Source organism: Corylus avellana, chromosome ca3, assembly GCF_901000735.1.
Source record: "Corylus avellana chromosome ca3, CavTom2PMs-1.0".
NCBI lineage: Eukaryota > Viridiplantae > Streptophyta > Magnoliopsida > Fagales > Betulaceae > Corylus > Corylus avellana.
The window spans coordinates 1,655,578-1,792,683 of NC_081543.1; the positions used below are offsets into that span (position 1 = coordinate 1,655,578).

General features: G+C 36.5%; 22 protein-coding genes, 1 non-coding gene and 1 pseudogene across 30 annotated transcripts; 12 read left to right on the forward strand and 12 right to left on the reverse strand.

The window, feature by feature from the left end:
• Positions 1 to 590: 590 nt before the first annotated feature.
• Positions 591 to 5,713, reverse strand: LOC132173487 (uncharacterized). Its single transcript, XM_059585000.1, has 3 exons — positions 4,489 to 5,713; positions 1,742 to 3,168; positions 591 to 831 (listed from the first exon to the last, which is right to left on the reverse strand). Exons 1-3 carry the CDS (start codon positions 5,662 to 5,664, stop codon positions 774 to 776), a joined length of 2,661 nt encoding a protein of 886 aa, XP_059440983.1. The 5' UTR covers positions 5,665 to 5,713; the 3' UTR covers positions 591 to 773.
• Positions 5,714 to 8,865: 3,152 nt separating this feature from the next.
• LOC132173555 (uncharacterized) lies at positions 8,866 to 11,050 on the reverse strand. Its single transcript, XM_059585070.1, has one exon. It carries the CDS (start codon positions 10,982 to 10,984, stop codon positions 9,599 to 9,601), a length of 1,386 nt encoding a protein of 461 aa, XP_059441053.1. The 5' UTR covers positions 10,985 to 11,050; the 3' UTR covers positions 8,866 to 9,598.
• Positions 11,051 to 14,633: 3,583 nt separating this feature from the next.
• On the reverse strand, positions 14,634 to 16,061 carry LOC132173488 (uncharacterized). The gene has a single exon (XM_059585002.1). The coding sequence runs from the start codon at positions 16,059 to 16,061 to the stop codon at positions 14,634 to 14,636; it is 1,428 nt and encodes a 475-aa protein (XP_059440985.1).
• A 1,000-nt stretch (positions 16,062 to 17,061) lies between these two features.
• LOC132175060 (transcription termination factor MTERF5, chloroplastic-like) lies at positions 17,062 to 19,155 on the forward strand. Its single transcript, XM_059586869.1, has one exon. The coding sequence runs from the start codon at positions 17,208 to 17,210 to the stop codon at positions 18,576 to 18,578; it is 1,371 nt and encodes a 456-aa protein (XP_059442852.1). The 5' UTR covers positions 17,062 to 17,207; the 3' UTR covers positions 18,579 to 19,155.
• Positions 19,156 to 22,241: 3,086 nt separating this feature from the next.
• LOC132173492 (transcription termination factor MTERF5, chloroplastic-like) lies at positions 22,242 to 22,679 on the forward strand. The gene has a single exon (XM_059585007.1). It carries the CDS (start codon positions 22,242 to 22,244, stop codon positions 22,677 to 22,679), a length of 438 nt encoding a protein of 145 aa, XP_059440990.1.
• Positions 22,680 to 24,493: 1,814 nt separating this feature from the next.
• Positions 24,494 to 25,864, reverse strand: LOC132173493 (uncharacterized). Its single transcript, XM_059585008.1, has one exon. It carries the CDS (start codon positions 25,862 to 25,864, stop codon positions 24,494 to 24,496), a length of 1,371 nt encoding a protein of 456 aa, XP_059440991.1.
• A 2,381-nt stretch (positions 25,865 to 28,245) lies between these two features.
• Positions 28,246 to 32,527, forward strand: LOC132175287 (nucleolar protein 56-like). The gene is made up of 8 exons (XM_059587173.1): positions 28,246 to 28,654; positions 29,589 to 29,803; positions 29,923 to 30,080; positions 30,332 to 30,519; positions 30,597 to 30,849; positions 31,123 to 31,271; positions 31,370 to 31,504; positions 31,899 to 32,527. Exons 1-8 carry the CDS (start codon positions 28,450 to 28,452, stop codon positions 32,264 to 32,266), a joined length of 1,671 nt encoding a protein of 556 aa, XP_059443156.1. The 5' UTR covers positions 28,246 to 28,449; the 3' UTR covers positions 32,267 to 32,527.
• A 608-nt stretch (positions 32,528 to 33,135) lies between these two features.
• Positions 33,136 to 36,957, forward strand: LOC132174868 (adenylate kinase 4). Its single transcript, XM_059586594.1, has 6 exons — positions 33,136 to 33,437; positions 34,929 to 35,074; positions 35,257 to 35,376; positions 35,496 to 35,663; positions 35,966 to 36,055; positions 36,622 to 36,957. Exons 1-6 carry the CDS (start codon positions 33,320 to 33,322, stop codon positions 36,721 to 36,723), a joined length of 744 nt encoding a protein of 247 aa, XP_059442577.1. The 5' UTR covers positions 33,136 to 33,319; the 3' UTR covers positions 36,724 to 36,957.
• A 2,136-nt stretch (positions 36,958 to 39,093) lies between these two features.
• Positions 39,094 to 39,210, reverse strand: LOC132176750 (U5 spliceosomal RNA). Its single transcript, XR_009439603.1, has one exon. It is a non-coding gene; the product is annotated as a U5 spliceosomal RNA (small nuclear RNA).
• Positions 39,211 to 40,889: 1,679 nt separating this feature from the next.
• LOC132173495 (probable aspartyl aminopeptidase) lies at positions 40,890 to 45,358 on the reverse strand (annotated as a pseudogene).
• A 1,209-nt stretch (positions 45,359 to 46,567) lies between these two features.
• On the reverse strand, positions 46,568 to 51,597 carry LOC132175619 (probable aspartyl aminopeptidase). Its single transcript, XM_059587619.1, has 11 exons — positions 51,418 to 51,597; positions 51,105 to 51,240; positions 50,438 to 50,516; positions 50,111 to 50,313; positions 49,889 to 49,955; positions 49,296 to 49,418; positions 48,945 to 49,100; positions 48,040 to 48,213; positions 47,846 to 47,920; positions 47,621 to 47,761; positions 46,568 to 47,057 (listed from the first exon to the last, which is right to left on the reverse strand). Exons 1-11 carry the CDS (start codon positions 51,494 to 51,496, stop codon positions 46,836 to 46,838), a joined length of 1,455 nt encoding a protein of 484 aa, XP_059443602.1. The 5' UTR covers positions 51,497 to 51,597; the 3' UTR covers positions 46,568 to 46,835.
• Positions 51,598 to 52,878: 1,281 nt separating this feature from the next.
• Positions 52,879 to 56,335, reverse strand: LOC132175193 (probable aspartyl aminopeptidase). Of its 2 annotated transcripts, none has more exons than XM_059587061.1 (11): positions 55,946 to 56,335; positions 55,541 to 55,676; positions 55,280 to 55,358; positions 54,991 to 55,193; positions 54,791 to 54,860; positions 54,591 to 54,713; positions 54,347 to 54,502; positions 54,029 to 54,202; positions 53,665 to 53,739; positions 53,430 to 53,570; positions 52,879 to 53,276 (listed from the first exon to the last, which is right to left on the reverse strand). In XM_059587061.1, exons 1-11 carry the CDS (start codon positions 56,037 to 56,039, stop codon positions 53,049 to 53,051), a joined length of 1,479 nt encoding a protein of 492 aa, XP_059443044.1. In that variant the 5' UTR covers positions 56,040 to 56,335; the 3' UTR covers positions 52,879 to 53,048. The 2 variants fall into 2 exon arrangements, with proteins under 2 accessions (XP_059443044.1, XP_059443042.1); XM_059587059.1 differs by having other exon boundaries at positions 54,791 to 54,863.
• Positions 56,336 to 58,886: 2,551 nt separating this feature from the next.
• LOC132176623 (O-fucosyltransferase 37) lies at positions 58,887 to 61,160 on the forward strand. The gene is made up of 6 exons (XM_059588882.1): positions 58,887 to 59,551; positions 59,735 to 59,903; positions 60,030 to 60,119; positions 60,203 to 60,486; positions 60,568 to 60,826; positions 60,930 to 61,160. Exons 1-6 carry the CDS (start codon positions 58,887 to 58,889, stop codon positions 61,158 to 61,160), a joined length of 1,698 nt encoding a protein of 565 aa, XP_059444865.1.
• Positions 61,161 to 62,740: 1,580 nt separating this feature from the next.
• Positions 62,741 to 64,077, forward strand: LOC132175538 (mitochondrial pyruvate carrier 1). Of its 2 annotated transcripts, none has more exons than XM_059587505.1 (5): positions 62,741 to 62,848; positions 63,077 to 63,196; positions 63,328 to 63,382; positions 63,486 to 63,621; positions 63,788 to 64,077. In XM_059587505.1, the coding sequence occupies exons 2-5, from the start codon at positions 63,104 to 63,106 to the stop codon at positions 63,825 to 63,827; spliced, it is 324 nt and encodes a 107-aa protein (XP_059443488.1). In that variant the 5' UTR covers positions 62,741 to 62,848; positions 63,077 to 63,103; the 3' UTR covers positions 63,828 to 64,077. The 2 variants fall into 2 exon arrangements, with proteins under 2 accessions (XP_059443488.1, XP_059443489.1); XM_059587506.1 differs by having other exon boundaries at positions 62,747 to 62,848; positions 63,063 to 63,196.
• A 695-nt stretch (positions 64,078 to 64,772) lies between these two features.
• Positions 64,773 to 70,732, reverse strand: LOC132174813 (uncharacterized). Its single transcript, XM_059586499.1, has 12 exons — positions 70,585 to 70,732; positions 70,362 to 70,477; positions 69,636 to 69,665; positions 69,393 to 69,529; positions 69,094 to 69,273; positions 68,888 to 68,951; positions 68,674 to 68,781; positions 68,018 to 68,171; positions 66,929 to 67,018; positions 66,289 to 66,344; positions 66,108 to 66,165; positions 64,773 to 65,501 (listed from the first exon to the last, which is right to left on the reverse strand). The coding sequence occupies exons 1-12, from the start codon at positions 70,664 to 70,666 to the stop codon at positions 65,209 to 65,211; spliced, it is 1,368 nt and encodes a 455-aa protein (XP_059442482.1). The 5' UTR covers positions 70,667 to 70,732; the 3' UTR covers positions 64,773 to 65,208.
• A 3,989-nt stretch (positions 70,733 to 74,721) lies between these two features.
• LOC132174901 (4-coumarate--CoA ligase-like 9) lies at positions 74,722 to 77,836 on the forward strand. The gene is made up of 6 exons (XM_059586643.1): positions 74,722 to 75,894; positions 76,208 to 76,397; positions 76,558 to 76,703; positions 76,784 to 76,851; positions 77,040 to 77,142; positions 77,546 to 77,836. The coding sequence occupies exons 1-6, from the start codon at positions 74,830 to 74,832 to the stop codon at positions 77,669 to 77,671; spliced, it is 1,698 nt and encodes a 565-aa protein (XP_059442626.1). The 5' UTR covers positions 74,722 to 74,829; the 3' UTR covers positions 77,672 to 77,836.
• Positions 77,837 to 80,192: 2,356 nt separating this feature from the next.
• Positions 80,193 to 83,405, forward strand: LOC132175906 (uncharacterized). Its single transcript, XM_059587996.1, has 4 exons — positions 80,193 to 80,671; positions 81,152 to 81,583; positions 82,315 to 82,621; positions 82,983 to 83,405. Exons 1-4 carry the CDS (start codon positions 80,234 to 80,236, stop codon positions 83,123 to 83,125), a joined length of 1,320 nt encoding a protein of 439 aa, XP_059443979.1. The 5' UTR covers positions 80,193 to 80,233; the 3' UTR covers positions 83,126 to 83,405.
• A 1,664-nt stretch (positions 83,406 to 85,069) lies between these two features.
• Positions 85,070 to 90,168, reverse strand: LOC132173670 (cyclin-dependent kinase G-2-like). Of its 5 annotated transcripts, none has more exons than XR_009439338.1 (7): positions 88,054 to 90,168; positions 87,676 to 87,811; positions 87,505 to 87,590; positions 87,194 to 87,305; positions 86,978 to 87,090; positions 86,775 to 86,874; positions 85,070 to 86,333 (listed from the first exon to the last, which is right to left on the reverse strand). XR_009439338.1 is itself a non-coding variant. In XM_059585234.1 (5 exons), exons 1-5 carry the CDS (start codon positions 89,565 to 89,567, stop codon positions 86,983 to 86,985), a joined length of 1,956 nt encoding a protein of 651 aa, XP_059441217.1. In that variant the 5' UTR covers positions 89,568 to 90,168; the 3' UTR covers positions 86,619 to 86,982. The 5 variants fall into 5 exon arrangements, 1 of the variants encoding a protein (XP_059441217.1); XR_009439336.1 differs by having other exon boundaries at positions 85,070 to 85,765; positions 86,249 to 86,333; positions 86,775 to 87,090; XR_009439337.1 differs by having other exon boundaries at positions 85,070 to 85,328; positions 85,484 to 86,333; positions 86,775 to 87,090.
• Positions 90,169 to 92,928: 2,760 nt separating this feature from the next.
• LOC132176672 (malate synthase, glyoxysomal) lies at positions 92,929 to 96,541 on the forward strand. Its single transcript, XM_059588943.1, has 4 exons — positions 92,929 to 93,411; positions 94,355 to 94,680; positions 95,155 to 95,485; positions 95,796 to 96,541. Exons 1-4 carry the CDS (start codon positions 93,016 to 93,018, stop codon positions 96,450 to 96,452), a joined length of 1,710 nt encoding a protein of 569 aa, XP_059444926.1. The 5' UTR covers positions 92,929 to 93,015; the 3' UTR covers positions 96,453 to 96,541.
• Positions 96,542 to 104,522: 7,981 nt separating this feature from the next.
• LOC132175631 (uncharacterized) lies at positions 104,523 to 106,065 on the forward strand. The gene has a single exon (XM_059587633.1). The coding sequence runs from the start codon at positions 104,880 to 104,882 to the stop codon at positions 105,783 to 105,785; it is 906 nt and encodes a 301-aa protein (XP_059443616.1). The 5' UTR covers positions 104,523 to 104,879; the 3' UTR covers positions 105,786 to 106,065.
• A 3,525-nt stretch (positions 106,066 to 109,590) lies between these two features.
• Positions 109,591 to 116,661, forward strand: LOC132173987 (transcription factor GTE10-like). 2 transcript variants are annotated; one of them, XM_059585704.1, is made up of 11 exons: positions 109,591 to 109,769; positions 110,479 to 111,829; positions 111,935 to 111,983; positions 112,092 to 112,250; positions 114,786 to 114,859; positions 114,965 to 115,034; positions 115,146 to 115,226; positions 115,307 to 115,422; positions 115,533 to 115,599; positions 115,725 to 115,855; positions 115,941 to 116,661. In XM_059585704.1, the coding sequence occupies exons 2-11, from the start codon at positions 110,510 to 110,512 to the stop codon at positions 116,187 to 116,189; spliced, it is 2,316 nt and encodes a 771-aa protein (XP_059441687.1). In that variant the 5' UTR covers positions 109,591 to 109,769; positions 110,479 to 110,509; the 3' UTR covers positions 116,190 to 116,661. The 2 variants fall into 2 exon arrangements, with proteins under 2 accessions (XP_059441687.1, XP_059441688.1); XM_059585705.1 differs by having other exon boundaries at positions 109,591 to 111,829; positions 111,935 to 111,977.
• Positions 116,662 to 117,334: 673 nt separating this feature from the next.
• On the forward strand, positions 117,335 to 120,990 carry LOC132173989 (3-oxoacyl-[acyl-carrier-protein] reductase 4-like). The gene is made up of 11 exons (XM_059585707.1): positions 117,335 to 117,648; positions 117,750 to 117,892; positions 118,430 to 118,483; positions 118,707 to 118,787; positions 118,861 to 118,906; positions 118,987 to 119,081; positions 119,172 to 119,204; positions 119,789 to 119,923; positions 120,148 to 120,241; positions 120,641 to 120,723; positions 120,814 to 120,990. Exons 1-11 carry the CDS (start codon positions 117,510 to 117,512, stop codon positions 120,844 to 120,846), a joined length of 936 nt encoding a protein of 311 aa, XP_059441690.1. The 5' UTR covers positions 117,335 to 117,509; the 3' UTR covers positions 120,847 to 120,990.
• A 290-nt stretch (positions 120,991 to 121,280) lies between these two features.
• On the reverse strand, positions 121,281 to 128,363 carry LOC132173988 (protein PLASTID TRANSCRIPTIONALLY ACTIVE 10). The gene is made up of 12 exons (XM_059585706.1): positions 127,533 to 128,363; positions 126,353 to 126,412; positions 126,239 to 126,268; positions 125,632 to 125,705; positions 124,987 to 125,068; positions 124,725 to 124,798; positions 124,491 to 124,554; positions 123,604 to 123,696; positions 122,860 to 123,036; positions 122,726 to 122,776; positions 122,420 to 122,571; positions 121,281 to 121,805 (listed from the first exon to the last, which is right to left on the reverse strand). The coding sequence occupies exons 1-12, from the start codon at positions 128,280 to 128,282 to the stop codon at positions 121,373 to 121,375; spliced, it is 2,040 nt and encodes a 679-aa protein (XP_059441689.1). The 5' UTR covers positions 128,283 to 128,363; the 3' UTR covers positions 121,281 to 121,372.
• Positions 128,364 to 130,826: 2,463 nt separating this feature from the next.
• Positions 130,827 to 135,042, reverse strand: LOC132175929 (lysine histidine transporter 1-like). The gene is made up of 7 exons (XM_059588025.1): positions 134,864 to 135,042; positions 133,081 to 133,464; positions 131,924 to 132,317; positions 131,592 to 131,697; positions 131,315 to 131,406; positions 131,161 to 131,229; positions 130,827 to 131,069 (listed from the first exon to the last, which is right to left on the reverse strand). The coding sequence occupies exons 1-7, from the start codon at positions 135,040 to 135,042 to the stop codon at positions 130,971 to 130,973; spliced, it is 1,323 nt and encodes a 440-aa protein (XP_059444008.1). The 3' UTR covers positions 130,827 to 130,970.
• Positions 135,043 to 137,106: the final 2,064 nt, after the last annotated feature.

A 137,106-nucleotide genomic window follows, 5' to 3' on the forward strand; every position in this document is an offset into this window, starting at 1 on the left:
CCTTATACTAAGGTTACATGAGTCATTTTAACACGTGGACAGAATCTAAGAGTGCATCATGTCCAGATTGATCTGTAATTTGTGATCTAAAAGAAGAAAAAAAGAACAGAAAAGAAGAAGACAAAAACATGGTCCCATTCTGCAGTAATAGACAATGAATAGAAGCTTCTGCCAGTGGTGCTGCTAGAAAGACAGGATGAATACTACCAAGAACAAGGATGCATCATGTCCAGATTGATCTGTAATTTGTGATCTAAAGAAGAAAAAAAGAACAGAAAAGAAGAAGACAAAAACATGGTCACATTCCACGTGCAGTAATAGACAGTGAATAGAAGCATCTGCCAGTGGTGCTGCTAGAAAGACAGGATGAATACTGCCAAGAACAAGGATAAACTTCTTGAATATGTGTCGAGAATTCTTCAATTTTACCAAAAATGATGTGGAGTTTATTATTGCGATTTTTAAAGATTGAATTGCAATCTTAGAGACCAAATCACAATTTTATCAAATGCTTAACTGCGTTTTTTAAAATTGCATTTCCAAATAGCTATTTTTTAAATAGCACCTGAGAAATCTTTTACAAAGAAATAAATACCAAAATAATTTGACATTTATTCATTGAAGATGATCAAAATAATTAATCAAAAGAAATGTTACAAATACCAATGAATAAGCTCTACATCACTTTGATACCCATTTCTTGGTAGAAAATTTGGTATCCCTTTGACCAGAAAAATGTTATTTCCAGTCGATTGCTAATCCACTGCCTCCTCTCAAACTTGCTGCAGCCTTTCTCCTTCCTGGTTTAGTACTTGCAGAATCAACAGATCCCTGCATGTGAACCACCTTTACATATAAATGGTAGTGGGATGCGAAGAGCAAAGCTTAAAGAAGTCCAGATGAAATCAATACTTCATGGGACAAAGCTAAAATGAACCGATAATTTCCATACAGCACAAAAGAAAGATCAAGATTTTAAAACAGAGACAGAGGCATTGATAAGTTCGTTGTTAAGTCAAAAAAAAAAAAAAATAGACAGCACAAAAGAAACTAAACTATTCTGGGGTCACTTCTAAAGAAAAGTAATAATGCTCAAAATTCATGGTTTCAGTGTAAAATCTGATCAAAAGGCCTCACACACCTGAACATCCTAAAATGCCTTGACACTCACCACTAACATCATCCTACATGTATCAGAGCATGCCCGGGTGTACTTCTCTTAACCTGTAATGTCAAATTTCCAGTGCCATACAGCTAACACTGTAAAATGGCACACACGGTATATTAGATTGAAGACACCAAGAGAGTTTTGGTTGTAATGTCTTACTTAGCACTTAGACTTAGTTCAATATATATAGGAGAACGTACATAAGGTGCAAGAGACAATCTAAAGGACTACAACTAAAAGGTTTACACAGAAATACTAAAACAATATGCTGAAATAAGCCTTGAATTAAGGAGGATTGAGGCCCCATGTTTCCTGTGATAGGTGACATTGTTTTCCCTTGAAGTCTGACAGTTGTAATAGATCCTTAGAATCTGGTTGTTGGGTTGATCTTCAATTATCAGCTTAACACGGTATACCGTATACATTAAAGGTTCTGCTCAACTATGACTAGTTTCAATTGCTGAACTATGGTGAACAATTCAGATGGATTAAACTAAATGAAGCCATTGTCGAACCTGAACTCCTTATCTTTCGTTGATGCCCTAAGCATTTGATGATCTCATGATGACTCACATTTTCAAATCAAGGGGGAACCCTTGAAATTCTATCTTGCCTTGGTGAGCTCTAACAACATCAGGAACCTCATTCTGATACTTGCACACAAACTTCTCCACAAATTGTTTCTCACTTATTCTCCACACATGAACGATGCTAGTATCTGCCTTAATCAACCCCTTTGACATCAAAAGTTGCAAAACTGAACACCTTGGAATAATCCTTTTCTCCAGGCTAAGCAGTAGAAGATTAGGATTCTTCGAAATCAGCGAAGGCTTCATCTTCAGTTTGTTCACAAAGAAACTCATCGATGTCTTGATCTTCTTCTCTGAAACACTCATAAACAATGGTTGGATTTTGAATGCTGAATAGATCTCATCCTCAGACAAACCACAACTTCTATAAGCTTTCACCTTTTGCTCCCACAGTGTTTTACTCATTGCCATGGAACGGATGGCTATAACAAATAGCAGATTGTTGGGATCAAAACCCAATTTCATAACTTCGCTAATAATCTCACTGAAACGAAAAGTCGACATAAGCAGTGATCTTGGTCCAAGAAAGAACAGTTTCAAAGCTAATGACTGGGGCACACCATGGCTTATCAACATCGACATGTTGGGCTTGAGCACTTTTTCCACATTAGCTTCAATTACCCTGCACTCTGCCTTTATAGCCTTTAAAACATTCTCATCAGTGCCAAGAATCCGCCTAAGCTCTTGAACACAAGGAATGATTTGCTTTTCGAGGCTCCTTTCTAGAATAGAAGGCTGCGTGGATAAAAGTTTTGCAATTTCAGGATCCGACAAGCCCAAAGATTTGAAAAAATCCAACTTCGGCTTAAAGTTCTTGTGCACATTGAATAAATACAATGGTGGACGCTTCATGGTCAAAGTTGATATTTGCTCATTTCTGAAACCATGAGCTCTAAAGAACTCAACCACAGTGTATGCATCACTTTCAAGCACACGTGGCTCACTGCTAAGCATTTTCGCAAGGCTAGTGCTAGAGAATCCCAAGGATTCAAACAACTCCATGTTGGGCTTAAGGGTATTCTCTAAATCAGCCAACAGCAATAGTGGACGACTGCTAATTAAGTTTCTGATGTGGGTCCGAGTCAAACCGTGAGTTCTCAACAGATCCAAAACTGAGTTGGGGTTCTTTGGGTTCTCAATGTTGAGCTTCTTGGAAGCTGAAATGGCTGATTTCAAGGACAACTCACATGAGTTTTGGAGGAAAGAGACTGTTAAAGATTGTGGGTCCTTGGAATTAGGGAGTTCTGCAATGGTTTGAGAGAGGAAGTTGAGAAGAAGTGGCCATGGGTAAGGGATGAAGCTTTGTGCTTCAATTCCTGGGGCAGTTTTATGCAAATTAAACGAAGCATTTGATTTGTTTGAGAAAAAAAAAGCTCCTTCATTTAGGTGGAAAGAGTGAAGAATGGTTACCTGGGTTGAGATTTAGAGATGGTATGTGATTCTACTGCTCGAAGCATTTGCTTCCTCCTCTTTCTGGCTTTTGTCCCCCCACCACAATCCCAAGCCAAGCCGGTTTCGCCTATTCCATCGCTAACGCACAACTCATGGCACCCAAAACTCTTTGCCCGAAGCGATAAAAGAAAACAAGTAGTTTTTAGAGGCTTAAAAAAAGAATAAAAAAAATTTCACAAAACCTAATTCAACTTAAAAGCGTTTTTCGTCGCAAAGTTAATTTTAATTTTTTACAATGCTGCCCCCTTCCATTATAGCTTGGCATTAAATAAAATGGCAAAATGAGTAAAACAACCTTTTATATTTCTAAAAATTTTAAATTTACCCTTAATTAGAATTTAAGAAGAAAAAAACAATGACCTTGGGTCATAACCAAACCCCACGGGTTTGCAGACCCATCAGTTTTTTTTTTTTTTTTTTAAATGAGGGTATTTTGATAATTTTCAAGGCATTTGTTAGGATTTAAAAATTGATTTTTTGGTAATATTTTTATGACAAAATACATTTTACCTCAAAATTCAAAATAAACCAAGCCTTAGAGAAAATAACCTTTGATTCATGGCATTAACCATTGGTAGATAAAGTTAACCCCGGTCACATGTCATTAACCAATGGTAAGTGAAGTAACTCTTTGTTATATGCCATTAACCCTGGGTAGATTGATGACCTTTTGATGTAGGACAAACACAAGCTTGAGAAGAGATTTAAAAAAGAGCAGAAACCATGAGAACATAAGCCTACCAGAAGATGATGAAGCCCCAAAGAGGGGAAAAGAAGGGAGAAAGAAGATAAGAGGAATCGTTCAATTTTCTGAATTCATTTATAAGCTACTGAATACAATAGAAAACTAGGTTTAAATAGGCCAGAGATTATACCTTAACCCTAATGTCCCGCTAAAATATCAAAAAGTCCAAAATAAAATAAACACAAAAACACAAATTGTCAACCATAATTATTAGTACTACCCTGTACAAAACCTTAGTTTGGAGGATAAAGTGGACGTTTTTGCAAGCAAAAAATGAGATTTTAAAACAAAATCGTGAAGAGTATATAATTTAAAACTGAACTCCTTATCTTTTGTTGATGCCCTAAGCATTTGATGATCTCATGATGACTCACATTTTCAAATCAATGGGGAACCCTTGAAATTCTATCTTGCCTTGGTGTGCTCTAACAACATCAGGAACCTCATTCTGATACTTGCACACAAACTTGTTGACAAACTCTTTCTCAGTAATTTTCCAGGCATGAACAATGCTAGTATCTGCCTTAATCAACCCCTTTGACATCAAAAGTTGCAAAACTGAACACCTTGGAAATCAGCGAAGGCTTCATTTTCAGTTTGTTCACAAAGAAACCCATCAGCTTCTTTATCTTCTTCTCTGAAACAAGCATAAACAATGGTTTCAATTTGAATGCCGAATAGATCTCATCATTTGACAAACCAAAACTTCTATAAGCTTCCACCTTTTCCTCCCACAGTTTCTTACTCGTTATTGCCATCACACGGATGGCCACAACAAATCCCAGGCAATTGGGATCGAAACCCAATTTCATAACTTCACTAGCAGCCTCAGTCAACCGACAAGTCCTCACAAGTAGCGCCGAGGGACGAATAAATAAACATTTCAAAACAAATGACTTGGGTACACCATGGCTTATCAACATCGATATGTTGGGCTGTAGCACTCTTTCCACATTACATTGAAGTATATAATAGCATGCCTTTATAGCCTTTAAGACATTCTCATCAGTGCCAAGAATCCGCCTAAGCTGTAGGACACAAGGAATGATTTTGTTTTCGAGGCTTCCTTCTAGAATATAAGGCACAGTGGATAAAAGCTTTGCAATTTCAAGATCCGACAAGCCCAAAGATTTGAAAAAATCCAACTTCGGCTTAAAGTTCTTGTGCACATTGAGTAAATACAACATTGGACGCCTCAAGGTCAAAGTTGATATTTGCTCATCGCTGAAACCATGAGCTCTAAAGAACTCAACAACAGTGTATGCATCACTTTCAAGCAAACGTGGCTCTCTGTTAAGCATTTTCGCAAGGCTAGTGCTAGAGAATCCCAAGGATTCAAACAACTCCATGTTGGGCTTAAGGGTATTCTCTAAATCAGCCAAAAGCAATAGTGGATGAGTGCTAATTAAGTTTCTGATGTGGGTCTGAGTCAAACCGTGAGTTCTCAACAGGTCCAGAACTGAGTTGGGGTTCTTTGTGTTCTCAATGTTGAGCTTCTTGAGCTTCTTGGAAGCTGAAATGGCTGATTCCAAGGACAACCCACATGAGTTTTGGAGGAAGGAGACTGTCAGAGGTTGTGGGTCCTTGGAATTAGGGCATTCTGAAGTGGTTTTTAGATTGAAGGTTGAGAACAAGTGGCCATGGCTAAGTACTGGTGAAGCTTTGTGCCTTAATGGTAGGTGCACTTCTTTGCAAAATAAACGAAACATTCGATTTGATTGAGAAAAAAGCTGATAGCTTTAGGCTTAAAGAAACGAAGAATGGTTACCTGGGTTGAGATTTGAAGATGGTGTATTGGTACGCGATGCTCTTGGGCTGCTTGATGAATCGGCGTCCCTCTCTTTCTGGTTTTCCGGTATCTAAACAGAGTATATTTAATGAACAAAACGTGAGTTCGACATTGTCTACAAGTCGACAAGGCTTGGGCTAACCAGCAGGCCCAGGAAATGTTCGGCTTGGTTTACAACAAAACACCAAATCCGATCATCTCTCATCCCAGCAATTCTTTCATATTTGAAAATCAATAAGCATTTTGATGAGGATTTTTTTAGGTTTGGTTACTACGGAAAATCAGAAAATATTTCTTATATTTTTATTTTTATTTAATTATATTAACTAATAAATATCAATTTTTATTTGTAACATAAAAATATTAATATAAAACAACTAAAAAAATCAACCTAAAAATTATATTTCTTTAAAATATACACTTATTTTATTGAGGATATAAAGTTTACAATTTTTTTGTTTATAAACTTTACACATATTTTAATGATTTCAGCTGGTATACTATATCTAATATGAAAAATTTAAGATATAAAGTTTACAATTTTTTATTTATTTTATTTTATTTTATTTTATTTTTTTGTTCTAAATAAATAAGGAAATGGTTATAAGAAATGATCATTTCCACTCCTAATCTCGAAAGGAAGAAGTGAGTGATCTTAATTAAAACCGAAAATGAGGTGGGCTCTCCAACAACAGATCCAGAACAAACTAAAGCAATGCGACAATAATTACAAACGGTATGAAATTGATCAAACAAGTGACCCGGTCCTCTCAAGGGGCTGCTCAAAGCGGTTACAAAAGCAAAAACAACACAGATGAAGACGAACCTATTTGAACCCTCATTTGAAACTAGCAACAACAACTAGAAAGAGACTGAAGCCAAAAGAACACTGTAATAATCCACTATAAGGACTGCATTGCACATTAACAGACGTGTTGAGAGAACCTGCTGTTGTGGCCTATCTCTTATTTTCCATGTGCTATGACCTTGCAGCCTTGCCATTGGAAAGAACCGATACTTCATATACCTCTTTCACCAATCCATTGCCTTCTTTGTTGTTGGGGTTGGTTATGTTGGCACCTTCGTCCCCAACTTTGTGCAAAACTTGTTTGGCAAAGAATAATCTCAAGAATTACATTCAACAACCCACTTGTTCTCTCCAACAAAAGACAAAAATATGGGATTCGTTTGGTAAATTTTTTAGACGGTGGTTTTTTGCTTTTTGATTCAGATGTGGCATGAAAAAGAAAGTAATTTTGACTGTTTTATGCGTATATTGTATTTTGAGTTATTTATTAAAGTAAAGACTAGAAAGTAAAAAAGTTGTCTTAAAAAGCATCACCGAACAAGCCCATGGTTCCTCAAGAGTTTCTTTCATTCAAATTGTTGAAACAAGGAGAGGTCATTATTTTATTGTCAACAATGATTTAAATATAAATTGTTGCTACTGTTGACCACACCACCCAAATCCAACCAAGTGTTCCCGTAAAGACAAATTGAAGGGCACGGGTAACTTACCGAGGATACTAGCAGGGGACACTTTAATGCCTGAGTCAGTAAGACAATTTTGTAAATGACAGGAAGCTAAGCAAGAGAGGATGGCAAGCTGCAAGTAGGTTATGCTTAAGGGTTGTCTGGGTTGTCTTCTTTTATAGTACTACCATAAAATAATGTAAGCCAAATTCGGAAGGTATTGGAGGCAGCCTGATATGGAAGGCAGTGAGTCATTGCAAGATCTTCTCTTCTACGTTCCCCTGCCAATTCCCTTTCTTATTGGGTTGATCTTTCCTCCTGGGATCTCGAGTCCAAAATAGACAAGATAGTTAAAGAAAAGAGTGATTTTCCTTATATACCTGAATCTCCATATGTGTACCTCATCCGTTATGTAGCCCTTCGAATGAGGAACCCTTGGTCGGAGGGCTCTCAGACAGGTCTCCTACGGTTAGTGGGGGTTGACATCCCATTGTCGATTGGTCATCGGCAGGGGGGCCATCGGTCCATCAAATCCCTAGGAACCATCGGTTTTCTATGGTTAGATGGGAATAGAAAAGCTAGTAAGAGGGATGCTGAAGTTGGCACAGAAAATTTTCAATTGTGCACGCCACAAATATTACAATCAAGTTTTGGCCAAAGAAATGGGAGGACATAAAAATATTTTATATATATCTATATATATATATAAGATATCATCAGCATTTTAAGTATGAGGATGAAGAAAACGAAAAGAAATTTTCAATCACTGAATAGATTTGAAGCAAAATGATGTTTGGAGAGAACAATATCACAAAAGAAAATATTTATAATTGCATCGTTATATTACAAAGAAGGCTGCTAGGCATCCCAACACTTTTTCCCAAATGATCTGATCCATTCAATAAATAAATATATTTATATTATTTTTGTTTCTTAAATGAATGTGTGGTTCAGATCATTTGGAAAAAGAAATTTGGGGAAAAGTGTTGGAATTTCTAATATTATTCTATCACAAATGAATTATAAAATTTCATTCTAAAAGTAAGCTGAGAAATTTTGGTTTGAAGGAAACTGAATATAGCACTCCTATCATAAATGAATCTTGACATTCTAGCAAGACTCTGGTCTTCCAAAATCAGAGGAAAAATGAAAAATAATCAAAATGTAATATCTACTTTCTCAGGAAATGAAGCACATCTCCCAGTGATTACAGCTAAAAGAATGTCAGGTTAGAAAAAACAGAATAAATAAATAAATAAAAGATTGATGAATCCAGCGAAAAGTCACATTCACACAAACACAATGACTAAAAGAATTGTCTCCTATATATTAACACAAGAAGGAAAAGACCAAAGTACATGGTCTTTGTAGCCCTGTTTGGAAGCCCTGTGACTAGACAACCTTAACCTCATTTCTTTCATACCATTCACCAGATGGGTTTCTATTAAAATGGAGTTCAGGAGTAATTTCTTAAGCAGACCACAGCATCCATTCCAGAGCCTGGCTTCTCCATGACAGACAAATAAGACATGGGTAGAATCAACCCACATACATTTACACCATGAATCCAATCATATGCTAAATGCGTGTTTAACAATACTTTTGCCATATAATGGCTGATAATCGCAAAACAACAACTAAAACTAACCATTATTATTGACCGATGAATGAAAGTAACACACAGGTGGATAATAATGTCAAGAGGGAAAAAATGTCACACCAAAAAGGTTTTCCTATATTTCTTTTCAAATGAATATATAGGCAAAATTTGGAATACCAAAACAAAAATATAAGATTAATGCAGTGAGAAAGATGTCTTCAGTGCTTTTCCTCACATATCTCAAAAAGTTATGATAAATCTGATCATAGGGCCTCGCACTCTTGAACATCCTAGAATGCCTTGACATTTGAACTACTTTTACAAATTACATCATCCTCCCGAGTAATCAGACTACTCTAGGATTTCCTTCTCCTGAACTGTAAATCTGTAATGCAAAACCTCTGGAATTTATTGCATTGTTGCATTCCTTAGATAAAGAAAACAGCCCACTGCCAACATAAGGAACTCATGATTTTTTGGCAATGCCCTGAGCATTCGATGATCTCATACTACTCACATTTTCAAATCAATGGGGAACCCTTGAAATTCAATCTTACCGTGTACATAAAAGGTTCAGCTCAAGTTTGATTAGTTTCTATTGCTGAACTATGGTGAACAATTCAGATGGATTAAACTGAATGAAGCCATTGCAGAACCTGGAATTTATTTCATCATCGAATTCCTTGGACAAAGATAAACAGCAGACTGCCAACATCATGAACTCAAACTGAACTCCTTATCTTTTGGCAATGCCCTAAGCATTTGATGATCCCATGATGACTCACTTTTTCAAATCAATGGGGAACCCTTGAAATTCTATCTTGCCTTGGTGTGCTATAACAACATCAGGAACCTCATTCTGATACTTGCACGCTAACTTCTCCACAAACTTTTTCTCTGTCATTGTCAACACCTGAACAAGGCTAGTATCTGCCATAATCAACCCCTTCGACAATAAAAGTTGCAAAACTGAACACCTCGGAATAATCCTTTTTTCCAAGCTAAGCCGTAGAAGATAAGGATTCTTGGAAATCATCCAAGGCGTCATCCTCAGCTTGTTCACAAAGAAGGCCATTGATTTATTGATCTTCTTCTCTGAGACAAGCATAAACAATGGTCTCATTTTGAATGCTGAATAGATCTCATCATTTGACAAACCAAAACTTTTATAAGCTTCAACCTTTTGCTCCCACATTTTCTTACTCATTACTGCCATCACACGGGTGGCCAAAACAAATCCCGGGCAATTGGGATCAAAACCCAATTTCATAACTTCACTAACAATCTCACTCAAACGATTAGTCCTAACAAGTAGCGGATTTGGACAACTAAAGAAACTTTTCAAAACAAATGACTCGGGTACACCATTGCTTTTCAACAACGATATGTTGGGCTGTAGCACTTCTTCCACATTACATTTAACTATAGAGTGGCATGCCTTTATAGCCTTTAAGACGTTCTCATCAGTGCCAAGAATCCGCCTAAGCTTTTGGACACAAGGAATGATTTTGTTTTCGAGGCTTCGTTCTAGAATATAAGGCACCGTGGATAAAAGCTTTGCAATTTCAAGATCCGATAGGCCCAAAGATTTGAAAAACTCCAACTTTGGCTTAAAGATCTTGTGTGCATTGAGAAAATACAACTTTGGACGCCTCATGGTCAAAGTTGATATTTGCTCATCACTGAAACCATGAGCTCTAAAGAACTCAACAACAGTGTATGCATCACTTTCAAGCACACGTGGCTCTCTGCTAAGCATTTTTGCAAGCCTAGTGTTAGAGAATCCCAAGGATTCAAACAACTCCATGTTGGGCTTAATGGTATTCTCTAAATCAGCCAAAAGCAATAGTGGACGAGTGCTAATTAAGTTTCTGATGTGGGTCTGAGTCAAACCGTGAGTTCTCAACAGGTCCAGAACTGAGTTGGGGTTCTTTGGGTTCTCAATGTTGAGCTTCTTGAGCTTCTTGGAAGCTGAAATGGCTGATTCCAAGGACAACCCACATGAGTTTTGGAGGAAGGAGACTGTCAGAGATTGTGGGTCCTTGGAATTAGGGACTTCTGAAATGGTTTTTAGAGTGGAGGTTGAGAACAAGTGGCCATGGCTAAGTCCTGGTGAAGCTTTGTGCCCTAATTGTAGGGGCACTTCTTTGCAAAATAAACGAAACATCCGATTTGATTAAGTAAAAAGCTGACAACTTTAGGCGGAAAGATACGAAGAATGGTTACCTGGGTTGAGATTTGAAGATGGTAAATTGGTACGCGATGCTCTTGGGCTGCTTGATGTATCGGCGTCCCTCTCTTTCTGGTTTTCCGGTATCTAAACAAAAAGGACGTGTGAGAGTCTCCATAGGACTCTTCTTATGGAGGTTTCAAGATGAAGATTTCACCATTTCCAATTTCTATTAACCAAATATAAAGCCTGGTTATCTGTGTGATTATTTCCGAAGGCATCGATATTTTGCTTGGTTGGGAAGACAACTCTTCCTAATTCTTCTATACTTTTTTATCTTTATCTTTTTTTTTTAGTTGATTTTACACCCTTTACACTAAACTCAATTTAAAAATTTATATAATTTTTTAAAATCAATAAAATTATATATATATATATATATATATATATAGGGGTGGTTTGCTGGATCACCCTTAAAAGTCTCAAGGTGACCTATCCATCTCCCAAAGTGTGAATCAACCATCCTTGATTGGTTTTCGGAGATGACTTGATCACTCCCATTAGTTTTGAAGGTGGTTGATCCATCTCAGAAGGTGGATTGGCCCCCCCTCCCCAAAACTAGTTGGGCTGGCTTGGCCTCCCCCCATCCATTTCAAGGGTAGCCGATACCCCCTAGTGGTTTTAGCCACCCCTGCTTGTTTTCAGGGTGGTCGAGCCACCCCAAATTATTATTTTTTCTTATCTTTTTCTTTTTCTTTTTTGTAATATATATATATTTCAAACAACTCAAACATAATCTAAACTTTTTTTTCTCCTCAATATTCGAAATTTTGAATTAAATTGAGTAGAATAGAAATAAATCGCAAACCCAAATGAACCCCCTGATACCAATTATTCTTATCATAGGCTCTCACCTCATATGCTCAACCATTTAGGGCTTGTTTGAGATTGCATTTGAAAAGCATAAAAGTGTGTTTAACACTCAAAAAGCCAATTTGAAGAAAAAAGTAGTGTTTGGTAAAAAAAAAATTGAAAAGTTGTTTGGTAAAAAAATTAAAAGCGTTTTTTAAGGGTCAAAAAAGCTTAAAAATGACCAAAATACACTTTTAGCAAAAGCTAAAAAATAAAGCTTTTGCCAAAAAGCATTTTTTTAAAAAAATTTTAATTAAAAGCTATATTTCTCAAACGCAATCGCAAACAAGCTCTTAGAACAACGTATTGATGACATACATAGGAAGCAATGCAAGCGGATAAGCAACGAGTAATTTTAGAAGTCCCTCTTATATCCCTCAAAGAATAATGTGGCTCATAAAATCACCATTTGATCAAAATCTAATAATAATCAATCACAGGCTCAATGGTGATTTTAAAAGCCACATAATTCTTGGAGGGACACAAAAGAAACTTGTAACATTACTCGATAAGCAACTAATAGAGCACTCATAATAGTTTCACCACATTATAAAAAATTAACAAATAAATTACTTTCACTAAATTTCAATATAAATTTAGGCCATGTTTGTTTTTATGTTCGTTTTGACCAAAAAATTTCTTTAGTTTTGAAAAATTGTTTTTGTTTTAAAATTTTGTAAAATGAGTTTTTAAGTTTAAGTTTATCCTTCACAAATCATTAGACCATCGCAGAGTTCAACGAACCTCTGCTAGAGGTTGCCAAAAGTCGCTTACTATTTTTCATTGTCGCCCATTTTCCATACGAGCCAAATGTCAAAAAATATTTTCTAAATTTTTTTTTTTGAAAAATGATTTCATTAAAATTCTTTTATGATAGAATACATCTTACCTCAAAACAAACGAAACCTTAGAGAATAAGCTACTTTTTACTTCTTTATTCAAATGTATTATACAATGGCTTCTTTTTATTTCTCTATACCATTTAAATACTCTTTCTTTTCTTTTTCTTTATTCTTTTTTTATGATTATTTTAATTTTTCAACTAGTCACTTTTCTAACAATCATATTTTCCCACGGTCATATTATCCAACAGCTATATTATCCAATGGTCATATTCTTTCAATATATGCTTTTAGGTTTTTTACTACACTGTAATGATTGTATTGTGGTCTTTGTTACGCTGACCACCCATAATTTTCGTTTTCCCCTCGATGTTTTCCCCCCTCCCCTGTTTTCATGTACTTGCTTAGGAAAAGATAAAAAAAAAAAAAACGACAGTCTTTAGAGCCATGACTAAAGCCCCACATATAAACCATGCCCTAGGTCCAAAGAACAAGTGCTTATCCAGAGATCAAACTCTTATGATTATTAACTAGACTTGTTGAAGCTGTCAAGCTGAGTTTCTTTAATATGTTCCATTTCTCAAATTTGGTCGACATATATGAAGCCATGGGACTATTACAATTCTGAAGAAAATACTAGTAACAGAAAAATTACAATATAGGATAACCCACCAAATACAAGATCACTAAATCTCATTATAACAGCAAATAGAAGGATCGCAGAAAGCTTAGATTTAAAACAACGACCACATAGGCATTCATCAGTCATTGCGAGTAAAAAAAAAAAAAACTGATGCACATACAGCACAAAAGAAACTAAAATTTTTGAGTAATGTTACACATACTCTCACATCCATTTCTTTACACCCATATGTAACTTTTAAAACAATCGTGGGATTAAAATCCAATAAAGATCAATCACAAATTTAATAATGATTATAAGAGTCAGCTACGGGTGTGGGGAAATAGAAGTGTATGTAGCACTACTCAAAACATTTTGGAGTCACTTTCAAAGAAGAGAAATAATGCTCAAAATTCATGGTTTCGGAGTGAAATCTGATAGTATGGCCTCACACACCTGAACATCCTAACATGCCTCAACACTTACAAATAACATCATCCACCACCAGTGTATCAAAGCATGCCAGGGATTGCTTCTCTTAACCTGTAATGTCAAATTTCCAGTGCCACACAGCTAACACTTAAAATGGCAGACATGGTATACCGTATACATAAGAGGTTCAGCTAAAGTTTGACTGGTTTCTATTGCTGAACTATGGTAAACAATTCAGATGGATTAAACTGAATGAAGCCATTGCAGAGCCTGGAATTTATTTCATCATCGAATTCCTTGGACAAAGATAAACGGCAGACTGCCAACATCATGAACTCAAACAGAACTCCTTATCTTTTGGCAATGCCCTAAGCATTTGATGATCTCATGATGACTCACATTGTCAAATCAATGGCGAACCCTTAAAATTCTATCTTACCTTGGTGTGCTATAACAACATCAGGAACCTCATTCTGATACTTGCACACTAACTTCTCCACAAATGTTTTCTCTGTCATTTTCAACACCGTAACAAGGCAAGTATCTGCCGTAACAAATCCCTTCAACAATAAAAGTTGCAAAACTGAACACCTCGGAATAATCCTTTCCTCCAAGCTGAGCGTTATAATATAAGGATTCTTGGAAATCAGCCAAGGCTTCATCTTCAGCTTGTTCACAAAGAAAGCCATTGATTTCTTGATCTCAGATGGATTAAACTGAATGAAGCCATTGCAGAACCTGGAATTTATTTCATCATCGAATTCCTTGGACAAAGATAAACGGCAGACTGCCAACATCATGAACTCAAAATGAACTCCTTATCTTTTAGCAATATGCCCTAAGCATTTGATGATCTCATGATGACTCGCATTGTCAAATCAATGGTGAACCCTTGAAACTCTACCTGGCCTTGGTGTGCTATAACAACATCAGGAACCTCATTCTGATACTTGCACACTAACTTCTCCACAAATTTTTTCTCTGTCATTTTCAACACCGTAACAAGGCTAGTATCTGCCGTAACAAATCCCTTCGACAATAAAAGTAGCAAAACTGAACACCTCGGAATAATCCTTTTCTCCAAGCTGAGCGTTATAATATAAGGATTCTTGGAAATCAGCCAAGGCTTCATCTTCAGCTTGTTCACAAAGAAAGCCATTGATTTCTTGATCTTATTCTCTGAAACAAGCATAAACAATGGTTTCATTTTGAATGCCAAATAGATCTCATCATTTGACAAACCAAAACTTTTATAAGCTTCCACCTTTTGCTCCCACAGTGTCTTACTCATTACTGCCATCACACGGATGGCCACAACAAATGCTGCGCAATTGGGATCAAAACCCAATTTCATAACTTCACTAACAATCTCACTAAACCGATTACTCCTCACAAGTAGCGACCTTGGATGATTCAAGAACATTTTCAAAACAAATGACTCGGGTACACCATGGCTTATCAACATCGACATGTTGGGCTGTACCACTTCTTCCACATTATATTCAAGTAGAGAGTGGCATGCCTTTATAGCCTTTAAGACATTCTCATCGGTGCCAAGAATCCGCCTAAGCTCTTGGACACAAGGAATGATTTGCTTTTCGAGGCTTCGTTCTAGAATATAAGGCTCCGTGGATAAAAGCTTTGCAATTTCAAGATCCGAAAAGCCCAAAGATTTGATAAACTCCAACTTTGGCTTAAAGATCTTGTGTGCATTGAGTAAATACAATAGAGGACGCTTCATGGTCAAAGTTGATATTTGCTCATCGCTGAAACCATGAGCTCTAAAGAACTCAACAACAGTGTATGCATCACTTTCAATCACACGTGGGTCTTTGTTAAGTATTTTCGCAAGCCTATCGCAAGAAAACCCCAAGGATTCAAACAACTCCATGTTGGGCTTAAGGGTATTCTCTAAATCAGCCGAAAGCAGTAGTGGACGACTGCTAATTAAGTTTCTAATGTGGGTCTGAGTCAAACCGTGAGTTCTCAACAGGTCCAGAACTGAGTTGGAGTTTTTTGGGCTCTCAATGTTGAGCTTCTTGGAAGCTGAAATGGCTGATTCCAAGGACAACCCACATGATTTTTGGAGGAAGGAGACTAAAGATTGTGGGTCCTTGGAATTAGGGAGTTCTGCAATGGGTTTGACAGAGGAAGTTGAGAAGAAGTGGCCATGGGTAAGGGATGAAGCTCTGTGCTTCAATTCCTGGGGCAGTTTTACGCAAATTAAACGAAGCATTTGATTTGTTTGGAAAAAAAGCTTGTTCATTTAGGTGGAAAGAGTGAAGAATGGTTACCTGGGTTGAGATTTAGAGATGGTATGTGATGCTACTGAACTGCTATTGCTTGAAGCATTTACTTCCTCCTCTTTCTGGCTTTTGTCCCGCTCAAGCACAATCGGAAGGCAAGTCGATTTCGCCTTTTCCCATCAGTGTGTGCCCGATGCGGAATGGACAAAGAAAATGTCTCGGTTAAGGGTAGCTTTGGATTGCAAAGACGTTAAAAATTATATTTTATCAAATATTTGTTATACAAAATTATAATTTTAGTTTAAATTTGTGTATTTTCAAATGAACATCACCTAGCTTGTTTATAGAAATTGTAATTTTTTTTTTCTATTTTAGATTAAATGTTTTTTAAATCGCAATATCAATCGGCTTACGTTTTGCGATATCTTTTAAAAACGTAAATTATTCTTATAAAATTGCAATTCTAAACATACCCTAATAATTTTTAGTCTTTTTTTTTTTTTTTTAAGTGTTATGATGTGGTAAAAGCTTGCGAGTATTTTATGTTTTGATTTGAGTTAATGCAAAAGATGTAATTTTCCTAAAAATATATCTTTTTTTGGGATAAACTTCTAAAATTAATTTGTACCTTCTAAAACGTTTTTTTTTTTCTTAGTTTTGCCCACTTACCTAAAATTGTTTCGCCCTTCCTTGTGAGGGTAGCTCAACTCCCGTAAAATAGTTTGAGTGGCTTAACCAACTCTGTTGATGGATGGTTCAGTCACCTTTCACCTATTTTTTTAAATTAAATTTTAAAGATAATTCGAGCACTTTCAAAAAAGAAGAAATCACATGTGTCCCCTTGTAATGTGTTTTTTTTTTTTTGGAGTAGGGCCTGTTTTAATTTTTAATTTTTAACACTAGATATTAATGAATGTATAATTTACAACAAAGTGTGCAACTTTTTAAAATTTGGTAGTAAAGGGTAAATGGTATTTTCTCCGTATATATTCTTGTGGGTGCGTTGGGGATGGAATAGGTTAAACAGAAGAGAGGAGGGGGCAAATGCTTCAAGAAGGCTTGAAGCAGTTCAATAGCACTACATACCATCTCCAAATCTCAACCCAGGTAACCATTCTTCATTGCTTCCACCTTAAGCAACAAGCTTTGTTTCTCAATCAAATCAAATGCTTCGTTTAATTTGCATAAAACTGCCCCAAGAATTGAAGCACAAAGCTTCATCCCTTACCCATGGCCACTTCTTCTCAACCTCCTCTGTCAAACCCATCGCAGAACTCCCTAATTCCAAGAACCCACAATCTCTAACAGTCTCCCTCCTCCAAAACTCATGTGGGTTGTCCTTGGAATCAGCCATTTCAGCTTCCAAGAAGCTCAACATTGAGAACCCAAAGAACCCCAACTCAGTTCTGGACCTGTTGAGAACTCACGGTTTGACTCGGACCCATATCAGAAACTTAATTAGCAGTCGTCCACTATTGCTTTTGGCTGATTTAGAGAATACCCTTAAGCCCAACATGGAGTTGTTTGAATCCTTGGGGTTCTCTAGCGCTAGCCTTGGGAAAATGCTTAACAAATACCCACATGTGCTTGAAAGTGATGCATACACTGTTGTTGATTTCTTTAGAGCTCATGGTTTCAGTGATGAGCAAATATCAACCTTGACCATGAAGCGTCCACGACTGTATTTATATGATGCGGACAAGAACTTTAAGCCAAAGTTGAAGTTTTTCAAATCTTTGGGCTTGTCAGTTCCTGAAATTGCAAATCTTTTATCCACGGAGCCTGCTATTCTAGAAAGGAGCCTCGAAAAGCAAATCATTCCTTGTGTTCAAGAGCTTAGGCGGATTCTTGGCACTGATGAGAATGTTTTAAAGGCTATAAAGGCAGACTACAGGGTAATTGTAGCTAATGTGGAAAAAGTGCTCAAGCCCAACATGTCGATGTTGATCAGCCATGGTGTGCCCCAGTCATTAGCTTTGAAACTGTTTCTTTTTGGATCAAGATCACTGCATATGTCAACTTTTCGTTTTAGTGAGATTATTAGCGAAGTTATGAAATTGGGTTTTGATCCCAACAATCTGCTATTTGTTATAGCCATCCGTTCCATGGCAATGAGTAAAACACTGTGGGAGCAAAAGATGAAAGCTTATAGAAGTTTTGGTTTGTCAGAGGATGAGATCTTTTCAGCATTCAAAAGCCAACCATTTTTTTTGAGTGTTTCAGAGAAGAAGATCAAGAAATCAATGAGTTTCTTTGTGAACAAACTGAAGATGAAGCCTTCTCTAATCTCCAAGAATCCTAATATTCTACTGTTTAGCTTGGAGAAGAGAATTATTCCAAGGTGTTCAGTTCTGCAACTTTTGATTTCAAAGAGGCTGATCAAGGAAAATACTAGTATTTTTCATGCGATTGCAATGCCTGAGAACAAATTTGTGGAGAAGTTAGTGACCAAGTATCAAAATGAGGTCCCTGATGTTGTTAGGGCACACCAAGGGAATATGGAATTTCAAGGCTTCTCCATTGATTTGAAAATGTGAATACCATGAGATCATCCAATGCTCAGGGCATTGCCAAAACATCATGAGTTCATCCAAGGAATGCAACAATGCAATCAATTCCAGAAGTTTTGCAACAGCTTCATATGCTTTAATCCATCTGCATAACAGAACTACATTTCAGGAGAAGCAGATCCTGGAGTAGTCTGATTACTCGGGAGGTTTATGTAATTTGCAAAAGTAGTTCAAATATCAAGGCATTCAACGACGTCCAAGCGTGTGAGGCCTTATGATCGGATTTTATCATATTTAACTTTTCAGCCCACGCGCCGTTCTCAGCCTCCGCAAGCCTTTTTCCGCCACTCCATCCGCCGGATCTGTTGTTATTTGGAGTTTTAAGTCGTTTTCTTGTAAAAAAAAAAAAAAAAATCTTGTTTTGTTGGTTTTTCTGAACTTGTTTTTGGTGGGTTACTGTCTCCCAGATCGTTGGCATCTTGATTTTTTATTGGAAACTTTTGTAACTGATTTGTGTTGGTAGCTTTTCAGTCCCGACATCGGGCTATGATAGTGAATTTTTGGCTTCAGCCTCCTTCAAGTGGTTGTTATTATTTTCAAGTGAGAGCTTATATAGGTTTACCTTAATCTGAGTCATTTTTGCTTTTGTAATCGCCTTGTTCGGCCCTTGAGATGACTGAGTCACTTATTTAACCAATTTTTTATCATTTGTAATTATTTTTGCAATGTTTTAGTTTGTTTTAGATCTGTTATTGGGGAACCCACCCCATTTTTGTTTTTTTTTTAAAAAAATCAGATATGCGTGAAAATCGAGTAATGTTACAAGTCCCTCTTGTGTCCCTCTTAAGTCTCTCCAAAAATAATGTGGCTATTAAAATCACTATTGAGCTTGTGATTGATCATTATTGAATTTTGATCAAATTGTAATTTTAATAGCTACATCATTCTTGAAGAAACTCAATAAGGACTTTTAAAATTACTCGTAAAAATCACTAAAATCATCTTTCTCACTAATCTTACATTTGGGTTCTGTTATTTCAAATTTTGCCCACACAACCCTCTTGAAATTATTATGTACCTATGTCTGTTACTTTCATAAGGTGGCTACATTTCTTCTTTTTTTTTCTCTCTTTTTTTAAAAAAAAAATCAATAAGAAAGTCAGCTTTTACACCTGAAAAATAAATTGGTGTTGCATGCTTAGTATTTGTTTCTTTGAAAACACAATATTTTTCAAAAAGTTATTAAATATTTTTCCTAATTGGATCCCACAAACAACGTTTTTTAAATATGAACCTTTGAAAACGCTTCTCAACTTTGTCAACTTGTTAGGAAAAACCGTTTTCAGAAGGTCGCCAATTGTAAAGCTGTTTACAGAGCCCAATGGCTATGCATAGGGTGGCTCAGTGAAAGTGAAATCTCTTCAGAGATTCTTTGTTGAGAAGAGGGAATCGGGTGTCAAGGATAGCTGGGCAGATTCGGTAGACAGTGAAGAATGGAGCGCAGGGGGGACGCCTGGTTCGTTGTGGGCAAGGGGATTTTTGAGAGAAAACAAAATCCTGCTGATTTCAGGAGGATCGCGCACAGGGGGGGACACCTAGTTCGTTCGGTGGGCAAGGAGATTTTCAAGAGAAAACAAAATCCTGCTGATTTCAGGATGCTCGCGCATAGGAGGGGACGCCTGGTTCGTTTGATGGGCAAAGGGATTTTCAAGAAAAGCGATTGGGGAAAAAGGCTGATGGACATATGAAGGCTAGCGCAGGGGACACGGCCTGATAGTGTGGGATTTTTCAGTGAAAAAAATTCAATAACTAAGGGCGGCAATATGGTCAAAAGGGTGCAAAATTTTGAGGTTGAAAATTCGAAGTAGTTGGTCAACCGGTCAAATGATGAATAGTATCTGGGCCAACACCTTTGCCAAACTGACCCCACTTTCATTGCTCATGGCACTCAAAAGAGTATGTGGCCCATTGTGTACTACATCGGTAAAGTGCAATTTTAATTTATATATATATATATATATATATATATATAAGTTTTTGGACCTTTTTTTTTTTCGCAAGCCAGTTTTTTAAGGGTGAGTTCTATAACACTTTAGTCCTATGTTGAAAAGATGAGTCGCATATATAAAGTTAATGGTTTATAGAAAGATACTCATGGATATTAAGTCGCACATTGTTTACTTACCACGTGAAAGTTTGCTTTATAATTGATTTTAGGAAAACGTCAAATTGATTAATCATTTTGAGGTGATAGTGTAGTTATGACTAGTGCTTTATTAGGTTGTTACAAATAATATCAAAGTCATTTGTAACACCGCGGTCCCACATTAGAAAGATGAGAAGTAGATCATATAAAGTGGTGGTTTATAGAAAGACACTTATAAGTTTTAAGTCTCACATTGCTTACTTACTAAATGAACTTGAACTTTATAAGTAATTTTAGGAAATTACTAAATTTACTAGTCATTTTGGTATGATAATACATATGTGGTTAACGTTTTTTCCTAATTCATTACAAGTTCTACATGAGGTTTATATCATTTGAAATCAGAGTCACCACAATGCTTAGTATAAGACCGTATGCAATCATCGAGTATGCCATTGAATGTGTTGTAGGTTTATGGTAGTCTCAAGTGAGCGATCTATAGGTTGAATTAAAATGTTTTGGTTTTATGTGTGAGCATAATATATATATATTTTTGAATACTGATAGATGAATGGAATCACCTAAAGAAAAATGATTACTATCGGATCAGTGTTGATAAAGTGGGTCATCGCAGACATTAGCTGCAAAGCATAATAATATGTTACAATCTTAAGTGTTCTATATCGGTTAAATTTATATAAGTTTTCTACATATTCTCCGTGCAAGCAAGCCAATTTTTAAGATTCTATTTGGAATTATGTTCATGAGCTCAAAAAAAAAAAAAAGCTTTTTAGTATATAAAAATATGTGTCAAGAAAAATGTGTTTATTTGGTAAAAAAAAATTCAAAAAATACTATATTTATTTTTTTGCTTTAAAAGGCCTAAAGCTTAAAAATAAAGATATCGAAAAACCAGAAAGAGATGGACGCCGATGCATCAAGCAGAGCAAGAGCATTGCATACTATCTTCAAATCTCAACCCAGGTAACCATTCTTCCTTTCTTTCCGCCTAAAGTAATAAGCTTTTTTTCTCAATCAAATCAAATGCTTCGTTTATTTTGCAAAGAAGAGCCCCTCCAATTAAGGCACAAAGCTTCACCAGTACTTAGCCATGGCCACTTGTTCTCAACCTTCAATCTAAAAACCACTTCAGAATGCCCTAATTCCAAGGACCCACAATCTCTGACAGTCTGCTTCCTCCAAAACTCATGCAGGTTGTCTTTGGAATCAGCCATTTCAGCTTCCAAGAAGCTCAACATTGAGAACCCAAAGAACCCCAATTCAGTTCTGGACCTGTTGAGAACTCACGGTTTGACTCAGATCCACATCAGAAACTTAATTAGCACTCGTCCACTTTTGCTTTTGGCTGATTTAGAGAATACCCTTAAGCCCAACATGGAGTTGTTTGAATCCTTGGGGTTTTCTTGCGCCAGCCTTGCCAAAATGCTTAGCAAAAACCCACGTGTGCTTGAAAGTGATGCATACACTGTAGTTGAGTTCTTTAGAGCTCATGGTTTCAGTGATGAGCAAATATCAACTTGACCATGAGGCGTCCACGACTGTATTTACTCAATGCGCACAAGAACCTTAAGCCAAAGTTGGAGTTTTTCAAATCTTTGGGCTTGTCGGATCTTGAGGTTACAAAGCTTCTATCCAGGAGGCCTTCTATTCTAGCAAGGAGCCTCGAAAACCAAATCACTCCTTGTGTCCAAGAGCTTAGGCGGATTCTTGGCACCGAAGAGAATGTCTTAAAGGCTATAAAGGAATGCCAATATATACTTGAATGTAATGTGGAAAAAGTGGTACAGCCCAACATATCGATGTTGATAAGCCATGGTGTACCCGAGTCATTTGTTTTGAAAAGTTTATTTATTCGTCCAGTGACGCTACTTGTGAGGACTTGTCGTTTGAGTGAGGTTGCTAGTGAAGTTATGAAATTGGGCTTTGATCCCAATAGCCTGAGATTTGTGCCATCCGTGTGATGGCAATAACGAGTAAGAAACTGTGGGAGGAAAAGGTGGAAGCTTATAAAAGTTTTGGTTTGTCAAAGGATGAGATCTATTCAGCATTCAAAAGGCATCCATCGTTTATGTTTGTGTCAAAGAAGAAGATCAAGAAATTGATGGGTTTCTTTGTGAACAAACTGAAAATGAAGCCTTCGCTGATTCCCAAGAATCCTGTTCTTCTACTGCTTAGCCAGTTAGTTAGCCTGGAGAAAAGGATTATTCCAAGGTGTTCAGTTTTGCAACTTTTGATGTCAAAGGGGTTGATTAAGGCAGATACTTGCATTGTTCATGCGTGGAGAATAACTGAGAAACAATTTGTGGAGAAGTTTGTGTGCAAGTATCAGAATGAGGTTCCTGATGTTATTAGAGCACACCAAGGCAAGATAGAATTTCAAGGGTTCCCCATTGATTTGAAAATGCGAGTCATCATGAGATCATCAAATGCTTAGGGCATTGCCAAAAGATAAGGAGTTCAGGTTGAATTCATGATGTTGGCAGTCGGCTGTTTACCTTTGTCCAAGGAATTCGATGATGAAATAAATTCCAGGTTCTGCAGTGGCTTCATTCAGTTTAATTCATCTGAATTGTTCACCATAGTTCAGCAATAGAAACTAGTCAAACTTGAGCATGGTATACGGTATACCATGTCTACCATTTTACAGTGTTAGCTGTGTGGCACTGGAAATTTGACATTACAGGTTAAGAGAACTGTAGCAAACTGTATGTTTTCAACTGTAGCAAACTGTCATCAAATCTCTCTAAAGCTGATTTGCCAGTAGATGAAGATGAGTGATCCATCCTACCACACTTACTTGGGAGAAAGTACGGCCAGTGACTAAAAGATGAAAAGGAAAGGTTACAAACTACAATTACATAGAGTGACACAATTGAAAAAGAGAATAGCAAGTACAGCGCAAACATGGATATGGAAGTTGCTCAATGTCGAATGTAGTTGGCATTTGAAAAAGAAAAGTACCTATCGACGGAGAAACACTATCAAATTGCTCAAGACTTTTCATTGGATTTTTTAATTTTGTTTCTAGCATTCTATGTTACTAGGATATAAAGAAGTTTATATATTTATATTGTAATGTTGGATTTTGGAGAGGCACTAAAGGTGTTGTTGGAATTGCATTTTGTCATGTAATTATCTAGCTGTGGACTGTTCTGCTTTCAAGCTGTTTTGTACAGGATGGGATTATCTAGCTGTTTGTAGTGATGACTGATGTTCCAATGAGAGAAGTTGCTCACATGCCCTCCACTATAATTGTTTGATGCCAAAAATATACTGGATTTGCATCCAGGATGGTAAGGTCTTTTTTTTTTTTTTTTAATGTTTTTTGTAAAGTGATAACGTTATTTAAGACGTTGTATGATGATACAATATTGATGATGCAATGTTCAATCAGTCACGCCTGGCACCAGTTTACCTGCTTTTTGAGCTGTAAACTCAGTTTTTGACTTGTAAATGTTGTTTACAGAGAAACAGTGCCAAAAATCACGATGATAGAGGTGGCTAATAGATTAAAAGTATGAGTTAATGCAATAGCCAAGGAAAAAGTTACATATGGTAAAATCTGATCATAAGGCATCCATGAATGCCTTCACATTTGAACTACTTTTTCAAACTACATCATCCTCCCGATCAATCAGACTACACAAGGATTTCCTTCTCCTGAACAGTATGTCTGTAATGCAGATGAATTAAAGTATATGAAGAAAACAGCCCACTGCCAACATGATGAACTCAACGCTTTTTGCCTTTTTGGCATTCGATGATCTCATAGTACTCATGGTTTCAAATCAATGGGGAACCCTTGAAATTCTATCTTCCCTTGGTGCGCCATAACAACATCAGGGACCTCGTTTTGATACCTGCACACTAACTTCTCCACAAATTTGTTCTCAGTCATTGTCAACATTTGAAAAAGGCTAGTGTCTTCCTTGATCAACCTCTTTGAAATCAAAAGTTGCAGAACTGAACACCTTGGAATAATTCTCTTCTCCAAGCTATACCGTAGAAGAGTGTGATTCTTAGGAATTAGCGAGGGCTTCATCTTCACTTTGTTCACAAAGAAACCCATCGATTTCTTGATCTTCTTCTCTGAAACAATCATAAACAATGGTTGCCTTTTGAATGCTGAAAAGATCTCATCCTCTGACCAACCAAAACTTTTATATGCTTCCACCTTTCGCTCCCACATTGTCTTACTCATTGCCATGGAACGGATGGCTATAACAAATTGCGGATTATTTGGATCAAAACCCAATTTCATGACCTCACTTACAATCTCACTAAACCGACAAGTCGACATAGGCAGTGGATTTGGTCTTGAAAAGAAGAGTTTCAAAGCTAATGAGTGGGGGACACCATGGCTTATCAACATCGAAATGTTGGGCTTGAGCTCTTTTTCCAAATTGGCATCAAGAATGCTGGAGAGTGCCTTTATAGCCTTTAATACATTCTCATCAGTGCCAAGAATCCGCCTCAGCCCTTGAACACAAGGAATGATTTGCTTTTGGAGGCTCCTTCCTAGAATAGAAGGCCTCGCGGATAGAAGCTTTGTAATATCAAGATCCGAGAAGCCCAAAGATTTGAAAAAATCCAACTTCGGCTTCAAGATCTTGTGCGTATTGGAAAAATACAATTTTGGACGCCTAATGGTCAAAGTTGATATTTGCTCATTTCTGAAACCATGAGCTCTAAAGAACTCAACAACAGTGTATGCATCACTTTCAAGCACACGTGGCTCTCTGCTAAGCATTTTCCCGAGGCTAGTGCTAGAGAACCCCAAAGATTCAAACAACTCAATGTTGGGCTTAAGGGTATTCTCTAAATCAGCCAAAAGCAGTAGTGGATGACTGCTAATTAAGTTTCTGATGTGGGTCTGAGTCAAACCGTGAGTTCTAAACAGCTCCAGTACTAACTTAGGGTTCTTTGGGTTCTCAATGTTGAGCTTCTCGGAAGCTGAAATGGCTGATTCCAAGGACAACCCACATGAGTTTTGGAGGAAGGAGACTGTTAGAGATTGTGGGTTCTTGGAATTAGGGAGTTCTGCGATGGGTTTGACAGAGGAAGTTGAGAAGAAGTGGCCATGGGTAAGGGATGAAGCTTTGTGCTTCAATTCTTGGGGCAGTTTTATGCAAATTAAACTAAACATTTTATTTGACTGAGAAACAAAGCTTGATCCTTAAGGTGGAAACAATGAAGAATGGTTACCTGGTTTGAGATTTGAGATGGTATGTGATGCTATTGAACTGCTTGAAGCACTTGCCTTGCCTCCGCCTCTATTTGGTTTTCGTCCCACCCAAGCACCATCCGCAGCCACTTCGGTTTCACCTATTCCGTCGCCAACTCAAGCCCACCTGATGGCACTCAAGAGAAGCTTGAATTGCAGCTTGACTAGCACTTCCAAGTAATAACCCAGATGTACCTATACATGGAAATTTTCTTCAAATTAGTAGGAGAGAAATATCATTAACCTCATTTAAAATAGTGCAAATTAAATTCTTAAAGTGATTAATAATAATTTACTAACTTAGATTAACATTTTAAATGTTTATAAATAATTTGTACTATTTTAAATGAGTCGGACGATATTTTCTCCCTAATGGTTTAGATAAAATTTTTATCTCTCTTTATATCGTTACAAATTGTATTAGAGTAACATAATAACATATATAGTACTAAAGCATTGCATAATGTAATACTGACGAGGACATCGGGGACTTAAGAGAGAGGGGAGACTGTAACATCCCAATTTCACACTGGAAAAATGATTAGCTCACATGGAATTAGTGGATTATAAATGAGGATATTAGTACTAAGTCTCACATTAGTTCATTACTATATGATAATGGGATTTATAAATGATTCTATAGAGTTTCAATTGCAACTTGACTAGTATTTTTTTAATAATAGTGTATACAACATGATTAACGTTTTTTCTGGACCATTACAATTGTAATTAGTGTCTTTACCAAACAAAGAGAGAGATGTTTTATCGTAACAAAAATGGCTTACATATTGTCAATAAGTTTTTTCTTCTTAAATTGTGGACTTATAAATTTTATTTGTAAAATTGTTAATTTTATACTTAAAGTCAAATCGGAGGCAGACGGGCCTGAGGGGTACGAGACTAATACAACCCATAGATTTGTGGGCTCATAGCTATTGGGAGCTAAGGCAAGGGCTTGCTTTATGAAGACTTCAGATTTAAGCCCAGTAGGCCTACGTGACATTTTGTTGATATATAGTTTTGGAACTCAAGAATAATAATAAGTTATATGTATACTAGTATTTTTTTTTTGGTGTTTCAAGTTTCAAGTTTAGAGTTTGTGGTCGTTGGTCCAAAGCCTTTTTCCTTTTTATGAATGACTAATATCATCCAAATTTTAAGCAAATTGTTTAGAGTTTAATTAATAGATTAAATGACTCAATTATCTCACAATTTTAAGTGAAAATAGTGATAAATCAATTTACGGTTAATATTTTATTTAGTTTATTAAAATTTATAACAATATATTTACCACATAACACCATATCTATCATTAAAATCACATATCCCTAAGATGGAATGAGGATATCCCTCCGCAGGTACAAACAAAGTTCAAGAACCTGTTTGAGACTACGTTTGAAAAATAGAACTTTTAGGTCAAAAAATGCTTTATGACAAAAGCTTTATTTATAAGTTTTTGTTGTGTTAAACGAGCAAGCCGTTTACGAGTAAGCTCGGGATCGACTTGATTATTAAATAAGACGTTTCGTCAACACAAATACTGGCTTGAATATTAAACGAAGCAAGCTCGGATCGACTCAGTTAGGCTCGTGTAAGGCTCGAATTGATAGTTGTTCACATAGTTGCTCATATTAATATTAAAAATTGATGATTTTTTTTTTCCCTAATAGCATCATTTTATTATAAAATGATGCATATCCTCTATATTCGAAACCAAATGTCTTGCTGTCTTGACTCAGGCTCCATATTCGGGTAGCCAAGCTAAGCAAATGCCCATATGCAAGCTGGCTTCTTGAGCTGTTTTAAGAGTATTTGAAGTTTAAATTTATAATAAATAAATAAATAAATATAAGAGCTCGGCTCGGCTCAACTTATTATGAGCTCGAGCTTAATTTTTTTGGCACGTTCTTAAGCTCGGTTCGACCTCGAATTAAACTTAAACGAGTCGAGCCCAAATAAGGAAAGTTCGCTAAAGCTCTGCTCGTTTACACTCATTTTGTCAAAAGTATGTTTTAGCCATTTTTAGGCTTTTTGAATATTTAAAAGTATTTTTAATTTTTTTATCAAACAAATATTTTTTTTCTTCAAACGGACCTTTTGAGTATTAAACAAAATACCAAAGACTCAACTCTAGAACTTGGAAATAGATTTCCTAGGGCAAAATTATTGTCTTCCAAAGAACAAATAATAGCCTTTTTCTATCTATATACACCATTGGATCAAACCCAGTCAAAACTTGAGTATTCGCATCTGACGCACACCATAACTAACCCTCACCACATATAAACCCTGCATAGACATAACTAGAATCCCTCGCCTATATCTCGGAGAAAACCCTAAACCCTAAACGAAAATGCCCGCTTCTCTTTCTCTCTCCATTCCCCGCCGATTCTCACAGCCTTAGAGCACACTCTTACAGATAGAGAGAGAGAGAGAAAGTTAGGGTTTCAGCGAAGCAAAGACGCGAGCTTTCTTGTTGTCTTGTTCGATTTCGTTCAGATTCTTCAATGGCGTTGTATCTTCTGTACGAGTCAGCTTCTGGGTACGGGCTGTTCCTCGCGCACGGCCTCGATGAAATCGGGCAGAACACCGAGGCGGTACGGAACTCCGTATCGGACCTGAACCGGTTCGGGAAGGTCGTGCAGCTCACCGCTTTTCACCCGTTCGAGTCTGCCCTCGACGCTCTGAACCAGTGTAACGCAGTCTCCGAAGGTGAGCTTTGTATAAAACTACAATAACTTCTTGCTTGGCTACTGGGTTTTGGTTATTACTGTATAAAGTTTTTTTGGGTTTTTGCCTCTGATTTGTGATACTCTATGTGCTTTGGTGGTGCTAGCTTTATTGGGTATGTGTTGAATTTGACTGATAGGCTGGATGTTATATTGGTTAGCTGTGAGGAATGTGATTGTTTTGATCTTTTTTTTTTTTGTGCTTCTGATTGGTGTAAGTTCGTTTTCTCCTTTGTTTGGTGGATGGGAAAATTGAGGGAAAGCGAGTGGAGACAAGAATTAGACTCTTGTTTTTGCTTGTTATTTTTGTTGATTGAAAACTTGAAACGGTTGACTCAAGTTGTTTTTATTTATTGGGTCCTAAAGATGAAACATTTGAAATTGAATATTAGGATCCCTTTTGTAGTACATTTTCTTCATCTACCAAGCAGGTTTCTGTGGTTCCTGCTTTCTGATGTGTCTCGCAACCATTCTATATGTTGTTTAAGCTATAACTGATCTGCCCTTTCTAGTTTTCTGATTTGCTCCTGATTCTTATAGTATTTTATACTTTTGGGAATGTGGGAGTTTCATCTTTGTGTGTCTTGTTACTGTTTTTGTTAGTCATTCATGCTTCGAACAGCTGGGCTCTGATGGAGCCATTTTGGGCTTCCTTTGCAAGCTGTGTATTATATTTAAAGCGTTTATCTTTTGATTGGTGATTGCGTTGAGAATTGTTATAAATTGGAAAATTTAAATCTTTATTATGTTATTCACAATGTAGAATTGGGTTGATTTTCTGTTTTATGAGGATTTAAAATGATGAAAAGTACAGACTTAGAACTTCTCCTCATTACTCGTAACAACTTGTGTTGTGGGCATTTCTTTGGTGCTTAAGGTGATTGGTTCTTTGCTTAATAGTTGTTTTTGAAATTCAGGGCTAATGACTGATGAGTTGAGGAGCTTTCTGGAGCTTAATCTCCCAAAAGTCAAGGAAGTTAAGAAGTCAAAGTTCAGATTAGGAATAGCGGATACTAAGATTGGGTCACACATTCATGAAGTGACAAAAATTCCTTGTGAAAGTGGTGAATTTATTCTTGAGCTGCTTCGTGGTGTGCGGCTACATTTTGATAGGTTTTTAAAGGACCTAAAGGTTTGCATTTCTCTTTGATCTTCTTCTGCTTTGGTTTTTATATGCATTTTCTTTTGTTCAAGATATGAAATTATCCTTCTTCTGATAAACTTTCTTTCTCCTCGTTTTCAATTCCATAGCCTGGAGATCTGGAGAAAGCTCAACTTGGTCTTGGGCACAGTTACAGCAGGGCAAAAGTCAAATTCAATGTCAACCGGGTTGACAATATGGTGATTCAAGCAATCTTCCTTCTTGATACTCTTGATAAAGATGTCAATTCTTTCTCCATGAGAGTCAGGTATGTGACATATGTGCTCAAACATTTTATGTTCTTGAAGCTTGTGTCTTTGTGATTCCATACATCTTCCAAACTTTTAGCCTTTTGTCTTCTCTTGGAAGACTTCTTCATTATTCTCTTAATTCATGAGCATGCCCATGTTTGAAATATTTTGGAGAATCTTTTGTTTTGTGGATGTCTATTATTTTGGCCCCCCCCCCCCCCCCCCCTCTACCCATGTGATTATGGTCTGATTTATCACATCTATGCAGAGAATGGTACTCATGGCATTTTCCCGAATTGGTGAAGATTGTGAACGACAACTATTTATATGCCAAAGTTGCAAAATATATTGAGGATAAGTCAAAGTTGTCTGATGACAGCATCCCAGGCTTAACAGATGTACTTGGAGATGAAGACAAGGCGAAGGAGATTGTTGATGCTGCCAAGGCTTCCATGGGTAGAAATCTCAATTTTATATTGCCTGTAATCCTTATATTGTCCTTTATTCACTTGGTTTTTCTAAATTTTCTGCAGGTCAGGATTTGAGCCCAATTGACTTGATTAATGTCCAGCAATTCGCACAGAGGGTAATGGACCTATCTGAGTATAGGAGGAAGCTTTATGATTATCTGGTTACAAAGATGAATGACATTGCGCCAAATTTGGCATCTTTAATTGGTGAAGTTGTTGGTGCGCGTTTGATTTCTCATGCTGGTAGTCTCACAAATTTGGCCAAGTGCCCTTCTTCTACCCTTCAAATCCTTGGTGCAGAGAAGGCGCTCTTCAGGTGTTTAACTTATTACCTGGTTTTCTCTTGTATTTGTAGAATTACTTCTGAATCTTTGAGAAAGCTGGACTCATAAAATTTGAAATACATTCATTATCTTTCTCTTAGCTTGGATTTATATTCTATATCACTAAAAGCTTTCCCCTGTTAATAATGTCTTATATGGATCTCTTTACTTCCTTTGTCTTCATTTGACAGATGATAATATTTTGAAAGACAACTTTCCTAGAGTTATTTTTTAAGCCCCCTGTTTCCCTCATATGTTCTCTTCAGGGCATTGAAAACCAAAGGAAACACACCCAAGTATGGGCTGATATTTCACTCATCTTTCATCGGTCGAGCATCTGCCAAGAACAAAGGCAGAATGGCTCGTTATCTTGCAAACAAGTGTTCTATTGCATCGCGCATTGACTGCTTTGCAGGTGCTTTTTTAACCTTCCAGCAATCTCTGCGTACATATCACACGAGCTGCAACTTTTTCCCTATATAATTGATTTTGTTGCCTTATCTTGTGATGCAGATACTGCATCTACTGTTTTTGGGGAGAAACTTCGTGAACAAGTTGAGGAGCGACTTGACTTCTATGACAAGGGAGTTGCTCCACGAAAAAATATCGATGTGATGAAAATCGCAATTGGTAGTTCTCAAAACAAAGGTGTGCACGAAAGAGAAGATAGTGCCTACCAAGTCTTTCATTGCATAAGATACTAGGGTTGTATCATTTGGAGATGGGGCATGATGCTTTTGCTTGCTTCGTGGCCTCACAAACTTGATGTGATCATTCGCCCATTGAAAATGCACCAATAATTTTGTATTGTTTGGGAACCGTAAATGATGTGATAACTTGCATCGTGGCATGACAAACTTGACATGATCCACCATCCCATTTTTAAATGGACCAGGAGTTTTGGTTGCCACACTTTCATCAGATTTTAGCAATTATTCTGTGGAGCGGCTAGATTCAATATATTCTACCTTGCATATTTCCAGTAAGTTATTGGTTCGCCCTGATGTTACCGCTTGTGACTGGTTGTAATTGCTTTTTGCAGACACAGAAATGGAAACCGAAGAAGTTCCAACTGAAGCTTCTGGAAAGAAATCCAAGAAAAAGAAATCCAAAGCTGGAGCTGCAGAGAACGGTGAGCCTATGGCTGAGGATGAGCCAAATATTGTGACAAATGGTGAAGCTGTGGAAAATACTAAATCCGAAAAGAAGAAGAAAAAGGAGAAAAGAAGAATGGATCAGGAGCTGGAGCAACAGGATGCTCAGAATGGGTTTAGCACCGAGCAGGATGGAACAGTAAAGAAGAAGAAAAAGAAGAGCAAGGATGGAGATGAAGATGGAGAGGACCTGCAGTCTGCCGCCGATGGTAAAAAGAAAAAGAAGAAGAAGTCTAGAAGTGAAGATGCTGAGTGAACTTAAGAAGAACTTCTTTGCTGATGCTGCTCTTTGTCTTGGTCCAATTTTGTGTTTGAGACCAGTATCTTCATCTTGTGTTTTTATTTTCCCCTTTAAATTTGAGAATATGTTTATAGTAGGAAACTACTATTTACCTTTTTGCAGTTCTGCTTATAGTAGGAAAATCTGAGAATGAACTTGAGAACCTTTTCTGTCATTTGAATTCTGCTTTGACATTGTTCCTACTTCGTATATATTCTCTGCTTGGTGTTCCTTTTATCTCTCCATTATACTTTCATGGAGTAAATCGATAGTCTGATAATGGCGGCACATGGTAAGAGTTGACGGAACAGAGGTGGCCCCATGGACAAAGAATAGTTGGCGAGAAGCCATGGCCACAATTTGAGCTTTTGATTCCTCACCTAATTAAGCAGTGCACCAAACTATCAAAAAGCTTTCAAAGGCTTAAATATGAAGAAAACCCTTGTTTAAGCAAACACAAGAACTTTGTTAGGTGTATTATTATAGCTTTTATTAGACTGAATATAGAAAATAAAAAATAAAAAATAAAAGTGAGTTATTTTCTAAAATAAATAATGAGATGTAGAGTAATTTTTTAATGTGGTTATTCTTCAAAATAGAAAAATTGAGATTATTCTTCAAAATTTGAAAAAAAAAAAAAAAAAAAAAATCTAAAAGAATTCGATATAAATGTTCTATCAGATTAATATAAAATAAATTCTAAAAGAATTCGATGTAAATGTTCTTACAGATTAATATCTGCCATTTTAGATCCAAATACAATGCGTGACAGTAAAAGTTGGGAGTTTGGGGAGCAGTTTCCTTTCAATGCACATTTAAGGGTGGGTACAACGGTCATTTCGAACACAAAACCAGGCAAGACCGCTGCTTGTTTGAAGCTTAGGAAGGTCCGAATTTCCGAAATCCAAACCAAGGTTCTCTTCTGTCTTACTCATAAAAATCTGTCTGTCTGTCTGTCTCTCTCTCACTCTGTTAGGTCTCTGCTCTGACAAAAAACCTAGAGAGAGAAAAACCCTAACCCTGACCGTAATGGCGACCGGTTCTGCGGCAGCGAACTTGGAAGATGTTCCCTCCGTCGATCTCATGACGGAGCTCCTTCGTCGCATGAAGTGCTCCTCCAAACCCGACAAGCGCCTCATTCTCGTTGGTATGCTAGACATGCGCGTGCGTAGAGACATTCATATGGGTTTACGTTATTTAAATGCCATTTTTTTTTTCTGCTGTCAAATTTTGGTTCTTGACGTTGAAATCCTTTCAGATCCGAGAATATAATGTGTTTGTGGTGACAAAGTTGGATGCTTTTAGGGATTTTACTGCGTTTCTTAGGCTTTTTTGTTCGGGCAGGTGTCTTTTTTTTTTTTTTTTTGCTACGGGTGCTCGTTTTTTGTGTTCCTATGCTTTGTTTGGTTGCTGGGAAAATGTAGGAAGAGAAAGCGGATGGAAAAATTTGAATATCAGGGTTTTAGAGATGAAGAAAACAACCAATAAATAAATGAATAAAGCTGGAATAAAACAGTTAAGGTTAAGATAAATGCCGTTGTTTTGGATCTGGAATCTATGCTACTCGGTTTGTTTATATTGTTCTTCCCGCTGGGGTGGTGATTTTGTTTCTACCGACATTTCACTGTAATTCTACTTTCCTTAGTCTATTAGATGTTACTTACTTACTTTCTTTTTTTGGCAAGCTAGAAGCATACAAAACACTTGCAGATTTAGTATTAAACTCTTTTGCAAAGTACAAATTGTGGTGCAGGTCAGGGAATAAATTTGTGGCTTGCGATTGACAACCCTTCTGGGACTAGCTTATCAAATATTAAGAACAGTAGCATGTTATCCACAATAGTGTTTGGGCTACAGGCATCTGCTAAATTTCTTCTTTTGGGTTTGTTTTATCTTTTTTAATCGATTTTTTTCCCTTTTTTGGTTCCGTTAGTGATAAAAAGGTTTTGCTTGGATATTCTTGGGCTCCTATCAGAATCTTTGATGTCATGCAATTAAAGCAAAATTAAAAACTTCTATATTGTCCCTTTCTTATCTTGAGTTTTTCTGGGAAATGGATGTTTTGTTTCATCGTATTGATATTTTAGAAGCCAACTCTGTCAGTCATCCATGTCTGTTCTTAGGGAAAATAAAAAATATGTGCTAGAAAGAAACCTTAGACGTATTAGTCTTTTCCACTGTTAGGATTTAAGTAAAATACTATGGTGCTCCAGCCAGGTATGTCCAAGTAATTGCTAGATGTCAAATCTGCACTTTTAGCCTCTTGTAGGTGGTTATATTTCCTATTGATGTCCCACCTTTTACCCTCCCCGCCCATGCCCTGGTTGAAAAAAGAGAAACCAAAATAGAAGGAAAAGAAAAAAATTGAGTTTCAGTCTATTCTAGCTGGTGGATCTTAGAACTATAAAGATGTCATACTGTATAGGTTTTTTTCAAGTATACTGTTTGTATACTTAGGGGCACCATACGTTTTTTATATTATTTCCTTTACTTATCAAAAAAAAAAGAAGTGTATGTTTTTTTCAAGGCTTTGAACATTTGTTCATCATTGTTGCTTGATTTTTGACAGCCCTGTTGCGAATGTTTAATTTGAAAGACACGTTTTATATTCACAATCATAAAAAATTGTATGGTACAGGCCCTCCAGGATCAGGAAAGGGTACCCAATCACCTATAGTTAAGGATGAGTACTGCTTGTGTCACTTGGCTACTGGCGATATGTTAAGAGCTGCTGTTGCTGCTAAAACCCCTCTTGGGGTTAAGGCTAAAGAGGCTATGGATAAGGTAGAATCTCTTTTTTAATATATTGTTTTTCTGTTCGATTTGTTCTGTGTGCTTCTTACTAAAAGGATCTCTGCAGCTGATCCCAATAAGTTGTGTGTTATGGCTTGGTTGAGTTGAATAGCATCTCTAATAGTTTGTATTGTAGATTATTGCTGATAAGGTGTTATGCAACTGTTTTGCAGGGAGAACTTGTTTCTGATGACTTGGTTGTTGGCATTATAGATGAAGCTCTTAAGAAGCCTTCATGTCAGAAAGGTTTCATTCTTGATGGATTTCCAAGGACTGTGGTCCAAGCACAGAAGGTGTCACATTGTCACCTGGATATTGATTAATTTTGCCACTCCTTGATTTTTTTTCCCGTTCAAATGTGTTTGTGTATACTTGCACTTTAACAATGCCTTTGTTTTCCTTCTTTATATAGCTTGATGAGATGCTGGAAAAGAAGGGAGTCAAAGTTGATAAGGTGCTCAACTTTGCAATTGATGATGCGATCTTGGAGGAGAGAATTACTGGTCGCTGGTTACACCCATCCAGTGGTAGAACCTATCACACCAAATTTGCACCTCCCAAAGTTCCAGGCGTTGATGATGTAAGGCTCTTTCCTTTTCAATTATTTTGGTTTAAAAATGTTATTGCCATTCTGAATCTTATCAACATTGAAGGAGTTCTCACAAGACACGTGCATAAAAAAAATTAGTGCTAAAAACACTTGAGGCTGTAAAAGCCTCTATTTATTTAATCATCAGTGTGTTAATCTGGTTTAGAAGGTCATGTTGATTTTAATATGCTCACCATGATGATCCTTCTTATGACCTCTGTTACTAGATATTAATCCAATATTTGAATTTTTATTCATAAATAGTGTACTCTCCTTGTTTTGGTTTGTCCAAGGTTACTGGGGAACCTTTGATTCAGCGCAAGGATGATACTGCAGTTGTCCTTAAGTCAAGACTGGAGGCATTTCACAGGCAAACTGAACCGGTATACTTTTCTATAAGCCCTTCCTACAGTTCCTTGAATTTGATTGCTTAGGTTCAGATGAATGGAAATATGAGATTTTACTATTTTGTGTTAATTTCAGTGATCTGCAGTCCTTTTAAAACTAATCATTTGACAATACTCACAATGAAGTTTGACCCTATTTTTTTTTTTTAATTGTATATTGTTCCATCATGGTAAATATATTATAGTTACCTGATTTGCTTGTGCATTTTGTTTTTGTTTTGTTTTGTTTTTTTTTTTTTCTGTGCGATTGGGGAGAGGGGTGGGGTGAGCATTGATGAAGTTATATCATTTTGATGGTTTTGTCGGTTCCCTTTTACTGTCATTTTTCCGTTGAGAACTGTAATAAGTCTTCTTTGATAATCAAATGAACCAAGACAAAAACTTGATGTTTGTCCTTGATATAATAAAAATTAATGAGTTGATAAGCTTTAGTTCTTTTACGGCAAATAACTCTTACTGAACTATCTTCTTGCACCATTCATCCAACTCTTGAAATGGTTATACTAGGATATGTAATGGATTTGTTCACATTTGGAATGCAGGTTATTGATTATTATTCCAAGAAGGGCATGGTTGCCAATCTTCATGCAGAAAAACCTCCCAAAGAAGTCACAATTGAGGTTCAGAAGGTGCTCTCTTCGTAAAAGCTGCTTCCCTCCACTTCACTTATAAATTGATTGCTTTCCTCAGAAAGCCTACTGTTTATTATCCATTTGCATTCTGATATACTGTTGAATTTTCTGACAAATTGCACCACTTCTTGATTTTGCAAACTGCATATGACGGCTGCTGTCAAACTTTTCGAGGTTTAATTGAGTTACCTATACACCATAATATAAAAAGCGTGAAAGTGCACGCTGATGACACATTTTCTACTCTGTTGACAATCTTGTCCTTCTCTTGATGTTTTATATTCTATATATGATCTTGATCTTTACCTGGAAATATACTAATAACAGCTTGCTTGTAGGGGGAAAAAAGAAAAATGAAAAAAGAGTATGTGCTATGGTGTTAGTTTTTTTGTTACTTTAATTTTGTAGATGAAATTGCGGCCATTACATAAATTGATGCAAATTGTTTTCTAGAGTCTTGTGTTGGGTGATCGTGGTACAGATATTGATTTTCTAGATTCTCTTGTACAGTTATTTTATAAAAAGGAATAATCACCAGAAAAAACAAAATATATATGGTGAGAAATTCCTAAAACAAATGTCTCCCCTCCTTAAGGTTGTTTTTGGCTGACCGCCCTCTCAAAGGGCTTCCAATATCCCAAAAAAATCTTTGTTTTTTAATGACCACCATTACCAATGGCCAAATCCCGAGGTGTTTTAGCCAATCCAGCAGCCACTTAAAACTATTATTATTATTTTAATTTGATGTGGGCACCCAGTAGGTAAGTATCAAACTATCAAGGAAAAATTAAATTTAGTCCCTATTAGATTTTTAGATTTTCTTCTAATTTTAAATTAGTCGTGTCAACTTAGTGTTGAGTGTGCTATGTAATCCCAATTAATTAATACCATGTAGCTCTCGATTGACATTAGTGTCATACGACATAGCTTAAAATTACAAATTATATTTATAATTTAACAAAACCCGTAAGTTGATAGAGTGAAATCAAGGAAAACACTTGGGACTTAATTGTCAAAATTGAGAATCTAAGAAGTAAAGAGTGTCGATCTCCCACCCCAATCCCCATACCAACCAACCTGTTGCACTTCCCAACATTGGAGCATTACAATACAATTTACTTTTGTCGCATTTCAGTGAAACTTCATTTTTACTTTGAATCTTTAAGATTATGAAAATCTTTTTGACCAACCTCTTGAAAAATTGAAAAATAAACCAATTCATTCAGTTAGAGGGTGTTTTTTTTTTTTTTTTTTAATTTAAAAAAATGTTTTGACGTCACATAAAAATATGAAAGTAGAAGAAGTGTTTTAGGTTGTTTGTTAAAATTTTTTGTTTTGAAAAGAGAAAACAAAAGGGAAAGAGAAAAAGTTTCATCAATCAAATTTTTATTTATTACAATTTGTTACCGTTTCACAATGAAAGACAGTTCATTTTTCTTCTCAAAATATGAACTATATATACAGAGTTTCCAATGGCCTTAAAAATTCAAACCCAAGGTGTGAGAGAAACGCATTTAAAACAATATGACAAGAACTTACATGGTTTGGAAGTGTCCCTAAGCGAATGGCTAAATCTTTCACTTATGCCAACTAAGAATAAGATTACTATATACTAGGACTGCTCATTTAACCATGGTTACTTCTTTGTTATTTTATTTTATTTTTTCTGAGCAAATACAAACAAAAGAGAAGGTTTACAAAGGGGGATCCTTTCCACTATTAATTCTAATGGAAGATAAGATAGAAGAGGAATTGGGAATGCTACCAAACACAAGGTTGGTAGCGGCCCACTTGGCGAGGTGGTGCGCACGAAAGTTTGCACTTCTAGAAACTTTTGTAGCATTCCAAACTTGAAAATGCTGAAGTTTCAACTGAATGTCGGTAATGATTGGAGCAATGGTCCATTCAGTGAAGAGATTCTGATTGTTAATGGCTAAGATGAAAACCAAAGAATCACCCTCAATCAACAAATTGTTGCAGTCTTGTAAGATAGCAAGATCAATCCTTGTAAGAACTGCCATGGATTCTCCCTTGCTCACGTCAGTGAAAATCAACTTTTTAGTAAATGCTGAGAATATAAAGCTACCATCTCTAACAACTCCTTATGAAAATTGAACCAGTCTTTGAAATGGAGCATATAATTAAAAGTTCATTCATAGATAAACCTTAATCCTCACTAAACTAAGAAAAACCCTGATTAGGGACCATTGCAGATATATATGTGACCTAACATGTTATGAAATAAATTTCTCCTAGCAACTTATATAAAAGAAAAAAGTGCCCTGTAGAATTATTTCAATATTTAAAATTCTGGGAGGTCTACTCTTCAGAATAAACCATTCACTATTTGTAAGGCTTGTAAAGTTTTAGACTTAGTTTTTAGGGGCTTCACAGAAGAAACCCCTCCAAAAATAGGCGTATGCCACTATTTGCGGCGCGCACACGGTATTCTTTAGTAAAAGGCGAAAGAATAGTTCGCTTTGTGCTCACCGCGTGGCTGCGTGATTTAATTGTTCAGCGCTTGGGTGTTTTTATAGTTTCCATCTTACGCTACTCTTTCACATCTCTTCAATGTGGGACGAAAATGCCGAGTCAGAATTACTACTATGCGGACAGCTTGCAGTGTGCGCATGCACGAAACGAAGGCCTCCCTTCTATCCAGCCCAGTGGACTTCAGTCCAACAATGTGTTGCTCAATATTTCATCCTTCCTTGCATGTACACACTTTCAGCTCAAAGTGTTTTTGGTACAATATCTACTACAGTTACTCTTACTCCAAAGTGCATACTGATTGACATGTTAATAAAAATTGTCATTGAATTTTGAATTAATTAATCTGTATATGATATATATTAATGGTAATATTTATGATCATATTAGGGACTATGCACTTGAAAATACATGTAGTATTCCTCATAATAATTCTCAAAACACTTCGTAATCACCAACATTACCACTATTCCCACATTCCCACCCAGCATGGGATGGGGCTAAAAGTGTGAACATCTTAGAAAGAGTTAACTTTGAAAGTTTCCCAATGAGTTTGGTTTGTTCCCAGTGAAAAAACACTTAAATCTCTTGTGAAAAAGAAAAAAAATTAAACAATGGAAATGGGATCATCAGGGGAGAACTCCAGTTATTTTTTAACTGAAGGCCATAACTACCATTTATTTTTTGATAAGAGGATCTCCAATGATTCTTTAACCAGAGGCAAGCCAAACTATTCACCTACAATTGCTTGATTGAAAAGTTGAAGCTGCAATCAAGTTTATGAACCTGCTTAACATTCCTCAAAATTATACTGTATCTATTTCTTTTGTATATCATTAAAGGGAAATGTTACATACTACATTTTTGTTCTACAAGTCTTCCACAATGCTGATATGACAGTTCTAACCAACCATTGATTTTTTTTTTTTTTTTTTGGAAAAAATGCAGTTTACCCCCCTGAAATTTAATGGGTTTTTCAATTTTAACCCCAAAGTTCAAAAATTGGCAATCTATCCCCTGAAGTTTCAAAAATTGGCAATTTAAACCTTCCGTTTAATTTTTCCGTCAAAATGGACGGAAATCTATGAAATTACATCATTGCCCTTAGGCTTTTTTTAAAAAAATTTCCGTCGGAAGGTTTAAATTGCCAATTTTTGAAACTTCAGGGAGGTAGATTGCCAATTTTTGAACTTTGGGGTTAAAATTGAAAAACTCCTGAAACTTTAGAGGGGTAAACTGCATTTTCTTTTTTTTTTTTAATAAAAACTAATCCAATAGTTAGTTGAAAGTGCCTCATTACCATTGTAAAGTACTTGTGAGATAAAAATCTTGTTTTAAATCATTTCCATTTAACCGACTTGAAGTGCTATACTCGACTTTGTTTGATTAACATGACTATTCATCTTCTTATGTTCGAAAGCGATATTGTTACGATATGGGGTAACAATAGGACACCAATTCCAGAAGTGTTCTTACAAGCAAATATGGGAAAGTTTAAACCTTAAGAGATGGCAAGTTGAAAGATTTCCTTTGGAACTTTGTAGTGCTACAGAAATCTGATGCTTTGGTTGAAGCTGGACAAGAGTACGTGTAGCAAAACACAATTACTGAATGTGAAACACAAACAAGTAGCATTTGGAACTCAACATTTTAGGTTTCATTTAATTTTATTTAAAACCCATCAAGTATTTGGTAGATCCACTACAACATAATATTCCAGTTGATGCAACATTGTTTCACGTATTACATCACACCCCAAGTTTTAGATGTGTTTGGAGAGACAACCTACATGGGCATTGTAACTGCTAAAGATCATGAATAGAGACCTATATGTCAACTGTAATCTTTGCATCGAGTTGAGAGAATTCTTGGAAATAGGCCTTGAAATGTTCATATGAATGCTTCACGTCATCTACAGCACACATCTCTCGAATACTGTGCATTGATAGCTATGGCGCGCCAACATCAACTGTACGAATCCCCACATCACTTGCAAGGATCGGACCAATGGTTGAACCACATGCCATGTCATTGTGGACCACAAAATCCTGCATCATTTGTAATTTCCTCTGCTTTAATCATACTATACCACACTAATTCTCACACAGCAAGTCACCTTCTAAATTACCATAAAAAATAAAGATGGCTGCAAAAGGTGGGGGTTGTTGTGCTATGGACAATTTGTACAATTTATATGTTGCATTTTCTTATCTTCTTTGAAACATCTTACAAAAATGTTATTGAAAAGATCAGGTTCCTGTTATATTTTCAATTTGAAAAATAATTCCATCTCATAGAAATTGTGTTATACACATGCAGGGAGACACTGACCTGAATAGGAAGGTTATGCTTTGTTGCTATCTCTCTGAATATGAAGGAAGTGATTGCATTGCTAGCATAGCGTTGATTTGCATTGTTTTTAATGACAAGCCCTCCATGCAACTTGGGCTGATGATTATCTTCATGTTTGTCCTGTGGAAGAACCCTATATCAACATAGTGCAAGAAACTAAACATAGCCGATGCTGGTAAATTGTAAGAACAGTAGGCAACGCACCATATAATTAGGGTGTAATGCATGTGCCATGTCGGCACATACAAGGAAGCTCCTCTGAATCGCTTTCCCAAGCAACTGGAATTAAATCAAATTTAATGAAAACACATGAGTCACCGAAGTAAAACAAATCACCAAATATGTGTAAGAGGATAACAATGAACATCTTTTTTTTTACTTGGAACCCAGAATCATCAGAAGGATGTGGAGCAGTTATCACCTTAGAATCAGAACCAAACAAACTTGTAATTCGTGATAAAGCATTTAGCATGGCAGGAGACCCAGCACCTTGGGCTGAGTCGGATCCAACCTCCTCATGATCAAACAAGGCCACCATTCTAACACTAGTCTCATTCTCAAGACTGCTTTCAGAAGATGTAGCATCTACCAATGCCTGAAATTGAAATCATTAAGCATCATGTGCAAACCGGTTGCTATGACCTCAAATAACAAAGCATATAATATAGTAATCTTTTCCCCTATACAAAAAGGAAAATCAACAATATGGGAGAGCAACAACAGTGATATACACTGAGGTAGATGAAATATATCATAGGTTTATATGTTTCAGTTCCAAAACACGCAGTAGGTTGTTTGGGTGAGTTAGAGCTAAGGGAAGCAAAGCACTGGTTTCTGACAAAATGGCCAAGCCTCACATTGAAATCGCAGATGATGATACCAATGTGATTAGACATAATACCAAACAAGTGCTTTAGACTTACCCAGTAGCACTTATCACAAGATAAAAAGAAGCAGACAATACCAATAATTGACTTCATTCTTTGCACCCTTTGGGATAAGACAAGAACTAGGAGTTAAGAAGAGCAAACGCCAAGCCACATAATTGGGAGACTAAAATGCAACAAAATATAAACTACTTGGCCACTGGACCAAAAGCTCAGACTCAATGTGTATCTAGGACCATGAAATGTATTTGATAACTAGACCAACCCACTGACATCACAAAAGACGAAGATCAAGGTAATCTCATATATGATGAGAAGAAGACAATCAATATACAAAAACATTACATTCATATCAAATATATTAGATATATAAAATTTACTAGTGTCATAAGTCAACAAGGCATTGTAGCATATAAGTCTTTATCAGCTGTGAAGAACTTCAAAGGCTCCCCAATTTGACATGAGAAACAGGTCGAGCACAATATTTAGCACATTGCATAGTCAAGAAATTGGCAGGGTAAAAAAAACTCAAATATGCACCTCTTATTTGCATCTCAACAAAAGAAGAGAGCCTAAATACAAAGCCATACCTTTAGAGAGCAAAATGACATGTAGAGATTATCAAGCTGCCCCGAGAAAATGAATTCCTTTGTTACACCAGCCACAATACTTACTTGAGTATCACATGCTTGTAATTCAAAATCACATATATCATCTGGTTTACAGCCAACCTCACTTGTAATGAGCTAGAGAAAAGATAGAAAAAAAAAAAAAAAAAAAAAACAATCACCAACAAGCATACCCAAAAATATCAAGCTCCTAAAAGTGTAACAACTACATGTGATCATGCCTCTAACAGATTCATGTCATCTGAACACTACCCATAAAAGTAAATTTGCCCTACCTGTAATAGGAGAGAGTGATGCTTTGAATTATTAGTGGTAGTACTTTGATTAGTTTTCATTTTATCAGTCTGAACTCCACTTTGAACTGGACCATTTTTAGTGGTAGTACTTTGATTAGTTTTCTTTTTATCAGTCTGAACTCCACTTTCAACTGGACCATTTTTACTGGTAGTACTTTGATTAGTTTTCATTTTATCAGTCTGAACTCCACTTTCAACTGGACCATTTTTAGCATCCACTTTATTGAGCTCTGCCTGCAAAAAATAGTTCATAAGATAAAGCAAAAATTGGATCAAAAGGAGAAATATTCACTCAAACCTTAAACAAGCCATATTCGTCCAATGTTCAGTTACTCCTCTTTTCATTAGATCATAGATACATATAATCATGACTCAACATCCTAGACTGGTATTCTTAAAAAAAAATAAAATTGAACATCTCAACATCCAACTCAACCTAATGCGAGTACATTGTCAAATTCAACATATGAATTGCAATTTGAGTAAGGTGCAATCATTCAAAATCATTATATATAATTTAATGGCACTGACTTCATGTGCTAAGCACCGCTTCCTCAAAATCAAGTTCTATGAGTAATAAGCATTAATACAAGAGACATAACTTGACACCAAACATATAGCAAAACTATCAATTAAAAAAACATAAAAGGGCCACATAAATACAAAGAAGCATATAAAATGAATGTAATTCCAAGATTACCTTAATTGATGTTGCCAAGATAGGAAGAAGATGATTCTGTGTGTTGACCTCGAATCCATCATTAACACCCCTGTTCACAGAAGTTGTTCAACAGAAGGAAAGAGAGAACAATCACATAAAACAGGACAGCTTCAACACTACCGCTAGATATTTCAATCTAAATTGTGATCGCACAGCAGCTAAATAGGTGAAAAAGCATTTCAAACAGCAGGACAGCTTGTCCAAGTGAATCGCCAGGGTTGGGATCCGCATGATAGGCCTCTCAATTCTAACAAGACGATGCAAATATGAAACAGAACCATCTTTTTCCTCTCTGATTATCACCTTTCCTGCAACCGTTAGGTCACGGTCAAACCAAGTATGCCACAAGCCATCCCCATATGCTTGGACACCAGCCTCCAAATACACACCTTTAGTTACCTGCACAAGCCACCCATATTCCAAAAAACAAAAACAAAAACAAACAATTTCCCTTAAACCATCAATTCTACGTAAACTCATACTACTATTTCAATTCAGGTAATAGCAATGAAACTAACAGGCCACCTTCGTAACAGGCTTCAGTTTCAGACAAGGACTGTCGGTATGAGCACCAATTATAATGAATCCATTTCCGGCAACATACCTAAGCACAAGTTCCGCAATATCAGAAATAACGAAACTATATCCATATCAAATAATAGCCGATCCTGCTACAAACCCAAATTTCACTAAGCCGAATAGATGCATTAAGCTCAGTGAAGTGTGTTCTATGTTGTTAACTACACGTTCCCAATGGTAGAAACCATAAAAATTTCAAAATTAGATTCCTTTTCTTTTCCTACATTTTCTCAGTAACCAAACGGATCTACAATTCCACTAACAAACGATGAGAACGAATACAGCAAAAAATAAAATCATACTTTTTGCCGATCGCAAAAGCGACGATCGTGGAGTAATTACGAGTGAAGAAATATTTCTTCCCCGCCTCCAAATTCCAATCCTCTCTCTCTGAGATTTGCTTATACCCTTTTCCTTTCAACAACTTCTTTGCCACCTTTAAAACGGCAACATATCGACAAAACAAGCTTAATCAAACACTAGCAAGAAACGGACGGTAAAAGAGAGATACATATGAGGAATGTTTTTTTTTTTTTTCCTCGGGGATTTTCCCGCGAAACAAATGGAAATGGAGAGAGAGAGTGAGAGAGAGTTACCAACGGCATGGAAAGCAGTTGGGGAAGAGTTCAGGAAGCTGATGAGCTCACCGATCTCTGGGCCCACTTGGGCTGCTTCCTGTTGGGCCACTTCCATTGATAATGTAAACAAATTTCCCATTGGTTGGGTTCAGCTTGACTGCCTGGGGCCTGGGCTGTATAGATAAACTAATCCAGCCTATACAAATAAATAAAAATAAATAAATTATGGTACAATTATTTTGGGGACATCGAGTCTCTCCTAGTATATATAATTGTTGACTCTCTTCTAGGATTAGATCGCCGATTGGTCAAGGAAAAACATTATGCTGATTCTAGGTGATATAAGAAGTTATTCCTTGTTCCATTTTTCAAACAACAATGTTTTCGTTAAAATTAGGTTAAAGATTTTTTTTTTCAATTGAATCTACTTGAAATATGTTCAAAATGCTTCACATTAATTTTTAAAAATTACATACATTTTTTAAAATACATGTGAAATGTGAGAATTTCATGTATTTTGAATACATGTTAATTTAATAGATTAAATGCTTTTCTTCGTTCACTTTTCATTGATATTTTTTTTTACTTTATATTTGCTTTTTCTTTCTTGTCTTTCAATGTAAACTAAAACAATTTTTTCTTTTCGTTCAATGGATATTTAATCTTTACTTTAACCAATAGGTAAGTTGCATCGACTTTAGTGGTTTCTAATTGACAAATGTTTGCCGTTTTGCTTATAATAAGTATTTTTGCTTTTTCTTTCTTGTCTTTCAAATAATCAATGTAAACCAAAACATATTTTTCTCTTTTTTCTTTTGATAGATCGTTAATGTTACAAGGTAATTCTTTACTCCAACATATAGGCAAGTTGCATTGTCTTTATGGTTTCTAATTGACAAACAATCGCCGTTTTGCTTATGATACATTCACTAATAAGACAAATTGTAATAAGTTATCGGGTATTCTCACGAAAAAAATATTTGGATATGAATATTTGTTTTTCTTGGCAAATAGTACAACAAAAAGAGAGCAAAAGAAAAGTATTTTTGCATTTTGTTTCTCGTCTTTCAATGTAAACCAAAACAAAATATTTTTTCTCTCTCAAGGTAATTCTTTACTTCATCACATAGGCATGTTGCATTGTCTTTAGTAGTTTCTAATTGGGAAACATTGGTCATTTTGCTTACGGTACACTCATAAATAAGACAAGTTGTAATAAGTTATAGGGTATTCTCACGAAAGAAATCTTTGAATATGAAGATTTGTTTTTCTTGGCAGATAGTACAACTGGAAAAAAGCAAAAGATAAGAAGCAACACACTCAAAACTGAAAAGTAGGGGATGAGATCACTAACAGGAACCAGTGAACCACGGTCACGGAGGTAAAAACATAATGAGAATGCTTCCACTAGCTACACATCTAATGGAATGGAGAATCATTGATAGCATACAATGGTCAAGCATTTGGCAGATCCACCACAACATTCCAGTTGATGCAACATTGTTTCACGTATTACATGACAGCCATGTTTTGGGTGTGTTTAGAGAGAGAACCTACATGGGCATTTGGAACAGCTAAAGACGAAGAGAGGCCTATATGTCAACCGTAATCTTTGTGTCAAGTTGAGAGAATTCACGATAATAGGCTTTGAAATGCTCATACGAATGCTTCACGTCATCTACAGCACACATCTCTCGTATACTGTGCATTGATAGCTGTGGTGCGCCAACATCAACTGTACGTATCCCCACACCACTTGCAAGGATCGGACCAATGGTTGAACCACATCCCATGTCATTGCGAACCACAAAATCCTGCATCATTTGTAATTCCTCTGCTTTATCACTTATTATACCTTACAAAATTCTCACACCACAATTTATAAAATTCACATTGATCTAGTCTAAAAGATCTTACCCAAAGAAATATATTTTTAAGAGGAATGCAACCCGTACGTGCGTTTTACGCACTCTCCCTTACACCGTGTTGATGCGACATATCAGCGAAAAAAAAAAAAAGGCACACACCTTTTCCTAATTGGCGCCACCCCAACCACCAAGCAAGGTGGTCGTAAGTTGTAACTGCTAGATTTGGTAGTCCCAACTACCAGACCAGATATCACGGTTGTTGCAACCACCTCCAAAAATTCGGTAGGGATGTACCACCCATGGGAGAGGCTAGGCAAATTTTTTTGGGTTGATGGAAAATTTTATGGCTGGCATGGCAGTGCCACTTCAGCGCGTTAGCTAGCCAACGTAAAGCCCACATATGGCTAGCATTTTCCTATTTTCAATTTCAGCAATAGTTTATTACTTTAAAAATGGTTTACCCTAGAATTTTTCACAGCTAAAATATGCCAATGTAGAGAGAAACTGACCTGCATAGGAAGGTTATGATTGGTTGCTATCTCTCTGAATATGAAGGAAGTGACTGCATTGGTTGCATAGCGTTGATTTGCATTGTTTTTAATGACAAGCCCTCCATGCAACTTGGGCTGATGATTATCTTCATGTTTTTCCTGTGGAGGAACCCTATATCAACATAGTGCAACAAACCAAATATAGCTGATGCTGGTAAATTGTAAGAACAGTAGGCAACCCACCGTATAATTAGGGTGTAATGCATGTGCCATATCAGCAGATACAAGGAAACTCCTCTGAATCGCTTTCTCAAGCAGCTGGAATTAAATCAAATTCAATTAAAACAATTAAGTTTCCGGAGTAAATCATCACTGAATGAGTGTAAAAGGATTAATTGGAACCCAGAATCATCAGAAGGATGCAGAACAGTTATCACCTTAGAATCTGAACCAAACGAACTTGTAATTCGTGATAAAGCATTTAGCATGACAGGAGACCCAGCACCTTGGGCTGAGTTGGATCCAACCTCCTCATGATCAAACAAGGCCACCATTCTAACACCAGTCTCATCCTCAAGACTGCTTTCAGAAGATGTAGCATCTATCAATGCCTGAAATTCAAACCATTAAGCATCATATGCAAACCAGCCACTATGAACTCAGATAACAAAGCATATAATAATCTTTTCTCCTATAAAAGGAAAACCAACAATATGGGAGAGCAACAACAGTGATATACACTGAGGTGGGTGGAATATATCATAGGTTATATGTTTCAGTTCCAAAACATGCAGTAGGCTGTTGGATGAGTTAGAGATCAAAAAAGTACTTCTTTCTTTTTCTTTTTCTTTTTCTTGGTGTGGGGGAGATCATAGGCTATATGTTTCAGTTCCAAAATATGCAGTAGGCTGTTGGATGAGTTAGAGCTCAAAAAAGTACTTCTTTCTTTTTCTTTTTCTTCTTCTTTTTCTTGGTGTGGGGGAGGAGCTTAAACAAATACTTAACATAACTAAAGTTTCCCTAATTGTTGGGAATTCCGAAAAGGCATCTATGTCACGCCAATTTCATTTTGATAGCTTCTCGAATTCAACTCATCAAAGATCAAGGCTCTATGTCAAATACACTTGATTTAATTTTTTTCTATTAATGTTAAAAATCAACAAAGCATTGTAGCATATCAGCCTTTATCAGCAAGGCAGAACTCCAAAGGCTCTCCCAATTTGACATGAGAAACAAGTGTAGCACATTGCAATGTCAAGATCTAGACAGGGCAAAAAAGACCCAATATACACCTCTTATCTGCATCTCAACAAAATAAGAGAGCCTATATAAAAAGCCATACCTTTAAAGAGCAATATGACATGCAGAGATTATCAAGCCGCCCTGAGAAAATGAATTCCTTTGCCGCACCAGCCACAATACTTGGTTGAGTATCACATGCTTGTAATTCAAAATCACATATATCATCTGGTTTACAGCCAACCTGACTTGCAATGAGCTAAAAAAAAGGGAACAAAAAATAATACAATCACCAATGAGCATACCCCAAAATATAAAGCTGAGATACTCCTAAAAGCGTAACAACTACATGTGGTCATGCCTCTTAACACATTTGTGTCCCCCACCCCAATAAAACAAAAAAAGAAAAAGAAATAGAAGAAGGATGTGAGCCGTGATTTCAGAATTTATTAACCTGTAATAAGAGGGAGTGATGCTTTGAACTAGTAGTGGTAGTACTTTGATTAGTTTTCTTTCCATCAGTCTGAACTCCACTTTCAGCTGGACCATTTTCAGCAACCACTTTATTGAGCTCTGCCTGCAAAAAATAGTTCATAGGGTAAAGCAAAAATTGGATCAAAAGGAAGGCATATTCACTCAAATGTTAAACTGGCCATATTCATCAAATATTCAGTTACTCCTCTTTTCATTAGATCATAGACACATATAATCATAGCTCAACATCCTACACTGATATTCTTACACAAATAAATGAATATCTCAATATACTAACTCAACCTAATGCAATCACATTGTCAAATTCAACATGTGAATTGCAATTCCAGTAAGGCTTAGTCATTCAAAATCACTAAATAGAATTTAGTGGCACTGATTTCTCGTGCTATAGGGAAAACATTCCGCTTCCTCATAATCATGTTCTTCGAGTAACATCCATCAATACAAGGAACATAACTTGGCACCGCAACATATAGCAAACTATCAATTAAAATAAATAAACCAGCACATGAATACAAAGAAGCATAAAGATTTGTGTAATTGCAAGATTACCTTAATTGATGTTGCCAAGACAGGAAGAAGATGACTCTGTGTGTTGACCTTGAATCCATCAACGCCCCTATTCATGGAACACAATAAATTGTTTAACAGAAGGAAAGAGGGAACAATCACATAAAACAAGATAACATCAAAATTATCCATACGTATTCCAATCCAAATCATGAACACACGACAGCCAAATAGCCGAGAAAGCATTTTACACAGCAAGACAACCTGTCCAAGTGAATCGCCAGGGTTGGAATCCGCATGATGGGCTCCTCAACTCTAACAAGATGATGTGAGTACGAAACAGAACCATCTTTTTCTTCTCTAATTATCACCCTACCCGCAATTGTTAGGTCACGATCAAACCAAGTATGCCACAAGCCACCCCCATATGTTTGGACTCCAACCTCCAAATACCCAACTTTGGTTACCTGCACAACCCACCCAGTTTCCAAAAAACAAAACATAAACAATGTCCCTTAAACCACCAATTCTATATAAACTCATACAAGTAATATTCCAATTCAGGTTATAGCAATGAAACCAATAGGCCACCTTTGAAACAGGCTTCAGCTTCAGACAAGGACTATCAGTATGAGCACCAACTATATGGAATCCATTTCCAGCAACATACCTAAGCACGAGTTTCACAATATCAGCAATAACAAGATTAAATCCATACTGAATAATAATAATATAGTAAATAATTCTACAAATTTGCATTAAGCTGAATATTTGAATTAAGCTCAGTAAAGTGTGTTCTATGCTAACTAGGTCCTATCCGGGATTAAAAGCATAAAATTTTCAAAACTCAATTCCTTTTATTTTCCTACATTTTCTCAGCAACCAAATGGAACTATATTCCAATACAAACGAATGATTAATGGTGAATTCAATGAAAAAGAAAAGAAAAAAAGAAACAAATAAAATCATTCTTTTTACTGATCACAAAAGTGACAATTGTGGAATGAGTCCAATAACAATTAATACTACAACTAAGGCCATCTGCACTAAGACGAATAGTCGCATTAAGCTCAGTGAAGTGTGTCTATGTTAACTAGATGCTCTCAATGGTTACAACAAAGAACTTCCGAAATTCGAATCCTTTTCTTTTCCTACATTTCTCAGCACCAAACGGCTAGATTCCAATAACAAACAGACGAGAACAAATACAGCAATGAAATTACGGTTAATTTATTGAAAAAATAAACGAAAATCATACTTTTTACCGATCGCGAAAGCGACAATCGTGGAGTGATTCCGCGTGAAGAAATATCTCTTCCCGACCTCCAATCTCCAATCCTCCCTCTCTGAGACTTGCTCATACCCCGCCCTTTTCAAAAGCTTCTTTGCCTCATCTAAAACGGCATCATATTGAGAAAAAAAAAAAAAAACAAGCTTAATCACTCACCAACAAGAAAATGAGGGTAAGAGGAGATGAATATATGAGGGAGGGATTCCGATTTTTTTATGTCGGGGATTTTCTCGGGAAACAAACGGAAATGGAAAGAGATAAGGAGACAGAGAGAAGTTACCGACGGCATGGAAAGCAGTTGGCGAAGCGTTCAGGAAATTGACGAGATCAGAGACCACTGAGCTCGCTTCACCGGCCATGGCTTCCTCGAGCTTCACTGCCTATTTGCTTTGCTTATAGCGATATTGACTCTCGCTCGCTCGCTCGCTCTAGCTTTCTTGGGCCTTAGCTTGGGAATCAATCACGGAATGTAGAATGCAGAATAAATACTTTGGGCCATGGGCCCTGACTGGCCCATCACGGTGGATGTACCATGAAGGGAGCGATGCAATGTGAGCGAGCGTATATTGTATTCCCTTTGTCTCACACAATTGCATAAAAAGTTCAGGGTGCTTTAATAATACTACACACATATAAATATTATAGATAATTATTGAGTTGATAATTATAATCAAATTGATAAACATAGTGAATGTTGCATAGACAAAGTCTACATAATTTAATTTAAACATAATTGTCGAGATTTTAACATTAATTTTGTAAGGTAGAATTTCATAAGAAATTGGTGTGTAGAAAATTTGATAATGGAGATTAGAGAAGAATGTTGAGAATATAAATGTGCCATTTTGAGTGATAGGCTATTGCAAAATGCCGAGACAAATGAGCGGTAGCCTATGATTCGCGGCCGACAAGAACGACTAGAATGATTGTTTTCTTAAACGAAGGCATGTATGTGAACATTAATTGGTGTGCTATTTCCAACAAGAAAGCATTAGTAATCCCTCTAATATTGTGCATATCAAACGTGTCATTATTTTGAGCGTAATGAAATAGGTTCGGTACAATTGCAACTTGAATAGCTATTTTCGAGTGATAGTGCAGATATATTTAACAATTTTCTTAAATCGTTATAAATAGTACATGACTTCTTTTCCATCAGACAACCATTTGTTAAATCTGGGCCATTGAGGACCAGTCAAATGATCCATATTTCATCTTTGTTGACCTTCCTTATACAATTCATTTGTTTTTGGTAGAATTTCTACAAGATTTTGTACATGTCTATGTATGTGTCTGCACATATAAGAATTCTCAAAACACTACAGAAACATCAATATTACTGCTACTACCACATTCCAACCAACTTAGAATGGGGTGGCTATAAGTTTGGACCCCTAAGAAAGAGGTCACTAAAGTTCTAGAGGAATTGCTAGATAAACAGGTCGAAGTTGTGATCAAGTTCTTGACTTGCTTAATTCTCTCAGGTATAGAGAATAATATTAGAATACTAGTTGTTGGCCGAGTAGACGGAATGAATGGAGTGAAGCGATGTTTACGTTTCCAAAATACGTCTGTGCAATTAGGGTTTTCTTATATATATATTATGTTGTAACCTTGAATCATTAATAATAAAATATAGTCGAATTCTCTATGGACGTAGGCACCTTGTCGAATGTCGAATCACGTAAATCCGTATCTCGACTCTCTTTTTCAATTCCATATTATTTATCATTATTGGGCACGGTAACAATATTAATACTCCATTTTGTCCAAATATATTATTCCATTAACATCATCATATTATGGATTACAAGAACAATATGGCACACCATGATTTGACCCTTTTGTCTACGGTGCAATTTGTTGAAGTCTCAGCAGCAACTCTTACTCTACATTTATATCTACCTCTGACTAATCATCAAAATCAACTGCAATCCTTGGATCAAGATGAGAGAATTCATGGAAATAGGCCTTGAAATGCTCATATGAATGCTTCACATCATCTGCAGCACACATTTCTCGTATGCTGTGCATTGATAGCTGTGGTGCGCCAACATCAACTGTACGAATCCCCACACCACTTGCAAGAATCGGACCTATGGTTGAACCACATCCCATGTCATTGCGGACCACAAAATCCTGCATCATTTGTAATTTCCTCTGCTTTATCACTTACTATTCCTCACAAAATTCTCACACCACAATTCATACAAGTCACACTAATCTTCTCTGAAAGATCTTACCAAAATAATTTTTCACAGCTAAAATATGCCAATGCAGAGAGAAACTGACCTGAACAGGAAGGTTATGATTTGTTGCTATCTCTCTGAATATGAAGGAAGTGACTGCATTGGTTGCATAGCGTTGATTTGCATTGTGTTTAATGACAAGCCCTCCATGCAACTTGGGCTGATGATTATCTTCATGTTTGTCCTGGGGAGGAGGAACACTATATCAACATGGTGCAACAAACCAAATATTGCTTATACTGGTAAAGAATAAGTGCAGTAGCCAGTAGGCAACACACCATGTAATTAGGGTGTAATGCATGTGCCATGTCTGCAGATACGAGGAAACTCCTCTGGATTGCTTTCTCAAGCAGCTGGAAAGAAATCAAAAGCAATGGAAACAAATATCTGTCAGATTAAAACATAATCATTAAATGAGTGTTTAGAAAGGAATATGTTTATGCATTCATCTGACAACTCTTGCCTAAGAGAAGGTCCTCTAAATGTGGTGGCATGGATTTGGGTAACAAATTATGAAGCAAATTAAATAAGCATCTACAGTATCTAGTTTAGAGGCATGGGACTAGTCAGAGGATAACAGTAAACATTTCTTTGTTTAATTAAATCCCAAGATCATCCCATGAGCATGGAAGTAGTTATTACCTTAGAATCTGAGCCAAAGGAACTCGTAATTCGTGATAAAGCATTTAACATGGCAGGAGATCCAGCTCCATGGGCTGAGTTAGACCCCACCTCCTCATGATCAAACAAGGCCACCATTCTAACACCAGACTCTTCCTCAAGACTGCTTTCAGAAGATGTAGCATCTATCAATGCCTGAAATTCAAACCATAAAGTAGCATAGGAACTCAAACAACAACGTATTTAGCACATCACAAAAGTCATAAATTGGCAAGGTAAAGAAAAAAAAGACTATATATGCAGCTTTATTTGCATTTCAATGAAAAAAAAAAACCACACCTTCAGAGAGCAAAATGACATGCAAAGATTGTCAAGCCGCCCTGAGAAAATGAATTCCTTTGTGGCACCAGCTACAATACTTGGTTGAGTATCACATGCTTGTAATTCAAAATCACATATATCATCTGGTGTACAGCCAATCTGACTTGCAAGCAGCTAGAAAAAAAGAAAGAAAAATAAAGCAATTACCAACAAGCATACCCAAAAACATCAAGCTTGAGATGCTTCAAAATTTTATTTTAACCTGTAACAGGAGCGAGTGATGCTTTGAGTTATGAGTGGAAGCTCTTTGATTTGTTTTCTTTGCATCAGTCTGAACTCCACTTTCAACTGCACCATCTTCAGAAACCACTTTATTGAGCTCTGCCTGCAAAAAGTTTGTTTAAAATATAAAGCAAAATTTGATAAAAAAGAACATATGAATGTGTATAGTTCCAAAATTACCTTAACTAATGTTGCCAAGACAGGAAGAAGATGAGCCTGCGTGTTGACCTTGAATCCATCACTAACGCTGCTGCTGCTCACAGAATAGCAAATTGTTCAACAGAGAACAATCACATAAAACAAGGTAGATTCAAAATATCCATATCATGACCACAAAACAGCCAGAACAAGTGGTAGAGCATTTCAAACAGCAAGACAACCTGTCTAAGTGAATCGCCAGGGTCGGGATCCGCATTATCGGCTTCTCGATTCTAACCAGACGATGCAAATACGAAATAGAACCATCTTTTTCTTCTCTAATCATCACCCTTCCCGCAACCGTTAGGTCGCGATCAAACCAAGTATGCCACAAGCCACCCCCATATGTTTGGACACCAACCTCCAAATACCCACCTTTAGTTACCTGCACAAGCCTCCCAGTTCTAAATAACCTCCAAATACAAGTAATATATTTCAATCCAGGTGATAGCAATGAAATCAAAAGACCACCTTGGTAACGGGCTTCAGTTTCAGACAAGGACTATCAGTATGAGCACCAACTATATGGAATCCATTTCCGGCAACATACCTCAGCAAAAGTTCCACAACATCAGCAATAAGGAAACCAAATTCATATCAAATAGTAATTAAGTGCAGTAAAGTGTTAAAAAGTCGATTCCTTTTCTTTTCCCACATTTTCCCAATAACCAAACAGAGCTACAGTAATGAAATCATGGTGAATTTAATGAGAACAAAGACAAAAATTCATACTTTTTACCGATTGCAAAAGCGACAATCGTGGAGTGATTCCGCGTGAAGAAATATCTCTTCCCGACTTCCAATTTCCAATCCTCTCTCTCCAAGACTTGTTCATACCCCACGCTTCTCAACCACTTTTTTGCCTCGTCTAAAACAACAATGTGTCGAGAAAAAAAAGCTTAATCACTCACAAAAACAGAACCCCATGAAATCCACCCCCATATGATCTAAAGGAGGGTGAATGGGTCTAACACATGCTGAGATAAGTATCATTGTATAAAAGATTCAATCATGAACAATATCATGCGCCAAATACAACATATAATATACATATATTTCATGGCACGTTTATTTGGAAATGGAGAATGGTAGAGAAAGGAGAAAAGGAGAGACTCCGAGAGAGGAAGATATAGTTACCAACGGCATGGAAAGCAGTTGGCGAAACGTTCAAGAAGTTGATGAGATCAGAGACCACTGAGCTTACTTCGCTGTGTGCTTCTTTCTTGGCCATGGCTTCCACGAGCTTCACTGCCTACTTGCTTGGCTTATATATGAGAAAAACTCTCCCACTCTCACTCTCACTCTCTCTGTGTCGCTCGATCGCTTTATGCCTTGCGTAGGAATCAGTCGACAGTCTTGGACAGGACAGGATTTATTATGAAGAATATATGCCCATGATGATGCGTTTGATGTACGATGAAGGGAGTGGTGCAATGTGAGTGAGCGTACCGTACGTGTATTCTCTGGTTCTCACTCACTCCCATTGACGCGATCCCATTGGTCTGGTTCAGCTTCAGCTTCCCCCAGTTGCATACAAAAATTCACGGCGCTTGTCATCATGCTTGACTGCTTGTGTATATATATATGGTACAACTCTTTTAGGAATATTGAGTCCCTTCTTGGGATAAGATGCTGATTTTTGTGAGATAAAAAGTTATGTCCAGTTCCATTTTTAAATGATTTTGTTCACATAAAAGATACCATATATATATATATAAGTTGCTTGGGGGTTGAGAAAGTCTATATGCCTCTTTATTTTCACATGCCCATTTATATTTTATAAAAATAATATCGCGTCATTTTTTAATATTTTAGTAGTTGAAATATTAAATTTTAGGTAAACAGTCAAGTTAATTTGTAAGCATAATAAATGTTATGTATGTAAACGTTCATATTTTAGTGGCTAACATATATGTGATAAGTGATATGCAGGCAATCGCTTCAATTTAAGATGATTATAAGTCTTCAAGGAGTAGCTCAATCGACTGTGAACCACGCCTCATGAAGCGGAAGTTACTAGTTTGAATTTCACTTTCCTTGTGTGGACATGTCAAACAAAAAAAAAAGAAAAAAAAAAAGATGATTACACTTTTAAAGTAGCACAGAGAGAGCATAGCAGAGTGGGAAGGAGGGAGTTATCCCTCCCTTTTCCCGCCTCCGCAATAGATCAATCAGGGTGCATGTGTCAATGTTCCTTGGGTGCTTTTTAGCAGCACGTGATTGGCCGGCAGTAGCGCATGGAACGCGTGAGGGTGTGTTGGATTTTTGTTATTGTATTTTTGTTGTTTTTAAATAAAAATGTATTTTCTCTAGATATGATTTTAGTAGCGATCTATGAGGAGAAATTTTATTTGTTTTCTTAGATTTTGTTTTGACGAATCCTTAAGAATAAAGGAATTAGTTTTCGGTCGGTCTTTTATTTTCTTATGGTTCATTTTCTAGGAGCAAACCATAGGCCGATGATTGAGGAGTTATCAAACATACAGAAGAATTGTCACTATGGTAAAGGAAGTGAAGAAGATTGCAATTGATAAAGTACTAGTAGCGGAGATAAAAAAATCCAGGGAATCAAGGACCTAGCAACGGATAGAGATGTAATTCGCCGGAATTTGCTGTAGACTTTTCATAGATATTGCCTTATAGTAACCCAAGAGGCTATTATGTATGTCATAGATAATGTTTGAGTTGTGAAGATTCCAAATTATATCTTTGGCATTGTACAGAGCATTTTGCCTCATTTGATTGTTATATCAATGAAGAGATAATTCGTTCAAAAAAAAAAAAAGAAGAGATGATTATGCTTATAAAAAAGTGTGAATTTAATCAATTAATTAATATTTGAATACTTTTAACTTATTTGTGAACTCAAACTTATAATAAATAAGATCCAATACATAGAATATTTAACCCAATATGTGAAATATTTAACTAAAGAACAATTCTAAAAACTACATCTTTATTTTATTATAATTAATCTTCTATAAAGAGACTTAAGGTAGCTCACAAGTCACATATATTATATGCATATGGTATATTATATTAATATAGTTTTTATTAGACTAAAACTTTTGGGTAATTAATATATAGTTAATTAATAAAGGTAAAAAAGTTGTTTTATTTCACCAAATATTGTCTTCCTTGATGAAAGGTGTTGTGAGTACATTTGTGAGTTTTGAGTTTCACATTGAGAAAATATAAAAGAAAATAGTACTTAATAAACCTAAGTAGACCTTAACCCATTAGCTTAGGCTTTGGGGCTAAAATTGTGTTTAACTATATATATTAATGTACTTTTAGCAAAAACTTTATAACCGCTTTATCTCCCAACAAGTGGTATTAGAGCCATGGTTAGCTTCTTGGGACAGGTGTTTGGACGCATCGAGTTTGGAGTTGTGCCTGCATCTGCAACTTTTGATGCGAGAGAAAATAGTAGTTAATATACCTAAGTGGACCTTAACCTATTAGTTTAGGCTTTTGGGCTAGAGTTGTATTTAACTATGTATATTAATATACTCTTGTTAAAAACTAAATAACTGCTTTATCTCTCAACAGAAATTCAAAATGGTTAAAATCTTGGTTCTTCATTTCAAATACTTAAAGTAACAATGGCCATATGCAAGTATCTTTGAGATTTTCTTTTATGTTTGGTAATTACATTTCCCATGTAATCTTTACATATTTCGCAACTATTTCATTATACAAACGTAACAAGGCTAAATTCAATATTGTATTCTTCTTTTTTGTGGAAGCTGAACTAGCTTTGTGCCGGGAAAATCAATACGAATGTGTAACTGAAAAAACCGTCCGTTTCCTCATTGATAACGTTATATGACCAAAACACCCTTTTCCACGTTCCCTCATTGTTTGAATCTTCAGTGCAATTCCACTGCTAATTTTTTCATAAAACCATGGGTATACTCGACATTAATTTTGATTTCCTTGTTGGCCTTAGTTTGTTGTTTCAGAATCACAGTACTTTTCACATAAGCTTCATTTGCTCTCTCTCTCTCTCTCTCTCTCTCTCACAGTTAACCAAGATCAAGACTTTGTAGTAGAAGAGGACACAAAGCTTGGTTTCATGGCAAGAGCAAGGAACATCACTATGAACCCGCTACCATTCTTTCCCTACTTGCTTTCACTTTCTCCGTTGGCTTCTCTCATATCATCCCCCAAGAAGATCAACCCAAGAAACCACAAGCTATGCACACCCTCAAACCTCTCTGTCTTCTTTCTTTCTCTCCTGTTTTCCTTCACTTTCTTGGGAATCTCCATTCTCGGCTTCATGCCAACTTCCCAAGACTCATCCTCATGTCCTCTCATCTCTCCCCCATCACCATTTTCATCTTCTTCTTCTTCTTTGTCGTCTGCCGCTCACTCTCCGCTTACCTCGGCGTCGCTTTCTTTGATGGTATCGGACAATGAGGACGAGCCAAGACTGTCAGACAGTGTGATGGTGCCATTACCGGCTCATGGGGTTGTTGGGCATGTTTCTGAGGAGGAGAGAGAGTTCTGGCAGCAACCAGATGGGTTGGGGTTCAGGCCATGCTTGGATTTCAGTATTGGGTATCGGAAAGCGTCAGCGCAGATTTCAAAGGAGAAGAGGAGGTTCTTGGTGGTGGTGGCTTCAGGGGGTTTGAACCAGCAGAGAAATGAGATTGTTGATGCGGTTGTTATTGCAAGAATTCTTGAAGCTGCATTAGTTGTGCCAGTCTTGCAGGTTAATCTGATTTGGGGAGATGAGAGGTAAAAGAGAAATGTGGAAACTTAATTTTATGTGTTAAATGCATATAATTCCAGCATTCATTTGTTTTAAATATTTGATGTGAAACATTTCAAGCACCTATTAAGCATACGAATTGTTGTGTCTTAAAGGAAATACTGTACGGAAATTTATTAATCAATCAACTGTTTTTGTTATAATCACAGTGAATTTTCGGATATATTTGACGTGAAACATTTCAAGAGAATTTTACAAGCGGATGTGAGAGTTGTATCATCCCTTCCTTCAACGCATTTGATGTCAAGACAGTCGACTGAAACAAAGATTCCTCATGATGTTTCTCCGCTTTGGATCCGTAGCAGATTCTTTAACCAAGTAAGAATTCTTTGTTTATTGAACTCTGCCAGCTGCATTAATTTGTCATAATTTAGCTGCCAAGGTCTCAGAGAGACAAACCATTTTTCTCCTCATGCTTCTCAAAACATTTGTTGGTTGATGTAGCTGAATGAAGATGGTGTTCTTGTGTTAAAAGGGTTAGATTCTAAACTCTCCAAGAATCTTCCTCCAGATCTGCAGAAGCTTCGATGTAAGGTACAATTGCAAATAAATCACCATCAGATAGATTCATATCAGACAGCCATCATGCATGTCCTCATTTCATCTTCATATTGCAGGTAGCGTTCCATGCATTAAGATATGCAGCACCGATTAGGGAGCTCGGAAATCGGCTTGCAAGAAGAATGTGGATTGAAGGCCCTTACATTGCACTCCATCTCCGGCTAGAGAAGGATGTGTGGGTCAGAACTGGATGCCCCACTGGTTTAGGCGCAGAATATGATGATATTATCACCAAGCTTCGGGAGTCTCATCCTGATTACCTAACAGGAAGGTTAAACATGACCTCCGGTCAGAGGCGGCTTGCCGGACTATGCCCCCTAAATGCATTAGAAATGGCAAGGTATATCAACATTCACAGGCTCTGAACTTAATTTTTTTTATTCTAAAATTGGAGGCAATTGAAAATGTGCTGCACCTGCAGGCTCCTGAAGGCTCTAGGAGCACCCAGAAGTGCACGGGTTTACAGCGCTGGAGGAGAGCCATTTGGGGGCAGCCAGGCTCTGAAGCCACTTGTAGCAGAATTTTCAAATCTTGTAACAAAGGAGATGTTGGCACGAGATGGAGAACTCTCACAGTACATTAACAAGTCATCAGCTCTCGCTGCCATTGACTACATTGTCTCGCTGAGCAGCGACGTCTTTGTACCTTCCCATGGTGGAAATATGGGCCGAACCATGCAAGTAAGTGATCAAGACTTCAAATTCTATTTGTTTGCATATAAAAAAATGATGAATTTAATCATTTAACTAATATTTGTGTGTGGTATGTATTGTTAACTAATAGGGTCACCGTGCCTATGTGGGGCATATGAAATATATAAGGCCGAACAAGCGAGCTGTGCTTCCTTTCTTCGAAGACACCTCCATTTCCGATACAGAATTCAGAACCATCATGAGAAAGCTGCACAGCAAATCTCAGGGCCAGCCTGAGATGAGAACTAACAGAAGAGATCGAGATGTGATTGCATACCCTGTACCCGAGTGCATGTGCAAACACCCTACAGGCATATTTTGAAGCAGCTCATGAGTAAATCTGTTTCTTTTGATGAATCTCAATTTGTAAGTCATCTGAGACAGATATGTGAATTCTTTTCATCCACTCAAATCACTACTAGAATTTTGTAGATGATGATAGACTTGTGCAGACCAAACCTAAAACACAAACCAAATGCAGAGAATTCACTGTTAAGTAACGAGAGGATGACATATCCTCAATAATGATTCTTGTACACCAGCAATGAACCATGCAAAACATAACAACTCAACCCACCAAGAAAAAGGAAAGGAAAAAGGTTAGGTTACAACACTAAGATTATAATCAAGTCCTTTCAACTTTGATTCCTTAAAGAAGGAACAGAACCATTTTGCAGACTTCGTAGGGTGACCTTTGAGATTGTCCAGGTAATCCACGTAATTAAGGCCAAATCGGACCTTGTAGCCTGATCCCATTTCCATGTTGTCCATCCACGACCATATGAAGAATCCTTTTACATTGGCTCCCTTCCTGCACTACATCACCATGCAAAGTGATTTACATATGAATATATTGTTAGATAACAGTCAGAATACTCTACTCTGGTTCTCACAAAACCTCGAGAGTTCGCTCAAGAGAATGTCAATACGAGTGCCGCCACGCAAACTCTCAGGTCCTCATCATTATGAAGAATTCACTTGAGCGAGTCAACCACATTTACACTATCACTCCAAAAGGACTCATCAAGTTGGAATTGAAATATCTTAAAATCACTTATAAAGCTCAATCTCACCTAATAAATAACCAATATGACACTTAACAGCCATGCAACACCTTTATAATCCACGCACTTGAGGTGGGCAAATCGCCCCACTAATGTGAGACTAAACTTTCCAGGGGCATCAGTAGCAAGGTAAGGTTTTGGCCTTGAACTTCCCATTTATAGCCATACTGACCAAATACCTGTGGCTCTATGACTGTTTTCCGATGTTTTAACCCCATCTCCAAAGGTTTGGAAACCTAGGTCGGCAATCGGCATAGTTTTTGAAATCATCACTATATTGCACACAAAATAATGTAACATTCTCAAATTTAATAGATTAAGCAAGTGCATACACAATCCTGTGATTCAAAATTCAAAATTAATACACAAATTAAGTACAAATTGAGAGCATTTGGCTTCAAGAAATAGTAAAAGTGAATCACTTTCTTACCATTGTTGGGTAGTTCGTTAATAAAATTGGTGTAGAAATCAATGCCCTCTACAGATACAGATTCCTAAACTTTGCAGCTTAAATATTCCCGTTTGAAACCATGCTTTCCGTATTTCAGAGAGGTGGCTTACGAGGCTGAGGATATTTAAGCTGCAACGTTTAAGGAATCTGTATCTGAATCTGACCGAGAATTTGCCGTTAACTTTGCGATTTGGAGGAACTTTCAGTCCTTTCCTGAAGAGGGAATTGGGAGTTCTCGCGGGGGGAGGGGGGGGGGGGGTTTCTAGGGTTTAGAACAGAAGGACACATCTACGCTGAACTTTTATACTATTGGTAAAAGCATCTATTCCACGCCACGCGGCTTTACTCCATTGGCCAAAACCACTATTTCCCATAAAACCAGCTCCACCTAATCACAATCTCACCACGCAGATCAAAATTCACTTGCTTCTACTTTCCTCGCCAAGCATTTCTTCGAGTCTCTCTCCGTGTGGCAAAATCGTCGATCGTCTTCAGGTAATTAGGGTTAGGGTTGGGTTTTCTTTCTTTTTAATTGAGAAAGATTAGTATTTTATGATTGAATTTGAGTGTCAGTTATTAATTTGATTGATCATACTGATTTGAGCTTCGGTATAACGAACCCTAGCGATTGTTGACCAAAAATTGGCTTCTTTGCTGTCCGTGTTTGATTGAATCTATATTAAACGGAGTGCTTATTGATAAATTTTAGTTTGATTGTTATAGAGCTATTCAAGCAAGGATCGGTCGTAAATGGCTTCTTTCCGGGCATTCTTGAACAGTCCGGTCGGTCCGAAAACGACTCACTTTTGGGGACCTGTTGCCAATTGGGGATTTGTTGCTGCGGTATGCTCTGATACCACAACTTCGCAATTTTTGTTTAAATGTAAATTTAGATTTTTGTTTATTCTCTTGTAAAGGTCTGATTTTTATACTTTATTATGAGTTTTTTAAGTTTATGTTCTGCGATTTGACAGGGGTTGGCGGACATGAATAAACCCCCCGAACTGATTTCGGGCAACATGACAGCAGGTTGAACATGTCTGCTTTGGGAAAGACTTAGTATTTTTCTTGGTACATGTTGTTTGGTTGAGAATTGACATTCTAATATCATGTTTGGTATTGGTGCTTGTAGCAATGTGTGTCTACTCAGCGTTGTTCATGAGATTTGCATGGATGGTACAGCCTCGCAACTATCTGCTCCTGGCATGCCATGTCTCGAATGAGACTGTGCAACTCTATCAACTCTCGCGATGGGCAAAGGGTCAGGGGTAAGTATCTGGGTAGTAATTAAAGCTGGACAACAATAATTGCACCATGAGGTTTGAGGAAGATGCTACTTTCTAACGTTGTATAAGTTTTTGGTATAAATGAAAAACTCTGAAATATGTTTGACTCCAACGGTGAGGTTTGGTTTGTGTGCTTTCTTTTTGATAGGTACTTGTCAGAGAAGAAAAAGGAATCTGAATCCCAGTAACTTTGATGCTGCCATCTTTTCCACCCGTTCTAGTGTTTTTTGGATTGTGGTTTCTGCAGAAATCATTCTTCATCTCATATCAGACTCATTTGAAGCGGTTTGCATTTGCTCTTACAGCCGTAAGCAGATCACTATTAAGTGAATCTTGTTCCCTGTCATCTTTGTTTGTATTGTGTTTTCATAACTAGGCGTGGAAACTGATGAAACTATAGAGCTCCAAATTCGTAATTGATGATGCTGAAATCAAGTTCTTCAAATGTGTTGTATTGGTTTTCATGTTGCAAATAAACTATTTCTAGATTCAATGCATCAAAAGCACAGTTAATGTTAATGGCTGGTGCCACGGTTTCAGTATTTTCTAGAGTTTGGCTTGCCTTTTGTGAAGATTGCAAGATTGAGAGAAAACTTTAGTTATTCTTTCACTAGAGGCAATCTCTGTAGTATTTGACATCTATTGCAAGCTCCAAGGAGCCAGATGCATCACCAACCACTGTCAGCTCGTTTTTTCTTACTTGGATAATTTGACTAATGTAAAAGGACAAAGATTTCCTGCAATAAGACTGCTTTATTGAGCCTGTGGTACCTCAAGTAATTCTAAAAGTCTCTCTTATGTCCCTCTTGAGTCCCTCCAAAAATAATGTGGCTAATAAAATCATCATTTGATCAAAATTCAATAATGATCAATAACAAGTCCAATAATAATTTTAATAGCTACATTATTCTTGGAGCCTTCAAGAGGGACATAAGAAGGAAGAAGAACATAAAAAGGACTTGTAGAATTACTCGTGAAACCCTACCTGTTTGGGCAAGTGCTTGGACAGCCCAATACTTGCATGTCTGAACAAGTTACACCCAAGCAAGCTCTCACATAAACCTGCATTGTCTACCCTATTGCATGGGATCCATATCCAATGTAAGCTGCCAAGTAAATTGTGGGCACAAAAATAAGCAAGAAGATGAGGTACATTGCATATAATCAATCAAAATGAAAATGAATGTTGTTATGGTGTGATACAGTCACTGATCAAGCATAATTCTCTCTCCCGACCAAAACACCTTTGACTTTTGATTTTTGATCTTTCAGGTGCCTATAGAGTTTGGAATCAAAAAACAAAGTCCTCAAATCGAGTAAACTAACAAAATCATCCTTGCTACATTATGGTTAAACACTCGTTTCCTAATTTAACCTCCCACAAGAATAAATTACAAAATCATTTCCCTATATGAATGTGGGCTTCCTGCACCCAAAATGTCTTTCTTCTTGCAAAAGAAGGACCCGGGACAACCGCCCTTCAACCTTTGGCCTCCTTCATCATACCTTCTTAATGGTAATGCATGTCAAGGTTCAACTCTGGCTCTCTGCAGTATACACATAAATGAATCATGGTGCATCGTCAACCATCTCGTATTTTGACCTTTTGCTTCTTTTCTTGGGTTTTAACTTCTTGCTTCCCTTCTTTTCTTTCAATGCCACCTTTTCGCTTTCTTCATTTTCTTCAGGTACCTCGCTGGCATTTTCTTTAGTTGCCTTCTTCTTCTTCTTCTTCTTGCTTCCTTCCTCTTTTTTGGATGCCTTCTTCCTTTTCACAGGAAGTGTTTCTTCGTCATCACTGATTTCATTCTCATTTGCAATTTGTTCAGCATTTAAAGGTGGATCTGCTAAAGGTGCAACTTCTGCTCAGAAAACGAATGAGAAACGTATAATTAGTAGGTGTGGGATAACATTAACATTATATAAGAAACTTTACTACCATCATATTATTTTTTTTATATGTTTCCATATGTTTTACATTCAAGGAAAAAAAAAAGAGTATAATTTAGTCTCATTCCTGTGCATGAGTTGTTCACTTATTAATGGTTTGAGGATTAAGACAATCCTTCAACGTCCTGGGAAATCCTGAACTTAAGGATAAGGAATGACTCCCAAGTTATAACATTAATCATCTAAAAATAGGTAACATGAGGATTGGCTACGTCCTGTATATTTTGCTTTCAATGATGATCCAACTTTTGCATGAATTCCAAATTTGTTTTGTAGTAGTTTCATTAGATGGTGTAAGACTAGTCACTCCTGTGGGTGATACAATCCTTCAAACTTAAAGACTGCATAACTGGCACCTGTTTCCATTCAATCTCTTTACATCCATTACTCTGTGTTCACCAAATGTAACAAGATGCCACTAATAGACTAATCATGGTACAATATACAATACTACGCCTTGGTATACAATAGTGTGCATAACACTACCATAGCAAACAAGACAAGAACAGAAAACAAACCTTTGTCCGCAAAATTGGAATCAAAGACAACATTTGTAAGATGCTGCTTCAGGAAAACCTAAACCCAACAGCAAAGACAATTAAAATGTTAGATGGAAATTAATGCAGTACAATATTTCAGCCCTTTCTTTTGCCAAAAACTTTCAACAACTATCCATAATAATAAAGGATAAGAACATACCGCAGAAAGAAGTTGCCGTGTCTTGATATCCCAAATGCGTATATAACTGTCCAGTCCTATAAAAGTACTCAAGTTCTCAGTTTTGGTGGTCAAATTGGTTCTAAAGACCTAACTTCAAAAGTCTAAAGCATGATTTAATCAATATTCCGCGAACCCACAAAATGATGAAGTGCTAACTAACTGCATATACCTTTTTTTTTTTTGTTAAAATGTTAATAAACGGAGTGACTTTGAGAAAAGTTAGATGTGGGTGTAGAAGGATGTTATTGCTTAGTAGATGATATAGCAAGTAATTTGAGCATAAACTAAGATCAAAATTTCCTACTTTTGTTTCCCGCTTCTCCAGATTACAATACCACCCAAACTAAACTTTCCTATCCATATCTCATAACCATCTAGTGGCTGTCTTCAAAAAAGGAACCCAATATTTGACCTCTGAACACATGGTGAAGATGCATGCCCATTGACCCAAAAAAAGAGAGAGAATAAAGTGGAAGGTATTGCACACACAATAGGAAACAAAGACTATGGATTTATCTCTCTTTCTGTTTATGTGTATGTGTGAATGGAGTTGTGTGAGTGTGTACGTCAGCATCCTTATGTAAATTAACACAAAGGGAAAACCCTACGATGTACTCACCACAAGATGCTATAACTGGAAGCTCTGGGTGCCTGGCTATAGATCTGATGCTTCCAGAACATTTGCCCAAAAAGCAACCCAACAATTTCCCTGCAATGAAATACATTCATTATTATCGAAATATAGAAAAAAAATTAAAAAATAAAAAAAAAATCCCTCAAATCATTCAAAGAAATCAATGCAAGAATGACATTAACAATATTAAAAATCAATTTCAGCATCTGCTTTATGGCAACATAATTAAGCTTAATCCAAAATGATGTCATAGTTACTAAACAACCCTAAGTAAATAGAATGAGACATTTTTTTTTTTATAAATAATCGAAATATCATTAAAAGCGCAAAGCACAAGCCAGGCACATAGATGTATATAAAAGAAACGCCTATCTAGAAAGACATAAACAGCCATATACTGTGCATACAACAATCCTCCATTCATAATTTATAAAACTCTACAAAATCCTTGAGTTTACTTCTATTGCATAAAAAATTCATAGTGTATTAGGTGTTTGCCTATGTTGATCAGACTGTTCCCAGGTATGATCTCTTGGCTGTAAAGAACACAAAAGGATGGTACATGTCATATGAAGAGAACCATTGAAAATGAAGCCAAAAGAAAACGGTCATATTGTTTGTGAGCAGCATTAGGTGCCTCATTTTTTTTGGGATTTCAAACAAATATAAGAAAAACATTTTCCTCATATCTAAGAATGCATAAGGGGGTGTGTTTGTGTGTGTGTGTCAGTTCGTATATCCCCATCTGAGAGTACATGGTAGAGCCAGCATTTAACAATTAAATTAATCAATTAATGTGCCTGTGCACCCACCCACGGGGACACAGAGAAACCAAGAAATAAAACATGATCACCTTAGATTAAAAAAAAAATGGTACGACATGGAAAGTATTGGTTGAAGACAAACACCAATCTAAATGAGCCAAATGATGCAGAAAACACTCGATTTTTCTTTGTCATAACAAAAGGCTTCTGCCGAAGAAACCAATTATGTAAATAAGCACAACACCTAAACTAACAGGTTACACAGATGGAATATCAAATTTAGGTAACTACATGATGGAACTGCAGTTACCTGTGCGCATATCAACAGAAGCAAGGTCACCAGACCCATTCCCTATATAGACTGTATAGCCATCTAAATCTTCAGCTACTGCTTTGATAGGGGTCTCCCGGAAATCAAATGAGATAACAGGTCTTCGCTGAGCAGAAATATCATAGAGGCGAACCTGTTATAAAGAACCATGAATAGAAGTTTCTTAGTGGCAAGATAATTACAACTGAGATAGAGCTACTAGAGAGTAAACAACAAAGAAATTGCACTTCCTCCTAGAGAACACGTTCAACTATGATATGAAAAACATTTTAAGTTCCAAAAATCAGCAACTGACTATAATAATAACCAACTAAAGATATAAAGATAATTGACCTCTCCTTACAGCCCCAAATGAGAGAATAATTTAGTAAATTTCATTTTAAGGTCTATTATTAGTCATTACTAGTTTAATGTTTCACGATGACCAACATATAGAACACAAGTGTTCTCTCCTGTGATATAAAATCTTACAATCTCTAAATTGAAGAAAACTCAAGTACAAGTAAAACCCAAATTCCTGATAGTATTTTGCTCAAAGGACTTTAGGAGTGGGAAAAAATTCCACAATAATGTCATATTCCCAAATGTCCAATTAATCATTCCAACTTGAAAGAAGAATTTGCATGAAAGATTACCTGATGGTTGTTGGTGCCAGCCACTATTTTACGGTGATCATCCTTACTCATGAATGTTGCAGATGTAAACCAAGTCGGGGAAAAAATATCAAGACTATTCTTAGGAGGCTACACATGGACGAAGTGATTGAAATAAAGGTGAGTACAAAATGCATGTAAAAGAAATCAATTTGTAATTTTCGTTCAAGATTTAGCAGAAAATAAACAGGCTCACAGATTTGGCAGCCCAAATCTTAGTACAGTTTTCAAGATCCCACATGTTCACTTCAACACCCTTCCTGAGATGGAAAACAAGAAAACCGTTATTTCTCTTGTGAATTAGTTAGTAAACGCCATAATATCTCAGAAATTAATGAAGATACAGGTAATTCTCAAGCTTCTAGATTCTAATGCACAGTTATGTAGCATGAGAGCACTCACCCTCCAAATAAAGCATAGTTCTCACTTGCATCCACTTTAGTACATAAGATATTGCCAGACGCACATACACTCCATGTTCTTGAAGAGCCAACTGAGGCAGAACCTTCAGGTGAATCAGTAATTTCAATGGACCTCATGCTTGCGTTTCCTTTTGTTGTACAAGTAAACAAAGTACAGGACCTAACAATTGACAATGAATTGAACAAATATCAGAAGTTGTATGAACACACACACATACAGAAACTGTGGGGAACTTCGAATAAGGTATCAGAACCCAGAAAGCAACAATTTTGCAGTACCTGGATGTCAGCTCCAATTTCTGTCTGGAGAATAAATGCAACCCAACAACAGCATCATCTTCAGGTCGAAGACTGGCATCACTGACATTAGAAACCGTGAAACGAACATCCCCATTAATTGGGCTGCAAACCTCAATCTGTAGTATACAAAAAACAAAAATATTCAAAAGACGCTTCAATAAGCCTAACAATTGAAAACCAAAATGTGTTCCCATATATTCAAAGTCCTAGAAAGTAACTCACCATGCCACCTTTTCTTGCAACTGCTAATAACTGCAATGGGAAAATAAAATAATAAGAAAACTGTTGACAACATTAACATTTCAGAGAGAATGATGGAAGTATTGTTGCAGAATAAAGGATTTAGGAGCCTTAATTACATTTTTAAAAGTGGATTGATAGAAAATCTGAAGTTTAAATCAAAAGGCATAGTCACTATTATTTGTTTAACTTATTAACATTACTGAACTCTATTAGCTGCATAACAAGCCTTCAACAGTAATAGAAACCCGTCAAAATAAACATATAGCCAAGATACAATGCTTAAAATTGCAATATTCATTTCTATACGAAACTTTTTACACTCAATTCTACATTTGACTGATAGAAATTGAAAGCATATAATCATTTTCAAACTTTCCAAGCCTTGATTAACGATAATAAAATAACAAACAGGAATTAAAACATTAAAAAAATGATAAATTTGAAACAGATTGCCAACATACACATGCTCAAAATTCAATGAAACTCAAACAATTTGTCATACCCAATTCTGCAATTAACTCAGAAAACATGAGAGCATGTCATCATTTTCAAAATCCAACAACTTCAATTAACCATAACAAACTAACAATAGGAACTAAAACATTATACAAAAATATAAAACTTAACACATATGGCCAACAAAAAACACACTTAAAATTCAATTTTCCGTAAAACTCAAAACAATTCGTAATACCAAACACTTACCGGGTCGATTTTACGGTCATTGATAGAAGCTGCAAGCACGCATTTGGAAGAGTCCGGCTCACCCCACCTCTCAACCACCTTAGGAATCCCTCCTTGTGTACCTTGAGCTTCAATAACTATCATCCCAAAGCACACAACCCAACAAAAAAATATTACAATAAAAAATTAAAGCACAAAAATCCCAGGAAAAAAAAAATTGAAGAAAATGGTACGATGAACATACCTTTGATAAGACCAAGCACGTCGAATGTTAGAGCTCGAAGGGGAGGGCAACCAGGGCACTCTATTGTGGTCGTACGAGGCATCTTTCTACGATCTCTCAAAAACCCACCAAAGGAACACCAGAGCTCTTCCTTAAACCCTTGCTCCGTCTTCGCCGCGGTTATAAAGTATGAAAAATATTACTCCGCACCCAGTATTTTTAGTATTTCCATTTATGCACCTGCGTTTAATGAGTTTCCAATTTTCCACCTACTCCTTGTTTTGATTATTGTTCTGGACCCCCACTGGTAAATGGGCTGAGCTTGAACCTGAAGATGGGCTTCTTTAATAAATCATCTCCAGTTCGAGTATGCTTGGGCTCAACTTGTGAACTTGGACTAAAGCCCAAATAAATGTATTGAGTGGGGGTATATGAGTAATGATACAATGCACCCTGGCGTGCATCAACAGTGATGCACGCCAGGCACAAAATTTTTTTTTATTATTATTTTATTATTTTTAAAAAAAAAAAAAAAAAAAAAAAAAAAAATTTGCACTGGCGTGCGTGGGCGTGCCACGCACGCCGCGTGCATTGTATCATTACTCGGGGGTATATATATGTATATATATTTAATATATATTATGCACACATAATACTAGGGGTGACAGTTTGTATTTGTGTGTCGAGTTTGGGTCGTACCGAGGTATATGTATAAGTCTATATAGATCAATTATAACCCAACTCATTTAACTAAATAAATTGAACTTCTCAACCTTAACCCGCTAATTTTGTGTTGAGTTAGTGTTGGGTTTGTGAATTGTATCGAAACATGAGTATAAGACTATATAGGTCAAACCTAACCCAATTCATTTAACTAAACGGGTAAAACCTCTCAACCCTAACACGTTAATTGCATATTAAATTCAGGCCAAATTTGTTAGTCATATAAAAAATTACTAACCTTGCATAATATATATATATATTTGTCGTTTTATTGTTGGACTATGAATCGCCAAACTGAGTGATGTGTGTTCCATGCTATCTAGATGCTCCTAATGTTTAAAACCACAAAATTTTCAAAATTTGAAAAGCTTATTCAATTGGAATAAGTGGGTCATGCAACTCTCTCTCTCTTAAGTTACCTTAATTTCTATGTTATTCAGGAGAACTTAATAAGAGAAGATCCTTATTTGAGTTGCTCATTCTCTAATCACCTCTCATCTGCTCACTTGCCTCCTCTAAATCGACAACGCATCGACAAAACATGCTTAATCACTCATTTTATTTTTCTCGAGAATTTTCTCACAAAACAATCGGAAATGGGGTTTTAAATACTCATATAAAAATTGATCCAATGAAATATAAGTGGAAAGATAGTTATCAAGCGCTTGAAAAGCAGATGAGTACTAGATAAACTAATCCAACTAGTGCTTGTAATAAATATTGTGGAAAACAAGCGGCCCAAGCGGATCTACACTCTACACGTCTCTCATCTGATTTGCTATATATAATATCCTATTTATCTAAAAATAAAATAAAAAATCAACCACTTATTATAAGAAATCTCAATCCACACATTATATCGATTTGATTTGACATGTTTTTGTCGTTGGAGTCGGTTGGACTGTGTCGTTTCAATATAATACAACCCTTTTGTGTTTTTTTGTTTTGTTTTGTTTTTTTTTAAGTACATCCCTTTTGTGGTTGACACTTGGCATGCTTGTTTGATTACTTTTCGATCAACCATAAAAGACAAAGCTTTCCTTCAAATTATGTTCGAGAACTTCTTTCAACTTAATTTATAAAAATAATATGTATTATTTTTTTAACAACGTGTGAGATTCACATGAGTTTTAATATTATTTATTCTAATTTTATTCTTACTATTAAAAAAATATGTGCATCTCATATGTTTAAATGACATATATTATTTTTATAAATTGAGTTTAAAGAAATTTTTTTGACCCAATTTAAAAGAAAACTCGGTCGACGACTAAAATATTCAATATACATGTTTTTGGAAATTTGGGGTTACCACTTACCACATTAGAAAAATGTGTCGATTTTTGACATTTTTGTAAAGGTAAAACAAGAAGTCTTTGATCTTTCTGTAAAGTCCAAAAAAAGACAATAATAAAAATAATAAAAAACAGCTACCGCTAGATCGCCGTCACAATATCTAGACTAGAAATCGTCAAACTTGCGGACCACATGGTCAACAACCATTCGTCATGAAATAGAATCCTGTCAATTGAAGCAGAAGAATTATTTGATAATTTAATGTATTATTATATCATTTAAGATTTTTAAATGGCATAAATAGAACCGTAGATTAATTTAATCTATAGCAATTAGCACTTTGGGGTCAAAATGTATTTAGGTAAATGGGTTTTACATGCATTTGCTTTTGGTGTATGAAAAAATAAAAGAGAGAATAGAGTTAAATTTGAGTGTCTTTAATTTACAGCACTTAGAGTCAAATCTTCTCATGATAATTATCTAAATTACAGGCATGTAGATTCACATCCTAAAATGAATGCTAGTCCTTTAATAATATTTAAATTTAAGCAAATTTATTACGAGAAAATTTATGTGAAACTCACGTGATTGGGTTTATTTTTTATTTTTTAAAAAGTAAATCTCTTCTCATTTCATAAAAGATTTAGAATATGAAGTTCTTACATTATAGAGCATCAAACTCTTAAGAACATAGGCAAAAGCTATGTGGTTACAAAGTCGTAGATATATCGAAAAATTTAACAATCAAATCATATCCATAACCTCCGATCTCACTCATATACAAACTTCATTTATGACATAGATTTGTTTATAGCAGACTAAATCTAAAACATGGGTTGATCATATCCCTACAACAAAAGCTTTTATTTAAAAGGCCACAAGAGATAAGCCCTCACACCGAAAATTATCCATGCTCAAATCAAAAGCCAGAACAACATAAACAAACAAAACCAAAAATTCACAAACAGCAACGGCAAGCTCACACAAAAACGATTGAGATTCACATGATTTACTTCAAACAACAATTGTCATGTGCCGACCGAAGGGAAAGCATATGTTGTCTACCGGACTCGTTGGCGCCAATGAATAATGTGTAATGACACGTATAGGACTTGGAAGGGCGGCGAAAACGTAGATTTGCTTTAGAAAAAATTGATATAAGAACCCTTGTAGAAACTGACAAAGCCAACAAATCGAGGAGTATAATGAACAGCGAGGTAGAGTAGGCGGCTAAAGTAGTGGAAGAGGTTGGATGCTGTTTTAGTTGAAGTCTAAACAAAATTTAAAACAAAAACGAAGATAAAGGAGAAGGGAGGATCCTTCTTCCCTTTTGATGGCACTTAAAGGGGGATAGGGTTTGCTTGGCTAGTTGTCAAAGCACCGAATGACGTGATTGGATTGATAAATGCACAACCACAAAATTTAGAACATTTACTAGATGAATCTCACGAAAACATTCTTAAAAAAAAAATAATAATAAATAAAGTGGAGCCGATTAGACAGAAGGATGAGATAAAGTAGGACAATTTTATCTCTATTTTTATTTTTATCTTTTTACTAAATTTCTCCTTCCCATTTCAAATGAGATTAAGATTATCCGTTAAAAAAATAAAAAACTGTTTAACTTGGGCAGGTAATTAATGGAGATTTGACATCTCAAATTGGATAATTTTTCCTTTGATAATTATATATAGGAATAGAGATTTTCGGTTGCTAAATTGAGGCAGTCAAGTATTAGACATTTTGTTTATTTGCTTTTAATTGATGAAGATAAATATTAAAGGATAATTTAAATTTGAGATATTAACACTAAATTTTAAATATTAACACTAAATTTAAGGCATTAATACTAAATTTAGGATAATCGAATCTATTTTAGATGATACAATTTTTAAAGGATTAACTTTTCATTCTTACATTTTAATTTTGAATCCAAAAATAAATTTTGAGGTATTAAAAATTAAATATTAACTCATAAAATTTTAAATAAATTTTTTTTCTTTTTTTAATATATGTCGGACGTTAGGCCTCGGCGCAGCAGGACCTATATATATAGACCTTCTCAACCACGACCACACATTAAAAGCCTCACCTACAACAAGTCAAATAATAAAAAGTAACAGAAAAAAAGTCAAACTCAAACGTATATTAAGTACGTCTCTATTTCCCTCTCCCACTCTGAGCCACCCACAGACCCCGAGAGACAACAACTGCAATCTCCTCCACACACCACAGCCATCCGTCCAAATGGCCGCCGACGAAACAACGAATCTCAGCCATCCGATCGACCCTCGCAGTGGCTTCTGCCCAGATACCAAGACCTTCCACTCCCTCCGCCCGCGGGTTCCACTTCCTCCACTCTCCCAACCCCTCTCTCTCACCCAATACACCCTCTCTCTCCTCCGCTCCCAATCCTCTGCACCCGCGCCCACCACCACCGTCCTCATCGACGCCGCCTCCGGCCGCCACGTCTCCTACTCTCATTTCCTCGACCAAATCCACTCTCTCACCTCCTCTCTCGCAGCCTCATCCTCTCTCTCCAGAGGCCACGTGGCCTTCATTCTCTCTCCCAGCTCCCTGCACGTGCCCGTCCTCTACTTCGCGCTTTTGGCCCTCGGCGTCACCATCTCGCCAGCCAACCCACTCAGCTCCCACTCGGAGATCGCTCACCAGGTCCAACTCAGTAACCCGGTCATCGCCTTCGCCACGTCAGCTACTTCGCACAAGCTTTCGACTCTCCCCCTCGGCACTATCCTCCTCGACTCGCCGGAGTTCCTGTCAATGCTCAACAGGAATCGTCCTAACTCGGACCGATTCGACCGAGTCGAGGTGAGTCAGTCCGACTCGGCGGCCATTCTCTACTCCTCCGGAACCACCGGGCGAGTCAAGGGCGTTCTGCTCACTCACCGGAATCTAATCGCCCTAATCGAAGGTTTTTTTCGGCTCCATAGTGAGTCGCGTCAGAAACAAAACGGTGAACAGAGCGAGGAACAACCGCAGCCGGTGTCGCTGTTCACGCTGCCGCTGTTCCACGTGTTCGGATTCTTCATGCTCGTGAGGGCGATTGCAATGGGGGAGACGCTGGTGCTGATGGAGAAGTTTGACTTCGAGAGCATGCTGAGAGCGGTCGAGAAATTTCGGGTCAACTACATGCCGGTGTCGCCGCCGCTCGTCGTGGCGCTTGCCAAGTCCGAGCTCGTCGAAAAGTACGATATCAGCTCTCTCCAGCTGCTCGGCAGCGGCGGCGCTCCACTCGGTAAGGAGGTCGCCGAGAGCTTCGCGGCCAAGTTCCCCAACATCGAGATTGTGCAGGTATTAGAGCAAATCTCTTGAGTTCGGACTAATTTTCAGGCATCCCCGGGAATAGCATGTTTGAGATTCTATTTAAGAAATAGAGTTTATCAAAAAAACACTTTAAAGCTTTTGTAAAAAGTGCATTTTCGATATTTTTTGGCTTGTTGTTGGACCTTCAAAGCGTTTTTAATTTTTTTTACCAAACGGGTATTTTTCTTTCAAACGGATTTTTTAAGTGTTAAACGCATTTTTAAGCCTTTCAAACACACAGTAAATAAGGCCCTTTACTCCATTATTGTTGACATATTTTTTTTTGTTCTTTGTGTTGAAGGGATATGGTTTGACTGAGACTGGAGGAGGGGCGGCAAGAATGATAGACATTGAGGAGTCCCAGCGGCATGGTTCTGTGGGTCGTCTAGCTGAAAATATGGAGGCCAAGATAGTTGATCCTGTAACTGGAGAGGCCTTGCCGCCTGGCCACAAAGGGGAGCTCTGGTTGCGAGGGCCAACAATCATGAAAGGTGATCAACTGTGCTACCTTCTCACAATGTACTACTGCCGACATTATTCTATTACATTCAACTCATGCAACGTTTCTAATTGAGACCTGTTTTTTTCATGATTCCTAAGACCATTTGTAATGCTTCTTGTTTGATTAACAGAATCTTGTTGTCTCTGCAGGTTATGTAGGAGATGACAAGGCAACTGCTGAAACATTGGATTCAGAGGGGTGGCTGAAAACTGGAGATCTTTGTTATTTTGACTCTGATGGATTCCTCTTCATTGTTGACAGATTAAAGGAACTTATCAAATACAAAGCTTATCAGGTGATTGCCTAACCCTTCTTACAAGTTATAAACATATTATTACTCTTGTCATCTCACTCCATTTAAATGTCAAATTGCAGGTTCCTCCAGCAGAGTTGGAACATTTACTCCTATCCCATCCTGGAATTTCTGATGCTGCTGTGATTCCGTAAGTGTGCAGCCTGTCGTATTCTTCCAATGTGGGAAAGATAGATATTCCTAACTTTTCAGATTTTTGTGGCATTCTAGTGAAAATTTAGGAGTTGTCTATTAAACTGGTGCACCAAGAGTTATATTTGTATGAAAATTTCGGACCAGTTCTACCTCTCTTCTCATTGTCTGCTATCTTGGAAGCAGGTATCCTGATGAAGATGCAGGGCAGATTCCCATGGCTTTTGTGGTAAGAAAGCCTGGAAGCAATATCACAGAGGCTCAAGTTATAGATTTCATTGCAAAACAGGTGCGCTTCAAGATACATATTCAAGTTCTCTTTCCTCTCCCTCAAGTATTCAAGTTCTTTTTTTAGTTAGGCGTTTCTCTTATATATTTCCTGTGTTTGGGTTGCATTTTTTCTCTTTATAATATCTCGATTATTTATAAAGAAAGAGAGAGATAAAAGGATATGACCCTCTCATTTATTCCAGAATACAATTCAATTTTGGATCACTTGTATGGACTTGATACTCTCTGCTGTTGGGGTACCCCAATCCCATAATCAAAAGCTGTGGGCTAAATCTACTACATATTTCATACTTATCTTTTAGTCCTTCTGTAATATAATAATAACCTGCTTTTTCTACCATTAGCAAGGGACATTTTGCTGCATTTGTTAGTGTTCTGAAGTGGTGCATTTGTTCTTGCAGGTGGCACCATACAAGAAGATACGACGTGTGTCTTTTATAAACTCCATTCCAAAATCTCCTGCGGGAAAAATTTTGAGAAGGGAGCTGGTCACTCATGCTCTTTCTGCTGGTTCAGCTAGATTATGATCAATGATTAGGTTGGATTTTTGCTTTGGTGTTCTTTATAGGCATCATCTAGACAAGCTTGGATGTGTATATAGATCAGTTTTTGTCAGCTACTGATCACAATCCAACTAGATAGCCCAAGGGAGTAACTCAAACTTCTGTAATATTATTTCATTTTTCTGGGTTTTTTTTATTTCATATGCCATTTAGTGTTTTGTAATTTATTTCAAATAAGAAATTATTTGTGGAATCATAATTAGAGTTTTTTTTTTTTTTTAATTATTATTATTATTGAATGCTAACAATAATTCTAAATCTTCTTTCAGCGTGTATTTTAGCATATTATTATTGGTTGCTAACAATAACTCCATTCGATCATACGGTTCCACAAAACTAGCTTTCCTAGTTTCATTGATACGATCTGTTTTGTTTGTTTGTGGTTTCGGAGGTTGAATACTTATTAGGACATCACCAAGTGGGGAAATTCATTTATCTAGAATTGGGTGCAATGAGTTGTGTCTTGTGTGAACGAGTAGCTCGTGTAAGAGGGCGTTCGAGTCTCACCTAATTGGTGAGGTATTTAGACAGCCTGAACATTTATTTGAGCAGGTGGAACTCATTTAGACTGTCTAAGTTCCTCGCCAATTAGGTGAGGCTTGGATGCCATTTTACCTACTCTTTCATATAAGTTCACTTTTTTTACTTTGTCTAAGATCTTTAAACTCCCAACTTTGTGACCTTTTTAGCATTTAAAGGAGCTTTTTCTTAAAAGAAGGCCCAATAGTTAAAAAACAAAGGCTTGAAAAGTGATGGTAATCTAACGGTTCTGATTTAATTTGTTAAGCCCCTCCAACCATTTTCGATTAATCAACATATTTGTATTTGATATCTGTTTCCTTGCTTAAGCTTAACCCATGAAGATTCCAATTTTTGGAGAGACCGACATTAACGTCTTCTAAAATGAAAGATAAATAGCAGAGATAATGTTCAAACTAGACCCAAATTGTTTAGGGTTAAGAAAGAAAGAAAGGAAGAAAAAAACCCGAATTTGACCCGACACAGACCGTTAGGTTTGAAGCTGTTTGTTGGTTTTGTTGAATTCTTTTGTCAACAAAGCGAATGGAGATGTGAAAGCCGCCGACCTCGTACTTATTCATCTACAAAACCCCACCGAAAGGAGGAAAAAAGAAAAAGTTGAATGTGGCCTGTTTGGCAAAGGCATTTCGTTTTTCTTTTTTTTTTTTTCTTTTTTTTAAGGAGAAATTGATCCGTGTGGAAAAAAATAAAAATATTTAGAATAAAACAGTGATTTTTTTTTTTTTTTTTTAATTTAAATAGTAATAAACAGTGATTTATGAAACTTATGAGAAAAAACCAGACCTGTGAAGAGGAAGAAGAGCTCCCTCCTCCTTTTCCCTCCCCCCTACTTCCCTCTTCTTTCCTCCCCCTTCCCTTCTTGTTTTTTACTTTCTTTTTTCAGTTCATTTCTTTTTTTGGTTTTTTCAACGAGTCTAGTTGCTCTAGCCATCCCTTTGCTTATGCTGCTGCCTTCGTTCACCCTCCACCATACTACGCCGCTCTTCGCCTCCTCGAAATCAGTTAGGCTTTAGATTTGGTTTTTCAAATCTAGATCTAGTCTCCTCAACTGGTTTCGTTCAGCCACACCCTGGCCCACCGTACTCCTCGGCTCCTCAGCTGCCCATCGACGCAAAACAGCTCCATTTCGTCCACCACGCGCTAGCCAGTGCACTTCGCCTCTCTCGCCTCGGTTGTTGTAGCTGTTTCCTTTTTTTTTATTATTATTATTGTGTTTTTGTTGTTTTTTTATTAAATAAACAACAAAGAGCTAAAACCAACGCTTAGAATGAAAATTAAGAACAAAAGAACTAGGCGTTCGGATGCAAAAATGAAAATAGAACACCTAGCATTTCCCATTTTTATCACTATTTTACTTTTCACTTTTCCTCTTGATTTATGTTTTCAAATTAAAAACATTAACAAACAATCAAACATAAAACACACTTACAAAACACTCAAAATTATTTTTAATTTTATGTTACCATAACACTTTTTTCAAAAAAAAAAATACACATATTCCTTCTAATTAACACTCTATTTGCAATGTTCACCCAAAACAAAGGAATTTCTTCTTCTTCTTTTTTAAATTCCAAAAGTCAAAAGGGAGCGAAAATAGCTATTATATTTGAGCGTAAGTCTTGTGTCCATAATAACATCTGCCCATTAAGAACTACACATGATGGGTCTAAATAATAAAAAGCCGCATGCGTTTTTTCAAATCTAATTAAATTTATAGCCTATCCATCAATCATCAAAGCATAAGCCAACCACATGAAGATTACCCTGAAGCCATCAACCTCCACCAGTCCACCCTATGATAAATAAAAGAAAATTGAATGCGACTAACCGTTAATCTGTTGCTTTTTCTATACCTTTCACCTTCATTACCCACCAACAATTCTCTCTCCTTTGAATCCCATTACTCTTCGTACTTCAAACAATCACCCTTTGAATCCAAGAAAAGTAGAACCAGTTTTTCACTCTATAACACATTTCTCTCACTTTATGGAAGTTCTTCAGAACCAAACAGTAGCCTCCTCTTCACCCCAAACCCCGCTCATACTATTAGACTCACACCAACAGGAAGAACTAAACGACACACCGCTCAACCGCTCCCTCCACCGCTTAGAAACCCTTCTCAGAATCTTTGGCTTCTGTCAATACTCTGTTTTGAGCTTCACTCTCTCATGGGTCTCGTTTCTTCTTCTGGGTGTTGCGCTTCCGCTTTTGGCAATCGAGCTCTCTCCTTGTTCTGATTGCGAAAAGTATGAGATCAAAAGCTTCGAGCTTGAGATTCTGGTTTCCCAGTCTCTTGTGGCAGCCATTTCTCTGCTCTGCATTTCTCGCAATCTTCGCAAGTATGGTTTGAGAAAGTTTCTGTTTGTGGATCGTTACCATGGCCACATGGCACAGTTTCGTGAGGAATACTTGCAGAAGATCAACGTGAGCAACCCAAATCTCCTTTTATTTTTTATTTTATATCAAATTTGTTCTTTCTAGGCTTCTAGGGGTATATATATATATATATTATCAAAGATTGAATTTTTATGTTATACACAGGCTACACAGCCAAGAGCCTTCCAAATTATACATCTTCTAGAACTTGGTAATTGGAATTCTGTATTTTTTTCGTATATATATTAAAACAATTATTTTCTACCATTGAATTTGTTTATTGCTGCTGGGAAAGTCAAAGATACCTTAGAATTTTTGTAAAGCTGCTATTTCCCATCTACATATGACAATGTCCCCCTTGAACATGTCTACAGTTGTAGTTGTCTTAGACTAATTTATTGAAGGAATTTTCACTTGTATTTTAAATACGTGTTAGTTTAATAGACTAAATTGGAGGAAATTCGTTCAAGCTAGTTTAAAGGAAAACTTTGTCTATAGATATTTGAATTGTGAATTCTTCTTGTTCAGGGTTTCTTCCGCTTGTTGGCAGTGTGGCTATTACCATGTTTCCTTTTGAGGGCTGCTCGGGAGGTGATTCATACTGTATATGTGCACAATTATTCATGGTGGCAATCCGTTGCTACATTCTTTGCCTTTATGGTATCATGGACTTATTCAGCCATAATCTATCTATCAGGGGGTGTTCTTTTCAATTTGGTCTGCAACTTGCAAGTAATACACTTTGAAAACTATGGGAAGCTTTTGGAGAGGGATCTAGATGTTTCAGTATATATAGAGGAACACACTCGTCTAAGGCATCATCTTTCTAAAATTAGCCACAGGTTCCGGATTTTTCTGCTTCTGGAGTTCTTGTTTGTGACAGCTACTCTATTTGTGTCTCTTATAGAGACCACAGAAAATCGTGGAATCATCAACTTCACCAATGGCGGTAATTTTGCAGTAAGTGCAGAAAATATGTTCCTTCATAGGTAGTGGTGAGTCATAATGTCTCAAACTAGCCAATATCATATTTAAGCTCAAAAACGGATTATCATATCCGGAGGAGGCTTGTCTGTTGATATTAGGTTCTGCAAATAATACAGAAATTCAATCAGTCTAAAAGATTGAGTTGCAAGGCTCACCTATCCCTGACACCTTAGGATGCGGGATCCACCTAACTGGGTAGGTGGACCACACAACTCTCTTATCTTAAGCTGCTCAAATTTCTGTGTTATTTGGGCAATCTAATAACAGGGAATCCCAGTTCATCAACATTGTTGGTAGAAATGTGATAAAGAAAAAGTTGTGCTATCTTGGACATTTGTTCTATTTTCATTACACATTCACTTTCACGTTACAAGTTTTGTTTTATAGATGATGCTGAAATCCTCTAGGCAACATCATCATCTCTGACTATGATATGACTAGACTCTCTGACTAATTAAAAGGTCTCTAATGTGGAAGGATCACTCATAATGCACTATATTTTGACATAGGAAACCTCGAAGTGTGATGATGCTCAAACAAATTGTTCAGCAACCTTTTTAACCAAGAGATTTTCTTCTAATAATTCTTGTCATTTCATACATTTTATGTGCGGAGAAGCTCCATAGCATCCCCCAACAACTAAGTAATAGTTCAAAAAATCGCTTGGGCTTCATTCTTACACTGCTTACTCGTGGCTATGGCAGGTCTTATCCATTGTTGAGCTTCTTGGGATCATAATTTGCCTGCATTCAGCTGCAAAGATTTCACATAGAGCACTAAGTCTTGCATCAGTTACAAGCAGATGGCATGCTTTAGTTACATGCAACTCCAATGATGCTTCTCAACGGGGAAGTTCAAACAATGGCGGGAGCTTGGAGGCTGCTTTTCCAGCAGGTTCATTGCCTATAAACTACTCAGAAAGTGATCTGGATTCAATCGATTTTGTTCCAGTGCCCACAAATACTCAATTGGCCTCATGCATGTCATCTTATCATAAAAGACAAGCTTTTGGTACGTCAACAAACTATGCACAAATTTCAAAACACGATCCCCAGGGGCGAAACTAGGTGTATGGGTGGGGGCGTTAGCCCTCCAAAGTTTTAAAATTTTCTTATATTTACCGTCTAAAATTAATTTTTTACCCTTAAACCTAAATTTCTAGTTCCGCCCCTTCCCGTTCGGTCACTTGTACTTAAAAGCTCAACCTAATATACTAATTAGGTTCAGCTGCAGAATTCCCTTTTTGTCATTCTGCTATGTTTAAAGCCAACAATATATTCCTTTACCACTAGAATTATCATATCACAAACATCATCTAATCCTCCACACATGCCCATGAAGTTGTTCTAATCAAGCTCAATTGGTTCTGCAGTTCTGTATATGCAGTCCAACCTTGGTGGGGCAACCATATTCGGATGGACGATCGATAGGGCGCTGATTAACACAATTTTCTTCGTCGAACTCTCGCTCGTTCTTTTTGTACTTGGGAAGACGATAACTTTCACTACCACATGACAGTGTGAGGAACCCAGAGGCATTTTTCTTCAGTCCTTCCTGTTTCCAAGACCAGCAGTAGCACCAATTCCACCAGCAAGAGTGGAAACTATATTGCTGCTGGGTATTGTTGCTATCTCTGATCCAGATTTCAAATATAGGTATAATTGACACAAAGAGGGATTATACAGTTGGACTAATACTTGTGTAAGACCATTTAAGAAACGAAGTGCACCCGCAAACTTGATGTTGATTGTAGCTAGTTTTGTTGACCAAGTTCTGTTTATAATCCAAAATAACTTTACCCTAACTCTCTAATCATGTCAATCATAAATCTCTGATTTTGCGTTTTTAATTCTTTATGTGATTTTACCCATGTCAAGAACCCAAAAGAACTTTCCCTATAAAGAACAGGAAACATACAATCTTGTGTGGGAGTTACAAATGTATATAGTTCCAAAATGACACTAGTAAATCGCAGCTGAGGACTAATCACTGTAGTAAGAGCATAACTACGAGTACTAGAGAAACATGATGAATTACTACAAAAGGGCCTCCCCATTGGGAGTGACTCCCCTCCAATTGGAGAGCCTCCCATCACGTGTAAACAATCAATTCAATAGAAGAGAGATTTCATAGATTTGGTCTCCATTAATTTTCGTGGATTGATTGCTATTCTTGGAAGAGGAAGACAACAATAATAGTTGGCCCCATTTGAATCATTACAATTAGAGATGTCAAAGCTATTTACAGGATTCCTGAGTACTTCAACAACCGAACTCTAGTGGGGGTGATTCTTTACATCATAGAGACAATATCTTTCCCAAGTTAATGACTTTAAAGGCATATAATATGTTGACTGAACAACTTTTCTTTCAACTTTATGGAATTGACGGAATCCTTTTTAAGTGTTAATAAGTGGAAGTTAATCTCAATCCATTATTTGATTTTGAAATGTTTTCAAAAATGAGTTTTTAAATTCACTATGTATATCAATTTTGCATCATGGGTTGTGCACGAATTTTACACTGAATTCCTTGTGGATTGGACTGTATTGTGCTGTCGTTGTATTGAATTAATTCTTCATGGTTTTTCTTTCCCTTGTATTTGCAAAAAGAGAGTCCGTACTATTACGAGGGGCTGTAAAATCTCCTTTTTACAGCCACCACTATAAAATAGACACATCATAACACACTATCAAAAAACCCACAGCAAATCCAAACACCAAACCCAGTCAGAAAAGTCCTAAACACTGAACCCACATCTAGGCCACCGTCCACCTCAGTCGTGCCAGCCACTCCAGGGGAGCCCTTGCCGCTTCAGTCAGACGTCGACCTCAGCCTGTCATTACGGCCAGATCCGGCATCCCAGCACCGTCGCACAGCTCAGACGACCTTCACCTCCGCCAGACCACAACCCAGACGCGCCACCACCCACAAACAACCCCGCAACCACCTACTGGTCATCTCCAGCATTAGCCCACCATCCAAGAAGCGGCACCTCTCTCTTCCCCGTTCAGGCTACCTCACCTCGGTAACCTGTAGCCACACACACAAAGGAGCAAGATACGCGGGATGAACAAGTGAAAATAGGTTTCTTTTTGTTCTTTTATTTATCTAGACACAGGAGCACCTATTTAGTGTTTTCTTATCTATTTTATTTATATTGTACCTAGTATTTTTAGATTGTCTGCTTCTTACTAGAGGCTCTAAAAGTGAGCTTTTACAACCCATCCTAATTAAAGGTATTCCCTTGCAAAAATGCAAGTATTAAAATTATGTTTTGGAGGTGAAATAAGGTCGAGCTTATATTTATGCAGAGTGAAGTGGCCTTTTTTCTTTTTCTTTTTTCCTTCTTTGAATTCATTTGTTCACGCGTGGCTGCTCCCCTCTAGATTGATGGTAAATTCCATGTATATAGAACAAACATGAATTGATTGCACAAATGAGAATGAGATAGTAGGGATAGGGATTCCAAAATTGTTGGTCAAATGTGATAAAGTTACCTTTATCTCAATCTTGAAGAATGAAGAATTTATCACCATTTTTTGAGTGATGTCGTGAGTTCAAGCCCCACCAAGTGGGCGTGTAACTAAGTAATAAAAATAAATAAATAAATAACATCGTCAATCATAAAAACCTTGGACCTACATATCATGATCATAATAACCACCATCATCATCATCTGCAACCCGCCCCCAAATTGTGCTGCTTTGATTGGGAAACTAGAGACAATAGAGCGTTACACGGCCAAAAACGAGTTAGACTGCGTAAGAAGGATCTTGTGGTGACAATTCGTGATGGTGACTGTTTGCTGGAAAGGCCTCGGCCATTTAATTCAATTCTTAAAAAGCATCAAACCATTCAGCAAATAACTTACCATCAACACAGAAAATTGGGATGCTCCCAGAGATCAGTGGACTCCCTTCAAAGAGAATAGTTCTTTCGAGAATAATTTATCAGGAAAGCTTTTGATAGTAAGCAAAATGTAAAGACGCAGTTGAAATAGAAACATACTGTACAATATGCCATAAGCACTCCAGCAAGAAAGTTATGAACATACCAGCCAATTGCTTGCCCGAAGGATATAGTTACAGGACGAGATACATACCTCGGTTTGTATGTCAAAGGCACCGTTGTTACCAGATCAAGTGATTAGTTCCTAACTCATAGATTTACATAGACAGAAACACTAGTCAATAAGTAGGGATATAATAAAATCATACTCCGTCAAGTTAAAAAATAAAATAAAAAAGAGATGTGAATGACAACAATCGTGTATAGGATAAGCATCATGGAAGAGACATGTCCACACAAAAGAAAGGAAGGGAGATGAGAGATTCGATCTAGTGACTTCCACTTGATGAGACATGGTCTCTATCATTATCAATATATTAGAGGATGCAGGAAGAAAACTGGAATCTTTTCTTTTTATTGGCAGTGAAGCAAACAATAACCTAGAAAATGCTGAGATCACTGTTATACATGCATACTGCAACCAGAGCACCAAACAAAATCAACACTTGACAGAAGCATTGGTAAATTTACCTTGCCTTCTTCCCTATCAACCATACGCCATGTGAAATATGCAAGGGTTGAAAATGCAATGATAAGACAATTTTGAACAGAAACATAATATGGTAACCTGCTTCAGCTGTGTTAACTAGGTTCTGAAGACTTCTCTTCCACATCCAAGAGGTCACAACTTACTCACCCACCTGGTTATACCTCTACAGACCACATAAAAATATTCCATGTCAATTACATCAAGTACAATCAATTTTGAAAACATATTTACTATTTATGTAATTTTTATTTATTTGGAAAGCTAAGGGCACAGAGATTGCATCTCAACACAACATACTTATTTGAAAATCTTTACAGTAGTAGTGGATACTGGATACTAGATGCCATTTACCTGTTTACTAAATCATATGGAATTTTTACCAAAGGAAGCGAACATCACAATCATTAACAAAAACATAACTAAAGAGAAGAGTGAGAAGAAGAAGCAGTAGGGGTAAAAAAGATACTGTATTAATATTTAAAGCCATAGTTTCATCATGTACAATGAGGTATTCCCAAAATATGTCAACAAGTTTCAGTTGGAACAAATCTTGAGGAGAAGGATTGTGGATTAAAAAAAAAAAATGTTAGTTGTTATTTCACACCTTCCCAAAGGCCACTATGCATCAATCCACCGCTCTTGGCCAAGTAAACCATTCAACTTCATTGCAACTCCTTTCTCACTGCTCCTCTAAAGGATCCTGACTGTTTGTTATTCTTGCAGATGCCAAACAATTAGGTGGACACATAGTTTCTATTGCATAAAGTGAGAAATTGCTCTATTAGGTACTATCAAGCAGCCAGCTACCTATGCTACCTCTCTTGGCCATCCCAAACAGGAAAATTTAGCTTGAAATCCGATCTGGGAAGAGGAACCTCACGAAACCAGTCATGCTTGAGAGCAGCCTCTGCTGTTATCCGCTGCAAAGACAAGTAAAGGCTTTCATAAATTTCGTGAGCATGAAATTCCTACTAGGTGGAACCAAACTTGAATTCAAAGCTTTGTAAAAAAAAAAAAATTTACCTTATCCGGGTCATAGGATAAAAGTTTGTTCAACAAGTCAAATCCCAAATTAGAAAGAACTGGAGATCCTGTGAAGGATCTGGCAGGAAACTTCTTCCGCAATAGATTATGCCTGAAACAAATTCAGCAATTATTACTATAAGAGAGAAAAAATGTTGATAACGAAAAAGTCCTGTAGATAAAATCCACAGAGCCTGAGCAGATTCATCCCAAGCAATAAGCTTTGGAAACACTGCCACATGGGTATTACAAAGAAAGAAGAAAGCCACAACTTAAATTTAAGATTAAGATGCATAAAGATATATACTTACATTTGCTTTATATTTGGTCTAACTCCTGGCAATTTTTTTAATCCAGGCCAAATCTCTTCATTTGGTGCACCAAGAATTTGGAAAATCTGCAACATTTTAACCCATTGCGTTACTGGAAAACCCAACATATAACACACAAAACATATGTAACTAATAGGAAGCAGGAATAACCTTGCCAAGCTGATCTACTTCATTTTTCCCTGGGAAAAGTGGTTCCTTTGCCACCAATTCAGCCATTATACATCCCACTGACCACATATCAATAGCGGTTGAGTACTGCTTTGTGCCTAGCAGAAGTTCAGGTGCTCTGCAGAGGAGAACAACAAACAATTATTTGATGTTGCCAAAACTAATATGTAAGAATTTTTTTTTTTTTTTAAAAAAAAAAAAAAAGCAGCACACCAAAGTGGGAAAAGATGGGCTTATAATGCAACAATCATAACCAGACAAAAACCAGATTTCTATGTCAACTATGCAAGCTTCTGACATGCATGCAAAAAAGTCTAAACATAGAAAGATCATGACTGCTAAATCAAAACAGAAGCTCACCTGTACCAAAGGGTGACCACAACAGGTGTATATGGCTTCAAAGGGCTTCCATACTGGCGAGACAACCCGAAGTCGCAAATTTTCAACTCACCCTCCTTGCTCACAAGAAGGTTTGATGTCTTCAAATCTCTATGAAGCACCCAATTTTCATGAAGATACTTGACACCCTCCAAAAGCTGTAGCATCAAGCACTTAACCTCGCTTATGCTAAAAGGCTGTTTCATCACCTCCACTAGGGCCCTGAGGTCATATTCCATGTACTCCATAACCATGAAAACAGTACCAAAGTCATCCAAGACAACTTCTTTAACACCAACAACAGAAGGGTGATTAAAAGAAGAGAGAATATTTATTTCCCTCAAAGATGACAAAGGGAAACCACCTTCCTTTTCTATACCCATCTTCACCTTCTTCAAGGCCACAATTTGCCCTGTCTTCTTATCCTTGGCTTTATACACAATACCATAAGTTCCTTCGTTTATTTTGTTAATCATTTCAAACTCATACACACTTCTGCAACCCTGAAGCATGTTTATGCTTCTTTGGGTACCGATGCTAGACTTTTCAATCTGATGGGAATCACCGCTGTCCTCTGAGTCTGATTCTGACCGGCTAAAACCAGCATCTTGTTTGCCATCAACATCCATATAATCGTCTGAAAACTCATTTTCACAAAATGCATCTCCACTAACGTGTACCAAAGAGTGACCTTCTCCATTAGAGCCAGATGACCTAGCCCTACCACCTCCTGAGCTTTCTATTTGAATCTCCCCACTCTCAAGACTCGACCTCCTTTTGTCAGGAAAATCTTCGCCAACAGACAAGTCCTTCGGAGAATCACAGTCAGATGCCCACCTTGACATTGTGATATTCCGTGCTTGAGCAAACTCATCCTCTTCCACACAGTCATGTCCAAAGTCAGCATCCTTAAATTGCTCCGAAGGCAACAAGGGAGACAAATCTGCTCGAGAACTGAATTTAGAAACACCGACAAACACATCCGTCACAGCAGGCTTATTTGCCGAACTCTCCAATCCCAGAATCTCATCTCCTGAGACAGCAGGCTTCAAAATACCCACATTTGAAACATCATCAAATGCCACACCATCCAAACTAGCTGCAGACTGACAAGGAGGAGACAGCAGAGTAACTGGAACAACTCTGTTTTTAGATGATATCCTCACATCCTTTTCTTTTCTATCCCATACAATTGGCGAGAACTTCCTCTTTTTCTCTGGAGGTACCTGAACCCCATCTTCGTAATCTGTGACTTCATTAACTCTAGACAACTCATCATGCTTTCTCTGTCCGGTTCTACTACCAAACACACCTCTTCTAGACCCTGAATCGCGAGCTTTCGATGAATAACGGTATTCATTATTATGTCTGGCACCACGATCACAGTCCCTACCGAATTCCACAACAGAGGAACCATTCCTGTAATAATCATGCTCTCTTTTGGAATGCTTATAAAATTCCCTTGTCCTTGAAACATCAACTCCCCCTGCCGCCATGTGATTCACAACCACAACTCTTCTCAATCAATATAAAAAACTCAAGCAAAAAATAAGAAACACAAAGCCTGACCAGACTCAAAAAAGATTCCAACTGCCCAAACCCTAACCCACCCACAAATCAACAATTCCAGAATACAAACCAATAACCAAAATCAACAATTTTATTCTTTTTGTATTCACTTTAATACTATGAAACCCTAACCAATCCTAACCCCAAAGCAACAATTCAATTTCTTGAATTTTTCTTTAAAGCATGTAATAGATAGAATGAACAGAGACTGTATATGAAAATCAGTACACGCACGATCAACAATTCGTGAAATTAAGTAACAGATATCAGAATTAGGCAGACAAATCGGAGATTCCAGCTAACGAGTCAGGGCACGAACGAAACCCTAGAAATCAATTTCGTGCTTTTATTTGGTAGCGTCGCCCTGAGAAATTCACAGGTAATCGAAAGGCCTTACCGGTGAGAGAAACCAGAGAGAATCGGAGTAGCTACGACGGAGATCGGAGAGAGAGATAGAAAGAGAGTCGGCGATTCAAACACAGCCTCAGAGGGTTCTTCGTGTGTTCGTAAACGCGTTTTGTGGTTCAGATATTCTTTGACCGTGGCTTATATACTCGCTATAGAGGCGGCGGCTTGGTATCAATGCTACCCTTTTGGGCTTAGGAATTCCTCTTGGGCTAGGGAATTTTGAGGCCCTATAAATGGAAACATGACATGTTTAACTCAAGCCCAAAAAGAAATTCGACCTTATTATATGGGACAAAATTTTCCTCTAAATTGGGTTTGAAGAATTTTCTCAAATCACATTCTACAAAATTAACGTGTATTTAAAATGCATGTGTTTTTTTAATAGAACATGTAACTCTCATTGTTACATGTCTTTTATATATATATATATAATAGACTGCATTACAAAAATTTCCTCCAGCTGAATTTGGTGAAAACTTTGTCCTATATAACTATATTAAGATCTTTTAAATTTTATGTATGACTTTAATATGGAATTATTAAGATTTTAATAGTCATTTAGTTAGTTTAAATTTTATCATCTTACCATATAGCTTAATATGACAAATTAAATTATTAAAAAAAATTACGGATTATCTAATGATAAATAATAAAAATAAAAATAAAAATTGTTGAGACTATATTGAGTTTCACGCTCGCTAACATGGTAATTTGAGCTGTATAAACTGTATAAGTCCAGGAAATATCGGCTATGTTGCTAGTATTTTTGTTTTTAATTTTAAAAAATGTTTTTATGTATGAAGTGTTTCCGTAGTGGATGAAAAGTGTTTTTTTGCCAAATTTCTATTTGAAAAGTGTTTTTATGGAGGGAAAATTTGTTTATTTTGTGGAGTTTATATTAAAAATATATACCTATTTTTAGAGAGCATCTTCTATCTGGATGAACCGTAATACCTTATTGTTATAACTTCTTATGAGATATTGCCATATTGGCACATCATCTAAAACCATTAAATGCAATAAACATGAAACAAACAAGTAATCTTATTCTTAAAATTTGTTTAAAAAATAAAAAATACCAATAGACAAAATTTTAGTTTTCTGGTTTTCCCCTTTCAAGAGAGTAGAGACCCACAGATCTTGTCTTAAAAAAGTAAAAAACCCACCACCTCCTCAACCCAATGCCTCTGAAATCCACCTAAAGCCATCGTCTTTCAGTTTAAGTTTCGTGTCTTTTCTCTCTCTATTTTCTCTCTTTAGAAAATGAGTTTTGCTTTGATTGGAAAAATGGGTAATATTTTTTGGCGACAGATTTTGACGGTGAATATTGATGGATCCCAATGACACTTTTCCAAGAGAGTTTCAGTAGATCAACTTTCATGAACCATAAAACATCATGTTCCAAGAATGTCCTCAGAAATTTCGAAACCCTTGTAGTTGTATAGGTGACACTCTATGAATCGTGTGCATACATTGCACACGGTGAGCAATCGTGGGTCTACAAGCTAAGGCTATCAATTTTGACACAACTCACGAACCCAATATGAACATGACACGAAGTTACATGGTTTGAGACCGTTTAAGACCCGATAATTTTTGTTTTTGGCAAGTCACTACCAAAAAAAAAAAACCTAAACCTAAAGCTAAAGAAGTAACGATGATGATATGATGGAGTTTTGTTTCTGTTTTCTTTATTACTTTGTTTTTGTAAGTTCCTTTGTACTATCTTTTTTTTAATATGGTTTTACCTTAATTGGTAAGTGATTTGGTGTTATGAGTTTAATTCAAAGAGATGAAGTTGTTATTTAAATAGACAATTCCCAAGTCATATACCATGTAAACTTTATAGTTTGAACTTAATTTGCTATTTGCTATGATGGAGTTGATAATTGCTAATATTTGTGAATGTTTTTATTGAATGCCAATTTGTTACTCTAATAGACAATTAAAAATTTTTTGTTTTTATTACGTTGTGAATGTTTTTGCTGTGAAAATTTGTTAATTTACTAATCTAAAAAACAATTAAACCAATGATATTATTATTACATCACTTTTCATTCAAACGTGTCAAATTACTTAATTATTTTTCATGCCGCGTCCGTATTTGAGTTGAGGCTAATCAGGTAACGGATTAACCAGGTTGTGTTCGGGTTGACCCGCCAACCCATTTTGCCACCCCTACTACAAGCCGAGCAACTATGGGTGATACTTTGCAAACTGTTGGACGTGAGTTTTTTCTTGGAGGACTGCTCAAGAAATTAAGTCCTTATTTGCATTTGGTGCTTTTAGCTTTCATGTCAAATCTTTATTGAATGCTATAAAAATAGGTTTTTAAAATGCTTTTTTTTTATTTATTTTTTTAAGCACATCCTAATCAAAGGTTTTCCATGTTTTTATATACGAAAATATTATTTGTTTTTCTAGAATTTTTTTGGTCTAAAGTGAATATTATTTTTTAAAAAAATAAAAAAGAAAGTGACACTTATTTTTCTCACTTAATTTTTAGAAAATAATATCCGCCTAGAATAGGACAAGACAAAAAAATACCTAACAGTTTCCTTTTATATACGCCTATCTTTTTTTCTTTTTCTATTTTTTGGGTTCTTCATTTAGTTTTTCGAATTATAGATTGATGCATGGCAATTACACATAGGTTATTCTCATGCATGGACACGTGTCAGTGTCCCAGTAATCCACCGAATGGCAACGATGCGCACCTCCCGAGGCAGGCACAAGAATCAACATGACCCGCCTTATCCTCGCCGTTCATCTACAATACTTGCGTCACACCTGATCATCTTACGCACAAAGATCCATGCACTCCAATATAGCCCATAACCGATAACGCCATACATGCTCATCCCCAACTCTCACTTTTCTTTCTATATATATCTCACGCTACCCTTCACTCTAAAATCACACAAACAATTGTACATTTTTGTGCAGAGGAAGAAAAAGAAGAAGAAGATGATGGACCTTGGGACATACGGCAATTCCACGCCCATGGCTGAGAAGGGTGTCACGGGCGGCTACGATGTGCCTGAAGGAGTGGACATCAGGGGGCGCTATGATGAGGAGTTTGCGAAGATCCTGACCGTGGATGCTCTGCAGTTTGTGGTGGATTTGCAGAGGGAGTTTCGAAACCATGTGAAGTATGCGTTGGAGTGTCGCAGGGAAGCTAAGAGGAGGCACAATGAGGGTGCAGTGCCGGGGTTTGATCCTGCCACAAGGTGCGTGAGGGAAGGGGAATGGACGTGTGCGCCTGTCCCGCCGTCTGTTGTTGATCGGAGGGTGGAGATTACGGGACCTGTGGAGAGGAAGATGATCATCAATGCCCTCAACTCTGGTGCTAAAGTTTTCATGGTATATATGTTTCATGTATTACAACTTTCTGGTGCTATCATTTCTCAAGCTTATAAACAAATTTTACAAAAAAATTTTACTATATGATATGGCATAATATAATTAAGTTTCTTAAAATTTAAATTTACGTTATTTTCAATAATATTGTGCCACGTCATATTGTAAAAGTAAAAGTTTGTTGATAAAATCTTATTATATATATATATATATGAAGAATTTTGTGCATATAGTTTTGAGGAAATACGATACACCCAATAAAATTATATTAATTATTCAAATTTATGATTATTAATTATTCAATATAGGACTTGCTCTTTTACTATTACATGTATCTATTTTTAACAATTTTCAGTTTTAGTAACTAGACCCCGTTTGGGTCTGGACGTGTTCTTTGTGTCTCAATTTTAACTATTCCTAGTAATTTTGTTGTCCAATTGCTCTCATATAGTTTGTATGATGCTCACCTATTTAAATAGATAGGTTTCAAATAGCCCTTCTACCCGTTGGACAGGTGGGCCTATATAAGGACTGTCTTATATTTTGTGCTCATATTGCTAACAATTGGGGCATATTGCTAACAATTGGGGCTCATCTATTCAAATAGGTCTCGAGTCGCCCTTCTACATGTGTGGGTAGGGTACTCTATAAAGACTCTTTTACATTTTTTCTTCAGATTGTTAGGAAAAAAATTGTAGGGAATATAGGTCCCTTAAACTTGAGTTTCATAAAGGGTGAGACCATTTATAAACTTTCTAAGAAGTTGATGGGAATCCGATCCCTTCACTGAAATTTCATAAGGAGTGAGACCATTTATAAACTTACCCATCTTGGTAGCATAATATATAGGAGCCTTAACTTTGGTAGAATTTATCCCAAATACATAAAAATTGTACTCTGCTAAAGCAATATGAACTGAGAATTGAGCTGTTGTCTGTCTCCATAGGCTGATTTTGAAGATGCACTGTCACCAAGTTGGGAGAATCTCATGAGAGGCCAAGTAAACTTGAAGGATGCTGTGGATGGGACTATAAGCTTCCATGACAAGGCCAGGAACAGGGTCTACAAGCTGAATGATCAGACCGCCAAGCTTTTTGTCCGCCCGAGAGGCTGGCACCTACCGGAGGCACACATTCTCATTGATGGCGAGCCTGCAACCGGTTGCCTTGTGGACTTTGGCCTCTACTTTTACCACAGCTATGCAGCATTCCGCCGGACCCAAGGTGCTGGGTTTGGGCCTTTCTTCTATCTCCCTAAAATGGAGCACTCAAGGTAATTAAGGAGTTACAAAAACAGTTGAAAGTTGCTGAGACATATCAACGAATTGCAAAGCCAGACCATGCCATATTCAAATCATGCATATTCCCATTTCAGAACTTCATTCAATTTCAACAATGAAGTCATTCATGTACTTGTCCTAGGGATAACTAAAAACAGAGAAGCAAGTATTTAATACAGCAAAATGCTTTCAACTTCCATTTTTAGCTTTGGAAAACAGCTTAAAATAGTTGTTCTAGTTGCCGTCTTTTAAATCAATCATTATTTTAAAAGTTTAATCGAATAGTGGGTATGTAAAATGTAGAGTTGAGGTTGAAACTCGAGACTTTGCTATGATATAATATTAAATCACAATTTCTTCTAAAAACTTAAATTGATAGGAAATAATAACTTTAATTAATATTTTAACAAGTTTAATATCTATAACTTTGAAAAACAGCTTTGAAACAAGCTCTCTCTTATTGGCAGGGAAGCAAAAATATGGAACAGCGTGTTTGAGAGGGCAGAGAAGATGGCAGGGATAGAAAGAGGAAGCATCAGGGGCACTGTTCTAATTGAAACACTTCCGGCTGTCTTTCAAATGGATGAAATCCTGTATGAGCTGAGGGATCACTCTGTGGGTTTGAACTGTGGAAGATGGGATTACATCTTCAGCTATGTCAAGACTTTCCAGGCTCATCCGGATCGCCTGCTACCAGACAGGGTTCTAGTTGGCATGACTCAGCACTTCATGAAGAGCTATTCTGAGCTCCTCATTAGGACCTGCCACAGGCGTCGTGCGCATGCCATGGGCGGCATGGTATGTATCTTTTGTTAAATTACCAATTATCTCAAAAGTCTAAGCAGATAAAAAACTCTCTCACGTGCGTGTGTAATATTTAATTGAAATTTGATGAGAATGACATGACAAAATTCTAACTCAAAATACCACGTTAAATCACTACTCATTCTAAAATCTTAAACTTGATAGAATTGATCAATTTAATCATTTAATTTATATTCTAACATTGTTATCCTCCTCTGTGTAGCTCTGTATATACTTTGAGAATTTCCTGGTTGCAGTTGGTTTGAAAAATTAAAGCTCCATTAATCTTTTACTTCTTGAACAGGCAGCACAAATTCCTATTAGAAATGATGCAGCAGCAAATGAGGCAGCATTGGATCTGGTGAAAAAGGACAAGCTAAGAGAAGTGAAGGCAGGGCATGATGGAACCTGGGCAGCCCACCCTGGACTGATCCCAGTCTGCATGGAAGTCTTTACCAACAACATGGGAAATGCACCGAACCAGATTCAAACAATGAAGCGTGAAGACGCGGCCGCACTGACTGAAGACGACCTCTTGCAAAGGCCTAGAGGAGTGCGCAGCATGGAAGGTCTCCGGCTCAATACCCGGGTTGGAATCCAGTATTTGGCGGCATGGCTTACCGGATCAGGTTCGGTGCCTCTTTACAACCTCATGGAAGATGCTGCAACTGCTGAGATTAGCAGGGTTCAGAACTGGCAATGGTTGAAATATGGAGTGGAATTGGATGGAGATGGGCTTGGGGTGAAGGTGACCAAGGAACTCTTTGGGAGAGTGGTGGAAGAAGAGATGGCTAGGATTGAAGGAGAGGTTGGTAAAGAGAAGTTTAAGAAGGGAATGTACAAGGAGGCTTGCAAGATATTCACCAGGCAGTGCACAGCCCCAACACTGGATGATTTTCTTACTCTAGATGCTTATAATCACATTGTGATACATCACCCCAAAAGATCATCCAGGCTCTGAACCGGTTCACTCAAATCTCCTTTCGTTGTTTGATATGGTGTTTGTCCTGCCTTGCTACTACTAAATAATAATTCCTTCCCATTTCCATAGCTGTTTCATGATGTTCTTGCTTCTATCTGTACTAAAAGATCACATAAAGACAGTTCATATATGTATGTCAAAAGATGTTTCTGTTGGATCATCTCATCCAAACAAGAACCGCTCAAAACAAACTGAAACTTCAGCACAAGAAAAGCACAAACCATGAATCAATCCAATATAAGAATAAAGCAAAATTTTGAATCTCTCCTGATAAGCTGTTGTATCTCTTGTAACAGAGTTTACAAAGTTCAATAATATGTACATGAGTATCCTTCAAAATGAATAGCATGAATTAAGCTATATTAGAATTTATAATTTAGAGAAGAGAAATGAGAACAATGAAGAAAGAGTTAGAGAATTAAAGTGGTACGGCCTATGGCCTACATATATACATCAAAGCCTTTTTATGATTATATTTTTTCTTGATATTTTTAATTGTGTACAATACTTTATTTATAGAGAAAGAATATGAACGTTATAGTAGTATTTTCTACTTTTACATTTACAACAATAAAGTTAATTTATCATTTGTAACTCTGATCTCTTGAGTTATTGTAAGTCTTAACTCTTAAGTTTTTTGTTTCTTGAGTTATTATAACTCTTATCTCAATAAGTTACATAATAATAAAATAATAGAAATACTTCTTTTCATTATATTATGTAATTTATTTTGTGTATATCTTTGTTGAGTCGACACGAATTCGCCCTTAATTAAAAATGATAAAAACAAAATTGATAAGTAAAAGTATAATTTCAAACCTTACTCAAGTAAGAAATAAGAGCTATGGATCGGGATCCCCAGCAATAACTGGGGAATTGCCAAGAAGTTTTTTTGTTAACCTCAACCGTCCAATGTTATCCAACGGCTAGTGACATGCCACTAAAAATATATATATATTATTTAAATTTAAAAAATAAATATAAACTAAAATAATAAATAAATAAATAAAATAAAATAAAATATTAAAAAAAATGGGGTGATTCGGCCACCCTATCTCAGCCTGGGAGTGGCCAAAGCCACCCTCATGGCCCTAATAGGTGGTTCAGTCACAGCCTAGGGCAAAAAAAAAAAAAAAATAATAAATAAATAAATAGGTTTGGCCCTAAGGGGTGGCCAGTTGGGGTGCTCCGGCCACCCCCTAGAGCCAAACCCATAAAAAATAAAAAAATAAAAAATAAATAAAAAAATAAAAAGGGTTTGGCCTCGAGGGTGGCTTAAGGGCCATGGGGCCAGTTCTTGGGGTGGCCGAACTACCCCCTATAGCCACCCCCAACCAGCCCTTGGGCCACGTCCTAAGCTGAGATGGGGTGGCTGGCCACGCCATCTTTTTTAATAATTTATTTATTTGTTTATTGTTTTAGTTTATATTTATTTTTTAAATTTAAATAATATTTTATTATTTTCTCTTTAGTGTGACACATGACATGCTTGTAGCCGTTGAATAACATTTGGCGGTTGAGATTAACAAAAGAATAAAAATAAATAAATAAAAAAATTATGGAAAACTTCTCAGCAGATCCCCATCCAAGAGCTATACCAGGCTACTAGCCTACTAGTGCGTGGCTGGTGCCTACACGACAGGTGTCACAAAACCCATCATTTGTATCCAACTTAAGCAAAGATGGAATTATTGAAAGCAGTGATAGATAATAGTACTATTCTCAAATATAATAATGCCAAAGGGCAATTTAATTAATTATTTGCTTTCATGTGTTGATATACCATTGGCTGGAGAAAGCTCAAATCAAGGAGGGTGTTCCAACATTGCCGGTTAACTTTTGACTAAATATAGGCTTAAAACCTTCTACTATAAGCAAGAGACCAATATGGTAATATTTTTTTTATAGTAATGTTACAGATCGGAACCCCTCAAAGTTTCTCCTTTTGTATTGCATAGAAAACACATGAATTGGAATCCTACCGGTCCCTTCTAGCCCAGTGATTTCCTAAAATCAATGACCTCACATTTTTTCCCCAAAGTTGTTGTCGTAATCAAAAAGTTCGATCTGGTTTATAGAGTAGCCAAATGGACGGTAGAGATGCAAGCCACAATGAAAAGATTTCTTACAAGATACGCTTTATTAAATTACATATATAATATACACTCTGCCCATCATTATCGATCTTATGAAAGACATTATGCAAATCATTAAAGCGTCAAATAGCGATTGTACTTCGGATTACGCGTGGCGATATATAGACGAATGGAAATTAAGCCCCGTAATTATATTATAGTTATGAAAATAAATTATATTTATCATATTTTCAAAAATCATTTGTAACATTTTGTCCTTCAATATTTATATAAAATTTTTAATTTTTTTTTTAAAATATTTAAAATATTCATGTTCAAATTTTTAGAAAAAGTATTTGAGAAAAATATTGACAAATTATTGACACCAATAATTTCTCTTAATAAAATAAAATAATTATGAGATAAAAACATTAATTAAGTTGAGGTGATCAATAAATAATTAAAGAAATAGTGGTCATAAGTGGATCACAATACATATACGTGGGAAATGTGGAAGCTTAAATATCTAGAAGGTGACCTAACTCTATTGGTACATTTTCTTTTTTCTGGAAACTCCATTGGTACTACATGCATATTCCAAAACAATAGACACGAAGGTGGTCTTGTCGAATTGGCAATTGAAACAAGTCATAATCAACTTTCATGTGATATGTCAATAAAGAGAACAATATTTATACTCCATCATTCTCAACCAAACAACCTGCCATTGAAGATATCCACCATCAGCTGCTGCCACTAAAATCTCAAGGAGTGGTAATAATCATTGAGCACATGTTGCAAACTGGTCATTTTCAATAACATTTTTAAAAGTATTTTCAATATTTTTTTTCTATTAGGATCAATCTTGGAAATGATTTTTTCTTGGAACCTTTATTTCCTTGTTGCCTAGAAAAAGAGAGATAAAAAACCCGCCATTAAAGGAAATTTATACGTATAACCTATACATATATACAAGTACACCATATTATGGATGGGACATGCAGCAATCATACTCGAGCAATTCATGTGAAAGGGTAAGTAAGCCTTTATTTGTTTAAATAAGTGTTTAGATAGCTTGATTATGTATCTGAACAAGTAGAAATTTACATGCCATCTCATATAAACTGCCCTTATGGCATGCGATACAAACAAATTATCGCCCCATCTAAATCAAATCATGTGTTTACACAAAATGGAGACTACAAAAATAAACACATGAGACGTCTAATTAATGGAGACTATACACCCCATCTAGTTGAAACGTGCACTATAATAAGCCCTACTAATATATGTTAATAGACTAAAAACTCTAGCCAAATTATGATTAAAGTTTCTTAAATTCGTTTATAAAGCTCAATTTTACTTGGCAAATAATCAGTGTAGGGCTTAAGTTCTCATAAACTCGTTTATAATCAACCCACTTAATAAGAACAGCTCATAATTTCTAATATAAAACTAACTTTATAGTTTCTAGAATGTTATATACAATTAATATACATATATCCCGGTGAAGTTATGTAGACCAATAATCCAGGATTCAGTGTACGTAAGTTACGTAACTATCAATGGTCTATCGTCCCCCCAACATATTCCAGAATCCAGACGACATGACCTAATTATGATATATACCTAAATTTAGAAACTGAAAGATATTTAAGATTATTGTCCTGCCATATGAGTCATATGACGCTGTTTACTTTCCATGTCCATCTTATCTCATGTCTTTGTCTCCAGAAAGTCTTCCACTCTCTACCAACCAATACAGGTCGCGTCGGGTAGACATGCTACACGACAGGATAACGTTGCAGCATGGATAGAATTCTAAGATGAATAGAGTTTGGTTTTTCGATCACTGGTTGGGTTTGCAGAAAATTTCTCCAATCTAATCTATTAATTAGCACGTAATTTTTTTATATGTATTTTAATAAAACACATGAGAATCATATATGCGCTCTAAAAATACATGTCGGTATGTGATGCAGGAGAATAATAATAATAAAGTAGATTTATTATTTATGCTTTAGTTTTCTTTTGTCCCGTGCCAGTATACCTGTTTAATAAAATAAATTGGTTTATCCAACCCAATCCATAATATTTATGTGGCATAAAAGCATCCCTAGGAACCCTAAAAGGATGGCCTTTTAGGGGGGGGGATAATAATAGTTGTTAATAAAGATCTAGAAGAGGACTCATAAAATAATAATAATAAGAGAAGATGATGTGTTTGATTGAACCTTGAACAACATATAATAATATTAATTAACTTGTTATAATATTCCAATAAATTATCATTTATCTTGATCCAAATAATTAAGCCTAATAAATAATGAAATATTTTATTTGTTTAATTATTTCCTAACAAATTTTTAAATATTAATGGTCATTGTCTAAGGATAAGATATTGAAACGTGGATATATATGATCAGTGATCATTAATACCAATAATTTTATGTCAAATTATAATTTACAATCGTCATACCATAAAGAGAGTTTACGCAAGCATAATTCAAAATAATTATAGACGAGTTTCCGTGGTAATATTGACTTAGATCCAAGTGAATTTAAATGATCATTTAAGCTTAGATCCAACACATAAAATCTTTTAACTGAATTACAATTTAAAACAATAATTTTAATTATTTAATTAATTTGTAACATATTCAAAATTATCCTTTATTATCATAATTCGATGCCTACCAATCAACTATTTCTCTCATGTCTACACCACGAGTAATACTAAATGATATCTCTTTGTCTTCCTTGTGTGTTCTTAAAATCGATATGGCTTTTAAATTTATTATTGAATTTATGATAAATCATTATTCACTTTTGCTATAATATTAGTAATTTTAAAAATTACATCACACAAGAGGATATGAATATTTCTTGTAGCATTATTTGTACACCACATATTTAGTCATGCTATGCCAGGTTTGTTCTATTAGCCATCATTTTCTTTCATTCGCAACAAAGTTTTGGTGCAAAGGTCAAGATGAAGAGTTTGATTATTGTGGAGATGCTTTAGATAAAGACGTTTAAATTGTTAACAATTTGATTCGTAAATTTGAGAAACTTTTATAAGATTCACCTGTCGAAAAGGTCTGGGCCGGACAACTTGCTCATCTCTTGAAATAAATAAGCCTGATAAAATCATATCAATTTTTTTTTTCTCGAATTATTAGTGATTCAAATAAAAAGAAAATTTGCCGAAAATCCAAACTAAAAATAGTCTAAATAATAAGGGGAAACTTCATTGAAGACCCTAAACTTTCACTCGATTTGATAAACATCCCCTAAACTTCAAAATCTCTTAATTTAGTTCCCTCAACTTTTAATTGCTCTCAATTTGGACATCTCCGTCAGATTTTAAACGTTACATAAAAATTTATACCCCTGACTTTTGTATAAAATTCAAACTTCCAAAATGTTTTTTTATTTTTAAAAAATATGGATATTTTGGTCTCTTTTTTTTTGTATTTTTAACGGCTAAAATTAACGGAGGGGTCCAAATTGAGAGCAATTAAAAGTTTAGCAAACTAAATTGAGAGATTTTCAAATTTAAGAGGAATATTTTAAAACGAGTAAAAATTCGAGGGTTTTCAATGAAATTTTTCCAAATAATAAATATCAAAAACTTGCCTACAAAATAGAGGCTCTCGGTTCTCAAAGTGCCCACGATCTTTGGCAGAAATCTAGAAGCCAAGTTTGGCATCAAAGGAATAGTAATAACCACATGATCTGGCGCCATCCTATTGGTCAGGTTATACCAAGAAAATCCAAGCCGGGCCCTCCTGTGTTGGAAATCTAACCCGGCTCCCCCAGAAAGGAAACACTTCCAAATTTCCAAATGAGTAGTGAGGAAATGGTGGGTAGGCCAAATCATTTGACCACTGAAAGTCTATCATCCCATGTTCAAAATCTAACTCGTTGTGAAAATGTATTATATTTAAGATTAAATATTTGGATCAATACATCGAACGAGATTAATATAATCTTTGTTAATCAATATTGAAAATGTGAATAAGATAATATGAAAATGTGATCGGTTCACAGTTCAACAAATTGAACCAATTGGTCTGATGATTTAACCGACTTGATTGACATAATCTTTGCAAGTAAATGTATATACAATTCATACAATTATAACAAAAGCTTATTTTTTGTCTGGCTATTTGGTAGAGAGATGATATATCTGTTGGGGTTATCCCACATCAATTGTGAAAGTGGTTGGTGGTCATTTTGTAAGTGTGAAGAAAAACATCACTTATTGACCTACCTTTTATGATTGAGAAAAGCCAAAGACCACCCAATGCCGATATTAGAGCCCATGTTTACTAACAAGTTTCGGCCCAACAGTTCACGGGAGAAACGGGTTGTCGTTCCTTCGACTCATGGCCCGAAATGTGAGAGGGAGATTGTTGGGGTTATCACACATCAGTTGTGTAAGTGGGTAGTGGTTACTTTATAAGTGTGATGAGAAAGCTTCATCTCTTGAGTTAGTTTTTGGGTTGAGATAGGCCAAAGACCGTCCACCACTAATATCAGAGCCCAGGTTTATTAACAAGTCTCAGCCCAACAGTTCACGGGAGAAACGGGTTGTCGCTGCTCCTACCTAGGGCCCGATGTGTGAGAGAGAGATTGTTGGGATTATCCCACATTAGTTGTGGAATGGGCTAGATGTCACTTTATAAGTGCGAGGAAATATATCACATCTTGAACTAACTTTTAGAGTTGAGAGAAGCCCAAGACCACTCAACAATATCCTACATAAATTTACCGTCTAACTTCATATTTTATGGCTAGGTTGCTTCTCCAATACTCTAAATGGACCCAAATGGTCCCAACCACGAAAGAAGTTGACTACCACTAAGCCTCCCAAAATTTATTGTATATTATTTTTATAGGATTTAGATCTTCTAAAATTGTTTTTAAATTTGAGATTTTCAAATTCATAAAAGATTTACAATATAAAAGATTTTAAATGTGCCAAGTACAATCTAATTATCTGCGTTTTGGTTAGTAACCACAACTAAACGGAAATAGAAGTATTAATTTCAACTTGAGTTAAAATATATATTTTTTAATTTAATCTATTAAATTGACATTGTCTTTAAAGCATATAACTTTTATATGTATTTTATTTTAATATGACAAAATGTCTGTTCTTAAAGTTTCTCACGTTCATTGTTAAAAAGTACGCATGGGTTTATGACAAAAATGTTTTTTCCAACCAGTTATGGAATTGCGTAAGGTCACGGGGCTCTTGAGTTGATAGGTTCACAGGCTGATTGATTCCAACTTCCAATAGGACATAGTTTTTTTTTCCAATCTAATTTTAAAAAATGATAGTGCCTTTTGACCACAAGTGAGATGCATGTGCATCTCACATGTTAATAAAAAATAAAACATATTATTTTTATCGATTGAATTAGAAGAAGTTCTTCTAACTTAATTTAAATGAGAAGGCTGTCCTTTCCAGTAATAAGCAACTCTCACAACTTTCCATTTTCAAATTTAGATTTAGTTTTAGTCATCTACGGAGTTTACAAGTTCCAAAAAAAAAGTCTCAAATTGCTCAAATATTTGTTTAGATAAAACAAATAAACACCATAAAAATTCTTCCACGACTCCAATAGTTCAAACTAACAAAAAAAATGAAAAAAATCCAGTTCCTTTATACCAGGCAAAGGTCACCTACCGAAAACACCCATTACCATTCAGGGCATATTTTGCACAACCCAAGGCTAATTCAGTACTATAAAGAGAGAAACTACAGAGCTAGTTATTTTTCCATTCCCCAATCACGGGGACAAGAGAAAAATGGTCTCCCTCTCCACCAATCCAACGTCACAGAAACATCAACATCGTTATCAACCGTCCATTTGTCGCACTTTTTCTGCCAATAATAGAAATCTCATAAACGCATGGGCCCCTCCTTCCTATCCACCTCCCATTGGCCCACGTTCCTCCTTCTGGAACTCAAACTCACACCCTCGAAGCTAAGAATCCTAACACATTGCACGAGACTCGAAGCTCTACGTGTCCCTCTGTGTCTTCGGTTCCCGACACTTCTCGCTCTCCCATTGGTCCTCTGACGGGGCCCAATCACAACCCCAACTTTAGCTGGACCCGACCCACCTTCTCTGCCACGTTTCCTTGTTCCACCAATCCCTTCTCTGCGGTGTTCGCCTCACTGTGGCGCACGTGTATGCTCTCACACGTGTCGCCTCGCCAACCCTATAAAATACTAGGTCCTGTCAAGCCACATTTGGTGCGTTTCTATTACCTACACAGAGCCGAGTGCTAGAGATAGAGAGACAGGAAGACAGTGATGGATGGGAGAGGAGGGTGCTGTATAGGAATATCGAGGTACGGCGGTGGAGTTTACGATATGTCCAAGGTGGATAGGATAATGCTAAGGTTCAGGCCGATCGCGCCGAAGCCGGTCACCGGAGGATCACCTTCTGGAGGTCCTACGCCGGAGAAGGCTGACGCGTGCGTCAAAAGCGGGAGAGGGAAGAGAAGGTACGCGAGAGATTATAGCAATAACAATAATAATATTGTTAACAGCAAGCGGTGCAACAGGAAAAGAAAGGCTTCGCCGGAAGAGAAGGTAGTGACTCTACCGCTACTGCCGGAGGCGCCGGACCGAAGGGAATCGCCGGAGAGGGTGTCTCCGGGGGAGAAGCTTGACAAGAAGGTGGAGATGAGAGAAGAACTGAACGGGCTGAGCTTTGATGGGAATAATAAGGTGGGGCAAGGGTTGGGGTTTGGTGGGTTGTCAGATCGGATGGCGGCGATGCCGCCGGGGGTGTGGGTGGTGGGGTCCTGCGTGATAGTGGAATGTGTGATGGACACGTGGGTGGACGGGGATGGGCTGGGGCGTACAGACGAGGAGAGGAGGACGACTCTGAGGAGGGACACGTGTCCCGGGTTTGTATCCGACGGTTTGGGTAGGGTGACGTGGACGAATGAGGCGTACCGGAGGATGGTGGACCAGGGGGTGGACCCAGCGGGAAATCAGGGCCACCTGACGGTGTGGTTGGTGTTGAAGGAGGAGACTGCTGTGCCGAGTCTGACGCACTCGGCTTTCACGTGCAGGGTGAGGGTGGTTCAGTACGACACGCGTGGGAAGGAGCGGAGCTCTCTGACGCTGCCTTGTGACGTGTGGAGAATGGACGGCGGTGGTTTTGCATGGAGGTTGGACGTTAAGGCTGCTCTCTGTTTGGGTCGGTGACAAGCCAAGCCATAGCCAAGCTAAACCAAGCCAAGCCGTTTAAAAGAACTAAAGCTTTGGTAGCTTTGCTTAATGCTTACCTTCGTAATTGTGAATATTTTTAGGCTTTTGATGTACGTTTTCCTTTTAAGCTTTTGCACTGTTTTTCCACGTTCTTATCTCTTGCGTACGTACTCCTGTGCGTTGGTTTGATCAGGTATATATCATTTGTTCTTCGCTGAGTGTGAACATTTTTGGACCGTTGATCATCTACGTTAATTTGCTTTTCGCCTTCTTTCTACTGTTCTTCCACGTTCTTGCTACTCTCCTGTGTTGGTTTGAGGCATATGTTAATTTAATTTAATCTTTAACAAAGCGTGCATATTTTTGCGCCGTTGTCGTACTCGCGTTTGCTTTTAGCCTTTTCTACTGTTCTTCCACGTTCTTGTCTCTTAGTGTCCCGAGACTGTTCCAAGTTGTATGTAGTTTTTAATAGTTTCGATCTGTGTTTCTCATCATGTGATTTTGTTTGTTTCTTTCTTTACTCGTTACTGATTACACCTACAGACACGTACTAGAAATAGGTGTCTGTATACTATATATGGACTGGTTAATTTTTCTGCAGACAGATTATTCAATTAATATCTATTAATTACGCATAGTACTATAGATTAAGGACATTCTATTCACACAATTTTTCTACATAAATATATATTTTTAATAATAATAGGAAGAAATCTAATTTCGGTGCAAATGGAGCTGGGAGAGGCTAAACGGCAAGATGCTTTGGAGGCATTGATTGATTGACTGGGAGTTTGGAAAGATGGCAGCACAGCGAGAGAGAGAGAGAGAATATCTAGTTGGATATTTTTCCCGGAAATTAGACAGCAGGTGGGTTGCGAGTAAAAGTTCAAAAGATGAAGAGATCTTTGAATAATCTTGTGTGTCAGAAGTCAGGACAGTCACATCTCTTTTAAGTCTCTGTTTTCTTCTTCAACTCTCTTTTTATTGCACCACGTAGCGCTGCATTTCTGTCTTACTCTTTTCCCCGGTTTCCCTTTATTGCACCACGTAGCGCTGCATTTCTGATATTTATATTATATATATATGATGTATACTTTTTTAATTTATTGATTACTTTTTTGTTATTTTCAATATTATTAAGGCCTTGTTGGGTAAAAGGGTTGGGATTGGCTTAGATACTATTTATCACAATTTTTAAAAAAAATTAACATCAAAACATTTTAATTTTTTTCACTTTTTATATTAAATTATTCACTTTTTATTATTATTTAAATAAAAAAATTACTATAAAACAAAATTTTTTTACTTTTTTATACCATTTTTTCATTTTTTTTATACCAAACATTCTTATTATTTTTCACATCAATCTATATCAATTACAATGTCTAAGCCAACCTATTTTACATTAATCTACATCAACTACAGTGTTTAGATTAATCCATTTATCAAACATCACCTAAATAAATAGGGTTATTAAAAAAAAAAAAGAAAGAAAGAAAGGAAAATAGTATTACTATCAGAATATTGTTTAAAGAGTATTATTGAATAATTAATCTTTCCTACTAAAGTGGATGAGTTGTCGCGACGACAGCATCTCACCTTTACTCACCAACTTTTTACCCGTATGACGGGTGGCTTTTGAGAGAATTTCTTCTGAAATAGTAATTACATTATATATATATATATCATAAAAACATTCCTGTTTGGCTAATAAATGACCGTTCTGGTTTTTTTTTTTTGTCTCCTCAAATTATTCACGAATCTTCATCTTATTGTTGATTTTGAAAGGCAAGTACAAATGTACCTGCTTTTATCAATTGAAAATGACAAACATGACTATCAATGGAGGAAACCAAGGCCGGCAATTCTTGGTATAATTTGTAAATTTAATATAAATTCAATATAAAATTAGCGAGTTAATGAGTTTGACTTGTTTAATTAAATGTGTCAAGTTATAATTAATTTATATAATTTTATACTTATGTTTCAAAACCATTTGAACTCAATACACGAATATGAACTATCATATTCCTAAATTAGGTTAATGGGTTTGACCTATTTAATTATATGTCTCAAGTTATAATTAATTTATATAATCTTATACTTATGTTTCAAAACGATTTGAACTCGATACATGAATATGAACCATTAGTCCTAAATGAAATTTGTGCGGTGCGTTGTTAATAATTACTTTAGTTTTTTTTTATTTTTAAAGAATAGCATGAAAAATAATATCCCATATTCAATATGGCAAATTAGGCCGATAATTGTGTTTTGTACAATCAAATAAGAAGCAGACATCTAAGCTTGAAACACGAAAAAATAAAAATAATATGGTTATTCACACCAAAAAAGTTTTATTCTCTTGACAAAAAGTATCGTAGACAATATCTATTGGCAAAATCACCGACAAAACTACTGGAGCCACCGTCTAATCTTGGTTGATTTTGAAGACTCTGACGTCAGGACCTCGAAGGTGGGTAGTGAGTTCAGTGGTAAGTGGTAGGAGTTTGGTTAGAATGAATAGAAAAGTCAATTTGATTGATTTGAATTAAATATGTGTTTTTCATCTCAATTATATTTGGTGCTTTTACATAATATGTCAAATTTCTATTAAAAATTGTAATGACACCACACCCAATGAAAGGTTTTGTAAATATCATTTAATCTTTAGAGGACATAATAAACCACTTTAGTGGGGGATTAATGTTTTAATAAAGTACAATTGCAATTGACTTTCCTTGTAAATTGATTGCAAATAAATACTTGTTTATGTTTACGTCTCAATTTCACTAATTACATACAAGTACACATTTTTTTTTTGACATGTCGCATAAGAAGGGGATGAGAATTCGAACTAGTGACCTCTGCTTCATTAAATGTATTCCCAGCCGATTGAGCTACCTCTTGAGGACCATACAAGTACACATCTATTAATAAACCAAGCTAATTGAAAGCAGGCATTAATAGAGCTATAATTAGCAAACACATTGCACGTGTTTTGGAATTATTTACATTGTAAAAGGTCAAAAATGTTAAGAACAAATAATTGAAACAAGAGAAAAAAAGAAAAGAAAAAAAAATTCTAGTTGGTATAGGTATAATTAGTCTTCTGGAAACCAGAAAAGTAATATTAGATATATTTGTACTTATCTACTTAAATATAAATTCAGCAAAGAGAATTTTGCTATTTGAAATTTAAGAACCTTGAAATAGATTTGATAATGTAGACGCTACTATATTGTTTAAAATTTTAGGCCCATGAGAAGTATAGATTTGGGCCGGTCTTACGTCGATCGGGCCCATAAAACTTAAAGATAAATCTGAGCCTGAGCTGGCACGTTGAAATCAGCACGTGTGAACACCCGGAAAAAGTACTTCACTTGCCGCGTCAGATGGCGGTGAAAAGTCAAGACCAGCACGTGGTCGGCAATCTCAGCTCACTTTCTCGATTAGAAAATTTTGGGGTACTCGCCCAGTGAAGCCACGAACGTATTCTCCTTCGAATTTAAAACCCGGAAACATCCAATAAGAACGCGAGTTTAACGATATTTCATACTCGAGAGAGTGCTCATCAGACGCCTCAAATCGCAATAAATTATTTAGATTAATTAAATCAACACAGCTCGACCGGGAAGGTCCAGGCCTCGTCAGATTCAGATCTGACGAATACCAGTGTGTTTAAATTCAGACCGTCAGATGTCACCGAATGGGGAAACGAACGGCTATGATATTCCTAGTAGCGGCAGGCAAATTGAGGCCTACGGGCCTTTAAGTAGGGCAACGAACTAGCCCAGCGATCGCAGGCTTTCGTTCTCTCTCTCTCTCTCTTCTGTCTCTCTAGCGCTGTCTCGCTGGCTGTGGAGGTTAGCGAAGAAGGAAGGGGTTTTGGGATTAGGGTTTGGTGGTTTGCACGCATTTGGAGACGGCTCTGCTCGGAGATCCAGGTTTTGAATTGGACTCTTGCGAAGCAATTCTAGGGTTTGTACTTTGTATCGTTTTCTCGCATTGTGTTGTGCGGTGCGTGCAATTTCTTTAGCTTCGATTGGGGTTTATTCTCGATCTAGGGTTATGTTCTCTTCTCGGTTTAGGTTTTTCTCCTAATTCTTTATTTGCTGCGATCTTGTTGAGTTCGCTCAGAGCGTAGGATCTGAGACCAAGAAAGAGGAGGTTATTGGGGTTATTGACCGACCAAAAAAAACGAAAATTTTCTAGGGTTTGTGGTTTTGTTCTTGGGGTTTGTAAGGGTCTGGGGGTTTACATTGCGTGGATTGGGTCAGGAAATTTGTCGTGGTTAGGGTGGTCGCAATCGTCATTTGTCATTTTGTCACTTGAAATCGCTTATTGTTCTACTATATTTTAGCTTGTAAAATTTGTGGATTTTGAATTTGGTATTGCTGGAGAATAAAGAAGAACACTATTGTAACGGATTTTTTTTATAAAAAATTTGGCATTTTTTCAAGCTGGAATGCTATTGAAGAGAACCGAACAAGTGCCACTGTTTTCGGCTTAAGTATTGTTTTTGAGATCATTTTTGAAGATACAGGAAAATAAGCCAATTGGGTAATGATGGAAATATTGGGATTTATCTTAATTTGATAATTGAATTGGATCTTTTTGCATGATTTATCAGATTTGGAAATATAGGATTTTCTAAGATTGATCCGGAGGGCATTGCTTTTTGTCACAGTTGATATGTGCTGTTATTGGGGGTTTATCTTATGGCACCAACTGTTCCCATAGACTTCACTGGACAGAAGGAATCGAGGAAGTGTATGCTTTCACAAATGATGGGGAAGTCACGGAAGTACTCTAAAGGACATTCGACTGGTTTTGTATCGGATTACCGGCATGCGGTTGAGACAATGGGTGAATCAGAAGGGCTCGGTAGCTCTGGGCGGGTTGAGACGGAGATGACGGTTTCTGAGGATTCCTACGCCCCAAAGAGGAAATGCATTAGCTTGAACACGGATGGTTATGATGGTTTTGTTGTACCTATGCAAGTTTTGTCATTTTCTAAGATGTCACGGTCTGAAAGGAAGGATTTGGAATTAAGGTTGAAAATGGAACTTGAACAGGTCCGTACCCTTCAGAGGAAAGTTGATAGTCTGAGTTCAAATGTTGTTGTATTGTCCCCATCTAGTGATATAAGGAGCTGCAGTGATGGGAAAAAGAGGCCTCCGCTAGAGAGTTTTCAGAGGTCATCTGAAGTATTGGCCCCACTTGGTAAGAGAAAGGCTCCTGTGGCGCGGAATGGTTCTCGAGCTAAAAAAAGTTCATCTGGGCGTTTTGAACCGACAAAACTGGCTGCAGTAGTGAGCACTTCAAATGCTTTGTTGATGGAAAAATGTAAGATGTTGCTAGAAAACATGAGGTCACATCAGTTTGGTTGGGTTTTCAATGAACCAGTGGATGTTGTGAAGTTGAATATTCCAGATTATTTCACTGTTATTAAGCATCCAATGGATTTGGGCACCGTGAGGAGTAAGATGACTTCAGGTGAATATGCAAGCCCAATGGAGTTTGCTGCTGATGTGCGGCTTACTTTTGCAAATGCTATGACTTACAACCCACCAGGAAATGATGTACATTTTATGGCCAAAACACTCGGTAAATACTTTGAAGCAAGAATGAAAGCTATTGAGAAGAAGCTTCCGGTGACCACTGATGAGCAATCAGTGCCTTCAAGAGCCGGTGATCATATAGAAAGTGAAATAACTATGCAAATTCCACCCGCAAAAAGGAAGAAAACCATCCCACGGGATGACGCTAGTGTTAAGCCAGAGCCTGTTAGGCAGATAATGACTGGTGAAGAGAGGCTGAAACTGAGCACAGAATTGGAGGCTTTGTTGGGAGAGTTGCCTGAAAGTATTGTTGATTTCTTAAAAGAACAGAGTGCTGGGCAAGCCAACGAGGAAGAGATTGAGATTGATATTGGGGCTCTCAGTGATGATACCCTGTTCAAACTAAGGAAGCTTTTAGATGACTATATGCTGGCGAGGCAGATAAACCAGGAAAAAGCCGAACCTTGTGAAATTGAGGTAGCTCTATTTCTCTCTAGCTTGTGTTTGTCTTCCTGTGTGAAGCAATTTCTCATTTAATATTTTCAACTTATATCCGATAACTCCATGCTTTTCTTGCTGCAGCTTCTTAATGAGTCTGGGGTTAGCAATTCATCAATGCAACTATGTAAAGGTTTTTTCTTTTTTACTATTTCTTCTCCATGCAACTTCATATGATGAATAGGTTGACATGCATATCTTGTCAGGACCATTTTAAATCACATTTCATTCATATTCTCAGGCAATGACCAGGTTGATGAGGATGTAGATATCGTCGGCGGTAATGATCCGCCTGTTTCAAGCTACCCTCCAGTGGAGATAGAGAAAGATGCAGCCAATAGAAACAGTAAATGCAGCAGTCCAAGTAGCTCCAGTAGTGAATCGGGCTCTTCATCCAGTGGTTCGTGCTTCTGCATGCCCTATATGTGTTTTTCAAATTTACAATATGTTCTTGATTTAGTGGAGTTTGGAGAAAGGAGTGTAGGATTTTGCTGTTTATGCATATCCAGTTCTGATAAGGATTCTGTTGAGAGACATGATTCAAAATATCATGTACTACTTTACATTTTTAATGCATACTTTAAAACATATTTTTCTCATGCGAAATTTTAAATTTGCTACACCCCGTCCCCCCCTTTTTTCTTCTGGATTATGGCCTAAACTGTTTCTCGCCCTGAAACGAACAACGCAGGCTATGGTTTTTCATGTGCCCTGTCATTTACCGAAACTTGGTATTTTCAGGCTAGTCTATGCCTTTGTGAAGTCTGTTTTGCACCTTAACAAATAATTTTAGTTAATGTTAAATTCGCACGATATGGTCATTACCTACCAAAGCTGACATGAAAATGTGATTGTGTCGACTCATGTCACATATTTGGGAATCTCTTTAGCTGAAGATGACACTAGCCTAGGTGTTAGGGTCTCATTGGTGTTGTAGTGGATGCCTGCGTTCCAAAGTATGTTTTCCTGCTAGCTCACTACATGTATATCTATTTTGTCCGCGGAAAGGGAAAATTTTTTCTTTCAACCCATAGGGTTCTGGGAATGGCTTCTGCATCACATCTACTTGTGATTGAAAAAAAAAATGAATGTTTTCAAAGTGTATATTTTTGGGAAACCGATGCCGTTAAAACTTTCTGGTGGGATTTACATCCAATAACTCCTCTCAGAGAGAGTGTCGGGAACCCTTTAGAAATTCATGTTTATGGGATGAGATAGTTGGACCCTTTAGAACTCCATGTTTTTGAGATAGTGGAACCGGTCTTCCTTTTTGTGCAGCTCAGAATCCGTTCTCCCTTTGAGCATCCCAATCTGCCCTCTTGTTTATGTGCAGGTCTGGTCACTCTGATTGAGGGTGGGTGGCACACTGCCCCCACTTTGTAGTTTCTTCCTTGAAGTTTTGGTTTTGGGTAATTTTGGTCATCTTGTGTCAGAATAAGGGCGTATTGGTTTTGTTGACACTTGCTTGTTATTTCTAGCATGTCTTCTTGCTTGGATCTGGAGCTGTCTGTAACATGGTGAATTGTGTTGCCATACTGTGGTATTGTTCAGATTAACAAATAATTGCATGATAGTGAAAAAAAGGCTGTGATGTCATGTGACAAGACAATTTTTTTGTTCAGTCGTGTAATTATTTTAACCTGAATGTTGGGAAGTAATGAGTAAAATATATGTTAAAGCCTTCAAATGGGCACATGGTTTCTTAGCCACGTGTTATACCCTAATCCAGTAACACAGGACAAAAATCATGCACCATTGGGCCATTGACATCTTGGTTATAAGCTGCTCAATTGACAGATTGGTATCGGTCTAAGTTTGAGTGTTCCTATGCATCTAGCCTTAATGGCCCCGGGTTTAGTGATGTGGGACTTGTGGCCATGAAATGACTTTACTGGACATTTCATATGCTTGTACTTGAAATTTCTCCCTGGGATGTATTGAGTTTATTGGATTTTGTTTACTCTATTGAGTTTATTGGATTTTGTTTACTCTTTTGGGTGGGGGTGGGGCACGGGCTTCGTCTGAATTATGGGTTACTCTTCATCTTCTGTCTCTGTGGGTATAATGTTTTGTTAACCATGAAAAGTTTTTCTTTCAAGTATTTTCAGTTGCACTTAACATATAAAAATACAGAAAACATTTTTACGTCAAAGCAAAATGGAGCCTTAGGTTATGATTATTTTCACTTATTGCCCCACCCACCCAAATACAATGTGGAGACAATGTGTTATATACCCTTAATGACTCGTTTAGGAATAATCAATTTATGGGGTTGTTGGAGTATCACAAGAGGGATTATAATGAATACGGGTATTTGGAGTTATGAAGGTGTGGCCAGTGCACATATTGTGTTGGGTCTGTCTATATAGATCCTATCATGTTCATGGATTAACGAAAATGTGCAAAAGTTCTATTTGCCTCCGCCATTCTATGGATCTCTTCATTTTTTTTTTCCGTATGACGTCGCTTATGGGCATCAAGTAATTAGCCTAGGAGCTTGTCTCACATTTGATTCTTTTTTCAATTCCTCTAGTAGCTCCACTTGGATATCAGATGCAGGGCTTAGGACTCACTGTGGTTTTCTTATTATTGGTATTCCTGCTGGTAATGATGTATTTGTTTCGGTTCTTCATGTTGCTCTTTTTTCTTTTTTTGAGGAATACTTATTCATGTTGCTATTGGGCATATGACGATATACAGTTTATATGGTCTTTTATGTTAAATAAACTTATTCTTGAATCTATTGTGGTGTTTCAGCACAAATGTCATACAACCCTCATTGTTTTAAAATCTCCTCGGTATTTTGTTAGCTAGGTGTTTGTCTTGTATACACTTGAATTGCGTCTTTTGCGCTTTTTAATGAAATTTTGGTTACTTGTATATATAAAAAAAATCTCATAGGTATTTGTTTTATATGTTACTTTTTAATTTACAGATTCGGATTCAGGCAGTTCATCTAGAAGTGAATCAGTTGCTGCTAAAGCTTCAGTTCCTGTTACTGCTGTTAAGGTATATTCTAAAATCTTGAAAAGAACCTTGGTAGGAATATTATGAAATGAAATTTCGTGCTCTCTCTCGGTAGAGATTTTTTCTCATCTCTTCTTCTTGTGGCAGGAAAACTTGGGTTCTGTAGCAAATTTAGATCAAAAGAAAAGCGATCTTGGTGATTCTGAAGTTGAAAATAGTGAGTTCATAGGTTGATGTGCTTGGATTTTGAAGTGGTGGCAATTATCTTCTCCTTGGAATAATTGTCTCAGCCAGTATTCTGAAGCTTGCTTTCCTATTTATTTTGCAGCTTCAATAGATGGGGTGGGGCTAGTTGAGCAGGATTCTCAGTCCAAGCCAATTTCTGCCGAGGCAGATGGTCGTCAAGAGGGTAAGCATGAAATCACGAAGAAAACTATCTGCTGTTAGTTTTGGGGCATCATCTCACCCCTTCCTGATGTAACATTATAGCGGAGAGTGCTCCATCTGAGAGGCAAGTCTCCCCCGACAAGCTTTATCGTGCAGCTTTATTGAGGAGTCGTTTTGCTGACACCATACTTAAAGCTCAAAAAAAGGCACTTGAAAAGGTTTGTTGCACTCTTTGGATTGCTACTATTTATTTGTAGATGTACATGCCTAAGTTTTATGGCATCTTCTACTTGAATTTTGTTAGTTATTTGATACTTGTTGGGTTCAGGGTGAAAAGGGTGATCCTGAAAAACTACGACTCGAGAGAGAGGAACTTGAAAGGAAACAGAAACAAGGTTTGCAAGCACTAACCTTGAACATCACTTCTATGTGATCAATGTGCATTTTGTCTGCTTGGAGTTGATTCTAATCAGCCACTGAGCTATTCCAGATATTGATCTTATACTTGTATTGTCATTAGAAAAAGCTCGATTGCAAGCTGAAGCCAAGGCTGCTGAAGAGTTTCGAAGAAAGGCTGAAGCTGAAGCCGCTGCCGAAATTAAAAGGCAAAGGGAACTAGAGAGAGAAGCTGCACGTCAGGCCTTGCTGAAGGTAAGGCGAACAGATCATCATGTTGCGAAAGCAAACTGCAATATCCTTTCTTTATTGTACTGAAAAGCTTATGGCGTTTCTGCAGATGGAGAAGACCGTTGATATCAATGAGAACAGTCAATTCTTGGAACACCTGCCAAGTTTCACTGAAGAGACAATCCCAGACGTTTGTCAAGATGGGTTTGGTAGTTTCACACTTCAGGGCACTAGTAACCCCTTGGAACAACTTGGACTATACATGAAGGCAGATGATGAGGAAGACGAGGAAGAAGTTGAACCACTGGAGAGTGCTCCAGAACCAGCAATCGACGTCGAGGAAGGAGAAATCGATTGATCGATTGATCGGTAAATTTCTTTCTATGAGTGAGACTTGAAAATGGTCAGCCAGTGGAACACTGACCATGCATGCACCTTGGATCTGGCTTTCTGAGCCAATCTCCTGTTTGATGGTGGGCTCATACCTTTGAACTGAAGATGGAATGCCACAAGCATGGTGGGTGAGCAGCTATGGGTTTGGTGAAATTTGGGTTTGGGTTCAATATGATAAATATTTGGTTGTGGATTGGGATGTGGTGTGAGAGGTTTTGGAACGTATTGGTATAAAGATTGCTTTGTCACCCATGAAGGAGGATGTGCTTTTGGGTTTTTGATAGAAGAAGAGCTGTACCAATCAGGATTAATTCAATTTTTGTCTGTAAAAATGGAAATTCATATATGTAGTCTGTCATGTGTTACTTTTAGATGTGCAACAATTGTAAAATATTCAAAGCCCAAAGAAAATGGCATTTGCTCACTTCTTCCTGACATTGTCACAAGCCACGATTTTTAATTAAAGCAACAACACTAGAATGGATTCAGCAAATTTAGTGCATGCAGCCAAAAAGTCCTTTTGGATATCAAGGGAAATATTCTAATTATGCTTAAAAGAATGAAACTACGAATGTGCCTTTGTATTTACCAAATCAACATTTTTTTTTTTAAAAAAAAAAATTAATTTTCTTTTGTTTAGATGCTGTAAATAAAGAAACAGGTTTTCTAAACCATAGTGAAGAATTTGGTAAGATCATATATATATATATATATATATAATACACTTTGGGCGGTTAATCGTTAACTGTTAATCTCCCTAGGCGTGTGGTTAGAGGTTTTAGGAATTGCAAAAAGGGTTAAAGTCGTTTTGAAATTTTTAACACATGGACTCCATTAAGGGACCTCTTCAATTGCTTGCTCGACTTGCACCTGGGGCACATATTTTGATCTCGAAAAAGGCTCAAATGTTTCGACGAATTTATTTTTTAGATAATTCTATTTCAAAAATATATTTAATTAAATAATTCAGAATTATCATTTTATATAATATCTTCATAGATATTGAGGTGTTAAAATCTAAAATGTTTTTAATTAAGAATAATAATATTTATTATCTTTATCAACTCGATGTTTATTATCCAAAGTATTTGATTAAGAAATCTGACCCGGAGTAAAAACCACACTCCCCACCATCTCCCCAGTCCCCAGTCAATGTCTCTTCGCCACTTGGAGAGCTTTTGCTTACTCATCGGAAGCTTCCGAGCGAGCTGAGCTACACCCAAATCCCTTTCTCTCTCTCTCTCTCTTTCTGGCGACGACACTCCTTCGGTCTCTCAGATTCTCAATGGCTGCCGCCACCATCGCCTTCACCGCCGCCGGAGCTCCAGCGAAACTCGCCCGATTCTCTCGCATCCATCTCTGCCCCCCGCTCTCTGCCTCTCTCCGATCGCCTCGCCGATTCACAACCTCCTCCTTTTCCTCTGGTAAATCACGTTTCTTGTTCTCTCCTTTTGAATTTCCAGTCCTTCTAAATTAGGTCATTTATAACTATTCATGTATGTGTGTGTGCTGAAATGCTGTGCAGGAGTGAGAGCTGAGGTTGCAGCGGTTGAGAAATCGAGTGTAGACGTTGCTCGGAATGTGGAAGGTCCTGTTGTTGTCGTCACCGGAGCTTCTAGAGGCATCGGCAAGGCCATTGCTTTGACTCTCGGCAAAGCTGGTTGTAAGGTCTCTCATCCTCTCTCTCTCATTCTCTAACGATCGCAGCTGTTAATTCCGGGTTTGCGCATAAAGAGAGGGTTTTTAGCAATTAATTTGATGAGAGTTATGGTATAGAAAATTGCAGATATACATACATACACACGCTCGAACGTATAACGTATGTATTGTAGAGTAGATAGAATATAACAAAACCAGCTTTTCTTGCTGTTTGCCTCACATATACAAGTAATTTGGGCGGTATTATTATTTTAATTTTTTGGATTATCTCTAATTCACTGCTTCTTATGGCAGTACAGTGGCTTTGTGTGAGATTGTTTCATGCCAAAAAAATAACCGCGGGAATTATATTGACATTTTGGTTTTCGATCAAAATTATATGTATAAAATGATGAGTGTTATTACTTGCTAGTTATAGTGAGAATTGAGTGATGGGTGAAGGGGGTCGATCATGCTCATTATCAAGCTTTGTAAGAGTTCTAGTGGTGAATATCTCTTATCCCATTCGATTCCTCGGTGATTTTGGACTTGACCATACTGTTACAGGTCCTCATAAATTATGCAAGGGCATCAAAGGAGGCTGAAGAAGTTTCCAAGGAGGTGTGTAGACTTTTTTTTTGGGGTTCTTTGTACTTATATGTCCATACTTATAGTGATTGATTTTCTGTCTCCACTGCTGATTGCTTATGAGTTCCAGCCACCTGGGATGTCTGTACAATAAGATTTTGCTTATAACTGTTAAAAGTGGCTATGCTGACAACACCAAGTGGTTAAGTACTCATGAAATCACACGGGTGTTAATGTGTTATGTCTTATCTTGCAGATTGAGGCATGTGGCGGTCAAGCTCTTACTTTTGGGGGTGACGTTTCAAAAGAAGAAGATGTAGAATCAATGATTAAAACTGTAAGCAAATGCTATTTATTGTTGGTGTACTTATTGCTTGCATTGCGAAGACTTTCAATTCTCATTTTTACAGGTGGTTGACGCATGGGGAACAGTTGATGTCTTGATAAATAATGCAGGTTAATTGCATATCACTTATTCTATTACATTCTTTATTTTTTTAAAAAAAATTTGTACTGATGTTTGGCATTTCTTTTAGGAATAACACGTGATGGGTTATTGATGAGAATGAAAAAGTCCCAATGGCAGGAGGTTATTGATCTGAATCTTACTGGAATATTTCTCTGCACACAGGTGTGCACGTTCAGGAGATTGATTATTCAGCATTTGAGATTTCAAGCTTAGCTCTCTGATTTTGACCTGCATTGCTAATACATTTTGCAGGCTGCAGCCAAGATTATGATGAAAAAGAGGAAGGTAATCATCATCTGGGCTTTCTTTTGTGACGATAGAGACAAATGATTTAAACAAATGAATTTCTACTATCTCAAAACAATGGAAAAGAGACATCACTTAATAGTATTAAAAAACAATACAACTGAAATACACAAAGATCAATATGAATAGATCAACTTTAGTGGGGATAGGGGAGCTGGAGATGGCTGTAGGTCAGCTTCCAGCCTCAATTTCAATTTTCAATTTCAATGAATCTATTTCAGCATTGATAGTTTGCTGATGTCTAGAACAGTGCCTTCATTCCTGAAGTAGCATCCCTAGAATTTGGACCTTGGAAGTTGGAAGGTAACTCCCAACTAATAAGAAAAAACAATGGCTAATCTTTGTATATAGACTCCAATAACAAGCCACAAAGGGGGAACATTGTCAGCTCATCCGTGCATTTAAACCAGGCTTCATCTGATGTTGTTTGATTTTACCAGTATTCATTTATGCAATTGAAGTTTCAAGATAGTTTTGCTTGAAATATTTGTCCTGGACCCTGGTCATTCTTCTATTGCTTCCATTCCTCTGAGTCTCCTCCTTTTTTTTCTTTTTTTTTGCAGGGAAGAATAATCAATATAGCATCTGTTGTTGGTCTGGTTGGCAATGCTGGACAAGCCAACTACAGTGCTGCAAAAGCCGGGGTAATTGGCTTTACAAAGAGTGTTGCAAAGGAATATGCAAGCAGGAACATTAATGTGAGTATCTAGGAATAATAGCTTAATGTTTAAATTACAAGGCATACATACAACAAGATGCTTTCAGTTCTATGAAGTATAATTTGTTCTTTTAGTTTTAATAAAGTCAGCTACTTACTTATCAAAAAAAAAAAAATTTGTTCTTTTAGTTGGTATTTGCCCACATGTTTGTATTCCATCCCCTTGTCGCAATGCAACTAAGTAAAGCTTTTCTTGCTTCTTAGGTTAATGCTGTGGCTCCAGGGTTTATTGCCTCTGATATGACTGCCAAGCTTGGAGAAGACATAGAGAAGAAAATCTTGGGGACTATCCCCTTAGGTGAGATCAAAAGATAACTAACTTATTAAGGTTAATGGTTGTGTTACTGTGTGATTGAAATTGCCTACATCTCTACAAATTTTTGGAACATTATATGAACCTATTGTAATTACTGAGAATTATTTATGAGAAATAAAAACATTACAAGTAACGGAACAATGATGTTATATTGCTGATTAAGCATACAGCCCATTCGTTGTTTCAATCTGTTGGTGATTTTAATCAGGGGTTCGGTTGTATTAGAGTTCCACATGTTTCTGCTGTTCAGGATTTGTCCCAGAGGTTTAAATAGGTTGATAATCAAAGCCAGATCCTCTAAGATGTTTGTGCAAAAATGAAATGCTTCAAAACAAATTGGAGAGAGTGCTCTTAATCTATACTTTTGAACTGTCCTTGCAGGGCGATATGGCCAACCTGAAGAAGTTGCTGGAATGGTGGAATTCTTGGCACTTAATCCAGCTGCCAGCTACATTACTGGGCAGGTAATGTTTGGTAAATGATATACATATTTTTTATTATTTCTTTACACTGGAACTTGCCACCACTTAATGTATATCTACTCTTTCTTGCAGGTCTTTACTGTTGATGGAGGAATGGTGATGTAGATGGCCGAGTCCCAAACTCTAGAGTCTTGCCAGCTTCATCTCGCTGAAAAAACGCCTGCTAATCAAAATTTTATCTTGGATATCTTGTGGTTTGTAGCAGTAATTGAGGAGCGGAATAGAAAAATTTTGTTTGTGTTTGTGTGTTTTTTTTTCTTCTTCCAATTATAGAATTGAGGAATGGAAGTACACGTCGATAGACAATAATTTGGGTGTGTTCTAAAACAAAATTGTAAAGCATCATGTTTGGGGGTGCATTTAGAAAAATGTAATTGTAAATGTAACAAACCTCATCTTAGCAAATCATGCATAAAGAAAATACGTTTTAAAACACGAATATAACAAGTAATGTTAAAAATTATATTTTTAACTGTGGTAGTCCCAATCAATATATATAAAAAAAAAAGGAGAAGATTTGAGAGAGTGAGACAGGGAGATACGAGACTAGATGAGGCACCAAAAGTGGGTTTCCCCTCGTAACTAGTAACTACCTCAATTGCTGTACATAAGAATTAAGAAAACCAACGAATTAATCCTCAAACATATCCTCATCTGACAATATAGAAGATTCAGTCCCATTAACATGAGGTTGGGTTGAAGAATTAGCACTGTATTCGCGTAGGACGCTGAAATCCAAGTCATAATCATCGTCTTCTTCATCCTCAGCCTCGTCTTCATCGTCAGTATCTTCTTGTTCTAGTTCCTTGGAACGGGCTTCTCTTTGCATCTTCTGCTCAATGCAATCTTCGTATGACGTTTCATACCATACAGTGCCCTTACCTACGATGGCTTTGTTGTGGGCATCTTTTATCCGCTCTTGCTTGCTCTTCTCTGAGTTCTTGGGTTCTCCCCAGTAGTCAAAACGATAGAGAGGGTTTGTAGGGTCATATTGATCCTTCCCGAAGAAACTTGACTCTTTATACCTTCCTGGCTCTTCCAGTGGCAGACCAAGAGCTTGACGACTGCAACACACAAAAAAAAAAAAAAAAAAAATTATACAGTTTTCAATAAATAAAAGAAAGAGCATACTACATTTTCCACAGAGAGAGAGAGAGAGAGAGAGAGGATCAAGAAGGAAAGCATGCATCAAAACCTAGCAGCTCTACTCAAATTAAGTTCATTTAATTGTCCATGACAGGGCCAGAGGGCCATATTAAACTTTGGTTTGAGATCACTCTAACAATAAGCTTGATGCAGTTGCAAAATAAAATTAGGATGAGAAATCAAATCAGCAGCATATAACAACGCTTCAGCTATCCACATATAAATCCAATTATGAAGTAGGCAGAAGAAGAAAATTGTTCCAGAAACAAACTGTGGAAAAGTTGTGTTTCGGTAACACCTAGACTTTCTCCATAGAAAAAATGAGTACCTTAGTTAATGATTTTGCAGGCCAGATTACCCATAACCCAGTATGTATAAAATTGGAAATGTCAAGTTCATGGTGGTCATATTGGAATTTAATGCTAAATTTGTATACACCATAACATGATGGAGAGAAGCCAATAGCAGAGAGGTCAATGAGATTGTGAGATATCTAATATTAAGCATTGATGTATAATGCCGATGAGAGTACCAGCTGATATCTCTGAGCAAAGCTTCTCTTTCCTCGAAAGATCGACGCCAATGAATTAAGTCATACTCATCCATTTCAATATTTCGCCTCAGCTTGGTAACTTTGTATTCCTCTCCTCTTTCTTTTGCTTCTATTCTTAGTTTGTTATGGAGCTGTCCAACAGAACAGGAAAGGAAAGGACTCTTATAAGTGAAAGCAACAGAAAATCAAGCAACAGGTTTAAAGACATGCAATAAATGGCTAAGGTAAGCCAATGTTTTGGCCCAAAAAAAAAAAAAAAAAAAGGAAGAAAAAGGAATAGCGGACCTCACGCTCAGCAAGGGCAGCCTTCAAGTCAAGTTCTTTAACACTTGTTTTCTGCCAAAAACAAAAAAACACATAACAAGCAGATGAATGCGACAGCATATAGATCAATACATTGACTTGTGAACCGTGCTTACCAGAATCACTTTTGGTATTAAACTTTTCTTATAGTAAGCTTTGGTATGAATAACACTGTTTTGCTCATCGAAGTCCTCATCATCGGTTAACTCTGATAATTTTTTGTCTTTGTATTTCTCAGGATTAGCCTCCAAATCATCCAAAATCATTTGCTCAGCAACATGTATCTGCCACAACTGCATAGCAGACAAAGTGAAAGTTCATAATGATTATCATGATGAAGATGGTGAAACCAAATGACAACAGAGGAGATTCGCACCAAGATTTTTTTTTTTTTAATGTAGTTGTCGTTCTTCTTAACATTTAAAGAATTAAGACCTTGGAGAATGCATACAATTGCATGTGCACATGAAGTTGCCGTCAAACTCCGAAAGGAAAGAGACCCATTTGCAGGGAAGGGGGTGTGGGAGGGAATAAATTTAAATGGTATGAGATATTCACACACACTGACGTATCTCTCTTCCTACATCTATATTCTAATAGAGGGGAGAAAATTTAGCATGAAATAATCTATAATGAAAAAACTTATATCTATACAAAATTTCTGAATTCAACTAGCATTATAAAGATTTTCCTTAAAAGATGTGATAGGCAACTGGCTCCTGGGGCAGTTGTAATGTACACACGTATGAGCAAGCTATGTGTATGCACTTGCCCCTTCGTATTAATGGCAAATACATATTTCAAAACATTGAAATCTAATAGCCAGACTTCTCAGAAAGAATTGCTTGTCAGAAACATACCTTATCAACATAAGGGTGATTTGACAACAAAGGTTCCTCTTCTGGCTTGTCTCCTGGATCCTTTCTAGGAACTGGAGGTCTTCCACAATCACGCTGTAAAGGGAAGCATGCGAAATCAAAAACATAAGCGTGGTAAAAAAGAAATTAATTTTGATAACGTGCAATCTTTCTCAATTTTAAAGCAGAGTGCATGTGCAGGAAACTGCTTGCTTCACATCCTATAAGAATTCAACATAAGTTTTTTTTGATAAGTAGAATTCAACATAAGTTAAAACAAAATATATCCAGAATTGGCAACTTTAGAACACTATAAACCTTGTTCCCTGCCTCTTAAACACATCAACAGGCGAGGAGGGTACGGCTTACCAAGAGAATAGTCTGGCCTCAAATACACAGAAGGTTAAATTCATAGTAAACTAGAGTAGTGAAATTGTACATAGATGCTTCTCTAGTAAACTTCCCTGGTACTTCAGTAATACCCCTTGCATTTTAGTAAAAATTTTACTTACAGGAAAAGAAAAGAATAAGTTAATGGCAAACAATTTATACGAACTTTAGATTAGAACACAAGATGACGGGTGAATTTATATAATAGTCTACTAGAATGATTTTCAACAGGCTCCAGCACAGGTTCATTTGTGAACTTGTCAATTCTTGATTAATCCTAACATTCCATCCCACATGACAATATAACCAAAATCCATCCCCCTCAAAAATGTCAACACTGAAGGTAGGAAACAGGAGTTATAGTTGATAAGCTACATCTTCTATAATGGAGTCATAGGGGGAGATTACAACATACTCAATAAAGACATGAAAAGCTTATTATGGGCATATTAAAGTAGGAAGATGGAGATAATAGCATCTATTAAAGGAAAGGTACAAACCCGTAATTCATCTGGATTAGTATCATCTCGCTGAAATATAGGCGGAAAGTCAAATCTGTTAAAGCTGGAAGTATGGATACAAATGTCAAAATCAACAAGCAAGCAAATAAGAACTTACAATATCGAACAACATCATCAATAATTTATCAGGAGACTGAATAGAGATTGACCTCAGTATTATGCTAAAATAGACTTAAAGAAGTGCAGAAGAGTCAGAAGTATAAGATTACATACATCAGGTGGTCTATGTTTGGATGGACAAACCGCATCTCAATAGGAAACCGAAAACGGTAAGGATCACGCTTTGCCTGCAAAAAAGAATGAGATATACAACAAAAACCTTAGAGAAAAGTTCAATTTCTATAAAAACCCATAATGACTTTGATCTCTGAATGCTGAATAAACAAAGAGCTCAACTTGTAAATGCAACCGGATCATATAAGTGACAATGGTCCCTAAAGAGGGGAAGAACAAGCCTAGTAATTGAAACACTCACCAGAATTTCAACGATGACATGCATACCAACTTTTATGTGATGACGAATCCAATACCAATCATTACCTTTTATAGGAACCCACCTGAAATACATTGAGACACAAATTTACCAGGTAACTTTTGCATTACATATACGTGGTAACATACTAAAACTGAAACCAGGAGGAATCCACCACATATATCAGATTAGCTATCACAGTGAGATGAGTCAAAGCCTCAATTTTAACATTATAATAAGTCTGACAGTGACAGCTGATACAATTACTACACACACACATACGCACAGCCCAGCATCGTTATCAGTAGGAATTTTAACCATTTTTTATGGTTTCCACAATGATAGCCCAAAAACTACTCTAGTGGCAAGATTACCGCCATCATAATTAAGCAATTAAGGCATTACTTTGCTTATGCTCAGAAAAAAAGGGAACTACTATGCTTATTAGCTCAGTTGAAACAACAATGTCTCAAGTCCTTTTTTTCCCTATATAGGTTAGTTACTTCATCAGAGTGAAGAACTCACAATGACAGGTCTCATATCCACTGCTCAAACTAATCATCAAATTGTCCGCTTAGGTATGAATATAACATGTTCAATTAACGAAATTTGGAGTAATAAAGATCACCATAGGGAATCAATAGTTACCCATCGTAAACACCTCCAATGTCAACAAATGCTCCTTGATAAAGGTGCAAAGTAGTCACTTTTCCCAAGCAAATCTGTATAGAAGTTTCGAACGATAAGTTCTCCTATCATCAAATGCATATAGCATCAAGTAGCTGAATTTTTTATGCAGATGTAAGGTGTACATTCTACATATTGGTACTTAGGAAATACCATCACCACACAGCATATACGCATGGGATGCAAGTATATCAAACAACATCAGGCGTGGCATAGGCTTATGCAGCAGGACATACTTTGGCATGGACTAACTCATTGATATTTATAGAAGTATTCAGATACATTTTTGCCACAAAAAGGAGGAAATTGAGTAGTACACATCATTTGGCAGTTTCAAAACATTGCTTGCTAAAAATCAGAACAAATGCATTCAATATTGATAATGTTTTAGTCAAATCATCTTTGCAATCGTGCTCCATTCAACAGTTTCACGCCAACTAAAATTTGTTTGTGTATGTGGGTATGCAGGCCCATATAGGCATCATTGAAATGAGACATATAAATACAGTATCCAGAAGCAGAATAAAAAAGAAATTTGTTAAAGGAAAGAATGAGCTAAATAACTTACTTGTCCTGGATAATAGAATGGAAGCTCATACTGCAGAAAACAATGATGATCAATGTTATCATTTCTTCATAATCCAATTTAAACTAACCAAATAAATTTTGCAACCTATTTTACCATTCCCTCTTTGTAGTCCTTGCCTCGTTTCCTCCTACCAGGATGGAAATCTTGATCATACTGTATAGGAAATTATAAAAACATATGTTAGTCTCCTGAATTGAACAATCAAACTTGTAGACACCGTAGTAGCATAGTTAGTTGCTCCAAAGCAGTATACATCAATTTAATATGAGTAATTGATGTGAGTAATCCTAATAGCCACATTTTTATCCCACAATTATGATGTTGCAGTTTTAACCAATCCTTCAATCAGTCCTTGTTAAAAATAAATAAATAAATAAATCCAAGGGTTGCTTGGAATTGTTATGTCAATATTGTGGGATACAAATGTGGTATATAACATTACTCATTTAATATACAACTTGAACTCTATGAATCAATTTTTGCTTTAACCCATTTTTCCCAACCAGTCCAAATGCACTAAAGCTTTCAGCCAATTTTCCAAATTCACAATAATATATTTCAGCTAGAGTCCATATTTATTCAAAATGAACTTATGGCAAACTTAAGACAGTTTGACAATGTCAATCTAAATTAATTCATCCCCTGCTTGACCTAAACTCTAACCATGGTTTTCTCATGGATGAATATTTCAAAACCATACTATGCCCCCAACCTACCAAAAACATTTAACTATCCTAATAATATTAAGATAATTTATACCAAACTCCCAACTTTAGACTCAATTTTATTTCACATAAACCTCATTCCAATTCGATACACTTGATCACTCAGTCCAACCACACTTCCTATAGAAAACCATAACCCCAAAGTAGTATTTGGTTCAATAATAATATCCCGATAGATAAATACATCGAGAAAGACAGACAAAAAGATATTTCATTATGTATTCTTCTTCTATCCCTAACCTTGCAAGACTCCATTCATCTCATAACCATACTTTGCCCCATGCTACCAAAAACTTTTAATTATCCTAATAAAATCACTGTAATTCAAGCCAAAACTTTCATCTTTACACTCAATAGTTCTTCGCACAAACCTCACTCCAATTCAATATGATCAGCCACTTGGTCCAACCTCACTTTAAACCATAAAATCATGGTAGCATTGGTCCCAAACATAACATCCCAATATATCAAACACAACGACGAGCGCAGACATAAAAAAATAAAATAAAATAGATCACATTTTCTTAGTTTTTCTATCTTAAACCAACCTTATAAGACTCCTCTTCCAACCTATCCTTATTCGCCGCAACCCACTCGTTGTACTGCTTCAAGAACACCCTGTACCGATCCAAACACAAGTCCTCAGTCTCCGTCCTCACCTCCTTCTCCAACTCTTCCAACCCCACCCTCACACCCACCATCTTATGCGCTTCCCTTATGTACTCCAGCTCCTTCCTATCCACCTCCCAGCCCCGCGGTGGCCAATCCCTCGGAGGCACGTGCTGTGCAACCATTGGCGCAGCCCACACCGTCTCCAGAGGCTCCGGAATGTCACCCTTGATCTCGAACTGTTTGCGATAGTAATCGTCCTCGGTTAGACCCATTTGCTCCATCTTCTTCTTGCGGTAGCTGGGTTTGAGCATTTTGAAGGCTTCGACGGCTTCGGGTGTTTGGAGAGGGACTTCTTCACCCTCGTTCAAGCTTTTGCGAGCAAAATCGGCTTCTGGGGAGAGGACCTCTTCCCAGGGTGCCCACCCGCGCTCAACCCAGTTGCGGTTTCGAGCTTCGTCCTCGGTTTCTTTGTCTTTGGGGCCGAATTTCTCGAGGAAGGTCTCGTCTACGGGGAACTCGTCCGAGATGACGGCTTTGGCGGTGAGGGAGAGCTTGGAGAAGGGGATTCGGATTTTGGTGGGGAGGAGAGGAGGACATTGATGGTGGTGGTGGTGGTGGGGTTTGGGGGTTTTAGGGTTCAGGGTTTTAGGGAAGGCGAAGAAATGAGGTGTTTGGAGGATTTGCATTTGGTGGAGCTGTTGGAGATTGTTGGAAGGAGAGTGGAGAGAGCATGAAGTGGAAGAGTAACACAGATTCAGTTGTGTGGATAAAGTAGTTTTGTAGGGAAAGTACCCATTCTTGAAACAACATAATTAATTAATAGTTTCTATTATATAGTCTTTTTGTTTAATGGTTGGATTACACAACCTTATAATCTTTTATGACCCACATTCTCACTTTTTTTATACCAATTTTTACGTAATTTTAAAAACTATTACTGAATTAAAATCATTTTAATGGTAACTTTAAAAATTACGAGAAAAAAATAAATATAAAAAAGTTGATACTCAAATCCAATGCGGATGGATGCATTTAAGTAAGTTGTAAATGAGTATTAGACCATCAATAGATGTAGCTAGCATACATACAAATAGGTTATTTAGATATATACAGGTTTTAGGATATGCGGAATTAATTTGCTCCATTCCTAAAACCGTTTTACTCTTAAAGGATCCTGCTTTATTTTGGGATCAATATGGATCCCTATTTTATAGGGCCAAAAATAAGGAATTTGTTTCATGTAATATATAAGACATGGAGTTGCAGTTTTTGTTGCTTGGGATCGATAGAATCTCGTGAAACTCAACCTCATAATCTATTTAATGAGCCGCATGAAATCATGTATTCTACGAATTTCGATCCTCTCCAGTTTATTTGAACTAGAGAATATCCAGTTAATTATAGTGAAATGATATTTTTGTCATCTCAAAAAGTGAAAAGACAAAAATACCATCTACTATAACTAAATGAAATAGAAAGTACCTGTATTCTACCCATATGGAAATCTCCCTCCTCTCTCGAATATTTGGCTCATGATAAATTGCATTGTAAAACTTTGTAAATAGAATTTTGCATAAAACTTTCACTATACATGTCTATAAAACTATAAGATATTTTATACATACATGAACCAAAGATTATTGCATGGAATTGTGTTGCAATCATTTTGTTGTGATCAAGTAGAGCACATTTATTGTTTTTCTGAACACATTTATTGTTTCAGTTAGATCATGTCATACACATTTTGAACGAGTGTAAAAACTTGTGAATTGTACATAAATATTTAACTGAAAATTGGGGGTAAATTACAAAGTCAAGGTTCAAATTGTTTTGATATCATCATATTAAATCATCAATTGTTTCAAAAGCTTAAACCAATAATAATAATTAATTTAATCATCTAATTAATATTCTAACATTCATTTGTAGTGCTTCCTCCTAAATATGACTTTTGTATAAATTTTACTAATGAACAATTATTATGGAAAGGATTCTATAGACTCAAAACCTAATGCTAAAATAAAGAAGCCTCCTAACAAAACTTAGTCCCAAGTTCTTCTATATGGAGATACCGATTAAATGGTGTAGTTTAGTCATTATTGTGACATGAATGATTTAAGACCCTTGAGAGAAATCGAACCTCTCAATAGTTAGGGTATAACAATGGTGGGGAGGAGCATCTAGAGAGTTGACATGCGGAGAAAGCGCTTCCCCCGAGACAAGGATCCTCGATCTCCATTTCGAACCCTTTTATCGTCAAAATTTTATTTTGCTGCTATACGATGCCACACCATTTAAAATAATTTTATACTCAAACCTTAAACCAACCAAATCTATAATGAACAGCAAACCAAATATGTCATTAAAAAAATTAAGCATGAACAATTGCCTCCATGAGCAAAGCAAATAGCCTCCGGCCAAGAGCAACGTAAAACAGCCCAAATCTATCATGACCCACACCACTCTTTTCTATAGGCTATAGCCACCTCATGAGATCCATGAAAGAATCACACTTGTTATATTTACCTCATTTGCTTTTCTTAAAAAAATGTTGATATATTTCCTAATAAGATTCTTGTTTGATTGCATACTACAATATTTTTTAATATTATTTTGATAATATGACTGTATCCACAACTTGGATTGATCGTGTAAAAATAGGCATAATGAATTATAAAGAAATAAATAAAAACAAAAGAATATAATTTGTGAGAGTTTTTTTCCTTCTTCTAATTCCTATGGTTAAGAGCTTATCTAACCGAAAAAATAAAAATGTTTTCAGAATACTTGATCACAACAAAATGATTGCAACACAAATCATTGCAAATAATATTAAGGCAACCTTGATTTATTGAAGGAAATCAAATGTTTGTAATACAATTTCAATGCAAGAAATGATTTATTGGAGGAAATCAAATGCTTGTAATACAATTTCAATGCAAGAAAGTCATGAGCCAAATATTCAAGTGAAATAGAAAAGATCATATTCCCTACCGACCAAATTAATAAATTTGGATCGTATATAAGAAAAGATTCACATCTCCATTAAATTGAGATTATTTATTTATTAAGATCAATGAAAAAAAATCAAAACCTAAACACCATCACAATATTGCACTTAAAACTTGTCTTTTGAAAGAAGTTCTCAAATCCGAAACATTGAGCTTTTTTATGCTAATGTCCTAACATTCATAAACAACTCTAATTACTATGAAAGCTATCAACACAAACTAGATAAACAACTTGTGGGTGAGGGGGAGAAGAAAGAAAACCAACAATAGCCATGGCAATGTCACAATTAAAAGAATAGTACAATTTTTTAGATCAAAGCATTTGAAGCCCCTCCTTTCGATCTCCTCCTTTCTCAATGACAATCAAGAATAAAATTTGAAATCTTTGGCTTGAAGAATGATCTGCCTCAGTGCACCAATAGGGGCTAAGATCATCAATATGACTCCAACTATAATGCAAAACTGAAATTGCAAAAATCAAAATCAGATTACATAACTTAATAATAAAAATAAAATCTGAAAAACACATAAGAAAATTTTCTCGTTAACATACCCAATTTGCTAACCAGGAAAGGCTGAACCTCTTAGGTTTACAGATGGCTAACCACATGATGCAAGGGAGCTGCAAAATACTAATAGAATTAGAAACTCTCAAAGCTTTTATCACATTTCTTGTGAAAGAAAAAGAAACATATATTATGACATACAAAGTATGTTGTGGGAGCAAAAGCAAATCCTCCAAAGAAACTGAGAAGCCCTCCAAAGAAAGGGAAAGTAATTGCGAGGAACATGGTAAGTGCTGCAACAAAGAAGATACAAGGTTTTTTCATGTGGTTAAGGTGTTCAAATGGAAACAATGTATTGAAACTAAGAGTCCATTTTTAGCTCTCTTTTTTTAAAAAAAAAAAATCTTACCAACATTTGCATTGCATATTATGAAACAATACGACAGTCAAGAAAAAATGGAAAAAAAAAAATACTTACCAACATATGCATTGCGTATTATGAAACGAAGGAACCTAGTTGGCTTGAAATTCATCTTCAATACCAAAAATGATTCCAGCAAATCAAAAACTGGAATGGCAAAAATCTACCTTGCACAAACATATTGAATATTGTTTAAAAGAAATAAATGAAAATTGATCAAGAGATACATAACAGATAGTCAGAGAATGTCATTTATAAAATCTGTCTGCACAATTGTTTGTGCATAAAATTCTTATCTACCATTGATTTTCTACAGCAAAAAAGTTTAATATACAACAAGTGGTGGATGAACTATGCACATCAGCAGTAATTTTCATATTTAATCTTACCTGGTAAGATCCAATAACATGAACAACCACGAACATGTTAGCAACTGCAACAAGCCAGACGGGCTTCTGAAGTGACATGAGGATATTATCCTCAACATCATTTCCAAACACCCAATAACCAACCAGTGAAACCGGGAAATAGCACAAGGCAACGACGATATATGCGACGATTACGCCTTTCCACATGGGTTTCTTGGAGGGCATTTCGGGTGTGGAAGGTATGGTTGCTTGGATCTCCAAGACCACATTGTGCCCAGCATAGGCAAAAGCTACATCTCCCAAGGCTGAAAAGAAGTTGAACATATTTCCTGTAGGGGTTGATGCCTTGGGACCATAGTTCACATCTGGTTGAACTCCCTTGTGAGCTGAAGCTGACCAAGCAATTGTAGAGTAACTGTTTGAACAATTACTCACAGATTGTCAATCAATTGAATTTCATAATGTTTGCACCAAGAAAATATAGATAAAACAGAAAACAAAATGCTACTAAGATGCTTTAATGAGTCATTTTCTTTAAGAAATTAAAGCAAATATTTCTAGGATACAATAGAACTTAGAAATTCTCTGTAGTTTGGTTGCGCACAAAACAAAACAAAGCAATCATTAACTACTAATCGATACCCCGGAAATGTTTATAAAATTACAAAAATACCTAACATTAGACGGGGGTATTTTGAAAAAGATTTAACACTAAATTTGGATTGGACGTGAGGGTTGATATTTCAAATTTCTGAAAAATAGTAACCCTAAATTGACACGGTATAATTAGAAAAGTGATGAAAAATCATGGGCAATAAATGAAGTTTTCCCAAATATAATTGACAAAAGATTATAAGGCTTCTTCTTTCATTTTTCGTTTCATACAAATAATGTGCAGAAAAATAAAAGTATGCATGACATATATTGTATGTGCAAACGTATCTAATGTGTGTGCATTTGTGCAACAAACTATAATCTTATTTAATTTATGTATGTTCTTTCTGCTGTGCTACTTCAGATCAAATTCTTCTCAAATAAAAGTTGGTTAATTAAATTACTCCTTACGTTTATAAGTGACATCAACAACTTTTGTAGCAATAAAGTTAGATAGAAAGTGAATTTAGTTGGGGTATATTTGATAGATTGATAATGAAATTGTTCCCAAAAGAAGATGATACCTCAAGGACATGACGGCGGCGGCCAAAGAGACGCCGGTGATGGAATTGAAACTGGGAAGGTGGGAGAGAACAAAATGAACGGATGCAAACATCATGATGAAGTAGGTGGTTTTAATAGACTTGCAGCCGGTGCACAAAAGATCATGCATCTTCTTCAGGGACTTTCCACCTGTGATCATGTAGACTATGTTAACGCCAACTTCCACCATCAGCTGTTGGGGCACAACTATCCACAGTCCAAGCTTTTCTCCGAAAGCCTGTTGACCCAACTCATGGTACCTGTCAAACCTCTTCCCTGCCACCATTTCATGCATTTCCACCATTTGCCACAAGGTGTACAGAGTGATGATCCATGACAAAACCAACACTGCAACACCAGGACCCCTAAAACACACACAAACCCATCTCAATCATTGGTGTAATTATTATTGTAGGGGGCGAACAAAAAATATGATAAAACAAACAATCATATATATATATATTATTCTAAATAGAAATAATCATGCAATAAATTATATATGGTTGAAATGCTCAATTTTTTTCTTTATTTATGAATACTTTATTGTTTATCATGAAAAAAGTTTAAAAAAAAAAAATTAAGAATAGCTAAATAATATAGAATAAAGAAAAAATACCGTTAAAAACACTGCCTAAATGAAAATTATAAAAACACAAAAAAAGAAGAAAAGGCATGGATTCAATTTCTACATGTATGTTATATATCTAATAATTAGGAGCTAATATGGTGCATATTCGCCCACAAAGATTAGTTCAAATGGTTGACTCGTTTGATTAATACCATGAAATCAGCAGTTCAATTTTCACATGATTTTTGCAGCAAATGAAATTGTTGCATCAATGCATACTAGACAAAAATGGATATCATTATTAAATTACTATCTAAAAAACTTAAACAAATAAACACACAACACAAACATACGCAAGCATGCATGCTCCCACACGCAATTTCTCCACCATTTCAACCTTTCCACACACACGGAGAAACTCTCATTATAGAAACATAAAACATGGCTTCAAGTGCAACCCAAAGATGCTCACAGATCAAACTAATCCTTCTGTTTTTAGACTCGAAAATCAGAACACCCAAAAATAATCTCATCAAATGCAGAAAAAAGAAAGAAAAACAACTATTAAGTACTCAATTTCACGAGTACGATCTAGCACAGTCACAGTAAACCACTAGTAACTTCAACAAAAAACACAGATGATCCAAAAACAGCTAAAGAATCCCACAGATCCATAACAACGGAAAAAAACAACAATTAGATCAAACCTAGAATCACAGATCCAACACTGTTTCACTCAAAATGATTAATTAATGTTTTAAAACTCACCATGTTTGAGGTAAAAAAAGAAAAAAAAAGAAATGAAGAATATTTAACTAAGAGTAAATTGCAAAGTCAAGGTTCAAACTTGCTTTGATATCATATTAAATCATCAATTGTTTCAAAAGTTTAAACCAATAACAATAATTAATTTAATTATTCTAATAAATACAACCCATGTCAGTACACTTAATAGTTTTATTTGTCTAATAAGAGCTACAAACCCATGTCGGTACAATGTTACCCATGTCTTATATGTCTAATAAGAGCTAATATGGTGCAAACTCACCTGCAAAGGTTAGTTCAAATGGTCGATTCGTTTGGTTAATACCATCTGATCGGCCGTTCGATTCCTATTGATTTTGCGGGTGGGATATATATATATATATATATATATGACATACTATCTTTTAACCAAACAGACAAAAATGGCATACCATCCAAGTTGAGACATGGCATACGGGAGACCCAGGACTCCAGCGCCAACCATGGCAGTGACATTGTGGAAAGCAGAGTACCACCACTTTGCATTCCTGGATTTGGTGATGGGAAGCCAGTCATCGAGATCTTTCACCCCTTTCACCTCTTTCTCCACCTTCTTAGAAGCCTCTGCCATTGTTGTTTTTCTTTTTCTTCCCAACAGATTCAAATTCAGATTCTCTCGATTGCTTATCAACAAACTGAGATTATTGTTGTAACAAACAAATCGTGCAATTTAAAGGGAAGACCAATAACAAAGATAAATCTTACCCTTTAATTTGAATTCAACCTTAAATCTAAGGTTGAGTTTGATATAAATGCAAACACTGTCTATTGAGTAAAAGGTTGAAGCAGATAGCTAGCAAGACAACAAGTATTATCTTCCATTATAAACTATTTGTTGTTTAGGATAAACAGAATCTCAATTTGCTCCAATAAAAATCACTTAATCATAAAGATTCTCAGATTCTTAAAATTTCCTGACTCTTAACTGATCCTGCTTTATTTTGGGATCAATATGCATTCCTACTATAAGGGCGGGTCTGTTTCATTTAATATGTAACATGTGATTGCCGAGTTTCTCTCGGATATAAAATTGCGACACATGTCCTGTTATGCAAATTCCATTTCACTCTTAGTAGACTGAATTGACATTTTTGTATTAAGCTATTAATATATGGATATGAAACTAATATTTTATTCTACTTAGTGATGAAGTATTAACTCTATTAAGAGGGTATTTTTTTTTTTTTTTTTTTTTCTTCAATTTGCCTGTTTTTTCTTTGATAAAATTAACAACTTTAGAATTAAGATAATAAATTGTCTGGATTTTTATTGAGTAAAAAGACGCGATTATAGATTATTATGAAGAATCTTGTAACAGATAGACATGGAATATGAGATTAAACTTCCTAACGATGTCATCAATTATACAGTTTGGATGCTTCACAATGACTTTGATCATAATTCACTTAAAAAAACGTGTCCTATTCAGATGGCCTAACCGGTGAAGAGGTTGCATTAATGCTAAACCTACACTTGGTTTACTAGTCTTTTACTGCTTGTTGATAAGTGTTAGTATCTTATTAGAAGGTGTTAAATTTTTTATTAGTGACTAATAAGGTTTCAATCAATCAAATGAGTTGTAAAACAGTTATAGATCTAGCATGCATTACTCAAACCATGATAATATACTAAATAGAATTTATCATCATGCTTATCGGATATCAGATATTGAGCAAGCTGTAAAAGAGTTAGTATACCAGTAATAAATCTAGCATTACTCAAATCAAGAGGAATAGTGCTAAACCTACAACTAGTCTATAACTCTTTTATAACTTGTTAAAACGTGTTTGCAAGTGATTGGAGGGTGTTCTATTTTTTTTTTATTTTTTTTGAAAAATGCTATTTAATAAACTATTAAGTCTACTATACAACTGGCATACAATTGTAATGGCACATCAATGAAAATCTAACTATAAATTTTTTTTTTTAAATTTTTTTTTTTTAATGCCACGTCATCCTAACTTATCCTAAGTTGTATAATAATCGTATAATAATCTACTATATAGCAATACTCAATTTTTTAATGACTAACGTGACTCTAATCAGATGTTAACACGTGTCAATAAATTTTTCTCAACCAAGAATTTTAAGAGATAGGTGCCCAAAAAACTCGGAATTCCAAAGAGGTTATTTTGAGAGACCAAATGGTTTTAGAATATTTGAATTCATAGTCTCTCGCCATGGTCATGATTTTGACTTTCGAGTCTGAGTTGTTGAGGAGACCCACTCAAGCGCCTTCTTGAAACAAAACTCCGAAAGTTTGTTGCGAAAAATCAGGCGATTGTGAGACCAGGTTGAGCAATTGGGTTGGTTTTCTAACCCTGAACCGACCCGAACATATTTAAATATATAATAAAATGATAAATACAAAAGTAGTCTTTCAATATATTAAAGGAATAAAGGCAAAAATAGTTTTTGTAGTTGTTCTAAATTACAAATAGCTCCTTATGATATAAAAAAATATTTCAGAAATCCTCTAGGTAAGCCAAAATAACAATTTAGTCATTGTACTCAAATTCCGTTAACATGCCAAGTTAACACTAATAAAATGACGATACATGTCATTCTTAATAAAAAAAATATAAATATATAAAATTTGAAAAATGCTAGGAGTCAATAAATTCCTCATATTTGA

Coding starts and splice junctions, on each gene's coding strand:
- LOC132175619 (XM_059587619.1), bottom strand. CDS start 51,496: ATGGCCGGTGAAGCGAGCTCAGTGGTCTCTGATCTCGTCAATTTCCTG. Junction 51,241..51,417: donor AACTGCTTTCCATGCCGTCG/GTAACTTCTCTC, acceptor ATGCCGTTTTAG/ATGAGGCAAAGAAGCTTTTG. Junction 50,314..50,437: donor AGCTGAAGCCTGTTTCAAAG/GTGGCCTATTGG, acceptor TGGGTTGTGCAG/GTAACCAAAGTTGGGTATTT.
- LOC132173989 (XM_059585707.1), top strand. CDS start 117,510: ATGGCTGCCGCCACCATCGCCTTCACCGCCGCCGGAGCTCCAGCGAAA. Junction 119,205..119,788: donor TTATGATGAAAAAGAGGAAG/GTAATCATCATC, acceptor TTTTTTTTGCAG/GGAAGAATAATCAATATAGC. Junction 119,924..120,147: donor ATGCAAGCAGGAACATTAAT/GTGAGTATCTAG, acceptor CTTGCTTCTTAG/GTTAATGCTGTGGCTCCAGG.
- LOC132173492 (XM_059585007.1), top strand. CDS start 22,242: ATGAGGCGTCCACGACTGTATTTACTCAATGCGCACAAGAACCTTAAG.
- LOC132173670 (XM_059585234.1), bottom strand. CDS start 89,567: ATGGCGGCAGGGGGAGTTGATGTTTCAAGGACAAGGGAATTTTATAAG. Junction 87,306..87,504: donor AGACCAAATATAAAGCAAAT/GTAAGTATATAT, acceptor AATTTGTTTCAG/GCATAATCTATTGCGGAAGA. Junction 87,091..87,193: donor TATCCTATGACCCGGATAAG/GTAAATTTTTTT, acceptor TTGTCTTTGCAG/CGGATAACAGCAGAGGCTGC.
- LOC132175538 (XM_059587505.1), top strand. CDS start 63,104: ATGGCTTCTTTCCGGGCATTCTTGAACAGTCCGGTCGGTCCGAAAACG. Junction 63,197..63,327: donor ATTGGGGATTTGTTGCTGCG/GTATGCTCTGAT, acceptor GCGATTTGACAG/GGGTTGGCGGACATGAATAA. Junction 63,383..63,485: donor TTCGGGCAACATGACAGCAG/GTTGAACATGTC, acceptor TGGTGCTTGTAG/CAATGTGTGTCTACTCAGCG.
- LOC132174813 (XM_059586499.1), bottom strand. CDS start 70,666: ATGCCTCGTACGACCACAATAGAGTGCCCTGGTTGCCCTCCCCTTCGA. Junction 68,782..68,887: donor AGATTTGGGCTGCCAAATCT/GTGAGCCTGTTT, acceptor GTCCATGTGTAG/CCTCCTAAGAATAGTCTTGA. Junction 65,502..66,107: donor TTCCAATTTTGCGGACAAAG/GTTTGTTTTCTG, acceptor TTTTCTGAGCAG/AAGTTGCACCTTTAGCAGAT.
- LOC132173988 (XM_059585706.1), bottom strand. CDS start 128,282: ATGCAAATCCTCCAAACACCTCATTTCTTCGCCTTCCCTAAAACCCTG. Junction 122,572..122,725: donor CTGCCCTTGCTGAGCGTGAG/GTCCGCTATTCC, acceptor TCTGTTGGACAG/CTCCATAACAAACTAAGAAT. Junction 121,806..122,419: donor TTGCTCAGAGATATCAGCTG/GTACTCTCATCG, acceptor TGTGTGTTGCAG/TCGTCAAGCTCTTGGTCTGC.
- LOC132173555 (XM_059585070.1), bottom strand. CDS start 10,984: ATGTTTCGTTTATTTTGCAAAGAAGTGCCCCTACAATTAGGGCACAAA.
- LOC132175193 (XM_059587059.1), bottom strand. CDS start 56,039: ATGGCCAAGAAAGAAGCACACAGCGAAGTAAGCTCAGTGGTCTCTGAT. Junction 53,571..53,664: donor CATTACACCCTAATTACATG/GTGTGTTGCCTA, acceptor CCTCCTCCCCAG/GACAAACATGAAGATAATCA. Junction 53,277..53,429: donor ATCATAACCTTCCTGTTCAG/GTCAGTTTCTCT, acceptor CAAATGATGCAG/GATTTTGTGGTCCGCAATGA.
- LOC132173493 (XM_059585008.1), bottom strand. CDS start 25,864: ATGTTTAGTTTAATTTGCATAAAACTGCCCCAAGAATTGAAGCACAAA.
- LOC132175906 (XM_059587996.1), top strand. CDS start 80,234: ATGGAAGTTCTTCAGAACCAAACAGTAGCCTCCTCTTCACCCCAAACC. Junction 80,672..81,151: donor AATACTTGCAGAAGATCAAC/GTGAGCAACCCA, acceptor CTTCTTGTTCAG/GGTTTCTTCCGCTTGTTGGC. Junction 82,622..82,982: donor TCATAAAAGACAAGCTTTTG/GTACGTCAACAA, acceptor TTGGTTCTGCAG/TTCTGTATATGCAGTCCAAC.
- LOC132173488 (XM_059585002.1), bottom strand. CDS start 16,061: ATGAACAAGCTTTTTTTCCAAACAAATCAAATGCTTCGTTTAATTTGC.
- LOC132173487 (XM_059585000.1), bottom strand. CDS start 5,664: ATGTTTCGTTTATTTTGCAAAGAAGTGCACCTACCATTAAGGCACAAA. Junction 3,169..4,488: donor CAACTTTTGATGTCAAAGGG/GTTGATTAAGGC, acceptor ATCTCAACCCAG/GTAACCATTCTTCACTCTTT. Junction 832..1,741: donor TTCCCCCTTGATTTGAAAAT/GTGAGTCATCAT, acceptor GTTCACATGCAG/GGATCTGTTGATTCTGCAAG.
- LOC132176672 (XM_059588943.1), top strand. CDS start 93,016: ATGATGGACCTTGGGACATACGGCAATTCCACGCCCATGGCTGAGAAG. Junction 93,412..94,354: donor CTGGTGCTAAAGTTTTCATG/GTATATATGTTT, acceptor CTGTCTCCATAG/GCTGATTTTGAAGATGCACT. Junction 95,486..95,795: donor CGCATGCCATGGGCGGCATG/GTATGTATCTTT, acceptor CTTCTTGAACAG/GCAGCACAAATTCCTATTAG.
- LOC132176623 (XM_059588882.1), top strand. CDS start 58,887: ATGGCAAGAGCAAGGAACATCACTATGAACCCGCTACCATTCTTTCCC. Junction 59,904..60,029: donor GTAGCAGATTCTTTAACCAA/GTAAGAATTCTT, acceptor TGGTTGATGTAG/CTGAATGAAGATGGTGTTCT. Junction 60,120..60,202: donor TGCAGAAGCTTCGATGTAAG/GTACAATTGCAA, acceptor TTCATATTGCAG/GTAGCGTTCCATGCATTAAG.
- LOC132173987 (XM_059585704.1), top strand. CDS start 110,510: ATGGCACCAACTGTTCCCATAGACTTCACTGGACAGAAGGAATCGAGG. Junction 112,251..114,785: donor ATCGGGCTCTTCATCCAGTG/GTTCGTGCTTCT, acceptor TTTAATTTACAG/ATTCGGATTCAGGCAGTTCA. Junction 115,035..115,145: donor TGATTCTGAAGTTGAAAATA/GTGAGTTCATAG, acceptor TTTATTTTGCAG/CTTCAATAGATGGGGTGGGG.
- LOC132175631 (XM_059587633.1), top strand. CDS start 104,880: ATGGATGGGAGAGGAGGGTGCTGTATAGGAATATCGAGGTACGGCGGT.
- LOC132174868 (XM_059586594.1), top strand. CDS start 33,320: ATGGCGACCGGTTCTGCGGCAGCGAACTTGGAAGATGTTCCCTCCGTC. Junction 35,075..35,256: donor CTAAAGAGGCTATGGATAAG/GTAGAATCTCTT, acceptor ACTGTTTTGCAG/GGAGAACTTGTTTCTGATGA. Junction 36,056..36,621: donor TTCACAGGCAAACTGAACCG/GTATACTTTTCT, acceptor TTTGGAATGCAG/GTTATTGATTATTATTCCAA.
- LOC132175287 (XM_059587173.1), top strand. CDS start 28,450: ATGGCGTTGTATCTTCTGTACGAGTCAGCTTCTGGGTACGGGCTGTTC. Junction 28,655..29,588: donor GTGTAACGCAGTCTCCGAAG/GTGAGCTTTGTA, acceptor TTTGAAATTCAG/GGCTAATGACTGATGAGTTG. Junction 30,850..31,122: donor GCAGAGAAGGCGCTCTTCAG/GTGTTTAACTTA, acceptor TGTTCTCTTCAG/GGCATTGAAAACCAAAGGAA.
- LOC132174901 (XM_059586643.1), top strand. CDS start 74,830: ATGGCCGCCGACGAAACAACGAATCTCAGCCATCCGATCGACCCTCGC. Junction 76,398..76,557: donor AGGGCCAACAATCATGAAAG/GTGATCAACTGT, acceptor TTGTCTCTGCAG/GTTATGTAGGAGATGACAAG. Junction 76,704..76,783: donor TCAAATACAAAGCTTATCAG/GTGATTGCCTAA, acceptor GTCAAATTGCAG/GTTCCTCCAGCAGAGTTGGA.
- LOC132175060 (XM_059586869.1), top strand. CDS start 17,208: ATGCTTCGTTTAATTTGCATAAAACTGCCCCAAGAATTGAAGCACAAA.
- LOC132175929 (XM_059588025.1), bottom strand. CDS start 135,042: ATGGCAGAGGCTTCTAAGAAGGTGGAGAAAGAGGTGAAAGGGGTGAAA. Junction 133,465..134,863: donor GCCATGTCTCAACTTGGATG/GTATGCCATTTT, acceptor TGTGTGTTTTAG/GGGTCCTGGTGTTGCAGTGT. Junction 131,230..131,314: donor TTGCTCCCACAACATACTTT/GTATGTCATAAT, acceptor AGTATTTTGCAG/CTCCCTTGCATCATGTGGTT.